The sequence below is a fragment of the Carassius carassius genome, chromosome 29 (genome assembly GCF_963082965.1).
Source record: "Carassius carassius chromosome 29, fCarCar2.1, whole genome shotgun sequence".
In the NCBI taxonomy this organism is placed as follows: domain Eukaryota; kingdom Metazoa; phylum Chordata; class Actinopteri; order Cypriniformes; family Cyprinidae; genus Carassius; species Carassius carassius.
The window spans coordinates 9,736,339-9,880,517 of record NC_081783.1 but is presented as its reverse complement, the minus strand read 5'-3'; the positions used below and the strand labels follow the sequence as shown (position 1 = coordinate 9,880,517).

General features: G+C 39.1%; 2 protein-coding genes and 1 long non-coding RNA gene across 3 annotated transcripts; all 3 read right to left on the bottom strand.

Annotated features, from left to right (window-relative positions):
• Positions 1–61,809: 61,809 nt before the first annotated feature.
• LOC132109310 (uncharacterized) lies at positions 61,810–95,633 on the bottom strand. The gene is made up of 10 exons (XM_059515319.1): positions 95,381–95,633; positions 95,188–95,281; positions 94,762–95,085; positions 94,547–94,664; positions 93,989–94,080; positions 87,812–87,944; positions 87,518–87,688; positions 65,725–65,799; positions 65,590–65,640; positions 61,810–61,886 (listed from the first exon to the last, which is right to left on the bottom strand). Exons 3-10 carry the CDS (start codon positions 94,969–94,971, stop codon positions 61,810–61,812), a joined length of 927 nt encoding a protein of 308 aa, XP_059371302.1. The 5' UTR covers positions 94,972–95,085; positions 95,188–95,281; positions 95,381–95,633.
• A 2,680-nt stretch (positions 95,634–98,313) lies between these two features.
• Positions 98,314–101,347, bottom strand: LOC132110120 (uncharacterized). The gene is made up of 3 exons (XR_009424589.1): positions 101,128–101,347; positions 98,599–99,072; positions 98,314–98,396 (listed from the first exon to the last, which is right to left on the bottom strand). It is a non-coding gene; the product is annotated as an uncharacterized LOC132110120 (long non-coding RNA).
• Positions 101,348–138,869: 37,522 nt separating this feature from the next.
• Positions 138,870–140,695, bottom strand: LOC132110119 (leukocyte cell-derived chemotaxin-2-like). Its single transcript, XM_059516717.1, has 5 exons — positions 140,567–140,695; positions 140,259–140,291; positions 140,075–140,165; positions 139,358–139,509; positions 138,870–139,157 (listed from the first exon to the last, which is right to left on the bottom strand). The coding sequence occupies exons 1-5, from the start codon at positions 140,604–140,606 to the stop codon at positions 138,991–138,993; spliced, it is 483 nt and encodes a 160-aa protein (XP_059372700.1). The 5' UTR covers positions 140,607–140,695; the 3' UTR covers positions 138,870–138,990.
• Positions 140,696–144,179: the final 3,484 nt, after the last annotated feature.

Genomic DNA, 144,179 nt, shown 5'->3' with positions numbered 1-144,179 from the left:
GTTTTTTGGTCCAATAATTAATATCTCTGTCTTATCCGAATTTAATTGGAGAAAATTATTTGTCATCCAATCTTTTACATTTTTAACACACTCTGTTAGCTTAGATAATTGGGAAGTTTCATCTGGTCTCGTTGAAATATATAGCTGAGTATCATCAGCATAACAGTGGAAGCTAATTCCGTATTTTCTAATAATATTACCAAGGGGCAACATGTATATTGAAAATAGAAGGGGACCTAGGACGGATCCTTGTGGCACTCCATATTTTACTGATGATAAATGAGATGACACCCCATTTAAGTAAACAAAATGGTAGCGATCGGACAGGTAGGATCTAAACCATCTTAGAGCCTGCCCTTGAATACCTGTATAGTTTTGTAATCGATCTATGAGTATGTCATGATCTATGGTGTCGAACGCAGCACTAAGATCAAGTAAGACTAGAAATGAGATGCAGCCTTGATCTGACGCAAGAAGCAGGTCATTTGTAATTTTAACAAGTGCAGTTTCTGTGCTATGGTGGGGCCTAGAAACCTGACTGAAATTCTTCATACAGATCATTTTTATGCAGGAAGGTGCTCAATTGAGCAGACACAACTTTTTCTAAAATTTTAGACATAAATGGAAGATTTGAAATAGGCCTATAATTTGCCAGTACACTAGGATCTAGTTTTGGTTTCTTAATAAGAGGCTTGATAACCGCCAGCTTGAATGGTTTTGGGACGTGACCTAAAGATAACGACGAGTTAATGATATTGAGAAGCGGTTCTTCGGCTACAGGTAACAGCTCTTTTAGTAATTTAGTGGGTACAGGATCTAATAAACATGTTGTTGGTTTAGATACAGTGATAAGTTTATTTAGCTCTTCCTGTCCTATATTTGTAAAGCACTGCAGTTTATCTTTGGGTGCGATGGATGAAACTGAAGTGTTAGACGCTGTAGAATCTACATTCGCTATTGTATTTCTAATGTTATCTATTTTATCAGTGAAGAAATTCATAAAGTCATTACTATTTAACGTTGGTGGAATATTTGAATCAGGTGGCGTCTGGTAATTTGTTAATTTAGCCACTGTGCTAAATAAAAACCTTGGATTGTTTTGGTTATTTTCAATGAGTTTGTGGATATGCTCTGCCCTAGCAGTTTTTAGAGCCTGTCTATAGCTGGACATACTGTTTTTCCATGCAATTTTAAAAACTTCCAAGTTAGTTTTTCTCCATTTGCGTTCAAGACTACGAGTTACTTTCTTGAGAGAGTGAGTATTACTGTTATACCATGGCACAGTACGTTTTTCTCTAACCTTTTTCAATTTGATGGGGGCAACAGCTTCTAATGTATTAGAGAAAATAGTGCCCATGTTGTCAGTAATTTCGTCTAATTCATGTGTATTTTTGGGAACAAATAGCAGTTGAGATAGATCAGGCAGGTTATTTGCGAATCTGTCTTTGGTGGCTGGAACAATAGTTCTGCCCAGACGGTAACGCTGAGACATATAGTTAATATCAGTTATACGCAGCATGCACGATACAAGGAAATGGTCTGTAATATCATCACATTGGGGTACAATATCTATAGCAGTAAGATCGATTCCATGCGATATAATTAGATCTAGTGTATGATTAAAACGATGAGTGGGCCCGGTGACATTTTGCTTGACTCCAAAGGAGTTTATTAGGTCAGTAAACGCAAGTCCTAATGTATCATTTGCATTATCAACGTGAATATTAAAATCTCCCATGATTAGCGCCTTATCAACTGTAACTAGAAGGTCTGAGAGGAAATCTGCAAATTCTTTTAGGAATTCTGTATACGGCCCTGGTGGTCTATACACAGTAGCCAGAGCAAGAGATACATTAGATTTCTTTTGCATGTCTGACAGTGTAACATTTAGCAGAAGTATTTCAAAAGAGTTAAACCTGTATCCTGTTTTCTGGGTAACATTGAGAATATCACTATATATTGTTGCAACACCTCCTCCACGACCAGTCTGACGGGGCTCATGCTTATAACAGTAGTTTGGTGGAGTAGACTCATTTAGACCAAAATAATCATTTGGTTTTAGCCAGGTTTCAGTCAAGCAGAGTACATCAAAACTATTTTCTGTGATCATTTCATTTACAATAACTGCTTTGGGTGTGAGTGATCTAATATTTATGAGCCCAAACTTTAAAAATTGTTTTTGTTCATTTACTTTACATTTTTCTGGTTTAATTACGATAAGATTTTTTCTAGATCCTACATTATATTTTGACCTCACTATTCGGGGAACAGACACAGTCTTAATAGTTTTTACAGCACAAGTACTTTTATCATTTAAGCGGGTGGAACAAAACTCATCATAATAGTTATTAGAGAATTGTCTTACTAGTCACATGGAGCGAAGTGTCCTGGAGATGTTGTCAGAGAGCAGCTCCGCTCCGATTCTGCTGGGGTGTAATCCATCAGTGCGAAACAGCCTAGGACGCTCCCAGAAAAGATTCCAGTTATTAACAAATAGCAGTTTCTGTTCTTTACACCATGACAACAACCATTCATTTAAAGCAAAAAGTCTACTGAACCTTTCGTGTCCTCGTCGATACGTGGGCAGTGGTCCTGACACGCCGATCGTCGCCGCGGGCGTCGTGCTGCGAACCGTCTCGATCAGGCTCCTGAAGTCCCTCTTCAGCGTCTCCGTCTGCCGCAGCGTGGTGTCGTAAACCCCGGCGTGAAGCACGACCGTTCTGGGGCTCTCGTCGACCTTCAGGATCGCGGGTATCTGCGCAGAAACATCGAGAACACGAGCACCAGGCAAACAATGAGTGTGCACTTTACCTTCGGCTAACGTAGCACTTACGTGTCGGACGATGGAGTCTCCGATGATCACAGCGTCGCGTCCTGTCTCGCGGAGGGGAGCGAAGCGGTTCCGGATGGAGATGTCGAAGGCAGGAGGGGGAGAAGTCGTCGCCCGGGACCCGGCTCGCGTCCTCCGCTGTGGATGCACCCAGGGTCCGTGGTGTCCCGGCGTCGCAGTGAAGGACATCTGGGAAGATCGCGTCCTGGGTGCACCGGGCCTGTGCAGAGAAACACACGGAGTAGACGTGGTGGGACTGTTAACAGATCGCTGTATACTTACCCCGGACTTGTGAGCGTCAGCCCGGGATGATTCCAGCGCGGTTCTCCGCTCTCTCAGCTGGGCCTGCCTCACCTCCAGGTCGCGAATCTGCTTTCCCACGGCCTCGAGCTCGAGCTGCACAGAGTGGAGACATTCATCCGCCATTAAAGCAAGTAACAGTGAGTACAGCAGTGGTAATGTGTGTGAATAGAGTATTAGCAATGTTAGCGCAGTTAGCTGCAACCACGCCGCTGATGCTAACGGGCTAAAAGCTAATAGCGGACCCGGGAGATCAAAATAAAACCTTTGATGTCATTGATGTCATACAACGATCGCTCTGTGCAGTGCCACTTCAAAGCCAACACATATGTCAGTCGTTCAACGCGCCAAATGGTTCACCAAATTCGTTCAAAACGTGGATTAAGAAATTAAATGTCACTGTGGGTTGCTCGGAGATGAACAGTTCTGATTTGTCTTAATATTTTGGTTGGAAAATTTGAGCAAAACAGACAACATTGTGTGTAAAATAACACAATATTAACTTCATGAACTGTTGTATAAGATGAGTAATCACATTTGCACGTGTGATATTGCACTTAGCCTACAGCTCGTGTGATATTTCTTAACTATGTGATGTAAATATGAGACATTTTGCCCCATATCTTGAATTTTATGGACATTTTTTTAGGCTCCATCACGCAGTAAGTTGTTGCCCTGCCTCATATTAGTCATCAGTCAACTGTATGAAATGGCAGATGATCCAACTCATTTAGAAAAGGGCTTCGTTGAATAAACATGAGCATGTTCTGAGGTGCAGGTGTTTTCATATCACTGTATTTCTGAAGGAAGACTGTCTTTAGAAAATTTCAGATGTAATTTTCATTTCATCTTGTATGTTATATGCCTGATAAAGCAGCGTTTTTAAGCGGAGCACTGCTTTGTGTACAGCCGTTACTGATGAAACCTCTATTTCTCCCACTTTAATGCATTTCCTGCTTTAGAATTTAGGCAGAGAATGAATTTGCATTTTCAATAAGTCCGTCTGATTTACGCAGCTAACATATTTTACTTGTTATCAAAAATAATCTACTCAAGAGGGACTTTGCTGTTGTTATTGATTCTAATTGGAAGTCTACCAGAAGTTAAGTTAGGGCCATAAAAAAGCCTGCATGCACAATAAGAATTTTTTTTTTTTTTTTTTTTTTGTTGCTGTTGAAACCATCTATAAATACAAATAATGTGCGCAATTATTAGTGAATGAGATCAAATATCTGTTTGCATTGAACTTTCAGCATCATAACTTTGCATAACTCAAACAGCAACATTACAAACTAACTAAAGTTTAGAAACTGAAATAACAATCAACCACCCCTTTAACAAAAGTTATTTTATTTTATTTTATTATTATAAGTTTTTTTTTTTTTTGTAAAAAGGGACCACTGTCATTACTGTAGTATTGTATGAAGCACAGCTCACACAGAAGTCACTTTCAAACCAAGCAGCTGTGCTTGGGTCAGTGCAGCATGTGGCCTTGAACATAAGAACATGATTGAAATGAAAGGATTGGTTTTCACCTGTGATATTTCATTAAGCAATGCTAAATATGACCAAAGAATTAATTATACTTTTGAAGCTGTAACATGAATTAATTAGCAGTTGACTAATGCTCTTGGATCTTATCAGTTACAAAAAAGGTAAATTAATTTTCAAGGATGGAGACGGTTAGGGGGTAAAGGTCACACAAATTAGTAAATCAAATAAATAATTCCATACGTCTATTTCAGTGCACACTGTGAACTTGTAAAATGCTTAATATACTGTATCTACATTGTATTAGTGTTCTTGAGGGAATGCAGCCTCATTTACTAAGAGATGGAGGTAAAGATGGAGGGAGAAAGGTCCATCCATAATAGGAAGCTCATGACAAGCTAATTAAAAGAAGAGAGTTTGGGCTAGAGTTGGGAAGTGGGAAAAAAACAATATATAGCAACACAGAAGAATGACACCTTGGGCAAGTATACACCTTCTTTCATCCTTTCCATCATTTTTATTTAAAACTGGAGACAATCACTCAGTAGTCACAGTCCCAAAGCACAATCCCCTGGCCCTGCATGCTTGGATTTTTAACACATCTGCAAGCACGTTCAGACTTACCATTATTCATTTGAAAGGAACAGAAGGAGATTTATGCTTTATTGCCTGAGGTAAATATTTCTGAATTTCGAATATTCCCAAAAGAGCTGCACCTTTTAACTGCAATTAAAATGTTGAACAATAATTACAGTGTTGATCTAAAATTACACATATTTCATATGAATTTAATTTCAAGATTAAAGTGGGCAGAAAAGATGCGGAGTCGCCTTGTGAAATGCTATCCAGTGTTGTTGCTGTTGGGCAACTTTACTTAAGAAAATGTTATACATTATTCATTGATTCATTTCTCATCAAAACGATTTTCCACTGCCTTCTCAGAGAAAACACCATTGCTATGTGTATGTGAAGTACAGCAACCACACCTTTGCAATGAGCAATATGTTTGTCTGAAATAGATGCTCTTCTCTTTGTTCCATTATCTCCTGTTCAAATCACAGGTTGGCTTGGTGATGTGAGTGCCCTTTCCTCACAAAATGACAGGCAATGAAGGCAGGGGCAAGGGGGTGCCAGCGGCCATGCCAGCTAATGCTTCTGAAAATTGGCGGCTGACTGCAGAGTGCACTGAGAGAGAGGGCCTTTAATTAGCACCCAGACTGACAGAGCACTGGCAATCAGCCGTCTCTTGTTTCTCCTGCTGCATTGTGCATCTCTCTTTATCCGCTTCTCTCTCACTCTGTCTCTCATTCACTCACTATCTTTTCTCCACTGCTGTCTCTTTTTGGTATTATCTCTTTTTCTGACACAGATTTAGTGCTCTGGAAATCTCTGTCTTTATGCATGTTGCTGTTGTAGTATTTTTTTTTTTTTTAGTTGTTGTCTCATTTCTCATCACAGCATCTTTGTTACAGACTATGGCCACTTTTCCTCTTGACTTACTGGCTCTCAAATCTTTCATTTTCTTTTCCCTGTCTGCCTCTGGTCAGTTTATGTGGAATTGATTGTTTTTGTGATTACATATTCTGCACACACGCACATACACACATGGTCAGCCTGGGTTTGGCATGCATTCGTCTCTGAGTTGTCCGGGGGCTATTACTGTCTCATTAAAAGCTAAGCAGTGGAGGAGCTCTGGCCAATAAATCAATCAAGTGGCCTGTCGCCACTGGAGACGGATCAATCCTGAAGAGACACCCTTTCCAGTATGCTTCACTCATGCAATGAATCATAAGCAGCCGATCAAGAGATACACGAAACTGTGCTTTCAGATTAAAATCACACGTGCATTGTTTTCATTCGCAGATAAAAGTCCAAAAGAATTTCACAACTATACACAAATATACCTTTTTACTTTTTATTAACTTTTTATAACTTTTAATTTTTTATATAAGCCTAAATGTTGTGGCTGCACAAGCCTTTAACATCAACTTTTTATACTCCACCCCGTCTATTATCTATTAAATGCATGTTTCTTTTTTTTTTTTTTTTTTTTTTTTTTTTTACAATCCATCAAATTTTTTGACCTAATTTTTAATCACAATGTCATGACTCTTCGAAGTGTATGCTGGACTCTAATAATTTATTCCACTAAAATCTTACAACCACCAACTGTCAAACTTATGTTCAACATAAGAAAGCAACTCATACAGGTTTGGAATGACATGAGGGTGAGCAAATTATGACAGAATTTTATGACATTTTTGGGTGAACTATCCCATTAATGACAGTGGAAAGTAGTTTGACCAAATTTGTATTTTCTGCTAAAAGAACACCACCACCACAGCCCCCCCCCCCCCCCCCACCCAAACACCATTATTTTTTTTAAAACAATGCCCCAATTTTAGTTCTTTCAATCTATCTATCTATCTATCTATCTATCTGCATACAAATGTTATTAAGTCAGTCTTAAACCTGATTCACACTGCCCTAATAAAGAAAATGTGAAAAAGTTTATAATGTTGGACAACAGAACTGTCAAGTTCACACTGCAACAACAACCACCAACAGGGTTAATACAGTGGCGGGCCTACAATAAAAACCAAGAAGCGTTGGAAGTTGGTGGTTGTTGGCATTTGTTGGGTCAGCATGAACCAGCCTTAACAGTTACAGATACTGGTACAAATAATGGCTTCACTGCCCACCGCTAGTGGAAAGGATGCATTTTGGCTGGGGCTGACTGAGATAAACAGACGAGTGAAGTAATCTGTGCTGGACTGCTTCCCTCTTTGGATGAATCAAGAGGCCATTAGATGCTCAGTGTGAAGAATATTGGCCCTCGGGGGATACAGAGACTGGCAAAAGTTATGTGTGGCATTCGTGTACATGTGCAGTAAGAACGGCATGGTTGTAACACTATTTTCTAATATTCGTATTTTGGAAACACAATGTTTGGCAAAATAGAGCAGTGTATAAGATGACATGTGACACTGTTGTTAAAGTAACCAACAAGTTGTTATATTTTTTTTAATGTTTAGAGTTTTTTGTTTTTGTTTTTGGCAAATTCACCATCATGATAGGATAGATCAGAGCTGACAGGAAGTGAAGTGGCAGAAAGAGAGGGGATGGTATTGAGAAAGGTCTCCAAGCCAGAATTCGAACTCTGGACGCCCATAGCACAACAGTGCTGTACTGTAAGTAAGCATACTGCCCACAAGGTTATCTGCTTTTTAACCCTTTTTAAAAGGTTTTTTTTTTAATTAATTTTTTTTTTTTTTGTAGTTTTTAATCATTTTGGATGATTAAACATTTTTATGTTTCACAGTTGTTCACATTTTTTTTTTTTCGTCAAAATGTTTAAAATGAATTGGGTTTGTTTTGTTATTTACATTCAAGATTTACATGTTTTATTGATATCCATTTACAACGATTAAGTTGTAGATTTCAAAACAACTAATCTGTACCAGATAAATGTAGGACGAATATATCACAGTTTGAGATAAGGGTTAAATTTTAAACCCAACTAGTCTTTTATTTAACTACCAACTTGAAGGCCACTTTGATCCTTAAAAATTTAATTCATGCATACGATAAAGCAATTTTTAAAAATATAATAAAATAAGAACTGCTAATTTCGACAAAGTATGTATTTCATCACTCAGCTTTACAAACAAGTTATTATAGACTTGTACATTTCTTGTGCCTTCTCTCAAATATTAATTCTGAAAGTCAGATTTTATTGATTCTCTTCCCTCACAACCTTGTGCGCTGAATTTGAACAATGCATGTTATGGATACATTTGCATGCATGAAAGGTAGTGGCTAAAGTTTTGTTTAGCAGAAAACATATCAAGGCAGATTTTGGATATATTCTCCTAACATCCAATTAGCAGCGAGCAAAAGCAGGAAGTTCGGAATCAGGTCTATTTCTTGTTAAGATTTACCAGGAGAGCAGTCTTATCCCTTCTCCTTAAATCTGGCACCATTTGGTCAACAGAGACCTGCTTGAGTCTGCATTGTTTCATTTCACAAAACCCCAATTTATCCCTTTCTCTATCTTTCTTGTCTTTATGCCTTTTAAATATGCTGATGGAGGGAAACAAGAAAAAGGAAAACAACCTAATTTTTGCTTCCTGCATGCCCAAAGGAAACAACTTGTTATTCTGTTTCAACTGACTTGACGTTTTCGCTGGATCAAACACCTTATCATGTCATGCACTGTGGAGAAGACAGGGAAAATAGAGCAAAAAAAAGGAGAGTAAAGTGCTTACTGATCACTGCAGGTGTGTAAACGCTGCATCCAATCATGCCACCACCACCACTTTGCTTTTTCAATCCCTCTGGCATTCGGCAGTAATTAATGAGTGCTGTCCATTCTCCTGGAGTTTTCTTGGTAAATGCACCTGTGTACAGTATGGCCAAGCAGAGCAAGTCCAGCACCATTTCTGAATCTAGATTAGACCTCATCTTTTACATTCAGAAATGACTCGCTCCTTTTTTGCTGATGTCAGATTTGATGCTGGTTAATGATCAGTTAAATCTTATTTTACCTGATAACTAATTTTTTAATCATTTGTTATAATAAGCATACTTTTTGTGTCATGATATTACTTTAAACAATTTATTTATTGTATAACATTATTATTATTATTATTATTATTATTATTATTTTATTTTTTTTATAGATTCACAAAAATAATTGTGTGACACTATCTCATAATGTTACTATACCATCCAAATGTTGGGTACAATTATTATTATTATTATTATTTAAAGATATAATCGTACACTCACCAAGGCTGCATTTACAGTAAAACAGTAATATTGTGAAGTATAATGAAGTACAAATCAGAATAACTGCTTTCAGTTTTAATATATTTTAAAATGTAATTTATTTCTGCAGTGGCAAAGCTGATTCGTTAGTGTTACTCCAGTATTTAGTGTCGCATGATTCTTCAGAAATATTTCTAATATGCTGATTTGCTGATTAGGAAACATTTCTTATTAGCAGTAGTACTAGTAAATGTTAAAAATAAATGCTGTTTGTAAAAAAAAAAAAAAAAAAAAAAAATTAATGAAAATAATAATAATGTCAAATTATACATTTGTGCTTTTTGATCATTTTAATGCATCCTTGCTGAATAAAAACATACATTTCTTTAAAAAAAAAAAGAACAGACTCCAGACTTTTAAATGGTAGTGTATCTCTCATACTATTTCATACCGCTTTATTTAAAACTTTATCTCACAGTTTTTATTTTTGTATGTGTTTTTGTAAACAAAATGAAAACACTATATGAAGCAGATTTATTTTATTTTTTTAAACTGCGTCAACAAAAGTGAAACGTAGACACAATGTCGAGAGATACTTCAAGTCTAGTTGCTAAATGCTACAGAAGTACAGCTTGCGGCAGAATTGAGTCAGCACCCTTGTGACCCAATCTTAACAAAAATTGTATGTTGTCACGTCCTCAAAGCTGGAACATATGGCAGGGCTGCCATTTGAAAATAGCTTTTATCCAAGGGGAGCACATAAAGATGTACAACCTGGTGTACAGAGCACAAAAAACTTGGATCCTTTGAGCAATCATACAAAGAAATATGGTCAGATTAGTCATCTTTCATCTAATTGTTCGCACCCAAAGAGGCCTGGACCAGCACATTCTATTGGCAGCTGGTAAACAGGTTGGAGAGTCAGCAAAAGTGCATCTATGTTTTTTGGAGTTATTAGGTGATATGTTAGCACTGCATGGACTTGAACAGTCAGGAACATGAGGCCAGTTTTGAGACTAAGTGCACAATTTGATTCACTTATATTTATGTTCCTGTAGCTCAACTTTTGTTTCACAATTTGGACTTTGTTTCTCATTTAAAATAACAGATGTATCTCATTTACCCTTATTTATATATATTCTTTATTGGTGATATTTAAACAAAAGTATTTTAACAATGATAATAAGAAATGTTTCTTAAGCATAAAATCAGCATCAGCAAATCAGACTTGAGAAATGACTTCTGAAAATTCAGCTTTGCCATCACAAGAATATATATATGTATATATATATATATATATATATATATATATATATATATATATATATATATATATACATCATTTATTCACTGTTTGTTTGTGAAACTTCTTGCTCTCTTGAGCTCCCTGTTGTGTCCTGTAATGCCTTTAGTGGTTGCTGTCTGAGCATAAAGAGTACAATCATTCATGTCACTTGGCTTTATTGTTGTCTGCATGCACATACAGTTTGTTGTTTTCATCACAGTTTTGGCATTTAATGGGGTGCTATAAGCACCGTCTTCTTCTGTGCATGTGAGTACATTACGGTTTGTTCTGACATAATTCTATTTTGCTGAAATCAAGCTGCTCTAACCAAGCTGGAGAAACATACTCATTACTCCATAATGATGTCAGTAAGGTCTGCAGGCTTGTCAAGCTATTGCTTAAATAGCCCAGCGCCGCTAGTCCACTCTAACGGCTTTGAGCGCCCATTCCAGACAGTCTTCTGGGTGTATGTGTAGAACAGGCCATACGTGGAGTTGTGATAAATAGGGTTCCATAATGACTAACAACCATGTTCTGCTTAGGTCATATAAGGCTGCTGACATGGACAGCATGTGTCACAGGTCTGAGGGCCACGTCTCTACCTGGGGGACCCTGCTGTGCCATTTAAGGGGCTGCCATCGTTGCGCCGCAGATCCCAGATCAGGGAATCAAGTGTCAAGCAGCCTCTGTGCTGGGCGGCAAAGTTATAACGACACAATGTGGTTCCTTTTTACCCCCAAGCTCTCTTTGCTCAAGCATCTTATTATTTCTCTCTGGAGCTAGAGAGGGAGAAAGTGAGAGAGAGAGAAAGACAGGCAACAACTTCGGTCTTGTTAATGCCTGCTTGTTAGAGCCAAGACTGGCTTCTAATAGCCTGGTACCAAACTTTCAGTATTCTTTTGTAATTGGCAGGTAGCACAGCGAGCCTGACAAATGAGTGTCAGCTATCAGCCATTCCAGTACTACACATGCCAGGCATGTGGAGGAAATCAAAATAATTTAAATAAATAAGGTGCCGAATGCCAGGCTTGAACACTAAAAGAGAGAGACAAAGTGTGAGAAAAAGAGGGAGTGTTTGTGAACTGGAGGTGAGAGAGTGGGATGAATGGAGAGAGAGGGGGGAAAACAGAACAGTGTCAGGTTAGAAATGCTGAGCCTGTTAGCATGGAACAATTATTTGTGATACCAAAAAACACACACAGTATATGGAGAAAAGTTACAGTTTACATCACGTGTAGAGAAAGTAGTGTGAAACCAACCAAACATTTTAACATGCACTTTGTATGTGCTTATGTCTTGTTTATCTTTCTATTTATCAGAGAATTTCTGAAAATATATCACAGTTTTGCCAAAAATATTAAGTAGGGAAAACAGTTTTTAACTGTTTTCACTCATTCTGCATTGTCTGTTGAATCTGTAAATGTGCTTTGCTGTGGTGTGTAATATATTTGAGTTTGTTTTTAATATTTTTGAAATAATTCTCTCATGTTTACCAAGCCTTCATTTTGTATACATGTATATTATATTATATTCATATATATATATATATATATATATATATATGTGTGTGTGTGTGTGTGTGTGTGTGTGTGTGTGTGTGTGTGTGTGTGTGTGTGTGTGTGTGTTTTCTGTATTTTTATATGTTTTGAAGTGTAATTTAATCCTGTGTTGTCAAAGCTGGGCTTTCAGCAGACATTAATCCAGTCCTCAGTGTCACATGATCCTCCAGAAATCATTCTAATATGCTGATTTGATGTTTAAGAAACATTTCTTTTCACAATTTGATAAATAGAAAGAACATAATTTATTTGGAATAGAAATCTTTTATAACATTTTTAAATGTCTTAATATACTTTAAATGTCCTAATATATATATCCTATAGATATATCCTAATATACTGTCACGCTATGTTATTACTTTTTAATTATTTTCTTTTAAAGAACGAATTTTGAAGAGTTGTGTATGTGCTACTTGCTACTTTTTTCTCTGCCACTGTTTGTTGCTGCCAAACACTAAATCATGCATTCCACACACATAAAACTATGAGCAGAGGGCAAAAGATCAACACTTAGAGCAGCTCTGCAGACTGTCACAGACTCTGGCCCTGAATTCTTGTGCTGTGTTCTTGTGCTGTTGCTCTGGTCATTGCCAACATGCTGAACACGAGCAGGTGTGCACACAAACATTAAGGCATACGTCAGCAGTGAGTGGTCTGCACCTGTCCTCAGCTCTGTGCCCAGAACTCATAGCGCAGAGAGGATATAAAAACAAAGGGATGTGAACAAAAAGCAACAAAAGCATGTAAGGAACAAAGGAAATATTAAACAAAGGAGGATGAGGAGGTTCAAGTATACTTAATAAAAAAAAGGAAATTCCTGGCATTTACTCAAGCCTCATGTCATTCCAAACCTGTTTGAATTTCTTTTTTCTGTGGAACATAAAAACACACATTTAATAGAATGTCCAACCTCCCCTTCTCCATACAAAGGTAATGTAAACTAACTAAAATGTGCTCCAAAGGGCATGTATTAAAGCTTATGAAGCTACTACTAAAAATATCTGATATAATATATATATATATATATATATATATATATATATATATATATATATATATATATATATATATATATATATATATATATATATATATATAAGATATAAATAAATAACTCATGACATTGACTAAATGAACAGTGAATATTGAGAGAACTCTTAATTTAAGGTAGTACATTAGGAAAGTAGATACACCAATAAACAATGTAAAACTGGTGAAGAGGGGAGGAAAAGGAGACGCAGGTAAGGAAATACAGGTTTGTAGAATTGAGGCACTTGGATTTGAGTTCGATGGAGAGAGACCGAAGGGGGCCTCAAGGCAGAGGTGTGAGTGTCAGTCTGACAGGATAGCGTGGTGACAGAAAGGAGGTGTGTGACGTGTTAATAAGATAGTTTGTTGTTGTTCTGGTGACAGCAGCTAAACCTACACCCACAGTGTCTGTGTCATAGCTCACCGTTGCAGGATGCTTGATATCTGGCAAGCACATATCTAACCATTTCTCTATCTTTCTATTTATCACTCTTCCCCTCAACATCTCCTGCCACTGCAGCTAATTTTGTCCCACTGGACCCATGCCTGGCGACTGGAGTGGCCCTGAATTTTTCGCAGCACGATTTAATACACTCCCCCAAGACCAGGAGGCAGAAATTAGGATCGTATGTGGCATCTCTTCCTATCCCAGACTTCCTCTTAAAAATCTGTGAACATACCCCAGCCATGTTCACACATATAGATCTCTGGTGCCAAACAATGGGATAAATGCAATGCCTGCCTCACACCCACACATATTTTCAAACATGCACACACACGCACACACAATTAAATATTAAATGGCCCTCAAAACCCATTTCCAGGCTCTTGTTTTTGCATGCATTTGTTGGCTCTCCACTTGACCACACTCCCAAGCCAGAGCTTGCTATAATTTCCATTAATATTCAAACACCACAGTGACTTGTCAAGAGGGAACCCGCATGCACAGCATCCCTTAGGACAACTCATCCCTTCCCTGCTATAATTAAGTCTCTGATTGGTTGGGACCAGGGCTGTATTCTCACACAAATCCTAAAAACACTTTTTGCTTCTTTATTATGACATCATTCCTTCTTTAAGGGTCCTCTGAAGCTAAGCAACACTGTTTATTGCTTAAGGTAATAGGGAAACTCATGGGTAGGAAGTTGGGCATATGTATGATGAAAATTAATTTCCTTGCATTCTATGATATATGAATAGATGTTGATGCAACTATGTAAGCTATGTCTTATTGTGGATATTTCCAGCTCTCCAGAGGGCATATGACAGCAGGAATTGTTGATATAAAGTAATTTGTATTTACTGGAGAGGCTAATAGGGCAAAGCAGGAAATCTCAGAGTATTGAATCCTCAGTTGTGCCACGTCTTTGTGGGACACCTTCTGTTGTATTTGTGTTGCACAAGCCCGAAGTGATTAAAAATAAGATTAAAAATCTAAGAGAGGTTGTGAAATAGCATGGTTTTGTTTATCAAATGCACATGAATAAACCATGTAGAGGGATTATCTTCCTTTTAGTTCCCTGAAGGAAACTGGTTACCTGAAAAGGTTTAAAAAGTAAAAATGGTGATGCAAACACGCCAACAATTTATAGTTTTATTAGAAATAAATAGTTTACCTGCCATTTTCTGAGCACTTTTCTTAGCCTTCTATTGGTTAGATGTTTATTTTTTTCTTTCTGGTTTCTTCACATGTCCCAGATTTTAGTTAGGTTATACCTAAACTACCAAAAACTACCTTACTATCTAATAATAAGCAACAAATTAGGAGTTAATTGGGGCTAAATGCATAGTTAATAGTTAGCTAATAGTGAGAATTGGTCCCCAAACTAAAGTGTGAATAATAATATTTACAAAAAAAAAAAAAAAAAAAAAATATATATATATATATATATATATATATATATATATATATATATATATATATATATATATATATATATATATATATATATATATATATTAAGATGGTTTATTAAAGATTTTGAACCCCTAATAATTCATAACTTTATGATGGATTGTCTTGTTTAAAAAGTTCTAGTTTTAGAACAGGAATTTAAAAAAATGTATCTGTATCTACAATGCATTTGAAAAGGCAAGGAAGATATGTTTATTGCCTGGCACATTAAAGTGGCCAAACATGCCTACTTTTCTGGGGAAATCATCCTACAGACAGCTTACTAATAGTTGTCTCTTGATCGTAAGTTGAGATAAAAGGAAGTATTTACATGTTTCAGCTTTTAAATAAAATAAAACTCAGAATTTGTAAACTAAATTTCCATGTAAACTGACCATTTATCAAGGACAGAGGACTGTAGCTTGCCTATTTAGCAGCTTGACTGCCTGAGGGTAGAAGCTGTTTGCACTCTGTTGGTTTTTGATTGAACTCAGTTTATCTCACATCTCCTTGAGAAATGAAAACATTACACCAAATGAAGTGTCATAAAGCTTTAACAAATATAATGCATAAATATAGCAGAACTCCCTCTTTTTCTCTCTCTCTCTACCAGAAGCTATGTCCTCTTTTTGTGGCTGACTGCACACAGCATCATTGAGAAGAATGAGAGACATGGTGTAAGACGGATTGTGTCTGTAATTAATAATAATGTCCCCTGCCACTTTAGCCATTATACAAGCTCATCCTCTTCTGCACTCTTTCTTTTCCGCAATCTTTCTACTATCCCTCTTTCTCCTTGGTTTTGTGTTTAGAAGAACAGTGGATTAAGAGATTAGTATGTGAAAAAAGGCAAACAAAACATCACTTTATCTGACTGTTTATGCGGTCGCAGAGTGTGGGGTTTGCCCACATTAGACAGTTTTGAATTGTACGCACACTCACCTAAACTGTGATTTCACCCTTCTCCTGGACACAGTAGACATTTAATATTCCGCAAAACTCACTGTACTCGGGTTAGAAGCAAATCCATAGCTCTTGTGATTCTGCTAAGTACAGATTTGTGTCAGTGGAGCTGTTTGCTCTCACAAAGCCTGACGGATGAGATTAGAGACAAATGCACTTGTTGTATCTTATCTGCAGGTTTCTCCATTATCAAACAGACCCCTTACAAAAAAAAAAAACCCTCGCCGCCTGAGGTGATGCCTTCCTGTATATAATAACCCGCTTCATCCCTTTGTACATCTCTATGTATCTGTTTGCTCTGCCAGGCTACAGAAATTCCCATGGCAGCGAGTCCAAGGGCCTAGCGATTGAGTCATACGTGCATTTGTATATTTAATACACTGACGGCTGTGTTTAGTTTAGTATATTTTAATGATTTCATGTTGCCAGTTAAAAGGTTTGCTTGTAGATAGACTGAGTTCCACATTTTTTTATGATAGGTACTGTATATCTACAGTTGCAAGTATATTAATACCATCATGTCACATGATGTGTCTTAAAGGAATTTTTTTTTTTTTTTTTTTTTTTTTTTTTACACGTGCCCTGTCATCACATATTCCATGTGAGCTGCACTTGATCTAAAAGTCTGCCGAGCCAAGCATCTGGCTTTGTTAGCAGTATGAGGTTTATGCTGACAGTGTTTTTAGCACCATAAAAGGGTCTTGTTCGCACACAGACATGCTGAGTGGATGACACATGTGCACCTGCACTTCATTTCAGGTAATGAGGATTCATTCATGTGACTAGATGTGTGTTTGTTTGGGTGTGTGTGTGATGCATACCAAAATGATATACAATATTCATTTTATAATGCTTTTTATACCATTAAATTGTCACATTGCAATAGCTTTAAAGTTTTTGTTTCTGCTGTAATCAACATGTATCGCTATATTGAATTGCAAATGTTTGCAAACCAATGATTAACATGCAAGGAAAGTTTTCAAGCATTCCCGTTCATTTTAAAATGGATTGTTTTATGCAGGAAATACATTTCTGTCTTCATTTGCTCACCCTGTCAGTGGGTTATTATCTCGCTTGGACCAAGTATTAAGCATTCAAATATATTTTGTTCCATTGAATAAAGAGAATATACAGTAGGTTCAGAGTCACACACTCTCAGAAAAACAGGTAAAAAGATGTTGCTAAGCTGATTATCTTATGGTCCATTTATGTACTAATACCTGTTTGTTAATACCAGGTTTTTTTTTTTTCAGGTATTTTTTTAAAAGCAAAAATCACAGTCAAATGGATTCCAAGTCAAATCGAAGCCCATTGCTTTAATCCCTCAGCCCTTTTTCTCTGTTTTCTCTAGACATGTAGCACTGATTAAAATGGATTTTTACTGCATTGACAGCCAAGTTCTATTTAAAGTTTCAGTAAAGTGAATTATCTAATTAATGGGACTAATATTGTAGTATGAGTGGGCATCTCTTTCATGGGTGAATCTTAAACATTAAAATGGAATTGATAGCCACTGAAGTTAAAGCACAACTAAAAACTTGTATCTGTTTTTTTGTTCAAGTTGCAGGCATATTTCACAAATAACCCTCTGCGCTAAAAAATTATGCTCAGAGATCAATAGACCCCATCACCCTGTGATATGGCCATTCTAATACCTCCCTCCCATCTCCCCTGGTTGCATCAAATTTTATGGAGAGGGGCTTAGTCGATTGCACCAGATATATAAGGGTATAGGGACTTGCACCTGGGAAAGAGGCAACCACAAATGAAGCACTTTGAAGTGAGACGTTTGATGCTTCAAGGGAAAGAGACTGAGAATGGAGGGCAACAGTGAAAAAAAAAAAGAGAGAGCCATCATGTGGACTTTGAATTCCCACTTTCTATACCTGAAATATTGCATGGATCACAATGATTAAAATTCGCATCTTTGGTGTAACTTTAGAAAAGTAGAACTTTTCAGCCCCGGCGTGGGAATTGCATTTGGAGAAGACAGTCTTCACAATGTCAGGAATGCAAACGAATTAATCAAAAGCTATTTTGTCACAGTTCACAAAAACTTCAAACACAAATGTATAAAAACAGCAACCGCGTTAATGGCTTCATTTCACAGCCATTCATCTTGGCCTTTTTATCATCATGTTAAGAATCCATCTGACGCTTTGATTGATCTCCACAGTCAGAGATTATTTAACGTATAAATTGCATAGCTCTCAGTTTCTTCCCACCAGCCACTGGTTCTTTTGAGTTTGTCAAGGTCTTATTTTTTACATTTTCTCTGCTTGTGGACAGTAAAAATGCAACATTAAGAGCAGGATGAACTGAACATGTACTTTACACTGTTTACAAGGTTTTTCTCTCTATCTATCTCTCTTCTTTTTCTCTCTGGTTTTTATTTTCTGCAGGTTTTTTTGATAAAGAATTCTCTCAGTGGATGCTCTCCAGTGGCCACTCCAAAGTTGATGTTGCCTTTCGAAAGTCTGTCCTTTCAGAATGTTTTTGCTCTCTATACATTACCCAAAGGGAAGCACCATAGTCACAGAAGTGATATCTGTTGATTTAAAAAGAAAATTGAACCTCCTGTGCCAGGAGGCCATATGTAAACTGGTGATAATTGCTGTCTTGTAATGCAGGTGACACTGATTCAATGTCTCTCTACAAATTATAGATAAATCAAGATATAGATAAATCAATCAAAAACTCTCCTTCCATAGGAGATGACATCTCTGTCTCTGCAGTTCAGGGGGAAAAGGTTTTTCATTTCAGACATAAGGACATTTCAGATGCCACAGCAGTCTACTGTACTTTTTTAAAATCATATTTTGATTTTCAATGGCAATGCTAATTTATTGTTTTGAGGTGAAATGCTACAGTGTTACATTTCAGTGGAAGATACACATTTAGCAACTGGTTTTGTTGTGCTTCTTTTGAAAACATTTAGTTTTTATGTAAATGTGTATTAGATCCAGTTACAACTGATTTCATATTTATGAGAACCATGAAGTAGTTTTAATGTAGTACATTTCTTTTTTCCATGTAGCTTGTATTATTTTGTTATTATTTGTATAATAATATAAGATTCAACTATGTTTTTTTTCTTTTATTATTCTTTTACAGTTTGTTTTAATTTTAGTCTTAGTTGTTTTGTTATGTGCCTTTTACCTTTTTTAAAATTTCTATATTTTTTATTTGTATAAACATTTTTAGTACTTATTGACTTACTGATTTCAGTTTCAAACAACATACAGTGCATAACAAATATATTAAACCACCACCACACAATGGAATGTTTGTGCCACAGTTGCCCTTAACTAACAGTAGTCTATTTCTGATTACGAAAATATATATTTTTTGTATGTTTCTGCAATAGTAAATCCACCATTATGTGTAAGCTCTTACTCACAACATTGTTTCTAATGCTAAAATATTTGTATTTAATATTTAATATTTTTTTAATATACTGTTTTACACGAAAGGCAGAAAAAAATGGTAAGTCACTTTATTTATTTTTTTTTTTTTTTTAATGCCCAATTACAGTCAATAATATCCGGGACTGTGGAATAGTACATAAAAACAATGCCAGCAAGAATGCAAGCTGTTATCAATTCCAAAAGAGGACATACAAAAATGTTTGGTTATTATGTGTGAATAGACTTATTTAGTCGATTTAGTTTGTTATTTCCCAAATTAAATTTTTATTTTACTTTAAATATTTGGGTATATATATATATATATATATATATATATATATATATATTCCCTCTTTATTAGGAAATGTGGTCTAATCAATTTAAGCTAATTTATTAGACTTAAGTGGGCATCTGAATAAAAAAATTATACAGTGCTTTACTATTTTTCTGTCTTTCTTGTAAAAGAGTAAATGTGAAAATTCATGGATAACAACAATAATTATATTTTAGCATTACAAAAACTACTGTGCCTAAGAATCTTAAACATACTTGTGGATTAACCATTATAGAAACTTAAAAAAATTATTTTGGTAACCGCCAATGTTGTTAGTGTAGGGCTGCTTTAGTACAAACCTTACATTTGGGTGGTTGTGGTCTAATTAGTTTGTTAAGGACTGTATCTAACATATTTAAAACCTATTAACCTGCACCTGGATGCCGGCATACTGAACGCTCTTTGTTTGCAAGTATCAATGTTTACGAATACATTAAATGAAACAGGACAAAATTAATCTGGACAAACTATCATTATAAAGATGTAAGCCTCAAGCATCAATGACAGATCACTGTTTTTCAATGGAAAGCTTATAAAGAATGTATTTTCTAAATTTGTGTAAGCAGTACACATCAAAACAAGAAGAATAGAAACGCAGTACATACCAGATTAGTCAATAACAAGTCATAAACACATCCACAGCTGTAAATCCCAGTTTTATTAGGAAGGTAAGGGTCCACTTTATCATTTTATATCTAAACTAAAGCATTCATGTACGAAAAACCATCAAATGTAAATGAAGTGTCTTCATTACAAATAAATTGATGATTAAAATTAAAAAAGCAGTTCAATGAAGTGCAGTGCGTGATGCCCTTTTTCTTTTATTGTTAAATTAATTATGATAATGATACAGACTTCCTATACTGTAATGCATGGATCTAATATAATGTTACACATCAGATGTCTTCTTCCAACAGTTCCTTAAGCATTCACTTAAGACAGAGCAGATTATGCTTTGCGTGAATTCCAATCTTGGAATATCCAAATGCATACGTTTTTTCCAGTTTACAATGTCATAGAACAAATCCGATTTGTGTCACATATGAGCAAAACATCAGAATTGGGTCTCATTTAACTGACAATGTAAATGACGCCTAATAAGCATGGCCACAACGTGTGTGTAGACCATATGATGAGGACACCTATTGACTTAGATGCACGTTGCTATAGTAGAATAAAACATCAGCATGCACTAGTGGTAAACAAAAAGAGCATTTGTATTTAGTATGTTCATGTGTTCTGAAAAAAATTGGAAGCGGTGAAAGGGGAAGGGATAAAGTAACGATAAGCAGTTTTATGTTTTAGCTGTATAACATTGATTTCATTTTGCATTTTTATTGGTTGGTCAATATATGTGGATCGTACTAGCAAACTCACTGTGCATACATGCTGTATTGTAGGCTACCTTTTGTCGCAAGACAACGGCCATCTTTGAACCTCTTTTACTGTACGACACAGGCCCCACCCATTAGGAGCTACGATCACAGAAATTGCCATGATTGTTCACGATGCCAATCTTTCATCTGGGACAGCTGAAAATCGCAGCTTTGTCTCTGCAGTTTGGCCATTTGCCCACACGCAAATGCAGCACCAGGTCACTGAAACCAAACATTTTTGAAAACTCCTGCCAGGGTGCATTTTGCATTTTCATGTGGACAGAGATTTTTTTTTTAAATGGAAGAAGGAAAAATACCTGTATACGTGTGGACATGGCCTTATCCCAAGTTCCCTAGTTCCTCGAGGGAACGAGACGTTGCGTCGAAAACGCTTTGGGGAACGCGTTTAGCGTGAGCGACTCTGAATATCATATCTAATCTGTCTTATAGAAGAGCGTGACATACCCATACCCTCCAGCAGATCTTATCTGCGAACCCAGTGAGTGCAGGCGCCGCTCCGCCTCGGCGAAAGCGGGACCGACCACGCGAGGAACGCTGGCGAATACTCCCCCTCGAGAGAGTCCTCCGGGATCGAAGCGTCCACACTGGCTTGTATCAGTGCAGGTACAAGCCATCGCTTTTTTTTTACAGCGATGGCGGCTCGTGGAGCCTCTAAATAGTTCCCGGAAGTAGCAGCAAACCGATGCCGCGGCGTAGAGATGAAGCAGAACAAACCGTTTGCGACGCACTTTTAAAAGTTAAGACGTTTAAATAATACGATTGTAAATTATTAGTACATCTTAATAACAATAAACTGTAAGTTAAAACCTTCTAGTAGATTATTACTCGTTAAATTAGTAGATTTAAGGGATGTTATCAGATAACTAACAGATTAGGCTAGGATTGTAGCTGAGTAAAGTTAGTAACGAACACCCTATTAATTGTAAAATCTGTTCTCTTAATTCAGTTTCATCCATCGTGTTTGGAATTAGAGAAAAGGAGTCTAAACATTTTTTTTTTTTTTGCTGGGTGGGGAAAGTTAGCTAACGTTACATAGCCTATTAGTTCAATATTAACGTTTGACAGCCGTGTGACAGCGGTAACTGGAAGTGGTAAAATGAGGTTATAAAGTTTGTTCCTTATTACACGTATTAAATAATTAAATTCCTTGATAATAAAATGCACCCTATTGATATAAATTTAGAGTGAATTGAGTTGCAAAAACATGGGTGGAGTGTTTTTAGTCATTGTGATTCATTGACTATTACCTGTCTATATTATATAACTTATCTATATTGTAATACTACTGTATTATATACTTAAACTTGTTAGTGTATAAAAGTAACATACTGTAACATTCTGTGGGTGCTGGTAGGTGGAGGATTAGTGGTGCCACTGGACTGTTCTGTGATGGAGCATCAGTGATGATGCAGGTCAGGGGTGCTGAGGGGACCATTTTTTTTTAAAGCTGCATTTTCATTCTTTATTTTTCTTAGTGCTGCCTTTGCATTGTTTGATTTTTTTTTTCTTGTCTCTTTAATTTTTTTAATAGACCCAGGTAACTGGCTGATGGTTCACTGGAATGCTGACTGGCTGCTGACTGACTTGCTGCTGACTGACTGAGTAGTGTTAGCTGTCCCTGTCTCTCCTCTCTAGCCATGTCCTCTATTTCTTCACTGTCACTTTCCCTTTTCTAAGTGTCCTCATTCATTTTTTCCACAACCTTTGAAACTGATAGAGGCAGAATTCATGGATTTGCTAATTTTAAATATTGAAAATATCACATCACTTCAAAATTAGAAATATTACTTCAACTAGTACGAGTTTGTACTTATTATATATGTATCACCTGAAATAATATAGCTGTAATCAGCAGCGATTTTCTGTATGTTTACAGGTCTAGCGGTGCATCGTGGAGCAGGGCCCTCCTCTTTTTGACCACAAAGGTTGTCGGAATAGCACCTGGTCTCAGCCTACTCTTTCATTTTTTGGTCATGACAAGTTGGTTTTCCTCAAAATGTGCCTGCAGAGTGATTTGAGTTTAGTTTCCACACACAACTTTTTTTTTTTTTCTTTTTTTTTTTTTTTTGTCTACCCACATATTAAATGCACAGTTATAGGTAACACTGATGACTCCCTGCAATGTCTCAGCTCCCTGGGTTTAAATAAATTTAATTATAATTACCTAACAATTTTTTGTTGTTGTTGTAATTTTTATTTATATTTAGATTGCTGCTGCTGACTTGATCCAACCATTATTTTCTCCTCTCCATGTCAGCGGGGAAGCCATACATTTGCACACCTTCCTCTGACCGAGTGGAGCATCCCCATGCAGCACAGCAAACCATGGTGGAGACTATGCAAGGACAACATGGAAGAAAGGACACATACAAAATGCTTGGAATGCTATTAAATTTATTAAAAATGTATTAATGAATTGCTGTAAATAGTTAATTGCATTTATTTAAAAAAAATACAAAGAAAAAGTCATCTCGTAATATATAATTACAATTTAAAGTAACTGTTTTCTATTTTAAAATGTAATATACTCATGTGATGCCAAGCTGAATTTTCAGCATCATTACTTTTGAATGGCAGTGTACATGTTTGTATACGAGTAAGCCTGAATATATTGTGTATATGAATAAGTACATAATTATATTAATATATGTAATTGTAAGAATTGTAAACAATAAGCTTCATTTTACATTTACTTAAAGTGCTAATTACTGCTGCTAACAGTATAGTGCAGTGCAAGCTGAAAATCAACTGTCACCAGCCTGTCTCTGTACTATCTGAAAGTCATCAATATGACATTAGTTAACATGAGATCAGTGAAAAAAATAACAATATGAAACGTAAAAAGGCAACCGCAACCCGTGTTTATACAACTAAACGTTAGCCTGAAATAACTTTTTAAAATAACGGTAAGTTAATTGAACACTAATCCTCAAAAATTACCTGATTTGATATTTTAAAAACAACATCGCTATAACTACATATTCATGCTACATACATATGTTGGTGTGTTGTATAAATATATAAAATAAATGCATTTATTGACTCCTTATTACCAGAAATCGCAGTTTTGTCACTCTACTCTTATCAGTTTGAATGGCCGCCAACGCACTTCCTGGAACTATCTGAAGTCTACATGAATCACGTGACAACCAAACATTTCGAACTTCCGTTGTCGCAACTCTCTCTCTCTATGGCTCTGCTTCATAGCTTCCTGGTCGCTTACGTCACGTGACGTCACGCTCTTCTATAAGACAGATTAGATATGATATTCAGAGTCGTTCACGCTAAACGCGTTCCCCAAAACGTTTTCGACGCAGCTCGAGTTCCTGAAGAGGAACTATGTAGCAAATTAGCTGAGTTAGTGAGATGAACATAATCAATCATAACGGGTTATTATTAATCATATTCATTTTCAGGAATTACTTGTAGCATTATAGCATTAAGATTACAACATAATGATTTGTTCATCTGCAGGACGGACAGTGTTAATCGTCTATTGACCCTAAGTAAAATGATTTATCTGGCCAGGAAAAATACATTGCATATGGATGTTTATTAAACTACACTACAGGGGAACATGCAACGTCTGACCAGACACAAAAATACCCACATTAAACATAGATGCCAACGCAAGGAAAGCATGGTTCTGTAGTTGTTGAGTAAAATGTCCTGGTGCATGTATAATGTAGATTCTTGTTGGAGCAAAAGCTTCGTCATTTCGTCCATGGGTTGACTGCTCCGAATAGGGATATGCCGGTATCCAATTTTCATGTTGTGATTAATTGCTCATGTTTTTATCACAGTATACGGTATTATCACGGTATTGGTCATAATACAGTATAACAGGTTAAATAACTTTTTTCTTATAACAAAAAAAACTGAACATTTAAATACAATAAAGCAATACAGATAAATATATAAAGTTAAAAGTTTTACACCGATTAAAGTGCAAAAAAACTATGAAGACCCAAAGGTATCACTTTACAATAAGATGTCATTAGTTAATCATTAACATTCACAATGAACAATAGCTACATTTGCTACAGAAGTTATTAATATTTTTAATAATCGTTAAAAAATACAAGTCTCTGTTAGCTCATTTAATAACACAGTTACAACTTTTTGATTTTAACAACGTGTTATTAAATATTGCAATACCTAGATTAACGAATGTTCAGAAGAATTTCCAATGGCAGTTTGTTATCTAATGTTAACTACTGAAGCCCTGATGTAAAGTATGAATGAACAATAAAGAATCAAAACACTTTCAAAGAATATCTAGAGCATGCTGTAATTCAGATTAAAATGTAAAAAAGTTTTAAAATAAATAGCCTATTAAGTCTAAATATTTAAGTATTTGGCACTGTGATGAACCCAGCATCAAATCCACAAACTTGAATGGCTATTTAAATACATTTTAGAAAGTATCAGCGGCTTCATTTATGGGGTTTCCAGAGTAAAAGATACATTTTCTGCAGTTAAGTGACATCTGTTGTCAGAGAGGGAATGGGCTTTCATTCAGCGCATCTCTAATGTGTTCCCCCATGTGCTTCTCATGCATGCTTGTTTACATCAGAGCACACACACATCTTTCAAGCAGCATACAGTGGTGTTGTGCATTTTGACCAGCTGATGGGAAACGCATTCTTAAAATTCATTCTAAATTATGAATAATTTGTAATATATAATTATTCATGGTATTTAGAAGTGCCCACGATAACAATACCTTGCATATTCATTACCATGATACATCGCATTACGAATACCAGCACATGTCTAGCTCAGAAGTGAATGAACAAAGTTGCTGAAAACTGCCAGGAGAGGTCTACAGACTCACGAAGACACCGAACGCTGCCTTCAGAGCTGGAGATAAGGTCGACCTGAGGACAGCTAGGGCCAACAGATCCCGCAGCATCAGAGAGGCTAAAAGACAGTACTCCAGGAGGATAGGCCATCAATTCAGTTACAGCCTGTGGCAGGGGATACAGACCATTATGGACTAAAAGCCCCCTACGCGGACCTGTGACAGCACCATCTCCCTACTGAATGCATTCTTCGCTTGCTTTGAGGAACTGCTCAGCGCATTGGGAAACGTCTTATTCGTGACCAGATGTGAATAATATGTGTAACACATCGATAGAATTGACCCGGTGGTAATATAGCCTCGGTTGATGACGTCATTGGGGCACACGCCCGCAACATGGGTGTATACTTCCCCAAACTGTATACTTCCCGCGTCTTTGTGCCCTCGACGTTGACTTTTTCAACTATCGTGGATGCGAAGTCGCGGGGGTATTCGGAGATGCCGCGGATTGAAGAGATGCTTGCGAGATATCTCTCGCCCGAGTCTGTATCCTCGGTTACGAAACCTACTCTCCCCACTAAGCCTTGTAAAATAACATCATCACTAGTGGGTAAAGCTTACCAAGCTGCAGGTCAGGCTGGTGCTGCGCTGCACACTATGGCAGTGTTACAGGCGTACCAGGCTGATCTGTTGACAACATTCCTGGGCATTACTGAGAGACTGTGCAGGGGAACTCACTGATGTCCTCACAGACATTTTCAACATCTCACTAAGTCAGGCTGTTGTCCCCACATGCTTCAAAGCTACCACCATCATTCCAGACCTGAAGAAGCCATCTCCATCCTGCCTCAATGACTACCATCCAATTGCACTTACTACTTTTCTCATGAAGTATTTTGAACAGCTAGTCATGCACCATATCAAGTCTGCCCTCGCCCCCTCCCTGGACCCCTTCCAGTTTGCATATCTATCCAACTGTTTGAGCGATGATGACATCGCTACTGCCAAGCTATCTTTGAGCTCTTCTAGAGGCTTTCTAGTTAGTCTCTTCAGTGGTCTTGTGTAACCAGGCTTATATGGCTCACATAGCAAAGTTATCTGAGGATGGTTGTGCTCTTAACTTGGGTGGAACATTCCTCTTGATCTAGTTGGGTTCTCCATTTCTGCCAAGTTGTGAGAGTGGCCTGTGGCATCAGTGGCATGGCCCCTTTCTGAGGAAAGGCTTGGTGTATGTCTGTTGCCTCCTTGGTGCTCCCCCACCAGGTGGACAGGCATGCACCTCGGCACAGCATGTTTGGATTTCGTTCCCCAATGTACCCCCTGGGTGGACCCAATAGATTGGCATTGTTTTACCCGTTCTTCAGATACCGGTCATGCAGGCTGCATTCCCAAATGTGCCCCCTAGTTGCAGCATGTCGTACCCTCTCGGGGAACCATGGTTACATGTGTTACCTGAGAAGTTTTTAGCTTCACGTAGTCATTCAAAGTTATTCAGAGTTCACTAAACTAATTCTAAAGAACAAACTGATTGTCTCGTCATTTACAACACAATGACTAAGCCAACCACTATAGTGGGAAGTGCAAGGACACTGCAACACCTGTGAGACATTTGGTTCTGGGAGAAAAAGGTTTTTGCACACTTCCTGAATACATCTGAAACCACCTGTCCTTATCCAATAGCAGTATCTCACTCTTTTTCATTCAATATCTCTCTGTGTCTCTCGCTCCTTTTCACTTTCCATTTCTCTGTCTGATTCAAAGTTTGAATCTCCCCCTTGCTTTTAAATGCATCCATTTTCATTTCTGCCACACAGTCGTGGATTCAAAGAGCGGGGGTCCATGTTGCCTAGGCGACCAACTGTAGTTGGTAGTGGGACGTGAGAGAACAATAGCTGCCTAGCACACGTCTTGAAGGTCTGGGACTCATGAGGCTTGTTCAGTTCCTTTTTAGAAATGGCAACCGCATTGTTCACTTGTTTTATCTTTTTTTTCCTCCTCTTGCAGACACATCCTGGGGTCTTAACCTCAAGGAGGGCAGAGAGACAAGACAGACGCTGTCAGATAAAGAACGGGAATGAATGCTTCGAGTCACAGCGTACAGTATGGGGGCTGCGTGTCGTCATCAACATTCAAAGCTATCTCTTCTGTGCAGATTCAAAACATTGCTGATCCTCTCAGTCTCTTAAAGTTGACGATTTTGTGTTTTATTTTTTTATTTTTAATTTGAGAAGGACCAGACATGAGCAGAACTCAGTACCAAATACAAATGTGAGTTGCACATAATGCTCCTGTATAACACTGACTGAATTTCAATGTTTCATTGTTGTGTTGTGGGGCCTCTTGTGGTTTGAAGAGTTTTTTGCCAAGCAGGAAAATTGCTAAATGATCAGTGCTTGATGACTAGGCATACAGAAATAAAGGGCAAACATAATAGTGCTGATTACCTTCAAACTTTATTTCTCACCTTTCCTTGTTCTCTCCTCTCTGGGATCATAATGCGGGGAAATCCTGAGACTGTTGACTAATGAGAAATCTCTTTGTGTTGGTGTTCTCTCTCCTTGCCAGGCTTGAAAGGTGATTGTATTTGTAATTAAGCAAACAATATGCTGTGCATCAAGAATTCCTGATGTATCGGTGTTAACAGGTGGGCATCACACAGAAAAGTTTATAATTCTTACAGGACACAAGACATACAACTGGATTTGCAAATTAATTTTCATAAGATGATGCAATACCAGTAGTGTGCTTTAAAGTAGTTTGGTACTTTATTACAGCATTAGCATTAGCGATCGCAATTTCCCTGCAAAGTGGCTCCATTGACAGGTGGACAAGGAGAGAGAAAATTTGGGGTATGTATGGTTGAAAACGTGTAACAGTCAAAGCATGACAAAATTTCAGCTGCATTATTTGAGCTAGTTGCTAATTAGTTATAATTACTTGTACAACTTGTTAGATTACGTTCTTATTGAACAACATTGTTTTCACTATATTTACCATATGCATCTTTATTTATTATTTTTTTTATCACATTTTGGGTAAAATTAATTTAATGACTCCCCACTATCAATATTCAGATATGTTGTAACACTGACAAAATAAATAAATAAAGAACATTATAAACACTTTAAAGAATATTATTACATCATTCACATATATTTTTTGAATGTTTTTCTCTTATAGTAGCTAAAAATGTCCTTAAACAAACAGTGAGTGATTTAATATGCAGCCTTTATCTTTATCAAATGCACTCTCTTCCTGACTCTCTACCCAGTCTGGTAATTATGGTTTCAAGTGGACACACATACAAGACCTATGCTTTTCTATTCCAATGGGTAATAAGTAGACCTATGTTGCCATGGAAACAGTGGAGTCCGAAAACACGACCATACCCCATAGGAACAGGTTTTTGTCAGCTGTAAACTCATAAGACATGAAAACACCCATCCTCACACATCCTTTAGCCACCATGCTATAATCATTTGCTCAAAGATTGATTACATACTCGTGTCCACTTACTGGACCAGGAAGCAGAGAAGTCTGCTGACAACCATCTGTTGATATTCTGTATTTGATTATGTGTTTTTGAAAAAGTGAGATAAAAATTATCATTACTGCCCGAGAGAAAAATGAATATGAATGAACTGATGGACAAAAGAATGAACAATCAAAAAGTCACTGACACTTTTATTTGCTTATTTTTTACAGATTTACTGGCAAAAACAAAAGAATTCAGAATGTTCAAGCAGAAAAAAAAACAGCTTAAGTCCTCATGAAACAGCATTGTAGATAACAACACTGATTGTATATTGTAGATTGTAGAATGTTATTCAGCATTCAGTATGTTTTTCAGCATTTGGATTTCCAGGATCCAGTCATTTGTGAAGTTAACTCATGCTACAGCTATTCATTAAAGTGAAGAAAAAACATTTCATTCTATATCTATATTTATAGAGTTATGTATTATATCATTCCAAACCTTTAATGCATTATTAAAAAAATAAATAATTGTAACAGCTTCAGCTAACATAAATGTGGTTAGAAAAAATTATAGGAGTGGATATTCTTTGATCAAAAGGTGAGGTAATCTTAACGATAGATGCATTACGACGTATTGATTGAAAAAGTGTGTTCTTGGAGCCTGTTTGGTGAAAGAAAAGTGAGTGACGTTCAAGCTTGAAATACCTGAGCTAGCACTAAAGTGAGTGTAAACAAACTGAAAGTCAAAGGTGATGTGGCTATTTTAACACAGTCTATAGAGCACATGAAAACATGTACAGTATGAATGCCTGTGTCTAAGTCAAGGCATGAATACAGATTAACATCCTCTTGTCGGCTTTATTGTTCATCCTCTCCCTTCACTCAATATGAACCTTGATACAGCTCTCTCTGTTTCCTTACAGACCCTCACATTTCAGACAAAGTGTCAATCTTGTACATCTGCATTTCAGTCATGTTTTCTCTCTTTCTTTCACTCTCTAGTCAGTCAGGAAATATTTGAAAAGAATCTTTCACCTTCAATTCTTAGCTACCTGTGTGTCTCTGTCTTCACTCCATAGATGCACAGATGATTTTGAAAGGCTCCACGCTGGGCTGAATTATGTGCTGTGAAACCTGTACATAGATGAGAGAGAATCAAAACAGAGGGTTCACCTTTCATTTCTTGCCATGTTGTTCTTCATCTCACAATCCTCCTGCATAGCTGAACTTGAGGTTAAATGTTGCTGGCCCACACGCAGGACTCTGCTAGTGATAGGAATTTCAGGAGTTTAATGAGGACTTTAAGGTCATAAAGACAGTTTAGATGCTTAGCTACTATTCTGAAACTCACATGGGGCAGAATAAATATGCCCAGATAGACAGAGAGATAAATAAATACAGAAAACTGCACACATAAAAAAGTGCCAGTGGGCAATAAACCTGTCAATGAGTTGGCCTGGATGACCGTAATCTAAAAATCCTAAATCCACTGACAGGCATTATCCATCAGAACAGATATCAAACAGAATTACAGAGCCAGCATTCTCTCTTTTTTTCTAAGAGAATTGATAATCTGTTCACCAAGTATCATCTTAATTAATTAATCCCTCAGGAGCATGTCTCGATCCATTCAGAATCAGTCCCTCATGTTTGCATGCTGAATAGCTCCAGGTTGGCCATGAAACGCCATCATCCAAAGGCAGGACTTGTTGACAGTTGTCAAGATCTGCAGTTTTAAATCAGTAATACTGTCAATCAAGCTTGCATCAGATGATGCTCAACTGATCCATGCCTGCCTATAGGAATATGATGCATTATGTTTATTAAAACTTTTGATGAGTAACTGCACTCAAACTATTGTCCTCTAGCAATGCCTAGTCATGGATGAGTTTTCTGCACCTCTACACCACAGTTGTGCACAATTCAGGATTTATTTTAACATGTCTTTTAAACTCCAGTTATAAGAAAATCTGTATAAATTATGAATTTATTTTACCTATAGGTTCTTGGATTTGAAGTAACAGGATGCAGAGTTGCAATTTGAATTTAAATGTTTTTTTTTTCTATTTACAAGTAATACTTCTTTACAAAAATTATTTTAAAAAAGGAAATTTGAAGGCTACCTTTATCAACCTGGTTGGATGGATGTAAATTAGGTGGAAGGACAATTTAGGGTGGAAAAATACTGCATTACCTGTGTTAAAGGCACAATATGTATGATTTTTTTTATTAAAATATCCAAAAACAACTAGAACTGTGTTTTATATTTTGCTGACTTGTGTACTTACATCATCCCAAATGTTCTGAAGAATGTTTAAATTGAGAAAAATAATAATTTTAATTAGTGATATAGACCGTGTCTATAGTGTCATTGTTTCGCCTGCCAATGACGTAATAACACTTGGATATCCTTGTTTGGTAGAAAACATATGGAAACACCAAAGACGTTATAATATGTTATATGTTTTAATAGACCGGTTACGACCGCACAGATTAGTTTTATAATAGAACTTTCAAACGTATCTAGTATGATAAAACGGACCTGATTTTTTTCCACATACTGTATGCACGACTGGTAGGAGCAGAAGCAGTTGACTATGGCATAATAAAAGCTCCGTTGCATTCGAGCCGTGTGTTAAATGTGTCACGTTCGTTCATTGGCCTTGTTTTGTTTGACGGCTTTCAGCCTCACCCTACTTCATTCTACTAAATCATTAGATAATCCATGATCATGAATTGTGTCCCGTCAGTTTGCATCGGCTGTGGGGATGAAGACAACAACTCCCAGTATTCCATACAAAACTGAGCTACCTGGTCTTTGTTTATTTTGAATGTGCACCCTCCAGTGGCAAAAAATGACATATTGTGCCTTTAAATATCTCAATGTTCATACTATCCACCCTAAATAGTATTTGAGATTAGAATAGGTGTGTCCCAAAGCATAGTATGTTGAAAAGAGTATGCCAAAAGTGCCCGGATGGTATAATATCTCAGGTCGATTTTTGAAGTGTGGATCCATGCGGATGCGCACGGATGCGCGCGATCGATGGTTAGGTAGAGAGGTTACTAATAATCAACATTTAACCTCGTAAAAAAAAAAAGAAAAAAAATTTGTTTTATTGTTACCCGTGTTATATTTCATCTGCAATGGCAATGTGAACTTTTAGAAACATCCATTTGGTAGTTAACTTTTAAATGCATCATTATGAAGAAAATATGAGAATGAAATACCTGCGACTGACAGATCAACAAGCTACTTCTTTTCTCTCCAGTATGGTAGAAAGTTCAATTAAATAAAATGTGGATGATGTTAACTGTGACAAGATGATTGACAGACCAGTTTACAGTGGCAGGGTAACAGGTGCGACAGAGCATCCTTTAAAGACAATTGTGTGACGTGATAGTATGTCCCAAAGCTTGCCTACTCTTCTACTACACACTCAAAAGTGTGTAGTTTTTCTTCACCAAAAGAGTACATACTATAAGGGCATAGTATAGGCCTAACTAGGCACACTGAGACGCAGGGTCTGTAAATTGTAATTCAGTACAATCCTCTGTCTGTCTTCCTGGCTTCCTATAGAGTACGGTAATTCAATTAAAATTCACACCCATTAGTTGAATGGGACCCAGTTCTTAAATTCTGAATTTTGTACAATGTGTCATGTTCCGGGTTCTTTGTTTGATAACAGATCCAAAATGTTATAGGTACTTCGATTCAAGTACTGTTCTGAGATCTTTTCACTTGTGCTTTTCCATTGCATCTAAGCTTTCTGTCACTGGATTCAACATTGAGTTTCAAAGCAGCTTTGGTATTCTTCTGATTTCATCATGAAGTGCACTTGTTGAACCATTCAGTGCCAGAGGCAACAACGCAACTCCACAAAACCAAAAAAAAAAACTTCATTCTTGACCGTAGGGAACATAGATAAGTTCTTTGAATACCCTTTTGCTTTTTGTATACACATATATGGTTTAATATTATTATTCTAGAAAGAGTCTAGCATAGTAAGTTGTTAGTGTCTTTATGTCAAAATGATATTATATTATTCTAGAAAGAGTGTAACATATTAAGTTGTTAGTGTCTTTATGTCAAAAGTGGAGTCAGCCTTAGAACTTACAGTGAAGTTTTGGATCCCTGTTTCTTTGTGTCTGGAGGCCAATTTGAATCTGTGTGCAAACAGATCAAGGTGGTTCTTTTCAGAAAGAATCTGTCAATGCTGTCTTTAAGTTTTCTCCGATAGCATCACATCTGTCATGAAAAAAAAAGCACCAAGGCCCCTGGAGATGGACTTACAACTTTGAGATTGCTTAGTTGTAGACATGCAAGTCCCATTAGCATGATCACATAAATTACTAACTCTTAGTCATTCTTTTTGTAGATTTGTAGATTTACTGTGGTTTTTAATAATTCTCTTGTGGCAAGTTTTTGAATATGAAGAAACTAGGAGTATATTGAGGGACTAGAACCACATTCAGAAACATTTCAATAGACTTCAAAGAAGGACTGACAACCACTGTTGAGCATTTTTATCATCAAAGCAATCCAGTGGGGACTAGCATGACAATTACTGTTCTTATAGTAGGACATACATCAAGTCGTTGATTTTTACATATCTTACTCATTAGTGCAAAAACACTTAAGGTTTAAACCGGTGCTCTCCAGTATAAAGCTCTTTCTCCTTTACAATGAGCATGTCAACAATGATCTCTCCACCAGCATCTACCCAACATCTATAGCTATATATGTGTTTGTGAATTGCTCAAAGAGCAGAAACTTACTTAAAATAATTTAGAAAATAATTTACAAAAATATATATATATTTTTTAAATGAAATATAAAATGTAACATTGTTTAAAAAAGATATATGTTTGTTGGTGTATAGAAGCCATTTCATTTACATATGTGTATAGATCTCCTAAAAATTAAGCAAATAGCTATCATTATTTACATGTATTCATTTACTTACCTACAGTTGAGGAATACAACAAGCAATTCATCATAAACGGGCAAATCAACACAGGATTTGCTTGTAATACAAAGTTTCAGACATCTTTCAAATTAGTACAAGTTAGACATGAAGCACTGAAAAGAGGTTTCATTCATCCAATAAAATCTTCCAAATCTTCCTTGAAGAGAAAATCAAAAAATTAATGATTTTATTGTTCATAATTATAATTAATTGTTCATTTAGCATTAGCTGTTTATAAATAATTAACTTGTGGATTTGCATGGCCAAACAATGTAAAATATGTTCTTAAAAAACAATAAGAATCCATCCTATTTTATAAATTATAGATCATGTTAAACATGTCATAGATCTCATTATAAAAAAGTCATTGAAGTATGTTCCTTTTTTTTTTTTTTTTTTTTTTTTTTTACTTTTTCTGACCTTGTAATGTTTAATCAAAATGTCATAACTCAATCTGCAGATGTATGCAGAAATGTATGCACTTTTAAGTCTCCATGATACTTTTTTGTTTGTTTGTTTCAGCGTTTTTTTTTTCTTTCTTTCTTTCTTTCTTTCTTTCTTTCTTTCTTTCTTTGTTTTCAGCTTAATTCAGTAAGCTCAGATGTACATCATAATACAAAAAGATCTGTCGCTACTTTTGTCTTCATCTAGACTTTAAGTAGCCTAGCTAGGGGTGCTAGTAAAACTCATGGGAACACACAAAGATTGTTAACAACTATAAAATTCTGCATGTGCTGACTTTATACCAACACCTTTTGGCGTGGATGCATGAAGTTTGTTTATGAAACTCTTTGACTCAATACAAGTGATGTTTCACGCATTGTAGGTGGCATGTACTGTGTGGGGACTTGCTGTTAACTACAAAGCTTTCTCTCTCTCTCTCTCTCTCTCTCTCTCTGCATCATCACACTGTTTGCAGGGTAGTTGCTATGGATGGTACTTCAACGTCTTGTTTGGAGGCAAAAGCTGTTGACTCGATATCAATTATTATGTTGTGTTTAATTCAGTGTACAGTATATAGTGTTTGTTTTGATGTACCTTAATGTTTATAATAGTAGTAAATCATTTTGCCACTTTTGCATGTTTTTCTTGGAAGTGTTGTGGGGGATTAATAGATAGCTGCATCTGCAACTGCATCTGCTGTGAACATAACAAGAGATCACAAAAATGCAAATTTTTAGGGGTACTATACTTCAGCACCCTCTGCCACCATGCTGTCTTTTCAACACCTTCCTCATAAACGTCTTAAAAAATATACTGAGATCATAATCCTGCTTTTCCCCCATGATCTAAGCACCTAACCTCAGCAACATTTCTGAGAGTGAATACAGATAATAAGACAGCAGATATGTGAGATTAATGCACATTCACTGAATCTGTATGTGTTTTAAACTTTCTACTTTTACCACTTTACCTTCCTTCTCATAATCTCTCCTCATCCTCTCCCTTCATGGCCTTCAGCCTGGGTAAAACCATGATGAATTGAGGAGAGGAGAATTAGCTGGATGTTAAATTACATTATAAGAAGCCTGGAAGCTATGTTAGCTCAGTCTGGCTGGGGTGCAATCTATCCATTAGCACATGTTCCCCTGCATCAGTCCTGAGCCATTAATCACCAAACCAACCTGGACCACTGTCCACTGAAGCACAAAAGATCAGACGTCTCCTGTCACCAGTGAACACCCTTTTCCTTATTTTATTGGTGCCCTGAAGGAATATTTGTTTTTGGTTACTTCAACATGCTTGTCCACTAAAGAGGGCAACTTACTGATGGCTGCTGTAGGCAAAAGTCAAAAGTTGGGCAGACTCAGATGCTCCTCTATGGGTACAGATGAGTCCGGCTGTAATTGTGCTGATTTGCAGTGCAGGGAAATAGCATGCTGAAAATCAGCCCTGTTTTACTTTGGTTACTACTGTGGTACTTATGCCAGTGATGTTGATTTATTGCAGGAAAATAAAGCCAGTGTTAATATTTGCTGGAACAATTTTTTAACTAGAATAACCATAAAGTAGTTAATTCTTTAGCTATCTGAATGGGCGGACTTAACATATATGTGAGGTAAGCAGCCGCTTAGGGCCCCAGGGGCTCAGGGGGCCCCATGTGATATTGGCAAAACACATTTGTAGCTTTGAGCCAATGTAATTCTTGAACGCAATGACCAGAAGTGTTCAAAATGCTGAGTTTAGTCAAGTGCTAAATTCTGCAAAATCCTCTTATTGTATCAAAGTATAGAAACAATGTAAATAAGAGATTCATTGTGCAATGTAGAGAGCTTATTAGCGGACTATCCTGAGATCACAATCAGGGTTTATGTGCTTTTTTAAGACTAACTCTTATTTTGCTTGCTCCCTCTCATAGTTTTTAGTTTATTTATCCATTCACAACCAGTAAATAATTAGTCAATACGATGCTGGTCTGAACCCATATTAGGATACCTTTTGTTTTTCTTTCGGATCACAAAATAAGACATTGTCAAAAAAAATTCTTATTGCACTTTTCCATTAAATAAACTGTACATTTTTTCAGTCTTTTTACAAACACACAATTAGTGTTCTTAGGTAGGTAGGGTTAGCCGAGAAACAAATCGAAAATGTAATCTATTATTAAGCAAACATCTCCAGTCATTGCAATTGTGCATTTATATGAATGCATTCCTAGGAAAAGCACATAAGAGAGTAATTTTGAAACATCAAGATAAAATTATGACTTGAAACACAATTCTTTACTGAGGTGAATACCTCTGTTCTGTGACACTCAGTATTATACAGGCTAGAATGTGCGCAAAGACCGCTCCGTCAGTAATCACTAAAAGCTGTCACTCACTTCAGTTCATTCTGTAACATGTTAGTTGTCTTTAAAAGTTTGGTAGTACAAAAACATAAAGTGTTTTCAGGCACAGTAACCAAGTTCTACCAAGACAGACGTGTCAAGGAATTTGGCTACAGTTGTCGTATTGCTCTTGTTAAGCCACTCCTGAAACACAGACAACGTCAGAGGCGTCTTACCTGGGCGAAGGAGAAGAAGAACTGGACTGTTTTCCAGTGGTCCAAAGTCCTCTATTCCGATAAGAGCAAGTTTTGTATTTCATTTGGAAACCAAGGTCCTGGAGTCTGGAGGAAGGATGGAGAAGCTCATAGCCCAAGTTGCTTGAAGTCCAGTGTCAAGTTTCCACAGTCTGTGATGATCTTGGGTGCAATGTCTTCTGCTGGTGTTGGTCCATGGTTTTTTTTTTTTTCACTGCACCCATTTACCAAGAGATTCTGGAGCACTTCATGCTTACTTCTGCTGACCAGCTTTCTGAAGATGCTGATTTCATTTTCCAGCAGGATTTGGCACCTGCCCACACTGCCAAAAGCACCAAAAGTTGGTTAAATGACCATGGTGTTGGTGTGCTTGACTGGCCAGCAAACTCACCAGACCTGTATTGTCAAGAGGAAAATGAGAAACAAGAGACCAAACAATGCAGATATGCTGAAGGCCACGGTCAAAGAAACCTTGGCCTCAATACCACTTCATCAGTGCCACAAACTGATCACCTCCATGCCACGCTAAATTGAGGCAGTAATTAAAGCAAAAGGAGCCCCTACCAAGTATTGAGTACATGTACAGTAAATGAACATACCTTCCAGAAAACCAGCAATTCACTAAAAATGTACATACAAAAAAATTTTTCGGTCGGTTTTGAAGTATTCTAATTTGTTGAGAGAAGTGAATTGGTGGGTTTTTGTTAAATGTGAGCCAAAATCCTCACAATTAAAAGAACCAAAGACTTAAACTACTTCAGTCTGTGCGCATTCAATTTATTTAATACACAAGTGTCACAGTTTGAGTTGAATTACTGAAATAAATTAACTTTTCCACAAAATTCTAATTTATTGAGATGCACCTGTATGACAGATCAGAACTGACAGGAAACAAAGTGGGAGACAGATGGGGGGGGGGGGGGGGTGAGATCAGGAAATGTCCTTGACTCAGGACTCGAACTCAAGACACCTGTAACACAACAGTGCTGTATGTCATCTGTGCCAACACTACATGACACTTTAAATAGCTATAAAACTATTTATTTCTTAAAAAATAACTGAAAGTTGATCATTAGTTTTATACCAAAAGTAGCCATCTCTGTCTTTGTATATACATATATATACATAATTATTATTTTTTTATTCCCTATAATTTGCATCCACACCTATTCTGTCAATGGGGAAAGTGCTGTTTATAACTGAAATTAATAAGTCTCCAAACTGAAATGGTTGGAAATTGGAACCATCTACAGCCAGGACTTGTAAACAAATCATTGAATTTAAGATATAGAGGCTGCTTGTCATTACTTGTGATGTTTTATTACTGATTGAGTCCAATATAACACACATCTATGATCTAATACAAATATAAATGAGGGAGCTCTAATGGTAATACAAGAATGCAATGTGAACAATACTTCTATTTTCTTCCTTTCTAATCCAATAATCACCTTGATGGGGTGGCAAAACTCAATGAGCCTGCCAATAATTGCTTGGCAAGACATACTTTCACATGCTCACAAATAAACATCATCTTTGAGGAGCATCAAACTCATGCTTGTAATCTAATGAACTCCACTTTCTGGTCACATCCCAATTATCGCTCACAGAGCACTATGGTGGCTATGTTCTCTAGCAGCTTCTTCCTCCAGCACTGAGAAGGAAGATTGTTTAACGGAACCATTTTCCTTTCTGTATGACTTTTTTCTGTGTCTGAAGAGCAATTTCCAGAAGCAGTGGGAGCCCATTGCGAGACCACAGGAGCTGCGAAGAGTCGCTTTGCTTGCTCTAAAGTGACAAGTTTCACACATTCATAAGGTAAGTCTTGGGCTGGGGGAGGCTCTCACTTAAATCTCTTTCCTCATCTTCTCTCATGCGTGTGTTTCTGAGAGGACCTGTGGGTTGATGCATTGAGCTGTAGCCAACAGTTCTACCTCACATCTGGAGATTCCACAGATATCTTCAGGACAACCTGCCTGTCGAGAACAGCACAAACACAACTCGACTTGATGGAAATGCATGAAAAGGGCATTTTAGTGCACCTGCCATATGAGGCTACGGTCTTAGGCAGAAACAAAACTGATGCACTGAGGCACCATGGACCGACAGAATTAATGGGCATCAGACTTAAGGACTAGCACCAACCTGAAGCACCTGCATTTATTTAAATGAGAGCAAACGATTTGCTCGGGGTCCTTAAAACTCTTTACTTGGCAATGTACTATTGAGTATTTATGGGCTGTCATTCACGTTGAGCTACACTGTGGCACTGACAATTCATCTTTAAGGTGAAATTACATTTGTGCTGTCAGAGCGGCCTATTTAAAAACCCCCTAACCAAATCAAGACTAGGCAGTCTTGCTGATGCATTAGCTCTAATTAAGTTGGCAGTGACAAAGCTTTGTCCAACATGCTAATTTATTTCTCTAAAGAGTGTCAGTTGTTAGCATGTGATAAAAACGCAAACCGACGAGTAGTATTTGGATGGTGATCTTTGTCTAAGCACTCTGCTTGCAAGAATGATCAGTTAGCTTTGATAAAGAAGCACTTTTGCCTTGAACATGCATACTTGCATTTGTGTGAGAGTTACAAGGCAATTGAGAACCACTGATTTATTGTATTTGTTAAAATTTGGAAATGCTTTGTTTAAAGTGAGGTAAATACAGGAGAATTGCACTTTAATTTGTTAATTATATGTCTTTGCTGTTAGCAGCATAGCATGAACTTCTTCCCCCGATCAATTAATATTTATAACAAAGGGTTTGTTTTCCCACTCCCACGTTTAGTTGAACTGGGTTGAGTATGCATTAAAGTAAGCAAGAGTACAGTATATATTTATGAAAAGTGATTCTGATATGTGGGAGTGTGACTTCAGGTCAGCTGAAATGAAAATCCACCATTTTAAGACAGCTGTGAAATTCTGTAATTATTTTCACTAATTTTTTTTTTTTACTTTTATTGAGACCTTTAGTATAGGTTTCTTTTCCTTAAAATTGTTTTTCACTTTAAATTATTAATTTCTTCTTATAAAAACTTTTTTAAAGTACATTTTCTTTCTCATTGTCTTTTTGTCATAATAAGCTTCTTACTGTCATCTTCGCTGCTTTTTAAACTTTTTTAATTATACTTTTTTGTTATTAATTATTATTTCATTTGTATGTGTCTTTCTCTCATATTCCAACTTCTTTATCATAATCTTGGCAGCATATCTTTAACTCTTTATCAATATATTATTTTTAAATTATTAATATTATAAATTAATTCATAGTTGTCTTTCTCCCTATTTTTCTTTGCAATTTGTCAGAATAACTTACTGTCCTACTGTCATTTTGGCAGCAGGCTAGACTGGAATGTCTTAATACTTGGTAGAGGTACTTCTTCCACACCGTTCCTTTCTTATGAGTATTTACAGCTCAAACAGAGAGTGTGTTAAAATAAAAACATACCTGATTTGAGTAACTCTTCTTCTCTCTGCAAGCTTGACAGCTAGCTTTACTTTCAGTTCAACCTAACATCAGGTTCAGGGGGTTACAGAGAATGCATCAGAGGAAAAACATTAAAAAATAGCTCCAAACAAATTGAACAACCATTCCTTCACATCTTAAAGGGGTCATATGATGTTGCTAAAATGAGCATTATTTTGTGTATTTGGTGTAATGCAATGTGTTTATGCAGTTTAAGGTTAAAATTGTTTTATTATTTTCCACATACTGTACATTATTGTTGCTCCCCTATGACCTGCCTTTCTGAAACATGTACATTTTTACAAAGCTCATTGTTCTGATAAAGAGGTGTGCTCTGATTAGCCAGCTATCCAGTGCATTGTGATTGGCTGAATACCTCAAGCAAGTGACAAAAATGTTATGCCCCTTACCATGTTGTGATGCCGTGTTCCGGCGATAAGACAAAACCAATAAAACCCATTACAAACTAGGCATTTGTTGCATACAGTGGGGACATAATTACTGATTATAATGACTAATACTTTCTTTTTGCACTTGCGTTGCATATCGTGACGTGTAAACATAAAATCATGTTTGCATTTGTGATAGGAGAAAAGACAAACAACTACACTACCCTACACTTCTCAAAACTCACATTTGATTAGTCAGTGGCAAATTTTTTTAAATATAAAAACATACTTAGAGGCTGTGAGTCAGAAGCACCAGATTATCCTTGCAAAGTTGGAACTGCCCCACTTTATAGAAACAGGTTTGTAGCTACTCTCCAGTAAACAGTCCTCCATAAAATGCACTGTGCACACTCAAAAATTTGTGTTGCACTGTTCTGGAACAGTGTTGTAAATAGATATTAACCACTGATTTCTAGTTGTGTCCTCTTTTGTAAGGCCAAACAAAGTAGTTTTGCTTTCACAACGACACACAGCATCTCCACGACAGGACAGCAACAGCTACAATAATGCAGTGAACAAATTAATCATTGATTTCTAGTTGTGTCCTCTTTTGGAAGGCCAAACAAAATAGTTTCACTTTCACACCGAAACACACAGCATCTACACAGTATGGTGGCGTCAGCAACAATCAAAAAAAAAAAAAAACAAAGCACAGAGAATCAAAGTTACACTTTCTTTCTTTGCATGAACATTTGGTCAGTGTTATGCAAACAGTGATGTAGACATGTGGGGGGCGTGTTTAAACGAACCATTTTACGAGGGTGTGGATGGGTCTTAACTTTTATAAAGAATATCTCTTTGGGTTTGAGACTCCAAAGAGAAAGGTTAACTTGAAATCACATCATATGACCCCTTTAACATGATGGCGCCAATATCCTTGTGGTTGATGTGCCAACATACAGTACAACTGTGCTCACGGTGACCTGAGTTTGATTCCTGTCTCGAGGTCCCAGAGGTGTTGTTTTTGGCAGTCTGTTTTAATTTTAGTTTTAGTGTAGTCTTTGTGTGAAGCTGTCATTTTAGTTTTTATTAGTTTTAGTCACATTCGTACTCTTTTTAGTCTAGTCAAGTTTCAGTCAACTAAAACCTGACCATTTTAGTCTTATTTCAGTCAGAATTATCCATGTCTATTTTAGTCGACGAAAACCGATGACATTAAGTCTATTTTTAGTCAATGAAAATTGTATTTTAGTCTCTTTTTAGTAATGCAATTCTATTTAACCCAGTCCAAATAGTATAAGTACCTAGTAGTAAAGACAAAACCAACATTTTCTTTTAGCCAAACCCATTTCAAACAAGGTTATCTTATTATATTTTTGTTACCTTATAGACTCAAGAATACATCCATTCCAGACACGGAAGATGCTCTGATTTGAATTTACAACATTTATTTTACCAATCAAACATGTTAGAAGTACACACATTTGCATTACCCTTTCTCTGTGTCAGACTTAAGTTGGTTTGTTGTCGTCTTCTAAATAATGTCGTGAGTGGGGCTTGAGGAAGTGATGTCGCCTGCTTCTGCGCAGTGCGACTTGATGCAGCCCCTGAAGTAAGACACAGGAAACAGAAATAATGCAAAATAATAATAATAACACGACTAAACGAGATGAAATAATGTTATCACATTTTGTTTCATCTCATTTTGGTCAATGAAAATTAAGAGATATTTTATCATAGTTTTTATTTTGTAAACCGCAATTAGTCTCGTTTTTATTCGTCAACAATATTGTATTATACATTTAATTATAGTCATTGTCACATGACATGACATTTACAATGCATCTCGTCTCGTTTTCGTCATGTGATAATAGTTCATTGGCGACGATACTGAGTCATAATTTTTGATGACGAAAGCAACACTAGTTTTTTTATACAACCCGAATTCCGGAAAAGTTGGGACGTTTTTTTTATTTTTATAAAATGAAAACTAAAGGAATTTCAAATCACATGAGCCAATATTTTATTCACAATAGAACATAGATAACTTGGCAAATGTTTAAACTGAGAAATTTTACACTTTTATCCACTTAATTAGCTCATTTAAAATTTAATGCCTGCTACAGGTCTCAAAAAAGTTTGCACGGGGGCAACAAATGGCTAAAAAAGCAAGCAGTTTTGAAAAGATTCAGCTGGGAGAACATCTAGTGATTAATTAAGTTAATTGATATCAGGTCTGTAACATGATTAGCTATAAAAGCTTTGTCTTAGAGAAGCAGAGTCTCTCAGAAGTAAAGATGGGAAGAGGCTCTCCAATCTGTGAAAGACTGCGTAAAAAAATTGTGGAAAACTTTAAAAACAATGTTCCTCAACGTCAAATTGCAAAGGCTTTGCAAATCTCATCATCTACAGTGCATAACATCATCAAAAGATTCAGAGAAACTGGAGAAATCTCTGTGCGTAAGGGACAAGGCCGGAGACCTTTATTGGATGCCCGTGGTCTTCGGGCTCTCAGACGACACTGCATCACTCATCGGCATGATTGTGTCAATGACATTACTAAATGGGCCCAGGAATACTTTCAGAAACCACTGTCGGTAAACACAATCCGCCGTGCCATCAGCAGATGCCAACTAAAGCTCTATCATGCAAAAAGGAAGCCATATGTGAACATGATCCAGAAGCGCCGTCGTGTCCTGTGGGCCAAGGCTCATTTAAAATGGACTATTTCAAAGTGGAATAGTGTTTTATGGTCCAAATTTGACATTCTTGTTGGAAATCACGGACGCCGTGTCCTCCGGGCTAAAGAGGAGGGAGACCTTCCAGCATGTTATCAGCGTTCAGTTCAAAAGCCAGCATCTCTGATGGTATGGGGGTGCATAAGTGCATACGTTATGGGCAGCTTGCATGTTTTGGAAGGCTCTGTGAATGCTGAAAGGTATATAAAGGTTTTAGAGCAACATATGCTTCCCTCCAAACAACGTCTATTTCAGGGAAGGCCTTGTTTATTTCAGCAGGACAATGCAAAAGGCGTCTATGTTATTGGCGAGTGGCGCCGATACAGGATGGCTGCCTCCGTGACGTGCTCTGCAGTTGTTTTTGTGTTTTTGTTAGTTTGTCCTGTCTTTAGTTATATTCCTGCAATCAGTTTCACCAGGGACGAATTGCTGGATATTCGGCAACACACATCTCCCGATATTTCACCAGTTTTCGACTATTCTGATGTTCTGCTAGACATTCTTGTCGGCGGAGCTGCTGCGCTGATCACACGCTTCAAGAGGACGCGCAGGCGGGGAAAGCGAGCGGGAGCGCTCGTGAGACTCAGAAAACGCGGATTTCGAACGCCGTTGCCTAGCATCCATCTGGCAAATCTCCGCTCTCTTCCCAACAAAACGGACGAACTGCTTCTGCTCTCTCGGACAAATAAAGATTTCTCTCACTCTGCTGCTCTGTGTTTCACGGAAACTTGGCTGAATGACACCATACCGGACAGCGCGCTCCATCTGCCGGACTTTCAGCTGTTTAGAGCGGATCGCGACGCAGAATCAACGGGGAAATCGCGCGGCGGTGGGACATGCTTTTACATCAATGAACGGTGGTGTACACATGTAACTGTGTTAAAGAAGACGTGCTGCTCAAATCTCGAAACGCTCTTCATTAACTGCAAGCCGTTCTATTCGCCGCGGGAGTTTCATTCGTTCATTCTGGTTAGTGTTTACATCCCTCCTCAAGCGCACGTGAGCTCAGCTTTACAGAAACTCGCTGAGCACATCACAGAGATAGAACAACAACACCCGGACTCTGTTTTAATCATTCTTGGGGACTTTAATAAAGCCAATCTCTCCCGTGAACTGCCAAAATACAGACAGCATGTTACTTGTCCCACAAGAGACAGTAATATATTGGATCACTGTTACACAACAATAAAGGATGCATTTCACTCTGTTCCACGAGCAGCTTTGGGACGTTCTGATCACCTTCTGGTTCATCTTATACCGACCTACAGGCAGAAACTAAAATCAGCTAAACCTGTATTAAGGACTGTAAAAAGATGGACTAATGAAGCAGAGCAGGATTTACAATCTTGTTTTGACCTCACTGATTGGAGTGTTTTTGAAGCTGCTTCCACCGATCTGGACGAACTCACAGAGACCGTAACATCATATATCAGTTTCTGTGAGGATATGTGTATTCCTACCAAGACTCAACTAAATTACAACAATGACAAACCGTGGTTCACTGCAAAACTCAGACAGCTCCGTCAGGCCAAAGAAGATGCTTACGTGAAGGGGGACAATGTCTTGTATAAACAGGCTAAATACACACTGGAAAAGGAGATCAAAGTGGCAAAGAGGAATTATTCTGAAAAAATAAGGACTCAGTTCACTTCGAACGACTCAGCATCAGTGTGGAAAAGTCTAAAGAAGATCACCAATTACAAGACACCACCCCCCAGCACTGTGGAAAATCAACGACTGGCAGACGATCTGAACGAGTTTTACTGCAGGTTTGAAAGAACACCCATCACCTGCCCTGAACACCTCTCCACACAACCGTTCACACCAATAACAACTCCTGCAACCAACCCTGAATGCCTCTCCAAACAAACGTTCACACCATTCACAGCTCCTGCAACCCATCCTGATCACCTCTCCAATCAACCGCTCTCACCATTCACAACTCCTGCAACCAACCCTGAATGCCTCTCCAAACAACTGTTCACACCACTCACAACTCCTGCAACCCACCCTGAACACCTCTCCAATCAAGCGCTCTCACCATTCACAGCTCCTGCATCCCCCCTCTCCCCCACACCTGCAATACAGATCAGCGAGGATGCGGTGCGCCAGGTCTTCAGGAAGCAGAAAAGGAAAAAAGCACCAGGCCCAGATTGCGTTACAACAGCCTGTCTGAAATCCTGTGCTGACCAGCTGGCCCCCATCTTCACAAAGATCTTCAACAGGTCGCTGGAGCTGTGCGAAGTCCCTTCATGCTTCAAACGCTCCACCATCATCCCCATCCCAAAGAAATCCAAAATTACAGGACTAAATGACTACAGGCCTGTGGCTCTAACGTCTGTAGTCATGAAGTCATTTGAAAAACTGGTGCTGGCCCACCTGAAGGACATCACTGGACCCTTGCTGGATCCTCTTCAGTTTGCCTACAGAGCAAACAGGTCTGTGGACGATGCAGTAAACATCGGACTGCATTATGTTCTGCAACACCTAGACAGACCGGGGACTTATGTGAGGATCCTGTTTGTGGACTTCAGCTCTGCCTTCAACACGATCATCCCAAACCTCCTCCTGCCCAAACTAACTCAGCTCTCCGTGCCCACCTCCGTCTGTCAGTGGATCAACAGCTTCCTGACAGACAGGCAGCAGCTAGTGAGGCTGGGAAAATACACATCCAGCACCCGTACAATCAGCACCGGAGCTCCCCAGGGCTGCGTTCTCTCCCCACTGCTCTTCTCCCTGTACACTAATGACTGCACATCTAAGGACCCCTCTCTCAAGCTCCTGAAGTTTGCAGATGACACCACACTCATCGGCCTCATTCAGGACGGTGACGAGTCTGCTTACAGACAGGAGGTTAAAGAGCTGGCTGTCTGGTGCACTCTCAACAACCTGGAGCTTAACACGCTCAAAACAGTGGAGATGATTGTGGACTTCAGGAGAAACCCCCCTGCACTCCCCCCACTCACCATCATGAACAGCACTGTGACTGCAGTGGAGTCATTCAGGTTCCTGGGCACCACTATCTCTCAGGACCTGAAGTGGGACATTCACATTGACTCCATTGTGAAAAAGGCCCAGCAGAGGTTGTACTTCCTTCGCCAGCTGAGGAAGTTTAACCTGCCACAGGATCTGCTGAAACAGTTCTACTCCACCATCATCGAATCCATCCTCTGCACTTCAGTAACTGTCTGGTTCAGCTCAGCTTCTAAATCTGACCTCAGAAGACTACAGAGGGTAGTCCGGACTGCTGAGCGAATTATCGGTACAACCCTCCCATCTATTCAAGAACTGTACTTATCCAGAGTGAGCAAAAGGGCTGTCAAATTCACTCTGGACCCCTCACATCCAGCACACTCCCTCTTTGAACTGTTGCCATCCGGTCGACGCTACAGAGCACTGAGCACCAGAACGACCAGACACAGGAACAGTTTCTTCCCTCAGGCAATCCATCTTATGAACAGCTGATAATAACTGTGGGACACACTACACTATTTATATTTATATACACTACACTTTTTATCCAACACACATACTTAGCGTACACGTAAATCTTTTGCACATAATATACATGTACATACATGGAACACACTACACTACTTATATTTATATTTATATACACATACACTTATTTATCCAACACACATACTTAGCGTACACGTAAATCTTTTGCACATAATATACATGTACATACATGGAACACACTATACTACTTATATTTATATTTATATACACATACACTTATTTATCCAACACACATACTTAGCGTACAGTTAAAATTTTTCCACATAATATACATGTACATACATAAATGCTCATTTTAATATACCTGCCATACATTGTCAATTTGTATATTGTCAATCCTTACCCACCTATTTGTATTTTTTTGTATTTTTTATTCCTTATTGTTGTTTTTTGTTCTGTCGCTGTTATGTTGCACTGCGGAGCTCTGTCACGAAAACAAATTCCTCGTATGTGTGAACATACCTGGCAATAAAGCTCATTCTGATTCTGATTCTGATTCTGATTCTGATTCTGATTCTGAAAACCACATACTGCAGCTATAACAACAGCATGGTTTCGTCGTAGAAGAGTCCGGGTGCTAACCTGGCCTGCCTGCAGTCCAGATCTTTCACCTATAGAGAACATTTGGCGCATCATTAAACGAAAAATACGTCAAAGACGACCACGAACTCTTCAGCAGCTGGAAATCTATATAAGGCAAGAATGGGACCAAATTCCAACAGCAAAACTCCAGCAACTCATAGCCTCAATGCCCAGATGTCTTCAAACTGTTTTGAAAAGAAAAGGAGATGCTACACCATGGTAAACATGCCCCGTCCAAACTATTTTGAGACCTGTAGCAGAAATCAAAATTGAAATGAGCTCATTTTGTGCATAAAATTGTAAACTTTCTCAGTTTAAACATTTGCTATGTTATCTATGTTCTATTGTGAATAAAATATTGGCTCATGTGATTTGAAAGTCTTTTAGTTTTCATTTTATTAAAATTTAAAAAACGTCCCAACTTTTCCGGAATTTGGGTTGTAGAAAAGATATATCTGACTTAAAAAAAATTTGTTGGTGAAAATATTAGTGGCCTAAAACTTTATGCACAGTACTGTGTATATGTGTGTATATATGTGTGTGTGTGTGTGTGTGTGTATTTCCTTTTACATTTTTTATGAATGTCAGTTTCATTAACAATTGTATTATCACAGTTTGTATTACATTTTTAATTACTTGTGCACTTACTGTTTATGACATTGTATTCTTTACATTATTGTTTTTGTAATTTAGGATTTTAATGCATTTCTTTAATTACAGTGTGAAAGACAGATGAGAATGAAAAGGAATAAAAAGATCAAATTAAACATTTCCTTGAAACCCCTACAAGACATTAACCCTCTAGGTTATTAATTCAGATATATATGTCAACCTATAGTATTTTTATTTTTATGATGATATATTATTTTATCATACAATACAAAGAAAAACACATTAGATGTTCTGATTAAAACCTCTCAAAATCCCACACAATTGAATTAAATTATTAAAGCACCTTACTTAATTCACACTCATTATATCCCACTCCACTTAGCCTAGCCTATGAACTTGGCTTAGCATGTGTGTGATGGTCTCTTTTTAAGGGTATAGTTAGCATAAGGCCAAGGAGAGCGAGTCCAGCAGCGATCGCACAAGGAAAGTAGGCTGTGAGTGCCCCCCAAAGGCCACAAAACCACTTGTCAAAATCCAAACCTTCACGAAGAGCAAAGAGCTCATCCTTGCTTTCCAAGAGAAAGCATAATTTAGGGAGAAAATGTTCTTTAAGACAGGGAGGATTCAGAGGAGAAAATACAAGAATACTATATTTAAGAGAAAACTGGTCTAAAGAGAAAGCAAGAAAGATAGAAAAATGAGACTCAAGGGGGTAATTAACATAAATGTTTCCCTTTTGTAAAAGTAGGGAAAGATTCTAAAGGCAATTCGCCTCTGCATTGTTGAGGGCACCAATTAACAAGCAGAAGACTTGCTACTAATTAGCTTTAGCATGTGGCGGAGAGCCGTTGTTCCACAAGCAGATGTTTAAAAGGCTGAGGGTATAGTGTCGTATAAGTTGAACAAGAGGGAATGTGTAACTCTCGCAACTGGGGGCAAAAGGGCTGGTATCGCCATTTATCAAGAGCTAGGTACCACTGCTTCTCCTTTTTCATGAAAACAGTGACGCTCTTTTCCCTGTGGAGGTGCAGCTCCTAGTCCTAGTCCCGCCCCTTTCCCTCTTTCCTCTTTTCCCTTTCTCGCAGTTCTCTGCTCATCAGACTGTAGCGTTTGATCTTTCCTCCGTTCTGTATGTTGCGTACACTCCGCAGACAGTGTACAGAGGAAAGGAAGGAGGAAGGTTAACATCGGAGGACTGTGATCATGTCAGAAGAGCCCTGAGGCTGAACAGAATGCAGCGTTCAGCAGAGGTGAGACAGCGCATGCTGCAACCCAACTCCCCAATGTACCGGATCGGGCTTTTGGGGACTCTTGAGTTTGTTTAAATGAATAGTTTTTTTCCTCAATTTTTCAAACCCATTTGGCGTTATTTCTTCTGTGAAACACTAAAATAACAGTACTGACCAACTGTAATAAACCCTAGTCAGGGAAGCTCTGTTTAAAATTTTTGACAGTATTGAAAAATAGGCTGTGACGAACAGTGTGTTCAGTGGATTTTACTGTAGCTTAACAACACGGCAATTGTTTAGTTGATGAAAAATCCTTCCAAAAAACTTGCTGTTGACAAAAACTCCATAAAACAGTTTTGTGAGTTTTGGATTTAGGACCTTTATGCAATGCATGTATAAATACTGTATATTTTATACAAACTCATTTTCAACAACATATAGTTCAGAATGGTGTCTCCCTTGACTATGGTCTATTATTATAGATCATTTGTGAGAATTAGAGCCTTCAAAATAGACACAAATGCAAAAAAAAAGAACCATTAAAAATGGTCCATATAATGTCTTTTGTAAGTGTTTTGAAGTCATATAATAATTTTGTGTGAAGAACAGATCGAAATTTAAAGTGTTAGTTGACCCAAAAATGAAAATTCTGTCATTAATTACTCACCCTAATTTCCTTCCAAACCCTAAAGGCCTTTGTTCATCTTTGGAACACAAATTAAGATAGTTTTTATGAAATCCAAAAGATTTCTGACCCTGCACTGTCAGCAACACAATTAAATCATTTTATGGCCCGGAAAGACAAAACATCAATAAAATAGTCAGTGTGACATCAGTGGTTCAACATTAATGTTATGAACCTACAAGAATACTTTTTGTGTGAAAAGAAAAATAACGACTTTATTCAATTATTTCTTCTCTTGCAGGTCAGTTTCTGGCACCGTTGTTGTGAGTACCACAACACATGGGAAACATTTCAGTTGCATTGCTGTCTATGCAGGGTCAGAAAGCTCTCGGATTTCATCAAAAATATCTTAATTTGTGTTCCACAGATTAACAAAGGTTTTACGGGTTTGGAAATACAAGAGGGTGAGTAATTAATGACAGTCATTTTTGGGTCAACTATCCCTTTAACATTTCCAATTTATGCATTTGGTATTTATGCAATTCCTGGGAAACATGACATTGGCATTTTTTTGCGCTATGCTGTACAGTTGCTGTACACTGTACAGCAACAGGATTTTATTTATTTTTAATTGAAAATCTTGACAGCAGGCCTAGCTTTCATTCAAATCAAAGTGTAAATAGACATAGAAAACGTATCCTTGTTGCATGGCTGAGACAGAAGAGCGTAAGCTGCTTGCATTATTTTATTTTGAATTTCATTCTTCCCATAGAAGAAAGTAGTCATACTGGGTTTGGAACAACATGAGATGAGTAAATGATGAAAGAATTTTCATCTTTGAGTGAACTTTCCCTTTTAGAGCACCTATACACTCATCTGCCATATACTTTACAGTGATTTTACCTCTGCAATTTTACCCAACTAACTCATGTCTATCTTCACTTTCCACATCTTCTCTTTTCACCATCTCATTTTCTTTGACAGTTCCCCATTTGGCACTTCTTTCCCTGTATATCCCAACCTCCTCTTCATCTGTTCTTTATCATATTTCCATTCTCTTTTTTTCTATAGTGCTTTGTCTTGCTATGTCTTTCGAAAGTCTTCCATTCCTCTTTCTTCATTGTGTTTATTTTGTTTTACATAAGCACAGTGGTCTTTCCTTGACCAGCCTCAGCATATCTAAATAAAGAGCGTGCCTTAGATTGCAGTGGTCTGTGATGGAGAGTGTTTTGTCAGGTGAATGAATTGCTGAGTGAATGGGAATGGAGAAATGCTGATTCTCACTTCAACATTGCACATATTTAAATGTCAGCCTCTCCCCAGCTACTAACAGGAAGGAAAGGCAAGAACATGTGAAAGATTGAGAACAGGAGAGCGAGATGAAGATAACATAAGAGGAGTGAGAAGGGGAAACTCTTGAAACAAGGAGAGGTTAAAATGAGAATATGACCAAAACTATGAGAGTATGTGTAATGCAACAATTATCGCATTTAAATGTAAAAATATTATCACATTAAATATTATGTTATAATTATGTTTTCTTTTATTTTTTCAAGTTAATGATTTATATTACAAACACTACATACACTGGGTTAAAAATTCTGGGTTAAAAACATCCCAGTCCTGGGTGAAATATGGATAAATAAATTTATTTTAGTTTATAGTTTATTTATTAGGTTAAATAAACATTTAACCCAACCACTTGGTCAAAACAACCCAATAGCTGGGTTTGGCCATATTTCACCCATCACATTCCCATACAATCAAACCCATATTCTTGGCATTGCTTGCAACATAGTGTACTGTTATTTTTATCAATATACTTTTCATAACTGAATGAAATAATATTACATATACATATGTATGTATATATATATACATACATATATATATATATATATATATATATATATATATATATATATATATATATATATATGTGTGTGTGTGTGTGTGTGTGTGTGTGTGTGTGTGTGTGTGTGTGTGTGTGTGTAAGGTTATTGTTGTTTTTTTGTTGTTGTTGTTTTTTCACTGAGCTGTAGTGTGTCTTCTCTTCAAAAAAATATATGAACTGTAATTAAGATGCCTCCCTTTGGAACAGTCTTTGTGGCGGTGGCAGAGCCATAATGCCTCTGTAGGCAGCTCAGTAGGTTTTTAAAACAAAGCAAATATGTATTTTACCTCCTAAACAAGTTCTCATTTGTACACTGATTGTTTTGTTTGGACAAATACAGTCTTTAATTTAAAAACGTTTATTAATATGCTGCGTGTCTCTTTGTGTTATCCGTATAGTTTGTGGTTCCATGAAAGTTGAAATGTACAGGGCAGATGTATAATTTCGGCATATGGGAAGTGAGTGTGAGAGTTTCCAAGAAATTATTTTTATTCATAAGCCATGAAAATAATTCTGCCAGAGCCTGCGGAGAGCTTCCACACACAAGCAGCGTTATGCGTACAACCACAGTGCCCCCTTATGGGTGATGGAGAAAAAAACACCCCCAACTGACACAACACACAGAAGCACATAGTGAGACTAACCTTATGCGCCGATGATAGGGTTGCCTGTATCCCAATATCCATAGGGTTAAGATAGCTACTCGCCAATTTATAGATGGATTCTGAGAAAAACAACCAAGCATATTTACATGAGAAGGTTACTGTGCCACTGAGCTATTCTTTTAAAACAAGCCCTCACCCCAAAGGCGTTTTTTTAAAAGATTCTGCACTCTTACATGGTAACATGTTCTGTTGGGATGCAACTGTTTATTTTTGCTCAAAAATCACTGATTTCTCACAAAGCAGAAGCCGCTGTGAAGAACACCTCTCATCCTCTCCATGGTGCTGTTACTGCACAGCAGAGCACCTTTAGCAACAGACTGCTCCCATCATGGTGTACAAGAAAACGTTTTTGCAGATGCTTTCTTCCTGCTGCCATCAGGGTGAAGAACTGAGTTGGATTTCTAGCCTGTGCATTTCTTTATCAGTTAATATTCTTTCAAAGTCACTTTTTTTCGCCTTGATTGATGAATGCAGATACTACTGTATGTCCTTCACAGATTTTGATCTGATCATTTAGTCTTTATTCTTATCATTTTCATTATGAAAATGATTATTGATTATCATTTTCTCTAGCTACTCTTGGGAATCATTATAGTGTTTGCTTGAATAACCAATAAGAAGGTAGTATAAACTAGTTTTCAAAATTATAGAAACTAAGTTTCCTCTACTCTACTCTCTACTCAGAGTGGAGTATATTGTAAGTTAATCATCAGTCTTTGAAATAGGCTCTTATAGAGCTCAGATAACAGTCCCTCAGTGTTGGCATTGTTCGACAAACTGTAAGTGTTTTCGTTGAAAGCTCAAATCCGTGAGTTTGAACATTAGCAGTGATGGATGAGAGTCTTAGTCTTTAAAAGTACAAGCTAAATAGTCTTTACAGATCTCAGCTATTCAAGCTATGAATAAATTGAATGTGCCTTGTGAACGCATTTCTGCTAGGGATGACTTTTTATTCCTGTTAAAATGTATTAAATTCCAAACAACAAAATAAAACAAGAAATGTTTCCCTATTTTTTCCCTCCTCGTGTGATATACAGTGTCATGTCGGGCCAAATCACCAAATGATACAGAGTAAAAAACTTTACTCCAGATTGCCCAAGTGTCACCCTACTTCTGCTATTCTCTACAGCAGCCTTAACAAGTCCTGAGCGATTCTCAGCACTTTCCAAAAACCTGCCTTTTAGTTCTATAAGTAGAGAGTTAAAGAGACAAGACCAATTTTCCAAAAAGAAAAGAGAAATGCAGGATAAAGAGTTAGAGTTTTTCGCACAAAGTAATCAAAAAAGCACAGCTAGGACCTCCACATAAGGAATCGTCTGGGTGCTATCGGCACAGACTCCATTCAGAATCTGCTAAGCCGCTCCCGCCACTCATGAGAGATTCCATTACAGGAGAAATGGGATAGCAACACAATTATCTCAAGTCCAATTCTCCAAGCCCCATTGTGTCTGCAAACTAAGACCTGAGCCTGGATTACTATGGGCCAGGAGGGGGAATTCAACTTACCCTTCCCTGAATGCACTAAGCTTTTTCCATCAGAAAGAGGAAATAAATAAGAGAGAGAAAAACAAGGGAAAAAAGGCCGGGTTTGGATAGCTTGCGATTCAAAAGATTGGCCTTGGGTGGCTCAGAGCATCAGATGCCTCAGTAGCAAAGAGGTCTCCTGCCGTCTGGAGAACTTGCCCCTTAACAACAGAGAGGAGAGAGGAAAAGAGAAACTCGGGGTATACAGGACAACAAAAAGGCAATTCAAAGCACATATGAGAGGACAATGCTAATACATATCCAAAAGTGCCTGTGTGCGGAGTGCATGGCTGAGTCTTGAGCAGAATCTGTTTGCGGTGCCTAGTTCCTCTTGTCTGTCATTGTGTAGTATAAAATGATGCAATTATGAGCAAGGACCAATGCATGGCAGCATTACATTGGCTAAATATTGCAAAAGCTACCAGGCAAAAGACTTTTGGGACTTTACTTTGAACTAGGTGAATGAGGATATACATTTAATAGCAGCTTTCTGATTGCATTTAAAGGTGTGTCATCAATTCAGTCCAAAAACAATTACGTTTTACGTTATTATTTGTGGAAAACTCTCAGAGGAACTGCACTGAACAGGCTGGTATGACACTCGCCAATGGCTTTATTCCACTGCTGCTGTGTTCCAAATTTCAGAGGCCGTTTGCACAATGTTTTCAGCCAAAAACTGGAAACTTTTTATGCGCTTTGCCTGTTCGTTTACACAACAATAGCTTTTTGGGGACTGAAAACGCATATTTTTGAAAACAGGTTTCAAAGTGCAAGTTTTTTAAAATGCCGCCATTATCATTTCCGTGTTAACAGCCAATACGGGAATCTTTGAAAAGGTGATGTCATGGACATGCGTAGTACGTGTTAGGTATGTAGACAAGCGCAATACATGACAATTTTAAAGGCAAGTGCAAACGCACATACGCAACAATGGCAGAGTACATGGTAATATTGTTGCTGATCAAGAGTTTGCTAACACTTCTTCAGCAAAGTGTGTATTTACTTGACCAGTATTACAACCAACAGCGTAGATGCATCATATACATCACATAATCTGTTTACTAAAAAGGTGACAGCGCCAACTACTGGCCTGGCATACGTAATACAGCGTTTTGGGCCATTTCGCGGATATGTGTAAACGCAAATCGCATTGAAAACGTTGTTGTGTATTCGTGAAAGTGTTCAGTTTTTGAATACATCATTATCATGTAAACGTAGCCTCAGACTATTCAAACAGGTCATTCTTTTTTGTTTTCATTGCTGCATTGTATCCAAAATTTATTTTGTCTAAAATTTACCCATTCATTTATTTTATTTAAAGTTTTTTTTTTTTTTTTTTTTTATTTAGAAGTTGCACTTGAAAGTTATTTTACATTCAAAAGTTCCTACATTTAAAACTTTTGAGCAATTGTGCTTAGAGTCACCAGATACTGCTTTTTTTCTGCTATACGTCCCTTGAATAAACAACATCCTCCACTGACAATTTATTGCAAAAGTTCTTGCTGAGCTTCAGAGCAGGCTTTAAGTTTCAAACATTAGGCATTTTACTCTTTGTACATGCAACAAAAGCATTGTTAGCGATACTCTCCCAAACTCCAACATCGTGAGATATGTGATAACACAGTTAATTACGTCCTGGTAGATAAACCATGTGGAGGACTTTGAAAAGAGCCCAGGAGTGAGCTGACGTAACACTGCTTGGTTATCAGAGCTTCCGAACACAATCCCAGTTTGAAGCCTGTCGACATATTTTATAAGCTTGTTAAGAGAAATAAAAGGTGTGCACTGAAGAAAGGAGACTGCACGCCCAATTTTGGAAGCTTTTATCCTCCTTCTCTCCTCAGACAAAGGGGATTTCAGTGGCACTAATTACACCAAGGGTAAAAATAAAAAGAGCGAAAGGAAATCCCATTTTTGCCCCATACTAAGGTTTGACCCACAGCTTGACCTCCCTACCGAAGGGGAGGAGCGTTTGATTAGCGATCAAGTGATTAGTGGGCTAGCGACTAGAAATCTCCACTGTGGGGAGAGTTTCACTAGCTCCGTTACACAAGCTTTAAAGTCAGTCAGAAAAATTGGTGGGGAGTGTGTGTTCTTCTGAAGTTACTCTAATATGCTTTACTTTCTTTTAAGTTCAGACAGACCACATCTTTAATTAACATGCCAGAATCCAACTTTTGCTCTGCCTTTCAGTGCGCTATATCCACACATCCCAAAAGACACAGATGTAGCAACAGGAGTCTAAATATCATAAGAGGCATTATTAAGTGTTGTTTCTCATTGATGTAGCTCCATTTGAGCAGGCACACAGATTCCCACAGCGCCGGGTCATTCATTCTACAAACAAGTTTGTTTATTAGATCACTAGTTCTCAACTACCCAAAAATGGTCTGTACTGATGTGTTTGGCAATAAAAAAGCATGCTAAATGCAACTAATATATTGAATGTAGCAAAACAATTGTGTGTAGTTATTATGCAACATGATCTGATGAGTAATTGATGTATTTCCACTAAATTGTGGTTCTACCGCACATACATTTATTTCAAAAATACATGAACACATACAGTATTGACTTACTGAAAGAATATGAATTGAAAATTGCTTAGGTATGAACAACTTTACAGATTTTCAAAATTATGAATCTTTATTGATTATGTGACATTTTAATTCATGGGAATGTTTGGATGATTCTATAATGTATATGATCAATGACATTATGTTTTTGGTTTAACAAGTTGGCTCATTTACTTAACTTGAAATAATATTTCATTCTGTTCTTTTTGACTTGTGTTGCCAGCTCATTTAAAAAAGATTACAAAATTGTAATGTTATATATATTATAATTATGTAATCGTTTGACAAGGCATTAAATCGTAGGCTGCCAAGAGCATGAAATCATCCAAATTATATTCTGTATGATAAACAATTTTAATGCTGTGTTATGTATCCATTTAAGTGCTGAATCAAACAGTCAAAAACCTCTGTCTTTGACATTTTGGTCTAATGTTTATGCTTTAAGCTACCAATAAGAGTGTCTAATCAAAATGCTATTTAAAGGGATACTCCATCCTAAAATGTTATCATTGTGCATCCTTGTGGCACTGATGACACAGAAGAGCATACGCAGCATGGTGATATGGAGTGACACAGAGGAGACCACTAACAAAGGAATTATTGAAAAGTCGTTATTTTTGTTTTCTCGCTTACAAAACGTGTTCCCGTTGCATAATATAACCCAGATTGCACGTCTGATGGCAGATGGAGTATTCTGACGAGGACTTTTCATACCTTTTATGGACCTTGACACTGTTATTTACTTGTCAGTCTATCGGACAGTCTCAAGCCTCCAGGTTTTCATCCAATATATCTTAAATTGTGTTCCGAAGATGAACGAGCTTTTAAGGGTTTGGAACGACGTGAGGGTAAGTGATTAATGACAAAATTTCCATTTTGGGGTGGAGTAACCCTTTAACATTTTACCTCATTTGAAAGCATTTTCACTCAAAATCAAGTACACCCCATGAAAAAAAATTGCAGAATATATCTGGGCTTACATACTGTCCATGTGTAATGATTATGCAAGTTACTCTGCAAGACACTTGAAACTAATTCACTGGTAATGGTAAACATCTTCACTAGATGAGAATTATCTGAAAAGCTCTTACTCTGTTTCTGTTTTCGCAGAAGAGCAGGGAAATCTAATTCAATTAATCTGCTCCTTCGTTTGCAGGAGACACAGAGCAGGGAAAAACGTGAGAAAACAGCTGTAATCACCTGAGACATCACAACTTCACAATATTGTAAGCTGTTGACAGTGTTGTTGTCCCCCCGTGGGGCAGAATTTTGATGGGTACGGAGCGCACATCATCGGTGAATTCCTAAGGCAGTCACTTTATTTACACCTCTTTCTGCTCCCTCCGCTTGGAGCCCTCATCAACGGCTGAAAATTAGAGAAGTGAGGAGTGATTTGAAGGTGATGATTTCAACATCATCTTCCTGCTTCTTTTCTCTTTGTCACAGAAAATGGATCAGCTCAGAGAGCAGATAATATTGTGTTTTCCATTTATTTGAAATTACTCAGTTGTGAATTACAGAAAGAGCAACTTTCAATAAAGGCTATATATATACTCAAAATCACATGCAATATGGGTTCTAAACAAAGAATCTTTTGAATTTGCATGCTGTATGGAGAGTCCAATGGCTGCTTTGGTTGCTGTTCCTCAGACAGTTCTGTATACCTACCTGGTCAAAGGTTACCAACAAGGACACAAAGGAGACTACAAAAGGTTTAAAGAGTCCATATGCCTGTAAGCAATAGCTGAACTATAGCAGGGCTTTTGTTTAATATGAGATGCATTCCGCCCCTATTTTCTGTGAGGTACAGAAAATACTAGCAGAATGCATCTATAAATGTATATTTTTTTTTATATATAATATGCAATTCATTATTCCAGTCCTTTGGTACACACAGAGACAGCCTTGGGGGTCTCCTTCAAGTGATTCTGACATGATACCATGTCCTCTTTTATTTTAAGGTTACAGTGACCTCGGTATGTATTTCACGATGTGCTTACACCTGAATACTAGATACTGATGCAGTACAAAGAGGAGAAAGTTGTGCTTTTGTTGACCTGATTGCTATCCTTCTTTGTGGTTATGGTTTCCTCTAAATGGACAGGACTAACGTGACTTAACCCAGACAAGCAATAGATTTGGAGGTCTGTAATTGGTTGAGAGGGCTCCTCACAGTAGTGCATGGCCAATTAATCCTCGCCACCGAATAAGGTGGTCAGGAGAAGAGAAAAACAACTGAGTTAAGAGGTGGAAATCGACAGTTTTTTTCAGTCAGTGTTTCAAAGCATATTTAAAAAGTTGATTGGGAGTTTTTCCAGAAATCCTGCCTTTTATATCCCCTGCTTTCACTCCTACTCTCACATGTTTTGTTTCCTAATGGAAATTATTCTTATGAGGGGGTTGACGAGAAAAAAAGGCAGATGGTGAAAAAAGAGTTAGAGACCGTGTTGGTTTATTTTCAAAAGGGATGAAAAGAAGCAAATCCCCTCTAACTATTAGCAAAAGAAAAGACAGAAATAATTTCTCGGTTAATAACAGTAGGCACTACAAAGACTGGCTAACCGATTTGATTTTTGAGTATCACAGTGGTGCTGAACTGTGGGAGGTTGGAGTAGTAGACTTCTTAAACACAAGTGCCCTGGAGATATTCTTCCAAAAGCAGAAGAGTGGAATCTGACATCATTTCCTGCAATAAGAAAAACAATGAAATTAGTAGAAGTTGTGCAAAATACAGAAGTTGTACAAAGTAGAAACAAACACATTTGAAGAGATAGTAGTCTACACACCATGTGTCTGGATGCTAAGAATATCAAAAACACAGCGTTTAATTATAATTAAGCATACCAATCTCTACTGTTTAGCACAATTTAAATGTTAATATCAAGAGAGCATTGAATATCCTCACTTTTTAGCTCCATTAAAAGCATTATTGTCTAACATTTTAAATATATATATTTTTGATATTGATTTGGTTTATCTTCCTGAAGCTGACACAGAATCAGTTGGTAAAGATGCTGCTGTAAGATGCTCTGCCATATGTCTTGGTAAATTGAGGATTGTGTTTGTTCCGCTCAGATCACCTGCAGTGTGGTAATTCTATCAACAGCTCGAGAGAGAGAGAGAGAGAGAGAGAGAGAGAGAGAGAGAGAGAGAGATAAAACAATGCTATTTCACAGTTCTCCGTTATGGTCAGAATCCCAGCCGCGTTCGGCTTGCCACAAAATTGCTAAGCTATTGTGAGGTCTAAGAGGAACAGAGTTTTCTCTGCCATGGGGTCATGCGCCGTCATGTCTTTGTCACGCCATAATTAAAGATCACTTGTGTAACAGAGTTCCTGCTTGTCAATCAGGATATGCAGGAAATAGGAAATCAAAGAGTCACATCAGGGCCTTGTCTGGCGTATCACAGGGGTATAAATTGGGATTTCGGAGATGGGGGAATCTGTGGGTTTATATCAGAAACACGACTCTTTGGTTGCATTTTATTTTGTGATTTTCCCTGGAATGGAGAGTGGCCAAAGCAACATATGCCAACTTGTGCTACATTTGCAGTGTTAATCTTTAAATCGCTTTTTTGTTTTAGTCTTATTTTTCTGTAGAAAAAAATCCAATAGTTCTTCAAAATCATGTATTTTACTTTTTAAAAAAATTCTAAAAATCTAAGTTTAGCTTTTTTTCCTCTCATTTTTTTCTTGATTTGTTTTTAATTACAATTATTTGATTTTTGTCATCATGTGTATTTTCAGTGTCATCCTTTATCCACATGGAAAGAACCTATATGAAGATATATGCACATATATGAAACCTATATGTAGTTTATATGCACATATATGCTGCATATATACAGATATACAGCATATATGCACATATATGGTAATATATATATATATATATATATATATATATATATATATATATATATATATATATATATATATATGCACATATATGAAACCTATATGCAGTTTATATGCACATATATGCTAATATATATGCTGCATATACGCGTATATATGCCACATAATGGCAATAGTCAGAGCAAGAAGACCAGTCAGGTAAAAAAATCTAAGGTTTTCCTTGTGTTTAGTCAAAGTCTTTAATTTCTTTTTGAGTTTCTGTTTTGGGATGCTTTTGTTTTGCATTCTAGTATTGTGTAATCGGTTTATTGTGCAGTTAATGGATGATTTTGAGCGGTTCGGAGATGGGAAAGCACATGACTCTCTGTACTCTCTGTATTGACTTTAGTATATATACTAGGGCCGAAACAATTAGTCAAGATTATAGACAACGTCGACAATAAAACAAATTGTCTGCAAATATTTTTGAGTAGTGGTTTGATCTCGTATCTACCTGATGTGAGAGCCTGCAATAATGCAATTTGACCAGTGTGGCGCTGTAGCGCAAGATTGTTTACAGCTGTCCAGATTCAGTTCAAAAGAAGAAGACAGCACTTCAGTTAACCTGAGAACCTGAGGCTGTTGAGCTGTTGAGCGGTGTTCAGTAAAAATATACTGCACGCCTTCGTCTCAATAACTAAATTAACACAACAAAAAGTGACCGTGATGTAGGAGCAGCACTTAAAGGCCATGTTGCAGGTTAACCACCCCTTTGGATTAATGGGTACATAAATCACTCAAGATATGTATAACATTTTTAAAATGTCTCAAAAATAGTCTTAAAGACCTATTTTTTAAGTTTTTGGTATTAAAGTTTTTTTTATGCAACTCGGCGATGACGTCACGTTGGGGAGAAGTCGAGGAAAGGTAGCCTCAGTCTAGTATGATGCCGCGTTCCAGGCAACCCGTAACCCGTGTTTTTCCAACCTTAAACCCGTGAAAGTGCACAGGAACGGCAATCAAACTCGTGACTTCCCACCCGTGAACTCGTGTCTCGTACTAGATCGATGTACTCCGAGTTCCGAGGTCACACAGCACGCGAAACAACAATGACAGCCCCTACGGATAATACTGCCTACGGATGCAGTTTATGCAAGTGGCACACGTTGAAAAAAACGATTTTAGGTCAATGTACCATTGCAATAAAAAAAAAAAAATCTAGTCACAATTCCTTGCACTCAGAAAGTTTGGCGTAACTTGCCTGGAATGGTACAAAGTCGTTAGTCGTGGTATGAAATAGTGATTACGAGCTCAAAAACCTGCCTGGAACGCAGCATCAGAACTAACGTTATAGCGACTGACTGGGATGAGGAAGAGGTGGCAAGAGCCAACATGTATGATGACCTGCAGCTGTGTAATTTCGAACCTGCCAGATGTGATAGGGCAAATGAGGAATTGCCAAGAACTGATGTCCGTCAAAGCTTATTAAATGCATGGTCCGAAGAGAATGAGTGGAGAGTTGGTGAAGTGTCCTGGTGAGTTGCTATCGTTTAGCATCGCAGCAATGAGCACTGGAGCTAGTCTACGAGCAGCAGTGCACAATAACGACACACACACACACATATATATATATTATTATTATTTATTGAGTAGCACCGAGTGAAAAATCAACGTTTTCTTTATATATAGTGGCAGTGATCATGACGTTAGTTCAGATAAGTACCGGTAACCTTTGTCATAGTGTCGTAGAACTGTTAACGTTGTCTTTGTCATCTAGAAGTAGAAGGCATCATGCTAGCTATATGGACGTTTCTAAGCGTTTATCTCTTCCTCCGGTGAAAATGTTGTTGCAAACGTAATCCTCATTCTCTCATTCTGATGGCACCCATTCACTGTGAAGTGAATGTGAGACAGTGGTGAGACAGTGATGTAATGCTAAATTTCTCCAAATCTGATCTAATCTACATATTTGATGGCCTAGGGGTGACTAAATGTTCAGCAAATGTTAATTTTAAGGTGAATTATTCTTTTAAAAGTGTTCAAACATAAACTGAAACGGACATACAAGTGAAGGTGGAACTCCATTGTGGATCGTTCCAGACCAGTTTAATCCCGATTCGCATGTTTGTATGTAAAAGAACTATAATAACATTCATGCAAAAAGCTGCATCAGTGACTTCTTAGTGATCTCAGATTTTGCTGTATACAAGCTCCTCTTGCATCAGGGAACAAGCAAGCCGCTGAGTTCACAAAAAAGAAGTCAAGGCTGCAGAAATAATTATGATTAAGTAGGGTATGGCATTACTCCACCCTCCTACTAAATCACAGGCCCGGCTGGTGAGAGCAGGTTCACTCGTCATGGAATTAATTGAATCCAGCATGGGGCCTTTGACCCACATGTTATAAATACAGAGACAGCACAAATCTCACGCCTGTACAAAACCTGGAAGAAGAGAGTGAGGAGGTGCACAGGTGTAATCAGTCAACTTTTCATCTGCTTGCAAGTTCACATGCAAATACTTCTCACATTCCTTCATTCTGACATATACCAGAGCCCACCATATGGGCAAGCCAACCTTGAGCCATGCTGCCAAGGAGTTACTTCATATGCCATGTGACGGCTTACAGTACTTTCATGGTAGGGCACAGGTGAAGCCATGACAATGAAGAACAAGGGTTCTTCACAGAACATAACATCTGATTAAATGCTGCATTACTATAGCCCTGAACACTGCATCCAAATTAAGCATGATAAAATAAAGACGATAAAGTGATATTTTTCATGGTTTTCATGTTGGTTTTCCCTGGGTGAATGCATTTGTTTGTTTGTATATTTATTTATTAAGCAATATTACAATATTTGTATTAATACTTATTATTTTTAATGTTATTTAATATAAACTAATATATAATAATAATAATAATTATTATTATTATTATTATTATTATTATTTATTTATTATATATATATATATTTTTTTTTTAGAAAATCATAGATTGTTAACTAATTTTTATATTGGTTTCTCAGTTTTCTCTAAGTGAGGGCCAAAATTATTTATGTTTTTTTTTTTTATTTATAAATCTTTGGATAAAAGCGTCTGCTAAATGCATAAATTTTAATTTAATTTAAATTTTAATTGAATTTTTAATTTTAATTTAATTTATTTAAATTTACATATTATTTATTTATTTATTTATTTATTTACATGCTTTCAATATTGATCTCTTTAATAATACATATTTACTGTTCTTTTTTAATATTTTATTATTTATTATTGTTTTAAAGAAAAGATTGTCAACTAGATTTTATTTTTGTTTGTAGGTTTGCTCAGTGTGAGGGCCATATTTATGTATTTATTTGTTTGTTTGTTTATAAATCTTAGACATTTTATTATATATATATATATATATATATATATATATATATATATATATATATATATATAATTGTATTTATTACTGGTCTCTGTCCATTTTTTTAAATCCTAATTTATTTATGTTGACTTTTTTAGTTTACTTATATATATATATATATATATATATATATATTATATATATATATATATATATATATACACGTACTTGAAAAGCCCATCTCTGTAAGCCTATCGTTTTTTGATTGTCATGTCACACAGCTCTTTGTGGATAGACAAACTGCTTGTCGCTAGATAATTGTCGCATTGCGGCTGGTTAGGACATGCTGTAAAGGGGAGAAAGAGTCAGCAAAAACTAGAACTCTAAGATTAAGTTTTAGATTTCCCTGATGCAGTAACAATAACTCATACTTAATTACTAGTCAGCTGTCCCTCAAAGGTTCATTTGGTGCACCAGCAAATCTTGGGGATTAAATGCACATATATTAACCTGTTCTTTGAGATCATCTTGCAAAGCTTGTGTAACTAAAGGGAAGCTCCTCTGAAATTGAAGAGGTTGAAGTTTGGAAGAAGTATAAATTAATTTTTATTTATGAATTGGTTAAAAATTTGTGTGTGTGTGTGTGTGTGTGTGTGTGCGTGCATGCGTGTGTGTGTGTGTGTGTGTGTGTGTGTGTGTGTGTGTGTGTGTGTGTGTGTGTGTGTGTGTGTGTGTGTGTGTGTGTGTGTGTGTGTGTGTGTGTGTGTGTAACTTTGCTGTGGCTTGAGCTGAGATTATTAAGGTGATGAACATTGCCTGTGAATAGTGGGTGGAAATCACTTGACTTCTGTAAGGGTAAAAGAGCTTGGGGCAAAAAGTGAGTTCACATTGTTGGTCTGTTTCTCTCAGAGGAAGGGGGCAAAGGTGTTCTATGGGTCTCTCTTCTCTAGAGGTGAGAGGTGGTGTTATTTGTTCAGTAGAGCTAACAGGAACGCTATGTGACCTTTTCAACAAGGGTGATGAACAGCTTCAGGCGAAAGACTGACCTTTCAGCCCCTGCAACTTCCATAAACCTTCTGAGATATGAACCTCCAGCTCTATATGCACAATGAAACACACACTAATGTGCCAGACTGCACATGCTATGCTGTTTGCGTTCAGCAGGACCCTGACCCCTGTACCTGCCTTGCTTCGTTTTGTGAAGACATCTATGACTTTCTTGAACAGCCACTGGGCACCACCATGACGGCTTCCTTCTGTTCAGAAAAGACTCTTAAAATGTAATGGTGAGATAAACAAGAGCTCAGTATACTATCAGGTATGTGTTTTTTTCAAAGAAATGTCTTATCATATAGAAATTAAACAGCACCCTTTGCCTTCCATTTCATACTGAAGCAGGATGAAAAAAAGAAGCATGTTAGTGCTTTTAAAATGAAAATCTCCTCATTTCGTTGACATTTCTGAAACAAAATGGCAATATTAACGTATATAATCACTTTGATCACTTTTATCTATATTAATAGCACGTGCGAACACGTGTATCTGGAATTAAGTAATTATGTAGAATAATATGCAGTATGAAATGTTTTGATTAATTTAATGCACATTACTGTTCAATGATTGGAGTAAGATTGGAGTAAGATCCTATGCTCACCAAGTCTTCATTTATTTGATAATTTAAAAAAAATAATGTTTTAAAATAGTATTAAACATTAAAACAAATGTTTTCTACTGTAATATATATCTGTATTCTTAATGTTTTTCAAAGAAGTATCTTATACTCATAAAGGCTGCACTTATTTGATCAAAAATAAAAAAGAAAGAATAAAATTACTGACTTTTGAAAAGTAATTTATATTGTTGCAGTATATTTATACTTTAAATAAATGTTGTTCTTTCTCACTTTTATTGATCAAAGAATCATGAAGAACATATCACAGGCTGAGTATCACTAATTAAGTTTCATGTAAAGATCTGTTCAATGTTCTTCACATGCAACATTCACTTTCTTCCCTCTTAAAGCAATGTTTTCCTAAATCTGCTGAATTATCTTAGATTAGAGTAGATTGTCATGCTTGTCAAGATATTGATTCAGATGGGTGTTCTGTTCACAGACATAGAAGCCTAACAGAATCAGCTGTGAGAAGCTGAACACATACATATTGTACTTTTGGGAAACAATCATGGTATAGCATATAAAAACTACCTAGCAAATCCTTTTTCTTCTTCTTCATCTTCTTCTAGTTCTGCTTCTTCTTCTTCTCCTTCTTCTTCTTCTTCTTCTTCTTCTTCATCATCATTTTCTTTTAAATCTGGACTCTAAAAAAGGTTGTTCAGATCTGTAATAAAGTTGAATCTAATCTAATCTAACTGAACATTTTTTTCAGGCTTCAGTATTACGCCAATAGGAACACTGAGTTGAAATAAGCCTTAATAACCTAATTTCAAATTTGTGTGTATAAATATATGCTTTTTCTATCAACAACATCATACAGTAAATAAATTGTTCTCTGCAAATATTTATTATAATTTGTTCAGGCATAAACACCTATGCCTGCAGCCTGCTTAAAGCACAAAAACATTTTATCATATATCTTGCTTGTAATCTTTAAAACATGAACATGCGGTATATCGAACATATGTTACTCTCAGTTAAATGAAGTAATTTGGTTTGAACTTGAAATCGCAAGTTTCCTTCATAATGTTCACTATTTAGTTATATTGGCTTCAGTAACTCTTTTTATTTTATTTGTGCATTAAAATATCACTTTATACTTGTGCTTATTAGATAATCAGTCTAACAAATAATTTTCCATTAGGCTGTTTAGTAGAATTTGTTATTTGAGGTTTTCTTTGATTCACACATTTCTAAATAAATTATTTGGCTGGGGACATCCCTATGTCAGCCTTTTTTTTTAATTCGGTAATTGCAAACCCAGCTTTATGATTAAAGTGAGCCTCTTGACACATTAATGTAGACCTTTCCTTGCATTTGATCTTCTCAACATGTCTCTATATTCCCAAGTGCTGACCATGCAAATCTGACCTCGGCACAAATAGAGACTAGCTCACCCGCTAGTGAATACATTGCATGCATCGCTGATTGAATGTTGACTAGAGTTGTGGGGCCCAAGTGAAGGACAACATCATTAGGCTTAGTATGAATCGTAGCAAACAGCAGCATCCCATCCACAGGCATCAGTGTGATTCATTGGCTTTCAGTGTTGATAGGACCATTTAATTGTACAGAGCCTCTCCTCACAGAAGCCGTCTGTCATACGCCAGCGGGGGTTGGGGGGGGGGGGGGGGGGGTGCAGGTGTCTATCTTTGTGGAAGCAGAAACATTTGAGCAGATGTAAACAAATACACAGAAGCAGATGCTTGCACAAAGGGTTGTTTAAAAAGAACAAAAGCCTTTTTCCCTCCAAGTAGCCATTGAAATTACTACAAGTACGGAATTTTCAAGAAAAACAAAAATGACAACATTTTGTAATTTTGTATGAATTTTGTTTCATTTATGTAAAACAACAGACACACCAAGTGATTAAACTCCCACATGCTGTATGTGCATCATGTCCCCAATGACAACCACATATAGATAACATTTTGCTGCACATAGAGAAATCTTGTTTCACAGACATACTGTTTATGTAGATTATATGCAGATTATTTACACACAATCTGACATAAGGTAAAGGTCATGCAGGCATGTCTGTTCCTCACTGACTCATGTTCTCATATACTATTTCCTATATATGTATACAAAACCACATTTTGTGTAAATATACAATTGTCAGAGGCTATGCATATGTAACACGTCCTAATATGTAGCTTTGGAAAGTACTGTACAAATGTAATGTAAACGGACTCATTCAAATAAATTATTCACAGATTTTAAGCAAAATATTTACATAAATGCTGCTGTTCATTACTAAGTTAAGTATAAATATATCTGTTCAATTTATTGCTGTCATTCTAATGGCCATCTTCATTGCTTTGGTGTCAGAAAAATACAGATCTAAATGGAAAATTAGTCCCTTGCATGTGTTTGTGTACATGTATTGCATTTGGTATGATTTTGTGATTTTTATGATTTTGTCTTTCGAAAGCATTCTTTAATAGTGATTGACCATTTGAAATATTATTGCAATTAAAAAAACATTTTCATATAATTGTAATATATTTTAAAATGTCATTTATTTTGTAATGTTAAAGCTGAGTTTTCTGCAGCTGTTTGTGTCACATGATCCTTCAGAAAGCCATTACAACATGATATTTGAATGTATTTTTGTTGCTTTAAAAAACTGGAAAAGTTAGATTGACGCATTACTGATAATAATGTGGACGCTTGTCAGTTACTAATAATTTTGTATTTGTCTTCACACTCTTTCCATGCATATTTTGTATGAAAATGTGTATGAAAGAAAAGTGAGAAGAGGCTGGTGTATCAGCACACTCTGCATTTGTTAATGTTCCTAAAATGAATTATTAATGGGCCTTACCTTTCATAAATCGTAATATATTTAATTGCTAATAACTTCTAATGCAGCATATGCTTATATTTGAATAAATGAAAAATTGTGTACATTAATCTTCATCATGTAACCCTTTTAAATCATGTGTCTACAAGCACTACTCCTAAAACTAAACCTTTCAATTCACCTTCAAGACAATGTACAGTATGCTTCAGTTGACTTCAGTATGCTTTTTTACCGTTTCTTACCATTCTGTGTGTCATATCTCTCGTCTCATGCTCGACTTCAGTCTATTTCTGGATATGATGAGGAAAGAAGAGGGAGTAAGACACAGAAATTGCATTTTACCACTAATGAGAAGCATATACTTTTAGACAGAAGTAGGATTTTCTCCAGTAATATTCAGTTAGAAGAATATTGCCGCGTATCGTCTAGCTTGCATTTAATCTTATTGTTATGACCGCACACTATTTCCCAATTAAGTAGTGAGCTCTTGTAATTGGACCCATGGATTGACTAGAGCATCCAGATGTTACTGTCATCTGGCAGAGAGTGGGATTTATTAAACTGATGAGGAAAAAGACACTGTCTAATTAGCAAAGGACACTCTCAACTCAGTCACCTTGAAAAGATAGTTCAGGTAAGGCTTTGTTTCTGCGGTGACCCTGAACTCATCTCCATACAAAATACTGTAAAAATAAGACCTGCAAATAGATGCATTCAACCTTTCCTTTTTAACTATATAGCAATCTGTTGGTTTTACACCAACTATCTGCATCTGTTATAATAATAATCATTTTATTATTATTATTCATTTATTTTCTTTTAAAATTTTAGATCCCCTTAATTTTACAGTGTTTTTGTTAACACGTTGCATGTCACTGAAGTAATAATAGTCAATTATGCATAATTACATTCAACTCTAAACAAACCCTAATCCTACTTAGTTAATTAATATTATTTAATATTATGTATGTACAATTTCACTGTAACAACAACACCTTAAAACAAAGTGTAACCAAAATGTAACATTTTATTTTTGTTTTCATTTTATGTTACTGTTTCATAAAATGCCAAGTTCTCTATAAGTTATCTTATAAACTTAAAATATAAATATTCCTTTTATTATGTACAGTGTATGTACTGTATATGCAAATACATTAATATGTATCCAACAACCAGCTTTATGTAATCTCTCTATACCTAAAGGTCCAGGCCAAGAATAGTAGAAGACATACTGTATAAATACAACTGGCAAATATAATAAGTCATCTAATAATTCAACATAAATGTGACTAATGGTGCTGGAAGAAAGGGTAAAAAAACTACTATAAATGAGTGACACATTCTGTAAATGAGTGTGCGAGTGTGTATTTGTTTGAGTATTAAGACAACACATCCTTTCCAAAGCATTCCTCCATGTTTAACATTAAGACAGATGAAGACTTAATGCGTGTTAATTGACCTAATAGTAGTGGGATTTTTTTTTCTTGCTATCCAAGACGTCTCGACTTACTTCTTATTACACTTACAAATATTGAATTCGTGAATAATTTAACCTACCGCCCACACCCAAATGGTGCAATTGACTTGATTATTTATTTTCCAGCACTTCAATAATTAATGTTATGTGTAGGAGAGTGTCTTGCTCTGCCTGGCTTTCTCATAATTAAACCAGCTGCCAGTGCTGTGACATCCTCTATCATTAAAAGCATTAGTGGGATTAGAAAGTTTGTCTGTACTTCTGTTTACCCTCATTTTAGTTTCTCTTTTCTTATTATTGTCTACAACCCGAATTCCGGAAAAGTTGGGACGTTTTTTAAATTTTAATAAAATGAAAACTAAAAGACTTTCAAATCACATGAGCCAATATTTTATTCACAATAGAACATAGATAACATAGCAAATGTTTAAACTGAGAAAGTTTACAATTTTATGCACAAAATGGGCTCATTTCAATTTTGATTTCTGCTACAGGTCTCAAAATAGTTGGGACGGGGTATGTTTACAATGGTGTAGCATCTCCTTTTCTTTTCAAAACAGTTTGAAGACGTCTGGGCATTGAGGCTATGAGTTGCTGGAGTTTTGCTGTTGGAATTTGGTCCCATTCTTGCCTTATATAGATTTCCAGCTGCTGAAGAGTTCGTGGTCGTCTTTGACGTATTTTACGTTTAATGATGCGCCAAATGTTCTCTATAGGTGAAAGATCTGGACTGCAGGCAGGCCAGGTTAGCACCCGGACTCTTCTACGACGAAGCCATGCTGTTGTTATAGCTGCAGTATGTGGTTTTGCATTGTCCTGCTGAAATAAACAAGGCCTTCCCTGAAATAGACGTTGTTTGGAGGGAAGCATATGTTGCTCTAAAACCTTTATATACCTTTCAGCATTCACAGAGCCTTCCAAAACATGCAAGCTGCCCATACCGTATGCACTTATGCACCCCCATACCATCAGAGATGCTGGCTTTTGAACTGAACGCTGATAACATGCTGGAAGGTCTCCCTCCTCTTTAGCCCGGAGGACACGGCGTCCGTGATTTCCAACAAGAATGTCAAATTTGGACTCGTCTGACCATAAAACACTATTCCACTTTGAAATAGTCCATTTTAAATGAGCCTTGGCCCACAGGACACGACGGCGCTTCTGGACCATGTTCACATATGGCTTTCTTTTTGCATGATAGAGCTTTAGTTGGCATCTGCTGATGGCACGGCGGATTGTGTTTACCGACAGTGGTTTCTGAAAGTATTCCTGGGCCCATTTAGTAATGTCATTGACACAATCATGCCGATGAGTGATGCAGTGTCGTCTGAGAGCCCGAAGACCACGGGCATCCAATAAAGGTCTCCGGCCTTGTCCCTTACGCACAGAGATTTCTCCAGTTTCTCTGAATCTTTTGATGATGTTATCACTGTAGATGATGAGATTTGCAAAGCCTTTGCAATTTGACGTTGAGGAACATTGTTTTTAAAGTTTTCCACAATTTTTTTACGCAGTCTTTCACAGATTGGAGAGCCTCTGCCCATCTTTACTTCTGAGAGACCCTGCTTCTCTAAGACAAAGCTTTTATAGCTAATCATGTTACAGACCTGATATCAATTAACTTAATTAATCACTAGATGTTCTCCCAGCTGAATCTTTTCAAAACTGCTTGCTTTTTTAGCCATTTGTTGCCCCCGTGCCAACTTTTTTGAGACCTGTAGCAGGCATTAAATTTTAAATGAGCTAATTAAGTGGATAAAAGTGTAAAATTTCTCAGTCTAAACATTTGCTACGTTATCTATGTTCTATTGTGAATAAAATATTGGCTCATGTGATTTGAAATTCCTTTAGTTTTCATTTTATTAAAATTTAAAAAATGTCCCAACTTTTCCGGAATTCGGGTTGTATCTCTTTAACAAAAAAAGCATAGATATGGACTTGTAAGACTGTAGAGATAATGACATCAGAGAAAACAACAATAACTATGTATACATACATAGACAAACACACACATACATATATTTAAATAGAGATTAAATTCTTCTTCATTCTTAACCTTCATCTCACATTTCAGTGAGAGAACAAAGAACAAAGCCATTATGATGCAACTCGCTAATCTACATTAGCTTATTGCATCAAGTCCACATTTGGAGTCCAGTCACAATTAAATGATGAAACTAGTCACATCCATTTCTGTGATTGTGTATGCTGGAGGAGAGATGAAAAATGCCAAGAATATATGATTTATGTGCTTTCTGTGTTAAGTGCCCCCTTTTACAAAAATATAAGCCTTTGTAATAAATGGCTCTTTCAAGCATTACACAAATCAATAGCATCTAAAAATGGCTACTCCTCTCTTCTCGACCGTCCTGCTTTTAAAAGTGCAGACATATTGAATTAAGGACACTCTCACCCATCCAACCCTTTTTGTCCGAGATAAAGTTCAGCTTTTTGTTTTTACTTTACATCTTTTTTGTGCTGGTGGTCTAAAAACGTTTCTCACCTGCCGTTAGAAAACTATTTTGCCTGTTTTCAAAAAGTTTGATATATTTTTTTCTGCTGTAGACACACTAAGTTATTCAAAAGGGAGGAAGTTCTGAATTAATAGTTTTAGGTTAACAGGTTTTTTAGGTTGGATCAGAGTGCACTGGCTAAAACGGAAGTTGTTTCACAGACAAAGGACTGTCAAGCTTTGTACAGTTCTTCTTTTCTCCCCTGTCATTTGGCAGTTTTATATTAGCACATTCTCCAAAACACAGTTTTGACCTTAGGGAGCTCAAGATGTCATTCAAATGGTTCAACAGCTGTCTGTCAAACCTGTCTCCAAGGGGACAAGAGAAAATTCTTTGCAGCGTTAAATTACCCTGAGTCTGTTTTTTCAGGAAAAATGTTGATGTCGTTTAGACGGAATTGGAAGAAGCTCATGTGGGGACACGCTAGTTCTCTCATGAATAATCCTATTTCATGAATAAATGGTTTTATTATAGGACCATGTTTGATGCACATAATGCCATGCCAAAAAATGTCACTCTGAGGCATCTCTTGGATGATGAGGACTCAGGCATTGACACTGAAATATCAGTCCTTGTGCATGTATTACTGAAGGCTTTTTACTTGAGCGCTTGCTGAGAGCAGCTTTAATTTATGCCTGTTTGATTGGACATCATCATGGGCGCACAGTGGCTTTCAACTGCTTTTGCTTCGAGACCTAGATTTTACAAGTGGTGAGTACAAATACAAATGTTTGCATAACATTTATAATAAACAAAACTGTCCTTGTGGTCAAACATTTAAATGTTTCAATATTTCCATAATTCCATAGGCCTAAAGCAATGTCTTTTAAGAATTGCTAAGAGGTTGATTTGCACCAAAACAACCTTAGTGGCTTATTATTAAAATACTATTGAAGTGATTCAAAAACATACAGCACAACCAGTATAGTCTTTTATTATTTTATTTTTATTTTATTTATATTTTATTTTATTGTTGTATTTTATATATGGTGAATAAGACTAATAATTAAATTGTATTTATGACACCTTTATAAAGGTAAAAATCATTCAAAAGAGTTAATTTATTGATTGTTTTAAATATGATTTATTACTGAATATGCTTAATCATTTGTCCTCTCTTTTTTAACCTACTTATAGTGGCAAAAAGATTTGAATAATCACAATATTTTCTCCAAGGCTAGACTGATCAAAAACACAGTAAAACAGTAATATTGTGAAATACTTTGACAATTTAAAAATGACAGTTCTGTAGAAACATTTTGTATTAATATCGATGTTGAAAACAGTTGTGCTGCTTAATATTTTTATATAAGATAACAAAAGGATATATAATTATATTCAAGAAAGACACTTTAAATGAATAAAAAGTGACAGTTAATATATTTATAATGTTACAAAAGAATTATATTTCAAATCAATTTTCTGAAAAAAAAAAAGTATTGTAGTTCCCACAAATTCAAACAGAAAACAGTTATTTTAAATTGTAATACTGAATTTTACAATATTACTGTTTTAACATATTTTCATCAAAAAACACAGTTTGGGCGTACATAAGATACTTTTCTCAAAAACATAAAAAAAGGTTTATTATTCCAAACTTTTGACCACTAGTGTATATGTCTGTTTGCTTTGGTTGGTAGGTTCCTTCTCCTCATTATGAAATCACCAAAATATTTCTATCTTGGGGGAAAATGAAGGATGTCAGGTAGCCCTACAATTGATAGCAACCATCACTCTAATGAATAACATCTATCTACCACCCAAAACAGCCTCATCCTAGAGGAGCTGACAAGAATGGCATGTTTACTATTTTCATCTCAATGTCAGTATTCTACAAAATAATGGTGGAGCTTTAGGGCACCTGCTCACTCGGTTGAGCTTCATGGATGTGTGAACCCATGCGTCTCGTCATGAAATGAGAGCCTGAACAGGCAGCAGTCTCTTCCCTATAGTGCAGAATGAGTCAGAGGGATATATTGAGTTGTGGAAAAGTTTTCAATCAGCGGCAAACAGAAATTTAATCAACCACCCATTTAGATCTGTGCTGTCTGCTTGCCATAATATAGAACTAGACAAAATACACACTCGCTTCTCTTTTTCTATACCTCTGTATATAACAGGGTGTCACCACTGCAATCAGACCCAGGGCAGTAAAAATGCCATGGACTAGCAAGAGTAACTGCTGGCAAAACCAGCTATTTCACAGAGGAACACATGCAGCCGAGCTTATCAATCAGTTTTAGCAGGGAGGTGGAGGCAACAGAGAACAGTCACACTACTGAATATCCTTATTACAAGCTCCTGGTACTGCACTTGAATACACGGTGGCCAAACACAAAGAACATGCAATAAAACATCAGATGGGTTAGTGGAGCAGTAAATCAAGAACATGGAGTCAGGCCACAAACCTTTTCATTTACAGCATAAAATGCAAGAAATTGCATATATTAATCTTAAAAAAATAAAGCGAACGTGGCCTATTCTGTGTACTAAACTCCTGAAACATATTTTAGAGCAGGCACTGCAATTTATGAAAGATATTAATTACATTTGTATGTGCGTGTGGGTGAAAAAAAAAAAGTCAGATGTAAACCCCTTTGTAATCTTTAACATTTTTATGACTGTATTTTAACTACGCATTTTTTCTCAGCGCCTATAACTGATTACAATTACATTTATTTTGTAATTAAATTGTATAATTTAGTTACATGTAACTAGTTAGTATATTATTATGTATAATATAATATAATATAATATAATATAATATAATATAATATAATATAATATAATATAATATAATATAATATAATATAATATAATATAATATAATATAATATAATATAATATAATATTGTGATGCAGCATTAGGTTAACATTTCAATAAACGTTCGTGTAGTACTACAATTACGAGCCATTCTATTAGATGACATTTCAGCACTTGACAAACGGATAGTGACTCCTAAGTAGCACTTAAAGCACAGCTGCTTGAGATTGTGTTAAGTGCATTTTTGAGAAACGCATGTGAAACAACAACAAATGATTGTAAATAGACTCATAGAAAAGGCTCTTAAGCCTAAGATCAATCGTTATCGAGAAACGCAGCCCTGGTCATTTTACCAGTCACTGCTTGTGCACAAGCACTGAAAGTTGACAGTCTCACCCCTATTCATCACATACTGTCGTTTGGTCATTTCCCCCTCACCCAACGTTGAGGGTACCCCCTATTCGTCGCTTGACAACATAGAGGGGGGGTCGTCCAATATTTGAATGCAAATCCTTCATCTTTGGATTTTGACGAACCTGGCTTATCCATCTAGCGGTTTTCCTGCGCTGGAAAGTATGGTTTCAGGCGATTAATTTTAATGCTGCTAATTGTATATTTTGCAGTAGCATGCAGCGCAAAAACTGTTACAATCATTAATTGGTGCAGTGACCATATATTTTATTGGAGCAGAAACCCTGGTCTAAATAGGAATCACGACTTTTTTCTTTTTTAATATAATTTTGGGCTACATTAAAACGGCGTAATTGCAGGACTGCATATTTGCTGTAGGCTTAAACATGCCTTAATTTAAGTGGGATATTTTTAATTGTCGATGGTATTTCTATTTGCAATGGCTTATAGTGAGCCTACTTTGCTTTTTTTGCGACAAAAAAATAAATAAAATTAAATTAAAATAAAATAAAACCCAAAACCAATAGCATACTTTTATAGATCTTTCATCTCAATACTAATTATGAAGTTGTGATAAATAGCCTGCTGCAGAAATTTTTATATTACTTAATATGGACATATCCTTTGGCAAAGAGATGGATGCATTCTGGGACGTGATGTGTTAAAATGTCATGGCTAACATATACCCGTGTTTCCTTAGACATTTCTGCTGACCCCTTTAAAATTTTGAGCGAAGATATAAAATATTAAGACTGTACTTTTTCATTATGATTTATATTTTGGCGCAATTTTGTGCAACGCATCACTGTGTGCGACCATCACAGAAACCATTGCCCAGCGCGATTCCACCACGGTAAATCACTTACAACAGTCTAATAAGCAAGAGAAATTAATAGGCATTTATACGTCCAAAATTAATACAATTACGAATTTATATAGCCTATATAAAAAAACGTGTGTGTGTGTGTGTGTGTGTGTATATATATATTGCATCTTATTGCATCTTTGCTGACCCCCTCTGCAGCCGACATAGAGGCCTTTAACCACATTTCTGTGCCCACCCCTTTGTGGTGAGTATTTGTATAGCAACACAATTAAGCTGATTTTAAAACTTCAAATGGTGGACTGTAGGGATGACTGTGTCCAAGCGACTGAGTCCAGTTTTCACTTGGAACAAAATACCTGCTGCTTGACAAACGCCATATAAAATAAACCAAAATAAATTATCCAACAGAAAAAGGGTAATTTTTCAGCTTTAGATGACATATCTTTAAACTTGAGCAACAAGACTAGTTGTGAGCTGTACTGTATATGCTGTGTGTAAGATGACTTTTGGACTCTTTACAGTGGCAGAGTCTGGGAGGACACCTGGGAGCCGGCCAGCAAATTCGCCTGATGATAAATACTGTTGTACTATTTGTTTTGTATATATTTGTCAGTAATTAAATTCACTATTGTTACATTTTATGATTTGTCTGTCAATCATTGACTGCACCGAATAATTAATGTGTCATGACTTTGTGCTGTATTTGATGGGAAAAGTGAGACGAAAGTTGCATGTAGTGACAGTCAAGTCACCTTTATTTACAGTATATAGCACTTTTTACAATACAGATTGTATCAAAGCAGCTTCACAGGGATAACATGAAAATAATACAACAAAGTTTCTTTTTAGAAGAAAATTACTGTCACGGCTTATGCTGCTGGAAGGAACACGGAGCCGAGGGATAAACGAAACAAGGATTTATTAAATAAAACAAACAAGGTAAGTCGTAAATAACAGGTGGCAAGAGGCAAGTGGCAAGTAACAGGTGACAAGTAGACAAGTTGACATTTAGACGAGTAGACCCGACAAAACAGAACTGAAAGGACAAGGCTTTTATAGAAGGGATAATTGGGGAAACACAGGTGGATGGCATGACTAAATTAACAGGGACATGGAACACATGGGGAAATGACTAGACACACCTGGGAACTAATCAAAACCACACACACGGAAGACAGAAACTGGGTCACAGGGGAAAAAACACACAAAATAAGTCCAGGTGTGTGACAGTACTCCCCCCTCCCGGTAGGTGCGTCCTCGCACCGTAGAAACAACAAAGGGAGGCGTGGGTGGGAACTTGGGAGGAGGTTCCGGTGGAGGACAGCCTCCCAGGAAGGGGCCAGCAGACAGGGACTACAGAGGAAGGAGCCAGGGAGGAGATGACGGAGGGAGGAGCCAGGGAGGAGACAGGAAGGATGTGAAGCAGGAGGTACCCAGCAGGACCCAGGCCACAGCCATAACGGCCCAAGGTGGGGCCGACAGTGGAAGGAGCCATGGAGGAGGAATGGTCACTGACTCCAGGGACTCGACCCACGGCAACGGAGCAAGTGGAGGAGGAGCCCGAGGCGGAGACGGAGAGCCGAAGAGCCAGGGTGACGGGGAGGAGCCGGAGGTCCTAGGCGGAACAGATGGCTCTGGTGACTGACGCGGCGATGTGGATCCGGAAGGCCGCGGTGAGGCCAGAGTGACCAAGGACTGAGGTGTAGCCGAGGGGATGAAGGAGCCTGACGGAGCCGGAGGGACGGAGGGATGAGGCGAAGCCGGAGGAGTGGAGTCCCGAGGCATAGGATGGACGCCGCCAGACCAAGGCGGAGCCGGAGGGACGAGGGAGCCAGGCAGAGCCTGCGGACTGCCGGGCCACGGCGGAGAGGAAGGAGCTAGGAGCCATGGTGGAGCCGACGGGTCAACGGGCCGAGGCGGAGTCCAGGCCTCAGAGGCTGGAGGCGGAGGTGAGGGAGACGCCGACCAAGGCGTCGCTGGAGGATGGCGGTCCCGCTGAGCTCGCACCACAATGATGGTAGGCTGAGGGCGAGCAGAGGGGCAGCCAGACGACAGCGGAGGAGGAGGCAGGAGTGGGTGGGAATTTTGGAGGAGCAGGCATTGGAGTAAGCTCTGGGGCTGGAGCCCTTCCTGGGCTTAACGGAGGATCAGGAGCCCGTCCTGGGCTTAACGGAGGATCAGGAGCCCGTCCTGGGCTTAACGGAGGATCAGGAGCCCGTCCTGGGCTTAACGGGGGTTCAGGAGCTCGTCCTCGGCTTAACGGGGGATCAGGAGCCCGTCCTGGGCTTAACGGAAGATCAGGAGCCCTTCCTGGGCTTAACGGGGGTTCAGGAGCCCGTCCTGGGCTTAACGGGGGTTCTGGCATAGGGGAATTGGAAACCCCCTCATTTTGACCCAATTGGCGCTCCACATTTTGCTCCCTCGTGGTGGGCAGTGTCGCCGGCTCTCCCACCTGGTCTGACGGGTTGCTCTCTGGCTCTCCGTCATCGGTGGGCTCGGGCTTATGCATCGTACCGCGGGGAGATTGTAGGCTGGGCTCTGGGTCCAGAGTGGACCTGGCGAGATCCTCCATTGGGCCGACCATGAGAGGTGACCCATTTCTCACCAGATTCCACTCTATAAAGGCGGCGAAATCCTCCCGAGGACCATCTTCGGGCGACAACGCGCGTGGTCCGGGTAGCTGGTGGCATTAGCTAGCCAGAGAAACCGTCTGGTATGGTCCTCGAGAGACAGTCCCTCCTGCTCCAGCAGGAGGAGGAGGTATTCGGGGCGATAGAGGGGATCCATGACACACTACGGAAAGAAAAAAGACTGTGAAAAAACGGAAAACAAAACGGAGGGAAAACACGCAGTTTTTTAAAACTTTTTCAGGTCGGGTCTTCTGTCACGGCTTATGCTGCTGGAAGGAACACGGAGCCGAGGGATAAACGAAACAAGGATTTATTAAATAAAACATAAACAAGGTAAGTCGTAAATAACAGGTGGCAAGAGGCAAGTGGCAAGTAACAGGTGACAAGTAGACAAGTTGACATTTAGACGAGTAGACCCGACAAAACAGAACTGAAAGGACAAGGCTTTTATAGAAGGGATAATTGGGGAAACACAGGTGGATGGCATGACTAAATTAACAGGGACATGGAACACATGGGGAAATGACTAGACACACCTGGGAACTAATCAAAACCACACACGGAAGACAGAAACTGGGTCACAGGGGAAAAAACACACAAAATAAGTCCAGGTGTGTGACAATTACATCCTCGTCCACCTTAAGGTAGATTAGCAAGCCAATCTAAGCAACTAAGAAAGCCAAAGCCAAGGCAACCAGAACAAGTACCAAATTGGCATTATACTAACTGATGATGAAAATTTTAGTTAGTATTGATGGTAATTTTAGAGAAAAGTAAATGGGCTCCTATCCCTGGTGACAGGATGTATTACTGAATCCTTTTTTACCTCTGATCGCTAGCATACAACACTGTTTGTTTTTGTTATCATGGTTGTCTGTTCAGAACAATTATGAGAGTTCTTAAGACATTTCAAACATTCCCAATGAAGAGAAGAGGCACATTTATCAATTTTCATCAATTGTACATGAGTCAGCAATGATTTGTCAGGCTCAGGCCATTTTTTCTTCATCATTCCTCTGTGTCAACAATCAACATACAGTATGTGCATGACATAAGGTGATCAGACTTAAGAGATCAGAAAGACCGGAGACACGAGCCTGAGAAACTGTTAAAGCCAGAAACAATTCCAGTTTGGCCATCAATATAATTTTAAAGTCTAATGTTTTCTTGTCATAAAACCAGGGAGAGAGGTAGGTTTCCTATGTTTCCCTGACAATAAGGAGCGTTCCAGGACACTAAGGACATCAATCTGTTCACCCTGAATGACTTGACTGTGGGCCAGTTTACTAAGGCCCATGACTGATAGGAAATCTAAGGCCTGGTTGTGCAATGTGGGCCACATGTGGCCTGATGTGCTATTTAATCTGGCCAATGTCTTCATGATCAAAGGCTTCTGATCTTAATTGTCAGGAAAATGCTGCATTATACATGAAATACACTCAGTTTACATTCACACTTACTTGATTACATTTCTGAAGAAAAAAAATACTTTTTACTCCTTACAATTTTATTTCATCTTGAAAAGTACATTATATTTTTACTTTATCTTATGCACATTAAATATGGTAAACAGAAGCTCAAACGCGTGTGCCTGACGTGAGAACTTATGATCATTGTTTTCATGCATCAAACTAGAGGTCTTCACGGGTCCACTTGGATCCGAAAACCCGAGGTCCGACCCGAGACCCGAGCGGGTTCGGGTCCAAAACTCCAACGAGTACCTCGGACACGGGTCGGATTCGGTATTAGTGGTCTCGGGTAATTTAAAATAAATATGCCTTTTCCAAATGGACCCGAGAAGACCCGAATTCTTTTAAACTATGTTGGGCATTTAACAAAATTGCATTATTTAAAACAACTATGACACCGTTCTCTCATTTTTTCTAAGTGTGAGAGCAAATCAGCGCTTCTACGTGCAACGGGCTATAAGCACGGTTGCCTCGCAACGCATTTATTTACTCAGTTCCACATTAACCAACCCCCCTCCCTTTGCCAAGAACTAGTGCGCCATCATGTGGATGGATGTTTGACTAAATGCAAGTACCGGTATTTGAATTGTCGTTAAGCCAGGCCTGTCAATCAATTTGAAAAATACGCGACACTGTCAGAAAAGCATGGAGGCGATAACAGACATTGCGAAAAAGGTGAGGGAAAACGAATATGTAGAACAGAAACATCCAGGGTCGTCATCGGTGTGGGCAACTTTTGTGATCATTGTTGATAAGGAAGGAAAAAAGACTGGTGCAGTTAAATGCGTTGACTGCAATACAATATTAAGATTTGATTCAGCTAAAACTGGAACATCCCATTTGCTGAAGCACCAGAGAACATGTCGGCACAAAAAAACGATGCAAAGCTCCATGCATTCGTTTGTGAGGAAGAGCAGTGGGGTACCTGCCCAGTATAAAAAGACAATACTTGAAAACTGCATTCGAGTCTGTGCCAAAGATCTCAGACCATACCGAATGTTTGAAACAAGCTCATTTTGTCAGTTAGCACAGAGCTTGATCGAGATTGGAGCTACGCACGGCCACTGTGATGTCAAAGATATTCTTCCCTCGGGAGTCACTGTTTCTCGTGCCACTTTGGAGAGGTGCCTTGCCTTGAAACAAGAGCTTTTACCTAAAGTCAAGCAGGCAATTGCTAAGGCATTTGCTTGTGGAGCATCCACTGACATGTGGACCGATGATTTTCGAAAGGTGAGTTACACATGCATCACTCTCCACTTCATAGATGAAGACTGGATGTTTCAGAGCCGGGTAATATGCACCAGTGCTTTCCCATTTGACTCAAAAACGGCCGCAAACATAAAAACGGAACTGCTGAAACAGTTGCATGATTTCGGACTATCAAAAGCTGAAATAGACAAACTTGTGTTTGTTAGCGATCAAGGCGCTAATATAAAGGCTGCTCTCAGCAGCTGGAAACACAGAAGCTGTAATGCGCACGTTCTCAACACTGTGCTGAAACACACTTTCAAGAAGGGAATTGATGAGGAGGAGGAAGATTCGTTACAGCCCGTGAGAGAATGTATTAATCAGTGTAAGTCACTGACGACATATTTTAAGCATTCTGGTTTGCAGCTCCACCTGACACGCACCCTCAAACAGGAATATGAGACTCGCTGGAACACTAAGCTCGCAATGGTTGAATCAGTACTCGGTTCTTTCGATGATGTGCAAAGACTTCTTATGACAAGAGGGGAAATACACAAAATGAGTCACATCTCAAAAGATGTTCTCCAAATGCTAGTTAAATTTTTGACCCCATTCAAAATGGCAAGCGATGAACTGAGCGCGTCGAACTATCCTACAATCCATCTGCTGGCTTTATGGAAATCTACACTACTTGAGCACTGTGTGGTTACATCGACCGACCCTAAAGCACTGGAGATTCTGAAGCGCAGAGCCAAAGACCTTCTGAGTGAACGAATAGTGCTCGACCAACAAGCAAAGCTTGCAGTGCTTTTGTGGCCTAAGTTTAAGCAGCTACGCATGTTCACAAACGAGGAGAGAGACGAAATATACCAAAGTGCCCGGAGCGAGTTGGACAGCGTTCCCAGCCCAACAGACACGGACCCTCCAGTTCCAAATATTACCATCGCAGCCACAGAATGTACTGCAGTTGCTGGTCCATCTGCGAAGTTCAGCCAGTGGGAGGATGTGGATGACCGAGACATGGCAGTGGATGAGTTGAATGCCTACTTGAATAAAAAAATGGTCATGCACGATAGTGACAGAGACATTTTAGGTGTATGGAAAAACACAGAACACCTCTTCCCAAAGATGGCAACTCTTGCACGGAAGATTCTGTGCGTTCCAGCATCCAGCGTTAGTTGTGATGTGCTTTCAGTGTGTCTGGGCGCGCTCTGGAGAACCGACGTACCTCTCTTGGTACAGCAAGTGTCAATGCTTTGCTCTTCCTGAACAGCAACGACAAGTAGGCTGAGATGAGAACTATACACTGTAAAATTTAACTGACTTTATTTCGAAATGTAGGATAAACCAGCATGTTAAATAGGGTTATCTCTGTTCTGTGGTAATCTGCCTGTAAATCGAGGCAATATTATTTTTGATGCTTTGGTTTTAAAAGTTCTAAAAGTTTTAGACAGAACAGTTAGCCTAATAGTTAGGCTTCCGATTGTTATTTTAAAATGTTCTGGCCAACTTATTACTCTGCGATGAAATGTGTATAGTACCATCATATGATGTTTAAAAAAAATTCATAAAAAAATTGGAAGATGCGTATCTGTTTTGCATGCATGGTTTTGCATTATATTAAATTTATTTGCATTATATGATCACAAAGATTTTGTGTTGCCAGAAATTTGGCTTCATAATATTTTATCATCAAATGTTTAAAGTTATTTATTGATTTATTAAAGTAAATTACCCCTGTTCATTCTAAGAGGAAATAATAAACTAATAATTGATGTATGTCTGCATTTTCACTTTCTGTGACCTCTAATGAATAATTAGCGATCCGCAGCAAATGATAATAATAATAATAATAATAATAATTATATATATATATATATATATATATCGCTTTGTTTTTACAATCGTATATATATATATATATATATATATATATAAATAGCATAAATAGCATAAATAGCATGTCTGCTTATCAATCTGTCACCCCTGAACATAATGCAATAAAGTGTCTCCTCCAATTGAATTGCTCCAATTTACCATAACATTTTATTTTTATTTTTTTTGACAGTAAGTTTTTTTTTTTTTTTTGACATTAGCCCATCATGTAGCTATATCAGAGCACTCATGTCTGTAATGGAGAACGGTCACATAACATTGTTTTTCCTCATAAATGCAAACACGACAAATAAAAGACAAAATACTTTTTTTAAAAAGACAAACCATCAATTTTTGGAAAAAATGTATGGATTTAGGCTATAGCGTTTTTGGGGGGAAATGGATGGATTTATAGAGTTTTGGAAAAAAAAATTGATGGATTTATAGCGTTTTGAAAAGAAAAAAAATACTTTGAATTTATCATCAACAATATTGTTGTTTGATTTAATAATCATTGTTCAACATGTTCAGACTGAGCCAAAAAAAAAAAAAAAAAACATTTTAGCAGGATATATTGAATATTCACAAAAGGTGTGGGTATAGGCTAGGTAAAAAATGTAGCCTAATTTTCCTGAAAACTATTGAAATGGATTAATCGCGTTTTGGAAAAGAGCTCCTCATTTTACTTCTTATGTAGGCCTAAATCCAGGCAATAGTTGATAATTTTTTTTTATTAAAATTAATATACAATTAATACAAAACAAAATTCTCTAAATTTGACCTGCTATGGCGGTTCTAATGCCCTGTTTTTAATCTGGTTTTATCTAAACAACTTTTTAACAGCGGGATTGTAGGCTAAATAACACAATTTTAGTCAAAATCAATGACTGGGAGACTTTGTATATTTTATTGAAAATCTGTTATTCTGTAATCTGAAAAGTTATATTTGAGAAACAGCCATCGGTAAATTTTATCCTGTGGTGGTTCTAATGTTAATCATCGTATGGTCCGGTAAATAACATTATGCCAACTTTTAAAGGACGTAATGGGTTACATGTGTGATTGACATTTCAGCACTTCAGCGCGTAGGCTACTCCTACTGCCGCGTCTATGTTAAGTGCATTTTTGAGAAACGCATGGTTGCAGGCTGTGCACATGTAAATGCCGTTTACGTTCGGGTCCAGTCGGGTTCTAAAGGAAATGCCGTCAGGTCGGGTCGGACTCGGGTCTAATTTTATCGGGTCTGTCTCGGGTCGGGTTTTTCTTTAAAAATAAATAATGTATGCATGTCGGGTTCGGGTAAGTAGTGATTCGGGTCGATTCGGGTCGGGTACAGTTTTTAGGACCCGAGAAGACCTCTACATCAAACACACACATTTCTACTTCAATTATGACTTTCATCAGGTAAATGTGTGGCTTCAAAAGTTCACCATCATATCTGAGAAAGCATATTGAGGTAGCAAAGTAAAAAAGTGTATTCATTATTTGTTCTGTTTTGATAGAGCCAATAGCTGTGCTATATATATGCTGAATGCAAAAAATTGAGTGCAAATAAAATCACTGATGAGAATTTAAATACAATTAATATTTTTGTGGGATTTTTTTTATTAAATGTTACAAATCTCCAAAAAAGTGTTTAAATAAACATTATATGCTAAATAATTGTTCATGTTTAGTGATTTTTTTTATCAGGTGGTGGATAAGTTGTATTTACAATGTCATTGTGTGAATCATTAAGTAGGAATTAGGACTGTCAGTGAATATATTTTTTTTAATCTTAACAATTACATGCTTTTCTCATTAATCTAATTAGTCATAAATAATTATTGATCAAAATTTGTTAAGAAAAAAACTCTAAATGCCCCAAATAAACATTTAAAAGATGAATTGTCCTTTTAGACAGTGACGTTGTTGAATAGGCAACACAAATAAAGTGGCCTTTAAAAACGTTAACGTTGTATGTTTTAATTCTATGACTCTCCTCATTAATTCAACACATTCTTGTATTCTGTCTGGAATATATTTCTAGCCTCTCCATCACATCTTGCTCTTAAAAGGGATAGTTTACCCAAAAATTAAAATTCTCTCACCATTTACTGAACCTCTGTCATTGCAGATGTTTATGATTTTCTTTCTTCACTTGAACACAAGCAAAGATTTTTAGTCCATATAATGCAAGGGGACAGGACCACTTCAGAAACCACACAAGATTAAAATATTGGTATTTGTATTTTTATATGCCTATGGTTTCACTTAAGAAGACAAAGACAATGATTCATTAACAGGGGTTGCATGGTCTGTCATATTCTCTTTGTGTATAGTTTTTGAAGTGTCATTTTGGATTTCCCATACACTTGCATTTTATAAAGAGAAATGGTTTTTACACAATTTAAACACTTAGTTTGTGTTCATCTGATAAATAAAAGTCATATAGGATGGCATGAGGGTTGAAATGATGGAGTTTCCTTTTAATCCCTTTCCCTTTTTTTTAATTTTTGGTGTTCCACTGTTTCATTGTTGTTGTTGAACTAAATATACATGTTTAGCCTGTGCCATTGCATTTTTCGTTCTCTTTTAATTGTACTTGTACTTTGAGTAAAATTTTTGAGTACTTTTTACACCTCTGCAAGTATGAGCTCTAATTTAAACCTACCTCAATTAAAAATGTAAATAATGTTGCTTTAATATGATGGATGTATGATAAAATAATATTTTAAGTCTTATGTGTGAAGCATTTGAACTCAAGGCATCCCTCTGGGGACAATAAAGGAGGCTACTGCCTGCAAAGTGGACTTCATGATATGTAAAAATTAAAACGTTGCCCTAGGACTATAGCATGCACATCATTGGAAAGGTCTCAACCTCAACAGTAACATATGTCAGTCTGAAGAGAATACATTACTCCTGATTTGAATTACTGACCTCTGCTCTGAACCTTGAACCCAGTACATGTTTGAAGGCTACACACACAGGACCAGCTTTTATAGAAAGCTTTGGACCTTAGTGTCCAATGTTTAACCGTAGACACTGTCAAATATGGTAATAAGCTATTTTGATCTATTTAACGATTACATTTTTATAATCTGAGGACACCAGTGTGTTCCCCATCCTACTGGTATCATATTGCTCAGAATGACTATCAAAGTTCATTTCTGTTTCAGTCAGAGCTTGAACATAACATTTCTTTGCATGCTTTGCCAGGCTGTTGCTTGCTTGCTTGTTCTTCAATGTCAAGCTCTTTAGACCTCGTCTCACCTTACATGTTAAAACACATTGAGCCTTTATTAATTAGAAACATTCAGAAATATTGTAATGTATGCCAAGTATAACAAATACATACCTGATGTCACATTAGCAAGCTGGGATGACATCTGCTTCAGGGTGTCTGCACGGGAGCAAAGAGACTTCCAATGCTTGTTCATCTCTGCAAAAAGAATCCTCTTCTCCTCAAGTCTCCTTACTGCCAACACAATGTCGAACGCCTTCCTCTTTGTCCTTAGATCTACAGAGTCTGGAATACATGGATGAAACATAAGTCGGTTGTATTTAAGATTAGTGTTTAAAGATTTTCAGGGGTTAAAATCGAGGCATGACAGATTTTGTCCCACTATGTGACTATTTCACATAGTCGGACAAAATCTGTCATGCCTCGATTCTGCCAACTCATTGATATCAATGATCCACCTCTCCAGTTGATTGTCGGAGACGTCCATTTCCGTTTTCATGGCCTCCAGGTTATGCCACTGGCATTTCAGGGCTATTGTGGCCTTCAAACATAAATGACTATGAGGGAAACGCCTACCATTTTGACTATTGTTGATAAGGATTGTGAAGTACCTTCACTATTAGAAAACCACATACATCACTAATAAAATATACAGTATATTCGTATATACATGGACTATCAATATATGTGGTATGAACATGTAATATTGTATATTAAGACACTAAAAAATACAATTGACACTACACATGCAACCATCCGTACATTTAATATATATTGAAGAATATCTGGGCAAGTGTTCTCTATATTTTTGTGATGTATGCCATTTATTTGCTTTATTTTACAAATTTGCTATGCATTTTGAATAAGGGAAAACGTCTCAGGTTACGACTGTAACCTATGTTCCCTGAGAACAGGGAACGAGACACTAGGTCAGAATGACGCTTTGGGGAACGCCTCAGGCGTGACAGGTGTCTGAAATCACTATCAAATCACGGCAATCATAATGACCGGCGACAGCCCGTGAATCATTAACGTGAATGATTAACGTGCGACCTGCAAGTATAAAAGGGAGCCTTGCAAACATGACAAACATCCTATCGTCTGAAGGGACTGTTGCAGGCAGGCCCCGAGGCATGGCAGGAAGACGTAGTGTCTCGTTCCCTGTTCTCAGGGAACATAGGTTACAGTCGTAACCTGAGATGTTCCCTTTCGAAAGGGAACTCTACACTACGTCAGAATGACGTCTTGGGGAACGATATACCAACGCCACCATGCTAAGGGGAGTGCCTGCCAAGCGGCAGTGACAACTGACAGAACTAGCAAATTCAAATGAAACGCTAGAACCACTCACCCTCAGGTCACACTGGGCTGTCAGTGACAGCACTCCCTACGGTCATAGCCCAAGCTATATGATACCACAGAAAAACCTCCATAAACATAGTTTTAGTGAAAGGTCTACCTGGGCCTGCTCAAGGGCCTAGGACCACACTTCAACTTCTTAGAAGGGGTCCCTTCTAGGGAATGTGGCTAGGGAACCTGAGGGAACCCCAGCCAGTCACTATTCAGGGGAACGTGCCACCTGAAGTGCCACCAGGCAGGCCTGACCTGGTGTCACCATACAAGACACTATAGTCTGGCCACTTCCTGTCTGTCCGAAGACAGAGCCTCTGGACACTTGCCTCTAGGAAGGCATCCAACCCGAGGGACTGCGAAGCAGGCAGTGAACCACTCGGACCGGACCTCAGAGACGGGATATCCTGGAGAGTATGACTCAGCATAGTGCATTACAACCCTTGCCAGCGAGGGGAGTTTCTCTACTCGATCTACGGATCAACCCAGTGTTTGTGTTTCAAAACACTAAGGAGGCCTGTGAGGGCCTAAGGACTGATCTAACTGGGAGGCCTCATGAGAGGCCTACGACCGACTGATCAGACTCAGGAGACCACATACTCATACTGACCCTCAGTGAGGGGAGCATTAGATCTACCTGGTAGGCAACCAGGCTGTAGCAAGATAAAGAGGTTCCAGGAGGGAACCCGTAGCAGAGAATAAAAACTTGAGTCGAGCCAGGGCGCAAGCTCACCTTTGGTAGCTGCCTGATAAGGTCTGCTAAACTGAAAGTAAGCGGCCACTAGTTTACAAAACCCAGCACCACTGTGAAACTACTCAGGGAGACTTGGAGAGGCCTACTACCTGACAACCACAGTATGTGGGAGCTCACCATCAGAGAGGCCTGGTGCAGCCTACTATCTGATAACCATAAAACGTGAGAGCTCACTTTCAGAGAGGCCTGGAGAGGCCTACTACCTGAAAAACCATGCTCAGTGGAACACACAGTAAGTGGGAGCTAACCTTCCAAGGAGGCCTGGAGAGGCCTACTACATGATAACCACAGTATGTGGGAGCTCAACTTCAGGGAGGCCTAGTGAGGCCTACTACCTGATAACCACAGCGCATGGGAGTTCACTTACAGAGAGGCCTGGAGAGGCCTACTACATGACAACCACAAAACCTGGGAGCTCAACTTAAGGGAGGCCTAGTGAAGCCTACCACAGTACATAGGAGTTCGCTTACAGAGAGGCCTAGAGAGGCCTACTACCCATTACCAGAAAACCCACATTAAGTGGAAACTCAAAGTATGTTGGAACTCAACTCCAGGGAGGCCTGGTGAGGCCTACTACCAGAGAACCATGACATGAAGGAGCTTACTTTCAGGGAGGCCTGGAGAGGCCTACTACCTGAAAACCACAGCTGACAGTGGGCCAGACTGGCAGTCCAGTTGACTGTCTATGGGGCTTTGCCTTCAGGGAGGCCTTATGAGGCCTACTACCTGATAGTTCAACCTCAGGGCCACTTAGTACCACAGTATGAGGGATTCAGCCCTCAGGGAGGCCTAGTAAAGCCTACTACCTGATCTCCACAAAAAATGTGGGAGCCCATCTTCAGGGAGGCCTGAAGAGGCCTACTTCCTGAAACGGCCTAATCAGCTGGATGTGTACTGCTGCTGGGGACTCGCCTAACAGGGAGGCCCGGTCGAGCCTACTAGCTGATAGCGAGTCTTTCTGCTACTTTAAGGAACACTGCTGGAACCATACTAATAAAAAACTTTCCTAAAGTTTTGACCTAGTGTATGCTCCACAATGTTGTGACCCACCTCCGAGGAGGCCTGTTAAGACCTACTACTCGGTAGTGAGTCTTCTGCCCAAACTACCAGGGCCAACCACCAAAGGTGAGCTGGCCTAGGAGCCCTATCTTAGGGGTTACCCAGTCAAGGAGGCCTGCTGGGGCCTACTACCTAACTGTGCAGCCTTCAAGGCAGAAAAACTGTTACTACAGCGCTTACAGCATCCTGGTACCTAATCACATTGCCAAAGGCAGTGTACTCAGCAAAAAGCAATACCCTCATAGCAGGGGAGTACAACATACGCCACTCTGCCTAGTGGAGGCCCCATTTTAAGGGCCTACCTACTAAATGCAAGGGCATCAGCTCATGGCAATGCTCTGGCTTCAAGGGAGCGGAGTTCAAATACCGGAATGAAATGTAGTTAGAACTCCCTGCTCAACCGGAGCCATCATGGTGTGAGGTAGATAATACAGAGCTGAGAATGGATTACTCAAAACTACCCTGCGTTAACGGGGGAGTAACACCATATGCCCCTGAAATGTTAGACAGGGAGCGGGCCTGCAAGTGGCTCCAAAGGGTGACAGGGATTTGTCCTGTGCCCAGCCTGGGGGAGCGGAGCTTGCTTGCAAGCCAACCAACTTTCACCCATCGTCCGAGCGGTTCAGCTCAACGGGCTGAGTGGAGCCAGCTCTAGAGGCCTAAAAACAAGTAGCTCTGTTCGGCAGGGTCTGGCAAACTATCACATCGCAGAGCGAAAGACAACCTGACCCGCCTGAAGGATCATACCTCAACTACCACCCTGCATTACTCTATCACCCCCGAATGCAGTGAAAGGGGCGGGCTTTGGCCAACAACTCCCATTTAAGGGAGGAGGCTGAAATCTCGGGGAGGAAGCCTACACATAATAAAATGCGGCAGCTATACTTAGCAAAACGCCTCCAACATCCCAAACATAGCCTAGGCCAGCTACAGAGGCGGCCCGGGTTAGGGCCGACCTACAAGCATAGATCTACCTGAGGGCTCGGAGGAGCCACAGCCTACTTGATTGAGAGGCTGTGAAACACTCAACCTACTGCCAGGGGAGCGAAGTACTCAGGATACCAATGTCACAAACCGAAAGGTAGGACATAAGATCTATCTGAAGCGCCAGCGTCAGTCTAAACCTAAAGTAAAAAAGTTTTTTTTTTTTTTTTTTAGGAAGACCAACTACTCTACCCCTAGGCGGCTTAAAGCCCTGAGGCTAACATAGAAATGAGTGGTGGCCCACCACGCATAAAAATGTCATGACAGGAAGGCCATCACCTACTCACACGGGAGTCAAATCTTTTTTTGAGCTTCTCCCTAAATCGTTCTAGCCACAAGCTGGGGGGGGGCTTCAGGGCCCTAAAGTTCCAATACCTTACCTCATTGCTCCTCTAAGAATGACCCCCTAGGTCTATACAGGGAACAAGGTCTGTAGAGAAATACAAATCAGTGTTAGTATACACACAGAAATTATATTAAAAACCAACCAGTTCACCTGCGGCGTGCAGAGTGAAGACTCGCCAGAGAGTTCTCTATGAACCTGGGGGCCATCACTTTACATGCCTGAAAGAGGCGCTCTCACCAACCAAGCCGAGGCGGGCCATCAGAACCTTGTTCTCATCCTAGACCCAGCCCCAGGCCTGGTGTAAGAAACGCCTGGGGAGTCGGGAAAAAGAGGAGAGGGCTAGGATAGTAACAGCCCTCCAGGAGATGATCCATCACTAACGCTGTGATCGTTTGTACTGGATCACCTCCCTCAGATCCTTCTTTTTCCTGCGGGAGTCACGCCTCCTCTGTGACCTGCTCCTACATGGAGGGGGTGCACGAGAGGCGACACTAGCTCTCTGGCCCTGTCTACGGCCCTCAGGTCGTGAAGGGCCAGGCTCTCCCGCCTGTCTGGGCTCGGATCCGGATCTCAGCGGTATACAGGTCTTAAACGCCGCTGAGCGCGCCTTCGCCTCCCTGAACTTTCCAACCACCGCCTCCACGGAGGTGCCAAAAAGTTCAGAGGGCGAAACCGGTGCATCAAGGAGAAAGGCCTTCTCTTTCTCCCCGATGCCAGCCAGGTTCAACCACAGATGCCTCTCCGTGGCCACCATTGCCGCCATCGATCGACCGATCGAAGCGGCAGTCTGTTTAGTGGCCCGGAGAGCAAGATCTGTGGTGCGGCGCAGCTCAGCCACCGCCTCAGGGGACAGCCCTGCCCCCTGGTCGAGATCCCCCAGCAGGTCGGCCTGGTACGCCTGCAACACCGCCATAGTGTGCAGGGCAGCACCGGCCTGACCCGCTGCCGTGTATGCTCTGCCATTCAAACGCGCTGTGGTCTTGAGCGGTTTGGATGGCAGGGCTGGAGCACTCAGTGTCGACGCCCGCCCAGACACGAGATGGTTCGCAAACGTCTCGTCAATGGGCGGCATCGACACATACCCATACTCGCCGATCCCCTCAACATCAGCGAAACTAGCCCGCTGATGTCGGTGGATCCGAGCAGAATATGGGTTCTTCCATGCCCTCTCGATCTCAGTATGGAGATCAGGAAGAAATGGAAGGCTCGCCTGAGCTGGTGGTCTATGGCCGGGGAGAAATCGATCGTCCAGCCTGCCACGAACAACTTCTCCCCTAACGCGCCGCCATGGCAGTTGCAACCTGTCAGTGGCGCGTTCCATTACATCCAGCAGCTCAGCATACACGGGGCAGGGTGGCTGAGAGGGTTCAGGGTCCACCTGAATGACCTCCTCCTCATCCATCACCTGCCCGTCCTGAAGAGCATCTGTTGCAGGAACAGTAGGAGAAAAATCCTCTTCGTCATCCACCTGCAACTCACCCTCGTCATCCGCCGAATCATCTGAGAGGTTAACACCCCTCTCAAGACGATCGGCGAGATCCCTCTGGGAACCCCATGACGCGAGTCGCCGCTCTGCCTCAGTGCGAGCGGGACCTGAGCCACGAGGTACAGATGGTGAGCCCTCCTCACTCGAGAAGAAGGCTAGACGAGAGCGGAGCGTTTTCAAAGCAAAATGCTCACAGTTTGCACAGACAGCTCCCTCAAGAGCCGCCTGTGCATGCTCTTTGCCCAGACAGAGAACGCACAGTTCGTGTGAATCACCCGGCGTCTAATACCTTGGGCACGGATCCGCACACTTCCTGAAGCTTTCAGCCTTCTCCGTGCGTTTCATTTTCTTTGCCGACTTTTCCAGCGATATCAAACAGACAGTCCCTGAAGACGAAAAGATGTTTGTCATGTTTGCAAGGCTCCCTTTTATACTTGCAGGTCGCACGTTAATCATTCACGTTAATGATTCACGGGCTGTCGCCGGTCATTATGATTGCCGTGATTTGATAGTGATTTCAGACACCTGTCACGCCTGAGGCGTTCCCCAAAGCGTCATTCTGACGTAGTGTAGAGTTCCCTTTCGAAAGGGAACTGGTGTCTTTACCTTCCGATATCGGAGGGCAAGGGTAGAAGCCAAGTTGTCAAACTTTTGTTGGTTCCAGCGCATGGCCATGATCGTCAGCATGTCTATGCATCCTGCAAAAATAAAAAAATATGAGATTTTCACCCTTCTTTCCAGTAGCAGTAGGAGAAGAAAATGTGCAGACTTGAATCACAAACTTTTCAGACATAATAACTTTCAGTAAAGAACTATGGTACTAATCTGCTATCTTGTGCCTTTTGATTACTGTCCCATGAAAGGGTGAGGTAATTGCGCAGTATAGGGAAGACAGCATGAAACAGTGGTGCAGGACAGTATTTAAATGGCATAGAGCACTATAGCAGGACAGTAGGTGAATGGTACTCTGATGTGTTTTTATTTTCGAACTGCCCTTCCTTATTATCCTTACATCAAATCAAATAGGATGATGGTCTTGTAATCGATCCATCCATTTGTGTTTAATATATTCAGATCTTTATATTTTCAGAGTCTGCATATATGCATAAGCTCAAGGTGGCTCACCAATGTAATCAGGATCAAAATTAACTGGTTCCCTTATACCTGCTTTTGACATGTGCTTTGTCGTAACAGCAATCCTCGAGAGGAAGGCTTTGCACTGTTCCACCTGTTCCCCAAGAGTCGAACCAGCCTCCTCCTTATATGCTCCACTCAATTTTACCTTTAAAAAATAAAACAAAAAAACAAAACCTAAGTGGCAACAATCGTATGCAGGATTTCAGGGAAAGAAAATGTCATGGACAATAATTTTTTCTTACCTCACATTTGAAATCATGAGCTTTGGCATGAAAAACAGAAAGAAATGGCCTCATGGTGAGGAGATCCTGAAGCTCAGGGCATTTCTCTGTCGCTCTCTGGAGGTAAGGCCAGTACTTGCATGCCACATCCATTGCAAAAAATGTAACTGGCTTACAGGCCATTTGCTTTTGGAGGTACAGGGGGTAGGCAAAAATTTCGTCCCTGAACATATTGAGGGCACGAAGGAGAACCCCATGATGTCAAACAGCATGTTCCAGGCCCTCCTCGTCTGTTTTTCCTGAGGACGCTGACCATTGCCCTCCACAGACACCTCTTCCAGAGACCTAAAACATGGCAGATGGTTAACAGTCCAAACTTGTTCAAACAAAGTCCTCTGTAGGACTTGGTGTTTTATAGGTTAATATAGTGAAGTTGTGCAAGTGTACATGACTGGTTGAGGTATGGACATAGTCCACGAATCTTGTGACGTCATCATCATTCGTGATGAACACGCCATCAAAGATGGCTTTTTCCTCCGATCTTAATAAAAGAGATACATATTAAGTTTAAATATTCATATGATTTTCAATTCACAGCAGTTAGTTTCAAAGTAATGGACCGTCCATGCACACACAGTACCTAGCTGCACTCTTGAATCTGTAGTGCTTACGGTTTCCATCAACTTATACTGCAAGCATGTCTGGGCTGCATGCTGGGCAGTCAAAGTGGTCCTCCTGGCATAATTTGTCAACTTCGAAACGGACAGCTTCCCACTCCAAGAAGCTTTTCCGGCAGCTGTCTGTTGTGATGTTTCCATTCTGTTTCAAAGAAGAGTTCAGTAAAAGAGAACAAAGGAGAACAGTAAAACAGATCAAAATTAAACAATATACTACACTGAAGTAAAATGCTCTAAAATGATACATTTTGGAATGTTTGTATTACATATCAAAGGAAATAAACAATGTGTAGACTTCACTCATACACTATACACTGATGTATTTGGGGGACCTGGCCATTAAAAATACAGGATATTGTTTGACATTCAGTCTAAAGCTATACGCAAAGAGAGCTACAACAGCTTCCATATTGTTCCATATAGCCTGTGCAATGATTGGGCCATTAATCCAAGGGAACACTTCTGGGATCAGGAAATAATATTGGGGAGAAGATGTCAAGTCTGTAGCCAATAGAGTTGAAGTTGAGATCTTCAGAATGACCAGTTTTTTTTCAGAAATGTCTCATTACGGATCAGGTCATACACTCCAGGACTCCAAGTGGCTTCACATGCTTTGCATCTAATCTGAGGCAATCTGAGATCATATCGCCCTGGAAAAAGGAAATATATACACAACGTTAATTCTGACAGACCAAAGTGTGTCATTCTGACAACTGATATGGGAACCTGTGACTAAGGTGAATCAGGAGGACACTTCTACAAACATTTTGTGAGGCACTCTATTGGAAGTCATACTTTTGTCAGGCAAATTAACTATCCCCATTCAAACAAAGGTTAATTGTTTTCCATCACATACTTGGGCCCAGCCAATCTAAATGAACACACAACCTATTGACACCTCTAGATTTGCAGCCATGATAAAGAAAATTTCTTGCACAATGTAACATGTATGAATTTAACATATTCATGATCCGTATATGTGCATAATTGTGATGAGGGAGTATATACAAGGTGTGATCAGCAAATAGCTGTGAGTGAAATTCTGCAGACACTTCTACAGAAGTGACCCCCACCCAAACCTATTAAGTTCTTCTTACCATTCATTGTAACCGGATAACGGCTGGGCCAGATCATAAGCAAGCATGGAGTTGCCTTCCACTGCTATGCTGATGATACTCAGCTCTATGTCAGGTTGGACCCCACATCCCCTACATCATCACTCCCCACTCTAACTGCTTGCCTGGAGGAGACAAAGTCATGGATGACTGAAAACTTCCTTCAGCTAAACAGCTCCAAAACTGAAGGTCTCCTCATTGGGACCCCACACCAACTCCGATCCTCCACCCTGACCATTTACTCATTTGCTGGCCATGACATTTCTCTCACATCCTCTATAACAAACTTGGGGGTTCGGTTTGACCCCCACCTATCATTTAACACCCACATCCAACATATCTGTAAGACTGCATTCTTTCATCTCCAGAACATCTCTAAACTCCGCCCCTCCCTCTCCTTTTCCGATTCAGAGAAGCTGGTTCATGCCTTTGTCCCCTCCAGGCTCGACTACTGCAATGCACTCCTCATCGGGATCCCTGGCAGGAGCCTGCAGAGACTGCAGTACATTCAGAACTGTGCTGCCAGGGTTCTGATGAGGGTGCGTAAATCTGAGCACATCACACCCATCCTCCATAAACTTCACTGGCTTCCTGTTAGGTTCAGGATTGAGTACAAGATATGTCTCCTGACCTATCAGTGTGTCTACGGTAGCGCACCAGTGTACCTCCAAGACCTCATCAATAGGCAAAACCCAACCCGACATCTCCGTTCCTCTGATAGCCACCAACTCCAGGTCCCTAAGTCCAAACTCCACACTATGGGAGATAGGGCCTTCCAGGTTGCTGCACCTCGACTGTGGAATACCCTCCCCAACCACCTAAGGACGCCACAATCTATTGAGGTTTTTAAAAATAATTTAAAGACTCACTTATTTTGTATTGCATTTTCTTAATATAATTCTGTTTTAATGCTGTTTTTGACTGTTTTTATGTTCAGTTATTTTATCTGTGCACCTGTAGCACTTTGAGATGTGTTCTTCATGTGTAAAGTGCAATATAAATAAAATGTATTATTATATTATTATTATTAACCACAACTATGGACTGTCCTGCGATGACACTGGACGATACTCGTAGACAACAGCATATTGTCTCTGGCATCTCCAAAGGTACAAGACGCTCTTGAAAAAAAAAACACATGGATAAGCATTAAAGAATAACATTTATTTAATGGCAACTATTTTAAACAAGATGTACTTGACGGCTTCTTCGACTTATCAGTTTTTCAGTCTAGTCTAAGAATGTGACTTTTAAGAACTACAACTTACCACACTGGGTTAGAACCCTCTCCACAACACAAGTTGTGGGAGGCAATGGATTAAAGAATGCATGGGTCATCGAATCCCTGTTGTGGAACACGTGACCTCGGTGTACCCTGACATCACACTGGCCACAGAGGAATGGGTGTGGGCAGCAGTCACAACAACGGATAACGGCTGGACCATTTCCACAATGTTGGCAGATCCGTGTTGCCACATGTTGTCGAGCCACCATGGTGTTGACCAGTCGGAGTCTCTCTTTCTCCCACCACCCTGATATGAGGCTCTTTCGGGTCAACCAGTCTGTTGAGGCTTGAAGTGCCGTTTCATCCTCATCTATGTCCTCAAACAGTGAGCTTTTAAGCTCTTGAAGGAAGGACTCTGCTAAAACAATGCAAAATATTTAAAAACAGTTCTATTCTCTTTTATTATAATAAAAGAGAATAGCATTGAACAATGGCCATTTTATAATAAATGAAGATACTGTTTGAACTAGTGAAGTCATTTCATTTCCATTTCCACACTGGTTTCCGGAGCCCTGATATGAGAGACACCAGTCTTTTGACTCTGTGTCTTTCGACTCTTCTCGATGCAGTGACTGGGACCTGCTGTAGCAACATTTTTTTTTTACTTTTTACACTCAATGACACAAACTTTACCTGATGCTAGAAACAGGTATGTAATAATAACCTCAGATATGTTCTAATTCAGACCCATGACTTGATCATGTTGTATACCATTCCAAGATGCAAAACTAGATCTGGAGTCTACATTTTAATTAACATTAATGTAAAAAACAAATTGTACCTGCTTGTTTCCGTGATGATCTGGGCCTGCTGTAAATAATGTTTCCATCACTGTCCCTCTTAATCCACCTAAGATCTTGCTTGCTGTTTGATGGCTGGCTGGTGGATGGATTACGGGTGGAAGGCTGACTGGTGGATGGTTCGGCTTCCTTGTGCATGCTAATGAGCTGTTGGAGGTGAGCTTGATGTTCAGCCTGATCGACAAGGTCACTCATCTCATTCAGGAGACAGTCCATCTCAGGATCAGACGTGGCACAAAAGATAAACACACTTTAAACGCACAGACAAAAAAAAGACAAAACAAACAAACAAAAACCCCACTCAGAGGGATGGGGGGGAGACAGTAAGACAGCAAGAGAGAGAAAACAATACAACAGTAAAGAGAGTAACATGATACAAGACAAATGTGGCTCTTAAAAGTGCCTTTTTTATGTAATGAGGTGCTGTTTTTTTAAAAGGACAGGGATTAAGGAACCTGAAGAGAAAGACAAGAACAAATCAAAAAAGAATAGATCACCAAACTACATATTACAATATGAATAACTTTAGGCTAAGAAGTAAAGTAAATTAATTGTCATGAGGCCCAAACGCAAAGCTTACATTCACCACAACCTGAAATATAATATTGCATTGGTTAGATACATTTCTGAAAATTACTACTTGTGTTATTACATTAAGTGGAACATTATCCCATAAACTATTTTTGTACATATTTTTTAAAAGAGTTATGAGGTGGTGGAAATGACTATGAATGGACGTCCATGTAGAAAAACAGAAAACATTTATTTGAAACACATTTAACAAATCATTAGTCATTAGTCTGTTTGGTTCCATAACCAATGAACAGCCTTACTGTAAACAACTAACCATACATAATCACATGAAAAATGTAAATTACGCCTAAATTGTAATTGTAAAATTATAATATTATAATTGGTTAGATGAACACTGTTTTGAATTTTGGAATACTTAAAAAATACCTAAAAAGTTAGTCATGTCAATGCATTGTAACATGAACTAATAGTGCGTGTATGAGAGAGAGAGAGAGAGAGAGAGAGAGAGAGAGAGAGAGAGAGAGAGAGTAACATGGAGGCTTGTCCAGAGGGCAATTATGGTGACCAGACGGTATGTGTGTGAGAGATAATGTGCATGAAAGTGAGGTAGTGTGTGTTAAAGAGTTTATGAGAGAGGGAGTGTGTGTGTGTGTGTGTGTGTGTGTGTGTGTGTGTGTGTGTGTGTGTGTGTGTGTGTGTGTGTGTGTGTGTGTGAGAGAGAGATATGATTCAAGGCCAAATCTTGCAGATTTCTTTCCAAACTTCCGTCTTAGGCCCAATCCCAATTCTACCCCTTAGCCAGGGATAGGCAACTTCGGTACTGGAAGGCCAATGTCCTGCAGAGTTTAGCTCCAACCCTAATTAAACACACCTGAACAAGGCAATTAGTGTTTTCTGGATTACTAGATGGATACAGGCAGGTGAGTTTTTATGAGGGCTGAAGCTAAACTCAACTCAGGACCGGAGTTGCCTATCCCTGCCCTTAGCCCTTCCCCTTTCCCTTACCCCAACTAACGCGCGTTCACGTGAAGGGGTAGGGGTGTCTTGATTCTCTTTTGGTTGGAGGGGTAGGGGTAAGGGGAAGGACCAGATAGCCCTTCAAACGAAGATTTTTCAGGACCACACTTCAAACGAAGGGGTATGATTTATCTCGTCAACATGGCAATTCTACAGTATTTTGTAAAAATAATCCAAGCTAGTATTAAAGATTAGCTATGAATTGGTAGCAAGCATTCCATGCATGCAAAATAAATCTATTTTTGTTAAAAAAAAATCAATTTATTGACAGACTCATTTGATGTTACGCCATGTTTGGAAATGACATACAATAAAAATATTTTCATTTCAAGCAACATTTACCTTGAGTTTTCTTCTCCAAGTTGCTGAAGAAATTTAAAATCTCCTCCATGTCAGACATGTGCTGTGATGTCATTGTTAATCTCCATAGAAACTACCCAAACAATCTTTCAAAAAAACTTTTTAAAAGGACTTTACATCGTTGTGGTGGAAATGACGGCAATACTGTGGGACAACTACAAAGCACAAAACATCAATATTTGCATGTATAATGATGTTTAAAAAGGTGAAAAAATAAGTATAGACTACTGGTAAAAAGTTCCTAAAGTATTTTCATTTTAAATTTAACTATGAAAGTGTGAATTTTTCAAAATTAAATGTTTTTTTATAAAATATGATCAAAGGACATGAAAGTGCCCATAGTCTAAGAATTGCCCATATATATATATATATATATATATCCCCCAATTACAATTCCCCCAATGATCCATTAATAAGCATTTACACGTTCAAAATAAGTTTATTAAAAGAAATGTTATATATATATACATATATATATATACACACACACACACACACACCATGTTTTTTTATATATATAAACTCGTAATTGTATTGATTTTGGACGTATAAATGCCTATTAATTTCTCTTGGTTATTAGACTGTTGTAAGTGACTTACCATGGTAGAATCGCGCTGGGCAATGGTTTCTGTGATGGTCGCACACAGTGACGCGTTGCACAAAATTGCGCCAAAATATAAATCATAATGAAAAAGTACAGTCTTAATATTTTATGTCTTCGCTCAATATTTTAAAGGGGTCAGCAGAAATGTCTAAGGAAACATGGGTATATGTTAGCCATTACATTTTAACACATCACGTCCCAGAATGCATCCATCTCTTTGCTCATCGCTTATAACTCCTCTCTCCCCAATCACTGGATTTACAAACAGGTGTTAATCATTAATCATTTGACCTCCTTATTACAGCTCGTCCCCACATTCTTTCTCCCGCTGCAGCTTTTTCGGCTTCCCACACCCACCTCGCCACATACCCCCACCGCCCGACTCAGGCCGGGGAGCACTCCGGCCTGCAGCAGCCCCCCCCCCCCCCCCATTCCTGGAGAGGAAGTCGGCCACCGCCATCTGGGCCCCCGGCCTGTGGATCACCTTGAATTTAAAAGGCTGTAAAGCGAGATACCAACGGGTGATCCGCACGTTGGTATCCTTCATGCGGTGGAGCCACTGGAGGGGCGCGTGGTCCGAACAGAGAGTGAATTCTCGTCCCAGGAGGTAATAGCGCAGAGTGAGGACAGCCCACCGAATGGCTAAACATTCTTTTTCAATGGTGCTGTATCTAGTCGCTCTCTTTGAGAGCTTTCGACTTAGATACAGCACCGGCCGCTCCTCTCCTGCGACCACCTGAGACAGGACTGCACCCAGCCCCCTGACCGACGCGTCTGTCTGCAACAAAAACGGGAGATTAAAGTTAGGAGAGTGCAAGAGCGGCCCACCACACAGGGCAGCCTTTACCTTGGTTAGGGCCTGTTGGCACGGCTCCGTCCACTGGACCGGATCTGGTGCTTCCTTTTTGGTGAGATCAGTCAGCGGGCTGGTGAGCTCCGAATATTTAGAAATAAACCTTCTATAATATCTCGCCAGCCCCAGGAACTGTCTCGCTTCCTTTTTGGTCTTGGGGCTTGAGCAAGCTGCAATTGCTGCTGTCTTGTCAATTTGGGGACGCACCTGCCCATGACCCAAGTGGAAGCCCAGATACCGTACCTCCACCCGCCCAATTGCACACTTCCGTGGGTTCGCCGTGAGTCCAGCCACCCTTAAGGATCTCAGGACTGCACGCAGATGTTCCATATGCCGCTGCCAATCATTACTGTGTATAATGATGTCGTTGAGATAGGCAGCGGCGTACGCGCAATGGGGCCGGAGAATCTTGTCCATAAGACGCTGAAAGGTGGCGGGAGCCCCGAATAACCCAAACGGAAGGGAGACAAATTGGTGCAACCCAAACGGCGTGGTGAAGGCCGTTTTTTCTTTGGATAATGGCGACAAGGGGATCTGCCAATACCCTTTTGTTAAATCCAGTGTCGAATAAAAGCGAGCCGAACCTAACCGATCAAGCAGCTCGTCAACTCGGGGCATTGGATAAGCGTCGAATTTCGACACTGCATTCACCTTTTGGTAATCAACACAGAAACGGACCGAGCCGTCTGTTTTAAGGACTAAAACTATCTTGCTCACCCAGTCGCTATGCGATTCTTCTATTACTCCCAACTCTAGCATGGCCGTTAATTCATCTTGAACCACCTTTTTTTTGTGTTCCGGTAAACGATAGGGGCGGCTGCGGGCCACTTCCCCGGGGACCGTTTCGATATGGTGCTGTATGAGATTCGTGCGACCCAGCAAGGGTGAAAATATGTCCGCAAAATCTGCTTGCAACTTGGCTATCTCTGCGAGCTGCCGCGGCGAGAGGTGATCTCCCCCAGGGACCAGAGCGAGCGGGTTGGTTTTGACAGCTGCTTCTGGTCCGAGATCATCCTCTGCTGAAATTGTCACGTCTAACTCAACCGAGGTCACCTCATTCCACCGTTTTAGAAGGTTGAGATGATAAATTTGACGTGAATTCCCTCTATCGCACCACCTCATAATCGAGATCCCCCACTCGCCGTGTAACCACAAACGGTCCTTGCCACTTTGCGAGTAATTTAGAACTGGATGTTGGAAGTAACACAAGCACTTTCTCTCCCGGTGTAAATTGACGCACTCGCGTACCCTTGTTGTACAGCCGAATCTGTTTGTCTTGAGCCTGGAGCAAATTCTCCATAGAGAGCCGCCCCAGAGTGTGAAGTTTTGCTCGAAGGTCCATGACATACTGAATTTCACTACGGCTGTTTGAAGGCCCCTACTCCCAAGCCTCCCTAATGACATCAAAGACACCACGGGGCTGACGACCATAGAGAAGCTCGAATGGGGAAAACCCTGTGGAGGCTTGTGGCACCTCCCGCACTGCGAACAATAGGGGCTCGAGCCTTTTATCCCAATTTTTGGCGTCCTCCTTAACGAACTTACGAACCATGGATTTCAATGTGCAATTAAATCGGTCCACCAAGCCATCTGTTTGTGGGTGATAGACGCTGGTGCGAATCAATTTAATGCCCAGTAGTTCGTATAGCTCGCTTACCGTAGGTGACATAAACACCGTGCCCTGGTCTGTGAGGATCTCTTTGGGGATCCCCACTCGGGAGATCACTCGAAACAGTGCGTCCGCCACACTCTTTGCGGAGATTGTGCGTAGCGGCACTGCTTCTGGGTATCGTGTTGCATAGTCCATGAAAACTAATGCAAAACGAAGCCCGCGTGCTAAGCGTTCTAGTGTCCCGATGAGGTCCATACCAATTCTCTCGAAGGGGACCTCCATCAGTGGTAAGGGACGCAATGGCGCTTAAGAAGTGGCCGGCGGATTTACCAGCTGACATTCCCGACACCCCGCACACCACCGGCAGATGTGCTCGTGAATGCCCGGCCAAAAAAAACGGGCCATGAGCCGCTCACGTGTCTATGCTTCCCCCAAGTGGCCTGCCATGGGACTACAGTGAGCCACCTGGAAAAGCATTTCCCGACAGCTTTTTGGGACTAATAATTGGGTTATATTCCTTTTTGACTGGGTATCTTGGGTCACCCGATACAACCTATCTTTTATCATGGAAAAATAAGGAAAACAGAGCGGTTGATCAGGCTGGAGAAGCCATCCGTCGATGGTGTGGACCCGGTCATACGCGTTTTTAAGTGTCTCATCACGAGACTGCTCCAGTGGAAAGTCATCTAGCTCAAGGGACATGAAGTCCGCCCTCGCTCTCGTTTCCTCTGAGTCAGCCTGTGAAGGTCCCACAACTGCATCGCCAGCCTGCGTCACCGCTTCTCCGTTTCCCTGCCCTGTGTCCCAAGAAGCATCCGCACACAAAACCCTCAATAATTGTGTAAAAGCTGGCCAATCTGTCCCCAAAATCAGCGGATGCCTAAGGTGGGAATTAACCGCCACCTTTACTCTATGCGTTTTCCCCCGAAACTGAATACTAACCAGCACTAGAGGGTAGTCCACCACATCCCCGTGTACACACCTCACTTTAACCTTGCGGCTTGTATCCAATGCCCTTTGTTGCATCAGGCTTTGATGAATGGAGGTTTGGTTACAGCCCGAATCCACCAAAGCCTGATATGTACCCCCCTCGATACTCACAGGTATTTGGTACAGCCCAGCTTGATCGGGGGCAGCCGCTGGGGAGTTGGGAACCCGGATCAATGCTCCCACTTCAATCATTGGGCACCGGTCCAGAAAATGCCTCGGGTCCCCGCATCTCCAGCAGGCCGGCCCAGGCCTTCCCGCCGCCCCAGTGGCAGAAGGATGGCCAAAAAATTGGTGGAGAGAGGAGAAAGGGGCGGATGGACCAGTAGCCCCGGCGCCCTCCCGTGTCCCTGGTCTGTTCCCCTGGAAGGCCCCACTCCGCTGTGGGACTCGAGGGGGCACGTTACTCCGCGACCTGGGAACAGGAATAGGGTGAGAGGGAGAGGGAAGGGAAGGAGAAGAGAGAGAGAGAGAGAGGTTAGAAAGGGGCTCGCCACCCCCCGGGCACGCCACCAGATGGTCTTCAGCCAGCTGGATAGCCTGCGTCAGCGATGTCGGGCGGTGGCACCGGACCCACTCGGCTGTACCCCGAGGTAGCCGAGCGATGAACTGTTCCAGTATCACCAGATCGACCACTCCCTCGACATCGCGATCCTCCGCCAACAACCACCTGCGGCAAGCGTCCTGGAGCTGTTGGGCCATCACGAAAGGCCGGCCGCTGTCCCCCAGCTCCCTTGACCGGAAGCGTTGCCGATGTTGTTCGGGGGTACGGCCGACTCGCTGAAGGATGGCCCGCTTGAGGTCGTCATAGGCCAGGAGGTTCGCTACAGGCAGCTGTTGGGCGCCACCTGTGCCTCCCCAGTCAGCAGCGGGATGAGGCGCACCGGCCATTGGGTGGGCGCCCAGCCACATGCCTCCGCTGTCCTCTCAAAGAGATCTACAAACGCCTCTGGATTGTCTTGTGGACCCATCTTCATCAACGGGGACGTGCGCTAAGGAAGGGACTGCTGCTGGGGCGCCCTCCCGGCCAAGAAAGCTCCGGAGGACTCGCCGGTCTTCATCCTGGGCTTGGACCAACAGCTGGAAGTGATCCTCCTGCTCCAACTTGAGGTCCATCAGTGCCTGATGTTCTTCGAGTGTCTTCACCAGCTCCGCAAGTGGCGTTGCTGTTGCTGGTTGCATGGCGGCGTGCCAGCTTCCTAGTCCCGGGTTTTGGCACCAGTGTAAAACAGTTCGATAGATAATGGACAAGGAAGTCAGGGGTGGCGAAAAAGGCTCTTTATTAATTCTACCCCTTAGCCAGGGATAGGCAACTTCGGTACTGGAAGGCCAATGTCCTGCAGAGTTTAGCTCCAACCCTAATTAAACACACCTGAACAAGGCAATTAGTGTTTTCTGGATTACTAGATAGATACAGGCAGGTGAGTTTTTATGAGGGCTGAAGCTAAACTCAACTCAGGACCGGAGTTGCCTATCCCTGCCCTTAGCCCTTCCCCTTTCCCTTACCCCAACTAACGCACGTTCACGTGAAGGGGTAGGGGTGTCTTGATTCTCTTTTGGTTGGAGGGGTAGGGGTAAGGGGAAGGACCAGATAGCCCTTCAAACGAAGATTTTTCAGGACCACACTTCAAACGAAGGGGTATGATTTATCTCGTCAACATGGTTGCTACAGCGAACAAAAAGACACATAAATGTAAGCTTTTTTGACATAAACAAAGATTATAATGAAAAGTAATCATTTGTTTTATGTTACAATCAATTGTGAGTTCATACTAACGGTCATGTTACTCAAAGAAATGTTTGCAAAAAAATTGCTAATATTTGCTAACGTCATATCATTACAGACTGCATGATAGTGGCACAGCATATGTCTGATCAGGGCGATAACTGCCGTAGACATTGATGGGGACTAATCCCCCCAATAATTAGAAATCACTAAACCATAAGGGAAGGGGTATAAAATAGAATTGGGATTGGGCCATAATCTCCTTGTGCCGTTTTATCACTGGTACAGGCTCAGGGATGAGGCCTATTATATCCATGGGTTGGTACCAGATGACATCATCTCTTAGTGGCCAATAAAAGCGATTGATCCCAATACCGGTTGTTTTCACTTGAGCACCACTGAGACCTTTCTCCAGTTGACTTCCGTGGCATCTTAAAAAATGAAATGAAATTTCAACAAATATATATTTGAATAAAAACATTAGTTTTGTACATTTCAATAAATAAAATATTCATATGTAGCCACTCATTCTATGAATTGCACCTTGTAAGCATAAATGTCATTTCCACCTCACCTTTGTCATTTCCACCCAAGAAGGTAATGTGGTGGAAATTACGGTGGTGGAAATGACAATTCTACAGTATTTTGTAAAAAAATCCAAGCTAGTATTAAAGATTAGCTATGAATTGGTAGCAAGCATTCCATGCATGCAAAATAAATCTATTTTTGTTAAAAAAAAATCAATTTATTGACAGACTCATTTGATGTTACGCCATGTTTGGAAATGACATACAATAAAAATATTTTCATTTCAAGCAACATTTACCTTGAGTTTTCTTCTCCAAGTTGCTGAAGAAATTTAAAATCTCCTCCATGTCAGACATGTGCTGTGATGTCATTGTTAATCTCCATAGAAACTACCCAAACAATCTTTCAAAAAAACTTTTTAAAAAGACTTTACATCGTTGTGGTGGAAATGACGGCAATACTGTGGGACAACTACAAAGCACAAAACATCAATATTTGCATGTATAATGATGTTTAAAAAGGTGAAAAAATAAGTATAGACTACTGGTAAAAAGTTCCTAAAGTATTTTCATTTTAAATTTAACTATGAAAGTGTGAATTTTTCAAAATTAAATGTTTTTTTATAAAATATGATCAAAGGACATGAAAGTGCCCATAGTCTAAGAATTGCCCATATATATATATATACAGTGTTGGGAAGGTTACTTTGGAAATGTAATAGGTTACAGATTACAAGTTACCCTGTTTAAAATGTAATAGTAGTGTAACTTTTTCAATTACTTTATTAAAGTAATGTAACTAATTACTTTTGAGTACTTTTTGATTACTTTCTAAATTTGTAAAAATTAAAGAATAATAAATAAAAGCATATACATCAACTTAAATACAGTTATCTAATAAGCATGTGACGTATTCTGTGTAATAAACTCCTGAAACATTGGTGTTTTTTTTAAACTGCTGTTTCTGTATATGATGATAGTTTTCTCAAAATAAGTAAAATGCACATGAAGTGACACAGAGCAGTTCTAGAAATTATGTTTATGTGCTTGTGTACTCCTATACTGAGGCAGGCCTATGTGTAGTAAATGAAACCATGTCTTTGCCATTAATTTAAAAAAAATATTTTTGTATGGACCTGACATAAAAAAGGTTTAAATCTTTAATTTGGGGACATGCAAAATAATTAAAAGTTCTCTCCCGAACTGCACCTTCACTTCCATTTTTCTCTTCAGTCTCTTTATTTTGCCCTGTTATCCATCTCTCTCATGACTTTAATACTCAAGATTGAAAAAAACTATACTTTACAATACAATACTACAATATCTTTATAGAAAAATCCTAATACTGTACACGAGTCATGTTTTCCCTTACAAAAAATTACCATGCTTTTATTAGCCTATATAAAAGTAAAATAACCTTGTTTTTTGCAAATGGATTTGTATTTATTTTTAAATAAATACATTTGTAAAATAATTTTACATTTTTGGTTATCACAGTTAAACAATAGTAACCATTTTCTCTGGATTTATAGTTAAATATTAAAATGTTAATTTTCGTAAGGGTTGTGTTGTTGTCTGTCGTAGCTCCCCCTAAACCTATAAAAAAAATCTGAATTTTTTTTCAGCTAAATTCCTACTGTAACATTACAACAGATAATAATGATGTCCTTTATATAGTATTTTGAGTGATGACTGATGAGCAACGTGCTGCTGCTTGATTAAATAAATAAAAAAACAAAGACAAAAAAGCATCTTTACAGATGAAACCCAGAACAGGAGTTCTGCTTCTCTGCTCCAGCAGTCCACTCTAGTCTCTCTCTCTCTCTCTCTCTCTCTCTCTCTCTCTCTCTCTCTCTCTCTCTCTCTCTCTCTCTCTCTCTCTCTCTCTCTCTCTCTCTCTCTCTCTCTCTCTCTCTCTCTCTCTCTCTCTCTCTCTCTCTCTCTCTCTCTCTCTCTCTCGCATTGATTACTCTGAGTCTGATCCAAACCGTTTGGCGGAGGCGCGGAGAGCGCGCGAGTCATGACTAACAATTCATGACTTATTAGAGATTCAATTATCAAATGGCGGATTCGCAATTTATTACATTCGGCAGGCAATTATACAATAATGATATTAAATAGTGGGGCAAAATCGGCTGCCAAGCCACCGGGAATTGTCCCGGTTCTCCCGGTGTCCAGTCCGCGCCTGATTTCCACAGACACGCAGAACGTGCAAGTCATATATTGCATTTTTGGGGCTTTATATTAACAGACACTAGTCGATGTCATGTTTTGATTCAAGTGTACTGACCTACTTTTGATTTAGTCATCCAAAATGTGGCATATTCCGTCCGCGTTAGGCATTTCGTTTTAATGACTGTATTCTACGAACCAGACTGTGTTTCCGCATCCCGGAAATTATTAGGGCGTATGTCTCAGAATAGTCAGTGCAATTTGGGAAAGAAATCAGTTAAATCTGTATGTGGATGTGTGTAAATATTCAAATGTAATCCCCTTTGTAATCGTAAAAAATTTCATAAGTAACTGTAATTTAATTACTCATTTTTTCTTAGTAACTGTAACTAATTACAGTTACAATAATTTTGTAATTAAATTACGTAACGTCGTTACATGTAACTAGTTACTCCCCAACACTGTATATATATATATATATATATATATATATATATATATATATATCCCCCAATAACAATTCCCCCAATGATCCATTAATAAGCATTTACACGTTCAAAATAAGTTTATTAAAAGAAATGTTATATATATATACATATATATATATATACACACACACACACACACACCATGTTTTTTTATATATATAAACTCGTAATTGTATTGATTTTGGACGTATAAATGCCTATTAATTTCTCTTGGTTATTAGACTGTTGTAAGTGACTTACCATGGTGGAATTGCGCTGGGCAATGGTTTCTGTGATGGTCGCACACAGTGACACTTTGCACAAAATTGCGCCAAAATATAAATCATAATGAAAAAGTACAGTCTTAATATTTTATGTCTTCGCTCAATATTTTAAAGGGGTCAGCAGAAATGTCTAAGGAAACACGGGTATATGTTAGCCATTACATTTTAACACATCACGTCCCAGAATGCATCCATCTCTTTGCTCATCGCTTATAACTCCTCTCTCCCCAATCACTGGATTTACAAACAGGTGTTAATCATTAATCATTTGACCTCCTTATTACAGCTCGTCCCCACATTCTTTCTCCCGCTGCAGCTTTTTCGGCTTCCCACACCCACCTCGCCACATACCCCCACCGCCCGACTCAGGCCGGGGAGCACTCCGGCCTGCAGCAGCCCCCCCCCCCCCCATTCCTGGAGAGGAAGTCGGCCACCGCCATCTGGGCCCCCGGCCTGTGGATCACCTTGAATTTAAAAGGCTGTAAAGCGAGATACCAACGGGTGATCCGCACGTTGGTATCCTTCATGCGGTGGAGCCACTGGAGGGGCGTGTGGTCCGAACAGAGAGTGAATTCCCGTCCCAGGAGGTAATAGCGCAGAGTGAGGACAGCCCACCGAATGGCTAAACATTCTTTTTCAATGGTGCTGTATCTAGTTGCTCTCTTTGAGAGCTTTCGACTTAGATACAGCACCGGCCGCTCCTCTCCTGCGACCACCTGAGACAGGACTGCACCCAGCCCCCTGACCGACGCATCTGTCTGCAACAAAAACGGGAGATTAAAGTTAGGAGAGTGCAAGAGCGGCCCACCACACAGGGCAGCCTTTACCTTGGTTAGGGCCTGTTGGCAAGGCTCCGTCCACTGGACCGGATCTGGTGCTTCCTTTTTGGTGAGATCAGTCAGCGGGCTGGTGAGCTCCGAATATTTAGAAATAAACCTTCTATAATATCCCGCCAGCCCCAGGAACTGTCTCGCTTCCTTTTTGGTCTCCACCCGCCCAATTGCACACTTCCGTGGGTTCGCCGTGAGTCCAGCCACCCTTAAGGATCTCAGGACTGCACGCAGATGTTCCATATGCCGCTGCCAATCATTACTGTGTATAATGATGTCGTTGAGGCAGCGGCGTACGCGCAATGGGGCCGGAGAATCTTGTCCATAAGATGCTGAAAGGTGGCGGGAGCCCCGAATAACCCAAACAGAAGGGAGACAAATTGGGGCAACCCAAACGGCGTGGTGAAGGCCGTTTTTTCTTTGGATAATGGCGACAAGGGGATCCGCCAATACCCTTTTGTTAAATCCAGTGTCGAATAAAAGCAAGCCGAACCTAACCGATCAAGCAGCTCGTCAACTCGGGGCATTGGATAAGCGTCGAATTTCGACACTGCATTCACCTTTCGGTAATCAACACAGAAACGGACCGAGCCGTCTGTTTTAAGGACTAAAACTATCTTGCTCGCCCAGTCGCTATGCGATTCTTCTATTACTCCCAACTCTAGCATGGCCGTTAATTCATCTTGAACCACCTTTTTTTTGTGTTCCGGTAAACGATAGGGGCGGCTGCGGGCCACTTCCCCGGGGACCGTTTCGATATGGTGCTGTATGAGATTCGTGCGACCCAGCAAGGGTGAAAATATGTCCGCAAAATCTGCTTGCAACTTGGCTATCTCTGCGAGCTGCCACGGCGAGAGGTGATCTCCCCCAGGGACCAGAGCGAGCGGGTTGGTTTTGACAGCTGCTTCTGGTCCGAGATCATCCTCTGCTGAAATTGTCACGTCTAACTCAACCGAGGTCACCTCATTCCACCGTTTTAGAAGGTTGAGATGATAAATTTGACGTGAATTCCCTCTATCGCACCACCTCATAATCGAGATCCCCCACTCGCCGTGTAACCACAAACGGTCCTTGCCACTTCGCGAGTAATTTAGAACTGGATGTTGGAAGTAACACAAGCACTTTCTCTCCCGGTGTAAATTGACGCACTCGCGTACCCTTGTTGTACAGCCGACTCTGTTTGTCTTGAGCCTGGAGCAAATTCTCCATAGAGAGCCGCCCCAGAGTGTGAAGTTTTGCTCGAAGGTCCATGACATACTGAATTTCACTACGGCTGTTTGAAGGCCCCTACTCCCAAGCCTCCCTAATGACATCAAAGACACCATGGGGCTGACGACCATAGAGAAGCTTGAATGGGGAAAACCCTGTGGAGGCTTGTGGAACCTCCCGCACTGCGAACAATAGGGGCTCGAGCCTTTTATCCCAATTTTTGGCGTCCTCCTTAACGAACTTACGAACCATGGATTTCAATGTGCAATTAAATCGTTCCACCAAGCCATCTGTTTGTCGGTGATAGACGCTGGTGCGAATCAATTTAATGCCCAGTAGTTCGTATAGCTCGCTTACCGTAGGTGACATAAACACCGTGCCCTGGTCTGTGAGGATCTCTTTGGGGATCCCCACTCGGGAGATCACTCGAAACAGTGCGTCCGCCACACTCTTTGCGGAGATTGTGCGTAGCGGCACTGCTTCTGGGTATCGTGTTGCATAGTCCATGAAAACAAATGCAAAACGAAGCCCATGTGCTGAGCGTTCTAGTGTCCCGATGAGGTCCATACCAATTCTCTCGAAGGGGACCTCCATCAGTGGTAAGGGACGCAATGGCGCTTAAGAAGTGGCCGGCGGATTTACCAGCTGACATTCCCGACACCCCGCACACCACCGGCAGATGTGCTCGTGAATGCCCGGCCAAAAAAAACGGGCCATGAGCCGCTCACGTGTCTATGCTTCCCCCAAGTGGCCTGCCATGGGACTACAGTGAGCCACCTGGAAAAGCATTTCCCGACGGCTTTTTGGGACTAATAATTGGGTTATATTCCTTTTTGACTGGGTATCTTGGGTCACCCGATACAACCTATCTTTTATCATGGAAAAATAAGGAAAAGAGAGCGGTTGATCAGGCTGGAGAAGCCATCCGTCGATGGTGTGGACCCGGTCATACGCGTTTTTAAGTGTCTCATCACGAGACTGCTCCAGTGGAAAGTCATGTAGCTCAAGGGACATGAAGTCCGCCCTCGCTCTCGTTTCCTCTGAGTCAGCCTGTGAAGGTCCCACAACTGCATCGCCAGCCTGCGTCACCGCTTCTCCGTTTCCCTGCCCTGTGTCCCAAGAAGCATCCGCACACAAAACCCTCAATAATTGTGTAAAAGCTGGCCAATCTGTCCCCAAAATCAGCGGATGCCTAAAGTGGGAATTAACCGCCACCTTTACTCTATGCGTTTTCCCCCGAAACTGAATACTAACCAGCACTAGAGGGTAGTCCACCACATCCCCGTGTACACACCTCACTTTAACCTTGCGGCTTGTATCCAATGCCCTCTGTTGCATCAGGCTTTGATGAATGGAGGTTTGGTTACAGCCCGAATCCACCAAAGCCTGATATGTACCCCCCTCGATACTCACAGGTATTTGGTACAGCCCAGCTTGATCGGGGGCAGCCGCTGGGGAGTCGGGAACCCGGATCAATGCTCCCACTTCAATCATTGGGCACCGGTCCAGAAAATGCCTCGGGTCCCCGCATCTCCAGCAGGCTGGCCCAGGCCTTCCCGCCGCCCCAGTGGCAGAAGGATGGCCAAAAAATTGGTGGAGAGAGGAGAAAGGGGCGGATGGACCAGTAGCCCCGGCGCCCTCCCGTGTCCCTGGTCTGTTCCCCTGGAAGGCCCCACTCCGCTGTGGGACTCGAGGGGGCACGTTACTCCGCGACCTGGGAACAGGAATAGGGTGAGAGGGAGAGGGAAGGGAAGGAGAAGAGAGAGAGAGAGAGAGGTTAGAAAGGGGCTCGCCACCCCCCGGGCACGCCACCAGATGGTCTTCAGCCAGCTGGATAGCCTGCGTCAGCGATGTCGGGCGGTGGCACCGGACCCACTCGGCTGTACCCCAAGGTAGCCGAGCGATGAACTGTTCCAGTACCACCAGATCGACCACTCCCTCGACATCGCGATCCTCCGCCAACAACCACCTGCGGCAAGCATCCTGGAGCTGTTGGGCCATCACGAAAGGCCGGCCGCTGTCCCCCAGCTCCCTTGACCGGAAGCGTTGCCGATGTTGTTCGGGGGTACGGCCGACTCGCTGAAGGATGGCCCGCTTCAGGTCGTCATAGGCCAGGAGGTTCGCTACAGGCAGCTGTTGGGCGCCACCTGTGCCTCCCCAGTCAGCAGCGGGATGAGGCGCACCGGCCATTGGGTGGGCGCCCAGCCACATGCCTCCGCTGTCCTCTCAAAGAGATCTACAAACGCCTCTGGATTGTCTTGTGGACCCATCTTCATCAACGGGGACGTGCGCTAAGGAAGGGACTGCTGCTGGGGCGCCCTCCCGGCCAAGAAAGCTCCGGAGGACTCGCCGGTCTTCATCCTGGGCTTGGACCAACAGCTGGAAGTGATCCTCCTGCTCCAACTTGAGGTCCATCAGTGCCTGATGTTCTTCGAGTGTCTTCACCAGCTCCGCAAGTGGCGTTGCTGTAGCTGGTTGCATGGCGGCGTGCCAGCTTCCTAGTCCCGGGTTTTGGCACCAGTGTAAAACAGTTCGATAGATAATGGACAAGGAAGTCAGGGGTGGCGAAAAAGGCTCTTTATTAATTCAAAATTAAACAGGATAAACAAAATAAACTGCGGCTCGGCTCTCTGCCTTCACACATCTATATATATATATACACACACACTGCTCAGCTCTGGCTCTCTCAACGATCCAGCTCTCCCTCTTCGTCGGTCTGCTTGGCGCTTATAACTCCTCTCTCCCCAATCACTGGAATTACAAACAGGTGTTAATCATTAATCATTTGACCTCCTTATTACCGCTCGTCCCCACATTCTTTCTCCCACTGCAGCTTTTTCGGCTTCCCACGCCCACCTCACCGCATAATATAAACATTTCTGCAGCAGGCTATTTATCACAACTTCATAATTAGTATTGAGATGAAAGGTCTATAAAAGTATGCTATTGGTTTTGGGTTTTATTTTTATTTTATTTTATTTATTTTTTTGTCGCAAAAAAAGCAAAGTAGGCTCACTATAAGCCATTGCAAATAGAAATACCATCGACAATTAAAAATATCCCACTTAAATTAAGGCATGTTTAAGCCTACAACAAATATGCAGTCCTGCAATTACGTCGTTTTAATGTAGCCCAAAGTTATATTAAAAAAGAAAAAAGTCATGATTACGATTTAGACCAGGGTTTCTGCTCCAATAAAATATATGGTCACTGCACCAATTAATGATTGTAACAGTATTTGCGCTGCATGCTACTGCAAAATACACAATTAGCAGCATTAAAATTAATCGCCTAAAACCATACTTACCAGCACAGGAAAACCGCTAGATGGATAAGCCAGGTTCGTCAAAATCCAAAGATGAGGGATTTGCATTCAAATATGGACGACCCCCCCTCTACGTTGTCAAGAGACATAGGGGTGTGGTATTGGTATTGGGACATGGTATTGCAGGTGGGCCGCCAATTACTATTCAAGATTCAAGATTTTTATTCAGCACATACACAATTATATAGAGCATATTTAACCAGCAGTGAAATGTGAGTCAGGTCCGCTCCATGGAAAGTGCAATTATTAAAGAATACAACACAGATGAAAATATACATAAATATAGCTATTAAAGAACGAAATAAAACTAAACAATAAAAATATAAGAATAAAAATATAAAAAAGATGTATACTGTAGAATTAAATATAGTAGTAATGTGCATGAAAGTACACTGTAGTCTTAAATATTAAGATAGACAGAAATGTTCAAGAGGCAATGTCCATATGTGCATTATACTATAGTCTTAAATATTAAGAGACACATAACTTAATAACATTTCATATATATAATTAAATAAGAAAAAACAATGAAATTGTTTAAATATTAAATATTAAACTGTAACTATGCTTCCACTATTCGAGCGCGCTGATTGGTTTAAGAATAAACCGCCAATTTATCTTATATATTTTTGCTGCATAGTGCATATACTACAGAACAACAGCAGTTGTGCCAAGTGCGGTGCCAGCCCAAGTTATTTTCTGTTCATTGCCAGTGCATTTAATAAAGACAGTAAACAATCTAGCTTCTGAGTACTAAGTTATTAACCCAATAATAGCGGGGTAATGTGTTTTTTTTTTTTTTTTTTTTTTTGCATTAGGCTGCGCAAACATATGTGTTTTGGTTGTGTGGGCCGCGAGTTGAAAAAGGTTGGGAATCACTATTTTTGTTTGCATGTGCTACCTGCTTGTCCGCACTGGAACACAGAGGGAGTGTTTGAAACTTGTTCAGAAACACTCACTATTTTTTGCAATTATTTCATGCTGCTAGTAGTACAAGCTTGACACAGCTTTCCGCAACAAATCCCCAGCAATCGGCATCCCATCTGTAGGATTCATATTCAACACCCCACGAGAGACATTGTTTTTGCTAGCCCTTTTAAATGCTTTTGGCAGCATTCAGATCAGCATTAAGGCACTCAATGAGCCTTGCCATGGCAATTCTCTTATAAACTTTCCGTAGCATAACTTACGACCAGTCCACAGAGAATGGCCAGTGTGTGTTATGATGAAGGCAGTTTATCACAGCAGGGCAGTATTAAAAGATTCTTTTGACAGCACAGCACAGTCTCTGGTGGAGATAATCAGATGATGTTTTCCGCAAACATCCAGAAAGAAAGATTCATCATTAATATTGATTATTCTGTTTTAAAATCTGCACCTCTAGACCTTTCCACAGAAGTTTTTCCTTTTGAAACTTACCAGACTAAAACCACAGACTTAATCGTTGCCGTCCCTTTGTGCAATAAAAGAACGCTACAGTGTGTCTTTTCACAGTTTTTGAGTACTTGAAAAGTGGTTTACGATATCTTGAAAGGTCTATTTAAAAGTTGCAGCAGGAAGAAAATTGCTCGCATTTATTTCCCCCACCATACATAATCGTGAGGCAGGCACGTGAAACCTGTTCCCTGCCCTCAAAGTGAAGGGTCATGCTATTCGTATTCATATTTTGTCAAGCGCACACCACATCTCGCAGTCCAAACAGTGATGACCTCTGATTGAGCTGCCATTTTCATGTCTGAGAGCTGAAAGACTGCACTCGTTGTGTGTGTTCACACAATAGAGATCCTTCCCTCCTGAATGAGATTGCTTGGCCTTGTTTGTGACAAGGCTATTGATTCGAACCTTGAATCAAAAAGGTGCAGTATCGCCCCTATATGTCATCGACATGTGGCACAGCAGAGATTGAATGTGACTCTCCAGAGCTGAGCATTAAGTGGGGAGGTCAGATCTCAAACGGGAATGCGCAAATCTTTTAAGGGTGTTGATTCTGAAGAATTTTTTGGGTCAAGTGAAAGAAATCTGTGCGTGAGACAATGGCTGATAAAAAACTATAAACAAAACATCACTGGGGCTGGCTGTGAGACTCAAAGTGTAGAAAACTAGAGCAATACTGGCTATATACGACTTAGAAGACTGTTAAACTGTCCTCCAGGGTACATGTGGAGATTCAGTGCTAGTAGAAAGTGTTAATTGGCGTTCTGCCTGCCGTTTCTTCTCTTCGAAATAGCGTGTTGGTTCACAAAGCCCCAAAATCTCTTGTTGCGGAGCTCATTGCTTTCCTGTGCCCTAGTTCTTGCATTCGAACATGATGAAAATGCTTTTAAATTGTCAGTGAGGTATACTAAATATCTTTGATTTAGTCTTGTGAGTGGCGTGAGTTTACCTCACCTTACCTAAAATAGGTTAATTAAGAACCTTCTATTGATCATTTACAGCACTGGCCCACAACCCATTTCGCACAATTAAATCTAGGTGCAGTTTTGAAGGATGGAGCCAGGCTTTTATATGGGACATCTAAACAATCAATAGCAAAAATATATATATAATGTGTCACATTTGAGATGAGCAAAACAGTTTGGTCTGACTGTGAGAGAGAGAAAGAGGTTGTGTGCACTCATAACTGTCTGCTTAGTTAAAAAACGAAGACAGAAAAGAAGATGAGAGGTAATAAAGCAAACCTTTATAAAACATGATTCCATTGGTTCGTTTTCAGAATTCAATTATGCTGCCTTCACTAGATCCATCTATTAATCTGCAAGTTTCTTTGTGTTTGCTACACCCAGTAACCTTCACATAACTTGCATATTTTCTTAGCATTTTATCTGACATGAGGTGCATTATTTCTAGACAAATATTCTATTGTTCAAAAATGATGAAGGGATACTAAACCGAATCTCTTACTTACAGAATTCACTATGTGTGTTTTAATTAACCACTAAAATTACCTTGAGTGTCACTCTGCTGGATCGTTCAAGTTAAATTGATCATTAGTTCAATACTTTTTCTTAGAGGTACGTTGTATTATATAAACTGTATATATTTAAGTTCATATACAGTACATTTGTATTGAATAGTTTTCCTTTTACATCTATGAGGTGAACTCGTTGCACTTTATAGTTTCTTTTAACCTGTGGAGTAAATCCAGTGAGCAGAGAGGGGGAAGTGTTTTGCAATTATGTTGTTTTTAAAAGGTCACTGAAAGTAGTGCAGTCCGAAATTGCTTGAAAATGTGGTTTCTTATATTTTCCTGCACCATGTTACCTCTCTTTGCTTCATGGACAAAGTAATACAAAACTTTTTGCTTCTTTAGAAATTGCATCATCTGTTCAAGACGTATTACATGAATTTTCACTCTTCTGTTACTACCTATGGAATGGAAGACTCTTGCTTTGATTTTGCATGTTTAAATGCTAAGCCATTCACAAGTCCTCTTTTGAGTCAAACACTTGGCGGTGGAGTCTTGAAGAGTGTATTTAAAGTGACCCCTGTTGGTCAGAGAAGAAACTGCACTCATTCCGCAGCTTATAAAACACATCCTCTGTGTCTGTTAAGGACATGCTGACATGAGAATTGAACTGGGTCTGTGCTCCTCAACAGCTATTGCAACAGAAGATGCACTTAAGTTTGGTTTCAAGGGAACTTGGAAGTCACTAATTGCTCTGCTACTCACCATGGCCACTGCTGGCTTCACGACATTGGTGTTAGTCTCTCCACACCTCCGCTGCTGGTGACGTTTCTAGTGGAAACAACTATTTATATCCATCTTTTACAGCCAGGACCAGCCTCGGTCAATTAACGTAGCCAATCTATGAAAGGGCCACAGAGGACAAGACTGGCGCCCAGAGAGACAGGGTGTTAGTGAATTTCTCCTGAGGCTTCACACCACAGATTGTTCTCAACACCCAATGCAGAATTTAGAACACTCTTTCTGCTTGCCACCAGGATGACTTGTGTCATCAAAAGCCAACTGTCAAGCATAGTGTGCTGTGCATACTGAAATCTATTAACACCAACAGTGGTGTCATGTTTGTATGGCACATCACGCTTTTTTTCTTTGTTATGAATCATTGAAAGCATTTATCATGCAGACTCTGAGAGCTTATGCTATATATCTTTTGATGCAGATACAGTAGAAAATATACAAAGAGTGATGAAGCGAGGGCGTATCAAGTGACAGTGTCAAGGTTTTCTTTCACTATAGAAATCTCCTGAGCCAAGAACTTCCGCTACACACCTGCAGATGAATGAGCGCTGCAAAGATGTCCTTGTTATGAGAGGTAGCTGTGGACATATATAGATTTCAAAGTATTTCTGAGATCGTTTATCTTTTCATTGCATTGCAGAATGCATCATGTGGGCCTTTAAAAATTTGACTCTGAGGAGGCTTTCAGACAGTGACCTTACATGTGTTTTATTATCCACAATCTCTGCTGTTGATTGAGAGTGCAATGCAATGGTTTCAGAGAATCAAAGAAAAGGGTGCTAATGCATGGCAGAACACCCAAGAGCATAAGTGTCCCTTGTGCACCACAAAGTGTCTGAAGAAGCAGGTCTCTGGCTTTACTTATCCCCCAAAGCCCCTGTCTCATCAAATGCTGATGGAGTCAAAAAGTCCCTGGGCACAGGCAGATGGTGGTTATTAAAGCTGTCATTACAGGTCTGTCAGACTAAAAGATGGTCTGTTACTTACTATAGACTGTTCACTCTTCATATTTCATCTTTTTGGTTGATTGCTAGTATTCTGAGAAGAGTGACTGGCAAATAACATACAACTAGTCTCCAGGCTCAGACAGCCTGGGAGTCCCTTTGTAATTGAGTAAATGGGAAAAAAGAAGCAGCAGCATCTTTTAATCTACAATCTAAAGATTCACCTTCTAAAAAGCCCATAACAAAGAATAACAATCTAATATTATAAAATTAAGGTTATTCAATTACAACATTGTTTGCCATTAAAAGTTTTTTTGTTGTTGTTGTTTTTATTTATATATAATACTGTACTTTTGTTCATTTTATTTCAATAGATCAAAAGTGCCTGTAAAGACTTTTTCATTGTTACATCCTAAAAATAGAATGTATAATGATATCCGATGTTTTCTAAATTGATAATAATACGTTTTATAATAGGACGTGTGACACTGGCGATTGGTGTAATGCCTGCTTAAAAAAATAGATTTGCCGTCACAGGAATAAATTACATTTTAAAATATAATAAAATAGAAACCAGTTGTTTTAAATTCTAAGAATATTTCCCAAATACCGTATTTTTCGGACTATGAGTCGCACCTAAGTATAAGTCGCATCAGTACAAAAATATGTCATGACGAGAAAAAAAAATATAGGTCGCACTGGACTAAAAGTCGCATTTATTTATAACCAAGCACCAAGCGAAAACATTATCATCTACAGCCGTGAGAGGGCGCTGAGAGGGCGCTCTATGTTTTCAGTGTAGACTACAGGAGCACTGAGCAGCATAGAGCACCCTGTCACGGCTGTAGACGGTAATGTTTTCTCTTGGTTCATTTCTCTCGGTTCATGTCAAATTAAATAAGTCGCACCTGACTATAAGTCGCAGGACCAGCCAAACTATTAAAAAAAGTGCGACTTATAGTCCGGAAAATACGGTAATCATTATTGGCTGTATTTTTTGATTAAATAAATGCAGTCTGGGTGATCATCATAACAGATAAAAACATTGAAAAATTCTTACAGGCCCACAACAGATTTTTATGAAATATTTATACAAGATGAGATGTAAAAAGATATTCAGATATCTAAGGACATAAGATAAATAAATCATATTATCAGATCTGAATGCCAAACATAGGGGTGTCACACAACTATATATATAATTCAGTTGATGGTTACCCTAGAGACGCATTGATTTCCCAGTGCCAATTTAAGATTAACTTTAATGAGAGATACAGGAAAGTCAGATATAAACATCATGAATAAGGCAAAATAGGGGAATTTAAACTTCAAACTTTTAAGGGTGACTTAATGATCCATATCAGTCATGCGTAACTCTTGATTCGTGTACAGGCCTATACCCTCAATTATGGGATTAAATAATTCAATCATATTAATAAAGTGTCCTAAATGAGCAGAAGGACAATGATTAAAACCATGCTCATGTCACAGGTTGCTAATGTTGAATGTGATGCACCACAAATGACTGACAACTGGCATTTAGCTGTGAAGAAACAGCCTGGGAGAAACCATGAGTGTTTTCAGGCAGCCAGCGTGGAACGAAGCGCAATGACCGTGGTGTTTTTTGCACCCATCTGAGAGTGCATTCAGAGTTGAGCCCTGGCCCTTTGTACTAATTAACCTGTCTAATGGGTTCAGCAAGTTCCTACTTCCACACTCGATGGAGTCCGTTCAGAGTTCTGTTATTTTAATAACACGCCAGGAGAGAGATATGGAGAACAGAATGCCAAAAGGTGGAAGGTCTCACTGGGTGTTTTAATATAGCTGAGAAGACCCGCAGCTCTGTTCCTCTCCACTCTTTTCCCACATCTCTCACTTCACCAACACCCAGAGCTGTTTGCGTGCTGTGCCTCTTAATTTTAAATACATTAGCCATTAGCACTATATTCAGAACACCAGCTCGATTAGGATGCAAGACATGCCGACTGGTTATTTGTCACAGTAGAGAGTCAATCATGGATTTCATGAGTTTACCGTGTACGGTTTGTATAGTGTTTTAGAGACTGAAATTTAACACTTTACAATAAGGCCCTGTTAGACGACATGAACTAATGAGCAATACTTTTGTTACAGTATTTATTCATCTTTTTTAATGGTAGTTAATAAAAATATAACTGTTCATTGTTAGTTCATTTGGCTCATTACTAAATGTTGAACCAAGATTCATAAATAAATTAATAAATGCTTTATAAATGCTTTTATTAACTTCCGGCTTAACGATCTATGGAGTAGGACGCAACTTTCGGAGCTCCTGCAGTTAGTGTTAAATTACGTTCATTGGCACATTTTCGCGTTATTTTTCTTGGTGTGTGCTCTATCTAACACTTCTTCTTTAACTATTGCTGAGTAAAATGCCTGCTAAACCCAAATCTGGCAATGCTCCATCTGCTACGCTTCAGCGGCCTGCTGCACTAGCTTCATCTAATCTAACTAAGCGAACATTTTACGTCTATCAAGACGGAGCTGCAGGCAGTTAAATCCGAATTGACTGGTTCTATAACAAACATCCAGGCTAAAGTGAGTGCCCTGGAGAGCACTGTAGTTGAAATGGAAACTTCACTCTCCACCTACAGTGATGATATTGCTTCGCTACAGTCTAAAGTGGAACATTTGTCTGCTGAGCTGCTAAGAGTGGACAACAAATGTGAGGATCTCGAGGCTAGATCGCGTCGCAATAATATTAGGATCATAGGTGTGCCCGAAGACTCAACCAGCTCTTCCATGATGTCGGCTGTCTCTATTCTGCTCAAAGAAGCCTTTCAGCTGGATAAAGAGCCCATTTTGGATCGCGCTCACCGCACCCTGCAGGCCAAGCCCAAACCCAGGGAACGCCCACGTCCCATAATCGCCCGGCTGCACTATCATACAGACTGTGTGGACATTTTGCGGCGAGCTAGAGCCCAACAAAGAATAAAGATCGGTGATATGGCTATACATATCTTCCCTTACCATACCGCGAAGACTGTCCGTGCTGCCTTCAATGACATTCTCCGCCAGCTCCATGAGATAACGTTGCCTGGGTTACGGTATGGCCTTCTTTACCTGGCCTGACTCCGTGTTACATATGACGGTACCGAGAGAGTGTTCAAATCACCGGAGGATGCCAGAGCATACATTAAGAGATCTGGTTTCTTTTCAGGCAGTTTTACCATCGTGGAAGTGGTATGGACAATTACGATCTTTTTACTTAACACACTAAGTTCTTTTTTACAGCTGATGTTCATCACGTGTGCCTTGTTCTTTATTGTTGTAAGTTGCGGGAGCCTTTCTTAAGCTTAACTGTTTCCATTAGGCAAAAGCCGGTAGCCTTGTCCTTAGGGAATTTACTCCTAGTGGAGTTAGCACTGGGTTTTCCATCGTTTGGGGATGGGGTCGATGTAAGTGCTTTGGTGAGCGTGGGAGGGGTGTGGCTAATGTTCAGCCTGTTTGGCCAATCCAGTTTGTGTGTGTGTGTGTGTGTGTGTGTGTGTGTGTGTGTTTGCCCCCCCCCCCTTTTTTCCTCTCTCTCTCTCTCTCTCTGGGGTGGTGTTCTTCATTCATCTACGGCTCTTAGTTAATAATCCATAAATGTCTACTAACACTGGCAATTCAGGACCCACCATTAGAGGTTCACATATTAGGTTTGTGAGTTGGAACATCAAGGGTTTGGGAAGACCCATAAAAAGATCTAGGGTATTTACTCACTTGAAAAGGCTTAATGCGTACATAGTGTTTCTATAAGAAACCCACATGCGCACCTCAGACCATGTCAGGCTAAAATGCCCGTGGGTCTCTGAGGTGGTTCACTCCAACTTTAACTCTAAAGCCAGAGGATTTGCAATATTTAATTGGTAAATCAGTTCAATTTTCTACTTCTAAATTGATTTCTGACGAAAATGGCAGATATTAAATCATTTCAGGCACGCTGTCGCACATTCCTGCATTACTAGTCAATATTTATGCTCCAAATTTTGATAACCCAGATTTTATGAATAAGGTATTTGAACGTCTCCCTTCTCTGCCTGATAACCTCCTCATCTTTGGAGGGGACATGAACTGTGTTATTGATCCTAGGTTAGACCGCTCCTCTCCCAAAAGCTTGACCCCATCATTAATGTCCAGATCGCTCTCTGACTTCATGGCTAAAAATGGTTGCATTGATCCCTGGAGATTCTATAACACTACCATCAAGGAGTATTCTTTTTTTCACATATGCATAAATCCTTTTCCCAGATTGATTATTTTTTCATTGATGCTAAACTTATCTCCAAGGTGTCAATGATTAAATATCATCCTATAGTTATCTCTGACCAAGCCCCGCTCTCTTTGGATATTCAGCTCTCTCCGCAATCCCGATACTCCTCACCATTGAGGTTAAATACTCTGCTCTTATCAGATGATAAATTTAACTCTTTTATTGTATCTTCAATTGATGATTTTATCATGATCAATCAAAACAAGGCTGATCCTATTTCTTGTTCACTGCTATGGGAATCACTCAAAGCATACTTGCGTGGTCAAATAATTTCCTACTCTGCACATTTAAATAAAACTCGAATAGCTAAACTTCAAGAGCTTTCAACTAAATTAGATCAACAGCTAGCCACTTGCCCCTCCCCTAATTTGCTCAAAGACCGTGTTGATTTACAAACTGAATTTGACCTCGTTACGACTACTGAGGCAGAGCACCTTCTTTTGCACTCGTGTTCCACATATTATGAGCATGGCGATAAGGCAAGCCGGCTCCTAGCCCATCAGTTGTGTCGCCAGGCTGCCTCACGTATGATTCTTCAAATCAAGGATCCCTCAGGCACACTGCATACTGACCCTAATTCCATTAACTCTGTATTCTGCTCATTCTATTCTTCTCTGTATAAGTCCGAGTCCTCTTCTGACACTTCTGAGATGGGTGCTTTTTTAGATAGCCTCGACTTTCCTACTATTAGCCCACGTTACCAAAGATCTTGATCTGCCACTAACAGTTGATGAAATCAACACTGCTATTAACAACATGCAAAAATCTAAAGCTCTTGGCCCTGATGGATTCCCAGTGGAATTTTTTTAAAAGATTTCGATCTAAATTTGCCCCGATTTTGCTTTCTGTGTATAAGGAATCTCTGCAGGTTGGCTCTCTCCCTCTTACTTTAAGACAAGCCTCCATAAGTCCGCTGTTAAAGAAAGACATGGATCCCGATCTCTGTGGTTCTTACAGACCCTTATCTCTACTAAACGTGGATGCAAAAATCCTTGCTAAGGCTCTGGCCAGCCGCTTGGAAAGATTACTTCCAGCCATGATTTCAGAAGAGCAAACTGGCTTCATAAAAGTCCGTCAGTTATTTTACAACGTCCGCACCCTTTTAAATATAATATACTCTAAAAATTCCACTATAACCCCTGAAGTGGTCATCTCAGTTGACGCTGAAAAGGCATTCGATAGGGTCGAATGGAACTTTCTGCTTGCCGTACTAAATAAATTTGGGTTGGGTAATATATTAATTTCATGGATACTTTTCTATATATCCCCAGAAGCTAGTATTTCCACTAATGGCGTTCAATCTGCTTATTTTCCTTTATCTCGAGGCACCCGACAGGGTTGTCCATTATCTCCTTTACTCTTTGCGCTGGCCATAGAGCCTTTGTTTATCTATCTGAGATCCTCCTCCATTTTTTCTGGTATTTCACGTTTTGGAATGGAATTTAAACTTTCTCTTTACGCGGACGACTTGTTGTTATATGTCTCTGACCCCGGCCGCTCTATACCAATAATTTTGTCCTTTATTCAGAAATTTGGTTCTTTTTCAGGTTACACAGTTAATATCTCCAAAAGCGAATGTTATCCTGTTAACGCTCTAGCCTGTCAACTGAGTAAGTCTGATATCCCCTTCAAATTGAGCCCCTTAGGTTTTAAGTATTTAGGAGTCAATGTAACCAGAAAGCTAACCTCTCTTTTTTCTGCCAACTTCTCCCCTTTAATGTCTAAAATTAAGTCTGACTTTCAAAGATGGAAGGGCTTGCCATTATCGCTTATAGGTAGGATCAACACAGTTAAAATGAACATTTACCCAAGTTCTTGTTTCTATTCCAAAGTCTCCCCCTATTCTTATCTAAGCGCTTTTTTAAAACTATTGATCAGGATATATCTAGATTTTTATGGTGTGGAAAGGCATCCAGAATAAGTAAATCAATTCTTCAGAGATATAAACTTAATGCTGGACTCTCTCTCCCAAATATCCAATTATACTACTGGGCAACACATATTCATAAAATCTCATTTTGGTCCAAATCCACACATCCCCCATGGTGCAAGTTAGAGATAGATTCATGCTGCTCATCCTCTTTCCCTACCAACTTCTCTGGCTTTACAGATAACCCAGTGGTAATTTCCACTCTAAAAATCTGGTTCCAACTTAGAAGGTATCTTAACTCTACTTCTCCATCTATTTCAGCTCCTTTGCTAAAAAATCATTTGTTTCAACCTGCAGTATTCTGATCCCACGTTTTCTACATGGTATGACAAAGGCCTGAAAACTTTTAAAGATTTCTATAGAGATGGTACTTTCCGTAGCTTTGCAGATTTGTCTAGTGAATTTCAACTCCCGCCATCTCACCTCTTCCGCTATTTCCAAATCAGACACTGCACCAAATCCTTGTTCCCAGCCTGTCCTCCATCTCCCCCACTCCAATTGTGGGAAGAATTTCTCTCTCCGGACCCCCCTCAGAAGTCATTCCCGTTAGTTTTTTCTTTCTGGCGGAGGTACTTTGACATTATTTCTGAAATACTTGTGACGACTGTAACTATCTCTCCCCATACTGCCATATTCGGATTCCCAGAGGATTATGATAGATTTACATCAAAGCAATTAGACATATTTGCTTTCACATCTTTATTGGCGAGACGACATCTCCTTCTCAACTGGACATCTACAAAAGCCCCTTCCAGCACGCAATGGCTAAGGGATGTTTTGTTTTTTCTGAAATTAGAAAAGATTAAATATTCTTTGAGAGGTGATTCCAACAAGTTTTACAGTATATGGCAGCCCTTTTTAACTTTCTTTAAATCTCTTCCATCTTTACCCCCTGATTGATTGACCCCCCCCCCCCCCCTCCCGTATTGTTGTTTATCAGTTATTGGTTTATTTCTTTTATTTTTATTTATTTATTTATTTATTTATTTTTTTCTGCTTTTGTGTATTTGCTAATGCCTGTATGTTTTGAACTTTGCACTTAGTTTGCATTGTGTACTCGTCTTTATTTTATTTTTATTTATTTATTTTATTTTTTATGTATTGTACGTTTAAAAAAAAAGAAAAAACTGCGAAGTATGGCTTTATTTTTTTGTCATCTCTACCTCATTGATATGTATTTTTCAATCTGCCATATTTTTCAATGAAAAAAAAAAATTTATTTTATTTATATATAAAAAAAATAATATCTTCTTAAGGAATTGTTTGATTCAGATGATCCAGGTATTGATATTTCCAAGTTAGTCCAAGGAAGATATTCTTGAATGCTGCTTTAAGACGTGTGTGTGTGTGTGTGTGTGTGTGTGTGTGTGTGTGTGTGTGTGTGTGTGTGTGTGTGTGTGTGTGTGTGTGTGTGTGTGTGTGTGTGTGTGTGTGTGTGATGGAGACACAGAGAAAGAAAGAGTGAGATAGACAGAAAAGATGAGACCTCAGCTGTAGCAGCTGAACCGCCCACGGCTACCTGTGCCTCAGCCGTTTTCATCTCTTCTCTTTGATTTTCTGTGTCTGCACATCAGAGTCCTCAGAAGACAAACACAAACACAGCATTCCCACATGACACCCTTCAGACAGACTCTCCATAAAAATATCCAAATATCAGAATGTCCAAGGACAGTTGCGCTTTTAGGAACACCCAGATCCACTCACACCTACTGCATACAAATTGTCTTTTTCCACTGTCCAACTCACCTAAACACAATGACACACTGTCCCATGTCTCCACCGTGTTGGCTTTATATAGCACTGAGAGAAAGTGGGCTGTGACTACGGTGGCGTGATGTTAGGAAAATAAGCCCCTGCATGACCTGTGACCACCCACGCAAATCCTATTTAGAAAGTTGACCGCTGCAATTCAATAAAATAATTTTCTTTGCCCTTCAAAAATGTGCATTAACTTGAAAAACAAAACAGTGTAAGATATTAAGATTTCTTACCCAATGGCACATACTGTAGCTTTTTCTTGTTTGGGGGAAGATTTTTTTTTAAAGTTTGGGGGAAATGTTTTTGAAAAGTTTGGGGGAAGAGAAATAAATTGAATTAAAGATATAATCTGTGGAAACAAGCCTCAGTACTGCATATTACACAATCCTCTGGAATACTTGGTCAATCCTGACACTTACTGGTGAGATATTTCCTAATATTTACTGGTAACATGTGAACGCTGTAGACTCATCGTTTTCTTTTTTATTTATATTTATATAATCGGAGCCATTTGGCATCTCTTTAATTGATTGTTTTACAAAATCAGAGGACTTCAGTATTAATATTACTGTAATATTATTGCAGTGTTCATCTTTTCACTTGTTTGTTTTCTACATTTGTGATGCAGGTTAGATTATTAAAAACAGAACACAAAATAATAAAATAACAGGACTGAAAAAAATACTGCTTAAAATATTTTAATTTTATTCTTACATGTGTCCTGTAGCCTACACTTATAAAAGCTATTTCTATTCAAGTATTGTGTATGATCACTTACTGTATGTACTTCTATGAAAGGCCAAAGCTTGTGTTTTTGTGCATGTTCATGCATGTGTAAATGAGTTTACTCCCCTGATGACATCTTGCTTTATAGCCGCTGGTCCTTGTTCCCCTGCATGTGGCGTGTTTGTGCAGACTGACTGAGAGTATAGATTTAACCTTGCTCACCTCGCTTTAACATTTTCACTCCTGTGTTGGTAACCCAGGGCCGTTATTTCCATGCTGCACAGGCGTGCTCTGACTCCGTCTGTGTGGTTCAATAGCCACGGGCCCTTGCTATTGAGTCTGGAGCAGACCTCAGAACCAAATCAATACCAGCACTGTAAACATCAGACACTCTAAAGCCACTTAAAGCAGGGAGAGAGGAAAAAGGCCCTTAAACAAATACAGCTGAACTGCAAATGTCATTTGCAGAATCAAAATACAGGTTATAAGATGTGAAACACACACTTAAGCACTTTATTGTGTTGTTACCGATGAAATGTATTTGCTTGAATAAATTATGATAAATGAGTCATAAATTGAGAAATCTAAATTTCCTTTGTCTTTCCTAATATGCAAAATGTAATTTTTAGAAGTTTAAGAGATCAAAACTTCCTTGTTGGTTCAAAAACTAAAGCTTTTATTGAAACCAAGTTGTCAAAAGACCCAGTTTCATGTGAATGTAGTTCAGTGCAGAACAGACTATTACGGAGAGATATTGACATGACAGAAATTGGCTAAAATGTTCAGCAATGCAACCCTTTTATGAATAGAACAAACTATAATGCTATAAGCAACACTTTTTATAATTAGGTAAAAGGAATAGTTTGCCCAAGAATTAAATTGTACTCAAAATCACAGGCATCCAAGATGTATCTTTTATTTTTTTTCACTGCAACAGATTTGGAAAAATTTATAAAAATCAGTACATCACTTGCTCACCAATGGATCCTCTGCTGTGAATAGGTGCCATGAGAATGAAATTCCAAACAGCTGATAAAAATAATAATTTATATTTTAGCCAAAAGCAATAGTTTTAAGTACAATAAAACAAAAAAAACAAAAAGGAGTTATTTCTTACAAATACAGCTTTTTTTACATCAAAATACGTTAACTGATGGACTGGTGTCATGTGGATAACTTATGGATTAAAGTGATGTTTTTATCAGCTGTTTGGACTGACGGCACCCATTCAGAGCATCCATTGTTGTTTTTAGAATTATTATTAATGTAATACTTATTTCATATGCAAATATTTAACCCAATCATTGCAGTGGGGTTTTAATTGATGTCTTAAAGGAAACATGCCCATTTAACGTTTAAAATGGCAATTTAGATTTTTGAATTGTGACCGTGAAGATCATACTAACATAATAAGTTGCACCAGAAGACATTATAAAATAAAACCCCTTTAATTATGAAATGCGTTGATGTGAAATAGTAATATGATTTTAAATTGTTTTATTATTTTATTACTGATTAGCTTCCACTTAAAAACAGTCCCTGACAATAGCGTATTTATTGCGATTCCTTTTGATGATGCTGGCTGGCTCAAAAATGCACAGTAGTTTTAAATAAAAGAATATCATGGTTCTAAAAATCTTGATTACATCATTTTGGAATATTCAATACAGAAAGTTTCCTCTCTTTAGCTAACCGCTCATGCCAACTGTTCATCAAGACGCTTTAAGAACCTTGGGGCAAGTGTGGTTACTAAACAAGTAGGTCTTTGGGACTCTTCACCAAGCAGAAATCCGTTTGGAGAGTTTGGAGCATTCCAAAGACTCAAACTGGGAGTCCTCGGTAGCCAACTCTCCCTCTACAATCAGTCTGTATCCTGCAGCTAATAAACATGCTCATTAATGGGCTTCTGAAAACTTAATTAAAGCTGGAGAGAAGGAGGCACAGCTGCCCCAAAGAGGAATAATCCGCTCTGTGGTGTAATTCAGCCCTTGTGTACATCAGGGAGAGAAGCCTGAGGCCTGAATGTCAAAATCCTCGTTAGATTAATGAATACTTATGGGGACCTTATAACATGACCCCTGTTCACAGCCTCTTATATTTTACTATTTATAAGATGATTAAAATTGTTGGGGAGACTTTACAGTCACTGGTTAAGAGGAATATCTTAACGGAGCAAATTACTGTGAACAAGATGTTTATAATGTTGTGTGCAATTGTATTAAAAATCCCATGTTTCCGCAACACTGTATGCTTATTCTTTTAATTACACTACAAAATTATTTATTAATCATATTGCATTTATTTGTTTGTTTCATCATTATATCTAACATCTAATCATTATATCTTCTTTTATTCTATTTCACTTTTGAAAGACTTAACTGCACAGTCATGAACTTAAAAAGCACACTGATCTTCAGATAGGATCCTTATTACTGATAGTCATGTTGGCTTGGAAACAGGATAAAAAAAGATACTGGGATGTCTGAGAAAGAAAGGGGTAAGCAAAAGTAATATTTAGCTTCAAATAGAACTGAATTGCAAGGTTTATTCACTGCCAGTGGGGAGAGAGTTATAGCTTTTATATTTCTGTTATTAAAGTAGTAGCTAATGTAGCACCCACAGACAAGAACAGAGAAGGAGAGCTGGCATTGCAGCTAGCAAGCCTGCCCATGGCCACCTACTCCATATGAGTAATGTTTACTGAACCCTCTATCTCTGTGTGTGTGTGTGTTCAGTCTCACAGTCTGCATCCTTTTTATTTTCTTTCTATTTCTTCTGTTGGATTGAGAAAGAGTGCCTTTGACACACACAAATGGACTTCAGCTTATAATGCGCAATTAATAACTGCAGAAGAGCCAGAACATCAGGTCAGAGAGGCTTTGATATCTGAGATACAGCTTCTTAAAAAGTGACAGAGAGAAGGACACTGGGTATTTACATACATAAATATACACTGAACAACTTATCTCTGTGATGACCTAACTGAAAAGTTTAATAGCCTTCACAATGGCATAATAATAGCGAGACCGAGGCTAGATGTCACTCTCTACTCCAGTGAAAATATACATGCTCCCTTTTTTAAAAAACAAAGTTAAATTAATAATTTTGTTCAGCAAGGATGCATTAAATTGATCAAATGTAACAGTAAATATATTTATAATGGCACAAAAGATTTCTGTTTAATGTTTAATGCAATTTACAGGCTATCCATCAAAGAAACCTAAAAAAAATCACAGTTTCCCCAAAAATATTAAGTAGCAACTGTTTTTAACATTGATAACCATAAAAAAGAAAAAAAATGTTTCTTCAAATCAACAAATCAGAATAATTTCTAAAGGATAGTGTAACACTGAAGACCGCAATGTCATTACCATATCAGGAAATCTTTACATTAAAAAAAAAATTATAAATTAATATTAAAATTTATTTATTTTATAAATTAATAATATATATAATATAATATAATATAATATAATATAATATAATATAATATAATATAATATAATATAATATAATATAATATAATATAATATAATATAATATAATATATAATATCATATAAATAGGTTAATATAAGTAATTGTAAATTGTAATTAATATTTCACAATGCTGCTCTTACTAACCCCAAAAATTTATTAAAAAAAAAAAAAAAAAAAGATATCAATGTATATCTACAGTTTTGGTAGATTTATTTGTCTTGGTTACAATCAAGTCATTATATCCACGGTTGAAAAAAAAAAGTTTATTAATTACATTGACCTTTTCCCCATTGTAGTAGCAATATTTGGAGGAAGATGCCATATAATAGTTTATTACACCGTTGGTTTTTCTGCTAAATTTAAACAGTTAAACAATTACCGTATAAAGAAAAAATGTCCATGACCCATTGAAAATTGAAGGTAATATAAAATGTCAAACCATTATATGGGCAAGCAAAAAAAAATTTAAATAAAAGCATAAATACTAAAACACCTTCTTCCTTCTAACCATATTCTTCTCGTTCTTTGCTTTATAAAATCAAGCAATGTACTATACATGTTTCATCAAACACTTCAGTTTCTCCAGAATAATGATAATATATCACAAGCCCATCATTTTAACCCCCTCCATCCCATCAACACTGAAAAATTCACCCTCTCCCATTTAAACAGCCTTAAGAGACTATCTATCAAGACCCAGCAATTAACAGCACAGCAGCTCATCAGAATCAGATGTGATTGCTCCTGTCCAATGGAAACAAGATTTTCTCTTTCTTTCTGCCTCTTTTTTTTCAATCGTTAATTGTAGTGGTAGCAGTCAGGCCAATACCTGATTAGGCAACTCTATTCAATAACCGAGCCTGGATGGCAGATCCATCGTGTAATAACCCAGGAGATGGATTATAGCTTTTTTGCCGAGCAGGCAAACACGAGTCCCACCGCCATTCACTGCTTCTTATTGCTGTACAGAAATCCATTAGTGAGGCTGCAGCACACTCTTCTGCTAATCTCATATCTGTCTCATCAAACACACAGGGAACACTAGCGCCCTTCAGTCCATTCCATTCTTTTTTATTTTTATTTTTTTCTTTACTTAATATTAAATTTGTATTGATCAATGTACCAGTAACCTGTTTTAACAATAACATCTGTCTCTTTTTCTGTTCATTAAAAGTGGGGTGAATCACAGTCCAAAAAGAGTTTGAAATATCAGATTTAAAGGTACATTATAGGTGCAAAAAAAAAAAAAAGTTTCCTTATAGTTGTCTCTCCACATTAAACTGCAAATTAAATATTTTATGTAAGCACAGCTGAAACACAAACCCATCTGCAGTGAATGCAAGAAACCCTTCAGGGCTCGCTCACTATATCTCGCTCCTTTGTTTTCTCTTCTATATCTCTTCTGTCTCATATTCATATACACTTACACCTCTGTCATTGTCTCTGTTCTTTGTGTCCACACTTCTGTATCACTGTGGAAAGGGAGAGGTCAGTACATACTGTATAGATGAGAAAGAGAGAAAGGAACGGTGAGAATTTCTGCAGACATTTTAGGCAAATGTCTGTAAATGGATTTGAAGGTATCCCTGAGTCTGAAAATAGATTATTATTATTAACTTATTCCATTGGATTGGGGATAAATTGCCTAGCGTAGTCAACACTTTCTTTGTGAGATGGAATTTAAACATATAATCACTGGTGATGGACATTTGTGATTTGCTTGCAGAATGAATGGAGGGTGAAATCAAAACTGGACAATCGGCTTCGCACAGTAGGCCATGATTTCCAATGAATAAGAACGAGTTTATTTAAATGAATTCACACTGCCCAGAGGAACTCTCAGTGCCCTGGATTGATCATCTGTAATGGAATGGATGAAAGTTTGGTCTGTGTAATTAGAGAGTTACAGTAGGGAGAGACATGAATAAAGACAGCTGGCAAGCTGAAAATTGTTTTGATCATAATACCAGACTGCGTGTGACATGATCTGGATACATCAGGCATTAAATTGAAAAAAAAAAAAGAAAAAATAGACACCTTTTATTATAAATGTATGACATAAACTTTTGAATCGTATTGATTTTGGACAAAATTCAGTACATAAGTTAATATTTTGTTATATTTTAATCACAATATTGTTGAAAATATTATATTACTATATATTATTATATTATATTATATAATAAAAATGTTACCTATAAAGCCACCTCAAAACTGTTGTGCATCTGTGAGCAACATCCTCGTTTTGAATGAATCATGTGAACCAATGACTCAAAGCCCCGTTTAAAAAGAACCATTTACTTAATTCCTGAATAAATCGAATGAATAAATGATGTAAAGACAGTTTCCGACACCTGCTGGCAGTTTTAGTTTCTTCTTTAGAGTATCATTTAATTTATTAAATAAGAAGATTGATAGTTGAGAATTCACCGATAAATAAATAAATTAATTCTGTCATCATTTATTCACCCCAATTTTGTTTCAAACCTGCATGCTTCCAACATATAAGAACAAAGAAAATACTAATTAATTAGATTAAAATTTATTTTATTTTAAATGGTTTTTTTTATATTATATTATATTATATTATATTATATTATATTATATTATATTATATTATATTATATTATATTATATTATATTATTATATTGTGGCAGGGGGGGGCCTGGTTTAGCGAAACCTGCAGCGGGGGAGAGCGTCAGGAGACGCGCGGAGAGTGAGTGGGTGAAGCGCAAATAAAGAACACCTGTCTCTTGTTGCAGTAATTGGCGTGGAGAGTATAAAACACCAGGAGAAACAGGAGCGGGGGAGAGAGAGAAGGACTGCTGGCTGCTACACTCCTGGACCATGGAATTTGTGTTATTGGTTATTATTTTCCGTGCCCTTTGTTTTGTATCATTTTTTGTTGAAATAAAAGCAGTCAGTAGTAACAGCCGACCCTGCCGTCTTCCTTCCTACACAACGAACATTGTCATATATATTATATTATTATTGGGGGGGGTCTGTTTGGCTACTGATAAAATCAGATAATATATTCAGAGGTTGAGGAGGATACATGACACTATCATGCTCACAACAGGACATTCATGTCCTTACGACACTGAGAGTGAGAGGACTGAAGAGAGATTGGGACATAAAAAAAACCTGGGAAAGTGATAAATGTTTGGTGAAGAGGTAAATCGCACAGTTGGCCGGTTTGTCCAGACATTCTCTACTGTCACTAAAGTTTATGGTCTCAGCAGAGCAAAGCTATGTTCTGTAGTACTGAAAATCCATTTGATTTGTGTGTGTGTGTGTGTGTGTGTGTGTGTGTGTGTGTGTGTGTGTGTGTGTGTGTGTGTGTGTGTGTGTGTGTGTGTGTGTGTGTGTGTGTGTGTGTGTGTGTGTGTGTGGGAGGGGGCAAGCAGTTGTACATGGAGTTCTACGTGACACAACTCAAAATTTTAAGAACAATAAAAATGTATTTGATTTAAACGTATTGGAAACATTGTTTTTTTATATAATATATCAAGTATTTTAAAAAATAACAATACACATTTAAATAAAACATTTAAAATATTATTTGAAATAAATACAATCAAATGCAGCTGTGTGTTTGTGAGCACTACTGAAGGGATGTTCATGGAGAAGTATATTATTACTTTGTCACTGACTTCCTGCCAAATTAAATTAAATGGAAGTTCAAAGATAATTAACTTCCTCCAATGCTTAATTCTTAAACTGGAATCATTGTATATATGTGTTGCTCTGAAATCAGTGAACTTTATTAAATATAAGGAGGTGCTTCCGCACAAGGTGTGTGATAGACTGTAAGTACAGTATCTGCTGAAATAGCAAATGCTTTCAAATCAGTGCTGTATCACCATGTTCTCAGAGACTAATAGAACATTTCGCTCTCTGTGGTTTAATGCATGTAACTTTGCATTGGTATTGGACAGTATGACAGCCTTGTAATTAATTAATTTATTATCATAAAGAAATAGTTTAAATACATGGCATGTTCCTCGATGCAATAGACTTTAATTTAAAGTGGCTTAATCAGCATCAGAAGTATTTGGTAGGATATGATTTGTCACACATTTGAACATGAACGTTGGAAGTGATGCAGGATAAACCTTCTGCATTGGGAGCAGAGTTCCGATCTTCTGCCCTTTCTTCAGGGTCCCAGAGTAACTGTCCATCTTAACAACAGCTTGAAGCAAAGACCTGCCAAACAGATAATGTGGGGAGATAATAGGCTACTGATGTATGAAATCGTAGTCTACATGTCCTATATCATTGTTAGTAATAGTAGTATTTTGAAATGACCTATCTCTAAAAGAAAGTTGTGCTACATACTGTAGCTATTCATGCTTTAAAACATTTAACAGATGTGAAGATATACAAACATTCTCCACTCAAATAAATGCCATCACTTATAGGCTCCTTTTTACGTTGATTGTCATATGGTACAGATTTGCCATTCAGCTTCCGTTAGATGGAGCATAAACTGTGGCTCCATCAGCACACATAATGTCAAGTCCCTTATGTGGCCCATGCCCACTGTGTGCAAACACAACACTTCAGAGGATTTTTCGCCAACCAAATGAAAAAATGCTTCGCCTCTAAAATATCTTTCAAATTGTACATTTAAACATGACACTTGTCAAGCTAGATCTAACATAGATGACATCAAACCTTGTTCATTCACATCATCTTTTGCATGGATGTAACAGCGTTACATTGGCCCGTGGGTATGGAGGTGCCCAGAATGCAAATTTAACCAAGCACAATTCCTTAGTGAGGCTGCTTGTCTTGTGGCCAGAGCTGGGTACACTCTTAAAAAAACAAAAACAAATGATGGGTTCAGCCTGTTGGGTCATTGTATAGGGTTATTTTTAATACTGGGTTATTTTTTTTCTACCTAACTGCAGGATTGACCCTGTCTCTGAAGAAACTTCTCAACAATGCAGCTGCTGAGAGGCTTTTTATGTCCACAGTAGAGAGAGTTTCTCAGCGTCGCCGATTTGGTGCACTCTTTCGGGGAATGAAAGGTTTGTATACATTTTATTTTATTTATAAAGTCTTTAATGGGGTGTAAATTAAATAATTTTACACAACACAACAAAAGGGATGAGAACGGTCTGGATAATCAGCTCTATCAGTCCTTTCGCGCTGAAATTTTTTGCCTTGCATTACATAAATTGATTTCATCCGTTATAATACTGAGTGTAATTCGAGTGTAATAAGTGTAATAAACTCAGTGCTGTTCGTTTTTGGGCAGGTTTTGGAGTCAGTCACACCATCTCTCAGCTACAAGTGAGACGCGAGGCCGTGGTCTAAAGTTCACAGTTCCCCCGCAAACAGCAGCCCTTGACCGGCTCAGATTTCGGCGACACACTGGCAAAGCATAATTGCAAAAGCATATATTTTGGTAAAAAGTGCTTACAGAGAGCGGTTGAATACACTTAAATTAAAATGCTACTAAAAATAGATCTAAGCTACTTTATGTGCAAGCAGGTGGTTGTGTTGGTTAAGTTAGCATAAGTTCAGGCCCTGTGTAATATCAATGCGCCTGCTTATTACGCCGAAATGATAGTACAGTTCCTAGGCATATCAATCACAACTTTTCATTTTCTGTCGGTTTTGGCACACAATGTAACTACAGAATGAGTGTTCCTTTAATATCTTCATACCTACATCTGTAAGAAACATACTGGTAGTTAAAGCCTTTGGTCCCAGGATTTTTACTTACTGTCTGTTCCAGTGGTGCATACAGAATTGGGGGAAAGGCATTTAAATGTGCTACTCTCTTTGCCTGGAATAATTTGCTAATTAAGTTGCAGCTTGGGGAGCTGGTTTCATTGGACACTTTTAAAGTAACTTTAAATAATTAGGAAACTGAAACATCAGGCTTTAGATGTTTTGACTAGATATGTTTTGATATCCTAATACTATAACCCACATTGTACTTCTCATACAGGATGCCAGTAATGTTCTGAAGCTGCTTATCAGGGCTACTTATCCATCAAAAACGCAGAAGTTGGTTCCCGTCTATATACTCTGCTTCCCTCCTGTGGCCAAACCTGATACCACCAAACACACAATTTAATCTGAATGTGGGAAGATGATATTGCTTACGATAAGAAACCCATTTACCCATCCCTGACTAATGGAAAGCAATAACGACATTTATTTGAAATATGAGAAACACTGGTAAGTTTTTCTACAGTCCACTGTGTACAGATTATTCAGCAGCATATCAGGACACTGAATAAATGCAGGGGAAAATGTAAACTTGAAAGGGGTTGAAGAAAGAACGCTAATTTCGCTTTAGTGTTATTATTTAGCCTGATAATCAGTGTAAAAACAATTAATACTATGAATATGTACACATGCTGCTGTAATGGAATCATAATTTATATAATGCCATGATAACAAAAAAGACTTGATGACTAGACTTGATGACTAGATGTACAGAATTAATCCTGAGTAACCATGTTTTGACCACATCTCCTTTTAGATAGGAGATGTAAATGCAAATGCTGCACGAGGTCTGTGTTCTGCTTCATTGTATAAGCAATGCTTCACCATGTTCTCAGAGACTATAAAAATATCTCCCCGACAACTAAATGCACTACATTTAATAGTTGCTACAAAGAACCATGAAAAATGTCAGAGGGGCACACAAAAGGAAACAAAAAATAAAAGCAGGTTGGCTTAAACTAAACATGAACATTCATTAGAGCACACAGCCACACTACAGATTCAAATGTCATATGATTATTTTTGACTTTGCTTACTAATTATCAATGTGTAGCATATAGCAGACACTGTTTTGAATCTCTTTGTGAATAAGTCCAAAAAAAACATGATATTTTTTATATGCTATGATGGTACAATTTACCACACTGTAACACTGAGGATATAATAGTCTTCAAAACTTTATTGTTAGATTGCAAAGTGCAGGGCACCAGAGTAAAGAAAGAAAGCTGATATAAATGGCACATGATTCTAAAGTTGTTTGCAGGAGGCGATCAGCTCCATCAGCATCAGAAGTACTTGGTGGGATCTGATTTGTCACACATTTGAACATGAATGTGGGAAGTGATGCCAGGATAAACTTTCTGCATGGGGAGCAGAGTTCCGATCTTCTGCCCTTTCTTGAGGGTCCCAGAGTAACTGATTGGCTTAACATAAAACAGCTTGAAGCAGAGACCTGCCAAACAAATCACGTGGGGAGATAGAAGATTACTTTGAGATTATGACTTAATATAAATCTTTCTCCACATGTCCTATATTGCAAGTAGTATTTTATCAAGCAAGCACTTTATTTTCTACAAGCATGAAAGTCTATAAAAAAGTTTTGCTGCATTGCTGTTAATGCTTTTAGAACATTTAACAGATGTAAGTACAAACCTTCTCCACTCAAGTTAATGCCATCATTTATAGCATTGTTCTTTTTGTAGGGAACAGCTTTGCCGTTCAGCTTCACATTAAATGGAGCATAAACCGTGGCTCCGTCAGCACACACAATGTCAACACCCTGATGTTTCCGTTTTCCACCGTCTCTGCAGCACAAACACACATAAAAGAATAATTCACTACAAAATGAATATTCTGTCATCATTTACTCAACGTGATCAAGACCTTTCCAAATCTTTAATGTACAATCAAACAGGATGCATCAAGTTAGATCTGAATTGTGTCATCAAATATTATTTGTTTCTTGTGTGTCCTGTGACAGTTTTTCAGTGAATAATAATGTTAGTACGCATAAATTTCCACTGTATGAAAAAAAAACAGCCTGGTCTCTTTGGGAAATACCTTATGTTTCCAAAAAAATGAAGATATGATAAGTAAATGAGGACTGTGTAAATGATGATGGATTTGATTAGTATGTTGTCTATGGCACAGAAGATGTTTGGTAACATTGGGCTGTAGTGTCAAGTCTCTGGTAACACACTCAAAACAAAAGAATGTTATCAGTTTCATAACACGGCCTCCACTAAATGTGTCATCAATGACTTCTGGGAAGAGCTATGAGGAGAGGTCAGAGAAAACTAAATTTGTTTGAGATTTGTTTGCTCTATATAAAGGGAGTCAGAAGGAGTAGGAAAAAAAAAAACAATTTACCGGCTGGCTCCATAGTATCCACAGCCATACTTTCCATCACATCCTCTTATACGGTTCTTTGAGTTGCCATTGCAGAGAGGGCCAAATTTCACTGTGAAATGAAAATCATTTTCTGTGTTACTTTATTCTCTGTCTGTCTTTATATGTCTGCCTGTTTGTCTTTTTCTTTATTTATATTTCATACCTTGACTAGCATCAACAAGACAGCTGCAAATCACTGAAAAAGACACACACATTGAGACTTTAATTTGCATAATTAGTTTTTTTGTTGTTGTTGTTTAACTGTCTTTGCAATATTTACTTAACATGTTTACTCTTTTCGCAATGTTTTTTTTTTATTGACACCATAAAACATCAGTCAAATTTAGCAAATTAAAACTAATCTAAATACTTACTCTTGTTTGTGAGAAAATGTCATGCATTTAATTTATCCTTAAATAGATTCGAGGTAAAATTAGAACATGCTTTATTTGTGCTGTAGACATTTCTTACCTGCCAAAAGCAGAAAACTGAAAAGGATGTAAAGTTTCATGGTCCTGTAAGCATTTGTTTTCAGATGCTGTCTTCTCTGCTGCCGTCCTCAGTCTGGTAGGAAGATTTAACTGAGTTTTTATATGTTGGCTGGGATCATGTGGAAATTCTGCTTTCAACACTCATGCACACAATCCAAACACAATGGCATTGCTTAACAGCCAAAAAGGGGAACAACAGACTAGTCTCAAATTTAAACATGTTTCTGTTGCAGTGAAAATAACCCAGTACAAAACATACAATGCAAACCAAAATCTTACAATCACTCTGTTATGACCTCATTGGATTTTTCTCATTGGATATTGTTTTGTTGGGCTTTGTCAGTTATTCTACAATGTGCGACTAAATGTGGTGTTTAAAAAAAGAAAACAACAACAAAAAAAAAACACTAACTTATACACAAATATACATTTTTTGTATAAACTTTTAGTACAGATACATGTAGTATAGTACTACTCAGGGCTGGATTAACAATAGGGCTAGGTGGGGTAGCACCCCCAGATAGCAACACTCATCTGGGCCAGATCTGGATCTATATATATATATAGACTTTAATATATATATTAAAGTTTATTTAAAACACTACCCCAAGTAGTACAAGTCTTTACTTCTAGTGCTTCCTGTACATAATATTCACAAAGTTTAAAGGGTTAGCTCTCCCCAAAATGAAAATTCTGTCATTACTCACTCACCCTCATGTCTTCCCAAACCCGTAAGCCCTTCGTTCATCTTTGGAACCCAAATTAAGATATTTTGATGAATTCTGAGACCTCTCTGACCAACCCATAGACAGCCATGTAATTACCATGATCAAGGTACAGAAACGTGGCAAGGAGATAAAATAATCCATGGGACATCAGGGGTTCAACAACAATTTTATGAAGCTACGAAAATTCTTTCTGTACACAAAGAAAACAAAAGTAATGACTTTTCAACAATTTGTCTCCCTGATTTCACCCTGGTTACATTTTGGAGAATATCCATGCACTGAACGTAAACAGTGCATGCTATTCTGTGTCAGCTGCATCACGCAGATTTGCTGAAGGGTCAGAGAGCTCTCGGAATTCTTTAAAAAGTAAGTAATTGATGACAGAATTTTCCTTTTTGGGTGAACAATCCATTTAAACCAGTGCTACACAATGAGAATGAGAATAATCTGAATAATTACCACAGGGAAATGTTTATATCACAGGGAAAGTTAAATGTGTGTCACCATTGCTTGAGTGCTTGAGTTGGTTCTAGTTGTAAGTCCTCTGCAATGCCTTTTTTTAAGTAAATTTGAGGCCTCCATCTGACTCCACAGCTTAAAGACAATAATATAAAAAAATTATATAAAAAATATTATAAAAATTAAATGTGGATAAAAATGTTATTGCCATATATACACATGCAAGCATTCATACACACACATAGCCTACTGTTTTTATACACACATAAGGTCAAAATTTTACATACACCTTGCAGAATCTACGAAATGTTAAAAATTTTAACAAGAGGGATCATACAAAATGCATCTTATTTCTTATTTAGTACTGGCCTGAATCAGATATTTCACATAAAATATATTGTCCACAAGATAAAATAATAGTTGGCTTTATAAACATGACCCCGTTCAATAGTTTACGACTTAATACTGTGTTGTTAGCTGAATGATCCACACTTTTTTTGTTGTTGTCGTTTAGTGATACTGTCTGCTGTTCTTCAGAAAAATCCCGCAAATTCTGTGGTTTTTCAGCATTTCTGTGTATTTGAACTCTTTCCAACTAGTGTTGTCAAAAGACCCGGTACTTTGGTACCAAGTCTAAAGAACTGAAAATGTTACGGTACCAGGTTTTTTTTAAGTACCGGTGGTACCGAGTACCCGGTCAACCCAGTTCTAGATGCAGTATCCAAAAGGTGTGCAGATCGATCTCTTCATAAAGCACTGACACGTGGTGACATCAAAAGATCAACTAAAAGAGTTCAAGCAGGTAAGTTTCATTGTGTTTCCCATACATTGTTACGTCCTGTGATGTAGACTTGCCGTTGTATTGTGCTGGTGAATGTGTTCACTTTTTCTTTTATCTCTCTCTCTCTCTCTTTCATGCAGCACTCCAAATCATCCGCAGCTGATCTTAATTAGCAGGAGCGTGGCTTTTCTGCTGGCAGCCTTTATAAAGCAGCAAAGAGACTGTGATCGACAGGAATCCCTCTCCAGCTATCCCAGACAGAGTTGTGTGAACTGTTGTTGAAAAGAGAACTTATATTATGTGGTGAAACCTGTTGTCTGAGTACAACCATTTAGACTGTGTGAGTTTGAATGTTTAAACCGTGTAGGGAGACGGGCGCCAATTTATTTGGATTATCCATCCCTAAACTTTTCTCCTGTTTATGTCTTGTTAGTCAGGAAGAGAGGTAAGATGACTGTCTTTATTTTTCTTTTCTTTTGTTAGGTAATTTATCTGGGTTTAAAATTTAGAAAGCCCTTGTTCCTTTTCAGGAACTCGAGCTGCGTCGAAACGCTTTTGGGGAACGTCCCTGACGAGACCGACTCTGAATATCGTGTGCAATCAGTCCATCGGAAAGGCGTGACGTCACGGGCGGGGTGACGTAGCGACCAGGAAGCTATAAAAGCACGTGCCGTGCAGCTGGCTTCAGCTTCGAATCTGTCAGCAAGCGCTCTGTGTGTGCATGTCAAAAGTCTGTCCTGTTGGTCCTATTTATTGTTGTCTGTCCCTTAGCTTAAAAGAGATCGCTAAAACAGCTCAATATGCCTAAGCAAAAGCAAAAGACCAAACATTTGAAGGGCGATTCCAAGCCACGTTACAGATTGTGTGTTCCTCCCTGCCCTCGCTACATTACGAGCGGGGATACACACAGGCTGTGCGTGGCTTGCCTGGGATCGAAGCACGCTGAGTCGGCTCTCGAGGGGGCCGACTGCCCGCATTGCGAACGTTTGCCAATGCGGACGCTTCGATCCCGGAGGGCTCTCTTCGAGGAGGGAGCCTTCACCAGCGTTCCTCGCGGTGCTGGCCCCGCTTCTGCCGAGGCAGAGCGGCTGCTGCACTCGTGGGGTTCGCAGGTGGATCTGTCAGAAGGAATGGAGACGGGCCAGTCCTTATCTCCTTCCTCATCTGCCAGATCCGGCGCCCAAACCCTGGGTTCGGAAGCACGCTCGTCGGTTTCTTCCCCCCAGGGTGAGGAATCAGCTCTTCACCACTCGTCCTCCGAGGAGGTCGATGTGGAGACTGTTGCTGGGGATTCGCCACCCCTGTCGCCCCAGTATGAGGAGCTTTTGGAGGTGGTCACGCATGAAGTAGATAAATTATAAATCGACTGGCCTGCTGAGAAACAGACTGAGCTGCAGAGAAGCAAATTAGACGAACGCTTTCTGCGGCCGAAGCAACCACCTCCACGTCGGAGCCTTCCGTATTTTCCCGATCTCCATGATGAGTTATCGAGATCGTGGAATCACCCGTATTCGACCCGCCTCTTTGGCCCTGATTCACTATATTATGGCAACGTGATGGGGCTGGGAGAGCGTGGTTATAGAGCGATGCCACGGGTCGAACAGACGCTCGCGGGCTATCTGTCA

Excerpts from the sequence above, each read along its gene's own strand:
- LOC132109310 (XM_059515319.1), bottom strand. The coding sequence starts at position 94,971 with ATGTTCAGGGACGAAATTTTTGCCTACCCCCTGTACCTCCAAAAGCAA. Across the intron at positions 87,945-93,988 it reads TTGCCCTCCGATATCGGAAG|GCCACAATAGCCCTGAAATG; the intron begins GTAAAGACACCA and ends TTATGTTTGAAG. Across the intron at positions 65,800-87,517 it reads GCTTGCTAATGTGACATCAG|AAGGAAGCCGTCATGGTGGT; the intron begins GTATGTATTTGT and ends TTTTCTGAACAG.
- LOC132110119 (XM_059516717.1), bottom strand. The coding sequence starts at position 140,606 with ATGAAACTTTACATCCTTTTCAGTTTTCTGCTTTTGGCAG. Across the intron at positions 140,166-140,258 it reads TCTTGTTGATGCTAGTCAAG|TGAAATTTGGCCCTCTCTGC; the intron begins GTATGAAATATA and ends TTCATTTCACAG. Across the intron at positions 139,158-139,357 it reads CATTAACTTGAGTGGAGAAG|GTCTCTGCTTCAAGCTGTTT; the intron begins GTTTGTACTTAC and ends TTTGTTTGGCAG.